At 42.1% G+C, this 115,000-nt stretch overlaps 1 protein-coding gene across 7 annotated transcripts; it reads right to left on the minus strand.

Annotated features, from left to right (window-relative positions):
- Positions 1-5,808: 5,808 nt before the first annotated feature.
- On the minus strand, positions 5,809-78,450 carry rap1gap (RAP1 GTPase activating protein). 7 transcript variants are annotated; one of them, XR_004561372.1, is made up of 25 exons: positions 78,314-78,450; positions 63,382-63,475; positions 47,800-47,835; positions 45,622-45,669; positions 42,085-42,123; positions 41,763-41,954; positions 34,273-34,376; positions 33,728-33,806; positions 33,553-33,606; positions 32,113-32,196; positions 28,634-28,734; positions 27,838-27,967; positions 26,577-26,732; positions 26,427-26,498; positions 26,247-26,333; positions 24,782-24,922; positions 22,232-22,351; positions 19,413-19,490; positions 15,104-15,213; positions 14,860-14,979; positions 14,570-14,705; positions 11,662-11,796; positions 11,380-11,459; positions 11,234-11,281; positions 5,809-6,089 (listed from the first exon to the last, which is right to left on the minus strand). XR_004561372.1 is itself a non-coding variant. In XM_034172950.1 (25 exons), the coding sequence occupies exons 3-24, from the start codon at positions 47,815-47,817 to the stop codon at positions 11,273-11,275; spliced, it is 2,052 nt and encodes a 683-aa protein (XP_034028841.1). In that variant the 5' UTR covers positions 47,818-47,835; positions 63,382-63,475; positions 78,314-78,450; the 3' UTR covers positions 5,809-6,089; positions 11,234-11,272. The 7 variants fall into 7 exon arrangements, 5 of the variants coding, with proteins under 5 accessions (XP_034028841.1, XP_034028842.1, XP_034028843.1 ...); XM_034172950.1 differs by having other exon boundaries at positions 11,685-11,796; positions 14,570-14,687; XR_004561370.1 differs by having other exon boundaries at positions 5,810-6,089; positions 11,641-11,796.
- Positions 78,451-115,000: the final 36,550 nt, after the last annotated feature.

A 115,000-nucleotide genomic window follows, 5' to 3' on the forward strand; every position in this document is an offset into this window, starting at 1 on the left:
CGCGACGTTCCAAGCATTGGTTAATGATGTCTTGCGGGACTTCCTGCACCGATTCGTCTTCGTATATCTGGACGATATACTCATCTTTTCTCCGGATCCTGAGACCCATGTCCGGCATGTACGTCAGGTCCTGCAGCGGTTGTTGGAGAACCGGCTGTTTGTGAAGGGCGAGAAGTGTGAGTTTCACCGCACTTCTTTGTCCTTCCTGGGGTTTATCATCTCCCCTAACTCCGTCGCCCCTGATCCGGCCAAGGTTGTGGCGGTGAGAGATTGGCCCCAAGCAACTAGCCGTAGGAAGCTGCAACAGTTCCTCGGCTTTGCAAATTTCTACAGGAGGTTCATTAAGGGCTACAGTCAGGTAGTTAGCCCCCTGACGGCCCTGACCTCTCCAAAAGTCCCCTTCACCTGGTCGGATCGGTGCGATGCCGCGTTCAAGGAGTTGAAACGGCGCTTCTCGTCTGCACCTGTTCTGGTGCAGCCCGATCCTAGTCGCCAGTTTGTGGTTGAAGTGGATGCCTCGGACTCAGGGATAGGAGCCGTGCTATCCCAGAGCGGAAAGGCCGATAAGGTCCTTCACCCGTGTGCCTATTTTTCCCGCAGGTTGACCCCGGCCGAACGGAACTATGACATCGGCAATCGAGAACTCCTTGCAGTGAAAGAGGCTCTTGAAGAGTGGAGACATCTGTTGGAGGGAACGTCCGTGCCATTCACGGTTTTCACTGACCACCGGAACCTGGAGTATATCAGGACCGCCAAGCGGCTGAACCCCAGGCAAGCCCGCTGGTCACTGTTCTTCGGCCGTTTTGACTTCTGGATCACCTACCGTCCCGGGACCAAAAACCAGAGATCGGATGCCTTGTCCCGGGTGCATGAAGACGAAGTCAAAACGGAGTTGTCGGATCCACCGGAACCTATCATCCCGGAGTCCGCTATCGTGGCCACCCTCACCTGGGACGTAGAGAAAACCGTCCGGGAGGCCCTGGCACGGAGCCCGGATCCCGGAACTGGGCCGAAGAACAAACTTTACGTCCCACCAGAGGCCAGGGCTGCAGTCCTGGACTTCTGTCATAGCTCCAAGTTCTCCTGTCATCCAGGGGTGCGCAGGACCGTGGCAGTTGTCCGGCAGCGCTTCTGGTGGGCGTCCCTGGAGGCCGACGTCCGGGATTGTATCCAGCCTTGCACCACCTGCGCCAGGGGCAAGGCTGACCACCGCAGGGCATCGGGACTGCTGCAGCCACTGCCTGTGCCTCATCGCCCCTGGTCCCACATCGGCCTGAATTTTGTCACAGGCCTCCCGCCGTCCCAGGGCAACACCACCATCCTCACGATAGTGGACCAATTCTCCAAGGCGGCCCACTTCGTGGCCCTCCCGAACCTCCCGACTGCCCAGGAGACAGCGGACCTCCTGGTCCACCACGTCGTCCGGCTGCATGGGATTCCAACAGACATCGTCTCCGATCACGGTCCCCAGTTCTCCTCGCAAGTCTGGAGGAGCTTCTGCCGGGAACTAGGGGCCACGGTGAGTCTCTCGTCGGGTATCATCCTCAGACCAACGGGCAAGCAGAACGGGTCAATCAGGAGGTGGAACAGGTCCTGCGCTGCCTGACGGCCGCGCACTCGGCGGCCTGGTGTACCCATTTGGCCTGGATCGAGTATGCCCATAACAGCCAGGTGTCTTCAGCCACCGGCCTCTCCCCTTTTGAGGTGTGTCTGGGGTATCAGCCCCCGTTGTTTCCGGTGGTTGAGGGAGAGGTCGGTGTGCCCTCGGTCCAGGCCCACCTGCGGAAGTGCCGTCGGGTGTGGCGCGCCGCCCGTTCTGCTTTGCTAAAGGCCCGGACGAGGGCAAAAGCCCATGCAGACCGTCGGCGGACCCCGGCCCCTGCGTATTGGCCAGGGCAGGAGGTGTGGTTGTCCACCAAGGACATTACCCTGAAAGTGGACTCCCCCAAACTACAGGACCGTTACATCGGTCCCTTCAGGATCCTTAAGGTCATCAGTCCAGCCGCAGTGAGGCTTCAGCTTCCAGCCTCACTGCGGATCCATCCTGTTTTCCATGTGTCCCAGATAAAGCCGCATCACACCTCACCCCTCTGTGCTCCGGGTCCGGCGCCGCCTCCTGCCCGGATCATCGATGGCGAGCCGGCTTGGACTGTGCGCCGGCTCTTGGATGTCCGTAGGATGGGCCAGGGCTTCCAGTATTTGGTGGACTGGGAGGGGTACGGACCTGAAGAACGCTCCTGGGTGAAGAGGAGCTTCATCCTGGACCCGGCCCTCCTGGCCGATTTCTACCGCCGCCACCCGGACAAGCCTGGCCTGGCGCCCGTTGAGGGGGGGTCCTGTTGTGTGGGCCGCTGAAGAGGAGGTACTGCTGGCCCATCACCACCAGAGGGCGCCCTGTCTGGAGTGCGGGCTCCAGGCACCAGAGGGCGCTGCTGCCTCACAGGAGCAGCCGGGGTGACAGCTGTCACTTATCGCCTACGACAGCTGTCACCAATCATCCTATCAGCAGTGGTATATCAGCAGGACGACATCTCCACCTCTTTGCCGAGATATCGCTCTACCAAGGAGGTAACGTTCTCAGCTGACTGTGTTGACTTCCTGACAGGAATATCTGTTGCTTGTGTGTGTTGGACAGCAGATATTCTGTTTCTTTTTTCGAGGAGAGGTGGAGGTGGTTTTCCCACCATACGTGTTGCTGGTGCACACGCACCCACCTCTAACTGTTTTTGTTCCTCGCCAGCAGTACCAGATCCGACAAGCGGAGGCAGTGGCCACCTGGGTGTTCGGGACTTGGCGGCTCCAGTATTCCCGGGGTTCGGTGGCGGAGGAAATCGTGTGGTTCCGGTTCTGCTTTGGACGGACGTCTCTTATCTTCGAGCCTGCCCACGTGACACATTTTTTGTGAATTGACTACTTGTCTACAATTGTAATTCGCCGTGTTGGTTGTGCTTCTTCACAACAGTAAAGTGTTGTTATTTGACTTCCTCCATTGTCCGTTCATTTGCGCCCCCTGTTGTGGGTCCGTGTTCCTACACTTTCACAACACCCAGGAGTATTTTGACTTGCATGACTTCCTACTCTAAAGGGTCAGCACATTCACTGCAAACTGAAGCACTTTTGACGGCCAGGTTAAGGAAGTCATTAAAAGCATGGATCCTACTCTTGATCCAGGACAATTGGAAACCCAGACAACGGAGTAGGAGCCATAAGACTTCCCTGAGGAAAGGCAAAATTCACTGGGAAGAAAGATGCAAAATGAATTTGTGTAGTTTTACCTGTGTGTAGTTGATATGTATTCTAATAAAATGAAATTGAAATGCCCAATTCTGCCCTGATTTAGGTTTATTAACCTTTGAATCTATTATACCAAATGATTTTTGTTTTTTTTAGCACACTAGTTTAAACACTAATCAGGAATACAAGGCAAGCAAGCAGCCACATAGACTCATTTATTCATGGGGCGTCCTCTCCTTTTCCTTAAGACAGCACAGAAGTGTTTCCCAGCCAGGATTTTCATGGTGATTAATTATCCTTGTGTGTGCAAACCACAGAATACTGACAAAAATATGGCTAAGCCAAAGAATTTCATTTAGTGAAAAGATCAAAAGCAACACAGTATGATAGAAATAGTCCATAAAGTTCTCAGGGCATTTATTTACTGTACATTAAAAACAACAACATTCTTTACATTGCAAATCCTGCTGGTTAAATATTTGCTTTACACCATCATTTTCTGAGGATAAGGCAACTGAAAATATCAGCAAGATGCATTCCCTTTTACAGAACTGTCTTAACATTTTTTTTTGTAAAAAAAATCTCAAAATAATATCTAAAGTGAGGGCAATGAACTTGGCAGTATTTTCAAAGGTGTTGGTCAGTCCCAATTTGGAGTACACTTTATACAATAGTCCATCTAAATATATATATATATATATATATATATATATATATATATATATATATATATATATATATATGTATATATATATTCATAAAAATCAGTAGTGTCACACTTTCACTTTAAAGGAAATAAATATTCACATATTTATTTTAATTGCACTGTAACGTTACTACACTGAAAGAGATGGAATCCTTTAAATAGAAAGTTTTAGAGATGACAACGTGATCATTTATTTCAAAGCATCATGTACAGTATACCCCTAAGACAGGATGCCAGTGTAGTCACCATAGAGGTACAGAACAATGTCAATCCAACAGTAACCAAACCAAATCAATAAATAAAAACATACATTAAAAAGAAAACAGCAGAACATTGTGTAGAAATCATCCTCAGCACCAAAAACCAATAAGATGGACAAAGCACTTATATTGTTGGATAAATTCATTACTCTTTATGGCAGATTTTACACACAGATACAATTTTGACTTTTTTATTAAAGTCATGTAATACTGCTGTGACATGATTGGCTGGAGGACACACAAATTTTTATAAATTTTTTAAAGTTGTCAATTAAATCTAACCTATAAATACAATTGTATGTTTTAAGGTCATGTCAATTAATTTGCTGTACATTGGTCATTTTAGTGTTGTGTTTAGACATCTAATCAGTGGTGGGCACAGCTAACCTAAACATTAGCTGTCATATCCGCTAATCTGCTTTTGCTAACGGCTATGAATTTTACTTTGACTTGTCTTCTCTCTCTCTCTAAAACTGTGAAAAACAGACATAAAGAGATAAAATTTTAATAGGTGAAGTATAAACATGGCGCTTCCCAAAAAGGTTTTGCACATTTAGATCAGATCATGATCAAATGTACATAACAATGAAATGAACAAATGAAATTAAAAAGCAGTCACCTCTCAACTTACTGTATGGAAAGTATTACGTGAATTAGAAATCTAAAACTGTACATGAAAAATAATTTGAGGTTATGCTTGTTGCCTTGTGTGACTGATCAATTTTGCTTATGGGATTTAGTTTATAATCTCCAACAAGAACAAACATCTATTGTTTTAGGCTTTACAAATGTTTTTGACCATTACAATTTATTTAAAAAAATGTTAGCTGACTTAAAGTTAGCTGAAATAAATTTTGTGGAAGCCAACTGGTCTGCTAATGGTTCCAAAAGCTAATTCAAAAACAATCAATAGCAATCAGAGATTTCTGATGTCCACCAATCCGGATCGGACCACCTCCAAAATTCAGTGGAGTCTTCCATGCCCTAATATCTATCTGTGGTGCAAATTTGGTGAGAATCTGTGAAATAGTTTTGAAGTAATCCTTCAAAGCGTATATAAAGTAAAATCTTGATCCAGAATTCGGATCCACTCTAAAATTCAGTGGAGCCTTCCAGTTTTGATATAATCTTGTTAACAGACAGCCAGCCAGACAAATAAATAAATGCCGATGATTTTATTACATCCTTGGTGGACGTAAAAAGTTAGCTTGGCTAATTAGCCATTAGCTGATTAGCTGAACTGTGCCCACCACAGCATCTAATATTGTGGCTTTTCAGATAGAAGAATAAAGTCATTTTTAGAGGAAATGTGCTGTTGCAGTTCAAGGATAGTTACATTTGAGTTTATGAAACTTATTACTAAAAGAGAAATTACAATCACTTTACCCAGAAAAAATAAAAATACATGTCAGGGGCTAGCGTGAGAATTCTCAATCGCACTGAATGTTTTTCTCCCTTTTAATGCTGAATATTTGGTATTAGGTATTCATTACATATTATAGAGCCAAAGCCTTTGCTGATTTGGCTAAATCATTATCTCATCAGCATGCTCTCATCAGAGCTGGCGGCACTGTCTTTACCCTGCGCAACCAGCATGTCCAAAATAAATCCCCACAACTACTGTATTTAATGTGCAGAGAAAAAAGTGAACATGTAACGCTGCACCAGTTGTGTGAACAGGCAAAGGAAAGACTGAAAGGAAACAACACTGCCTAAATGCTGGCCTCTTTCTGCGCATCATCTCCTCTGGACTCCTCCATGTTTCTGTACACGTTGGCCTCACTAAGCAACAAACTGGCCCAGATCCAGCAGCTTTCTCCTCTTCCTCAAGCTCTGCCATAGCAGATGGCAACACTCGTCTCCCAGTAGGATTGCAACTTATGGGAATGCTTTGGGAATGACAGAGAAATCTGCTCAAAGCTCGGCTGCACATCTTTCACATTAATACATTTCCATAACTGTAAATTACGCTTTGCAGTGCAGAGCAAAACACAGCACCTTTTGGTATTTTGACAAGCACTGAGATTACTGCTTAAAAGACTATTTGTTTAGACCTTTGACACGCAAAAGAGTTGTAGTCTTACACACCTCTCTGCAGCTTCTCTCCCCCTGCCATCCCCTCATTACCCCATCCCCGTAGAGACGGTGCCTGCTCGCAGACCACCAATAACCAGCAAAAATCTATTTAAGCATAAAAATTCAAAAAGAAAAAATAATATAGCACCTTCAACTGCACCACAGACTAAAACAGTTAAATGTGGTCTATTAAACATTAGGTCTCTCTCTTCTAAGTCCCTGTTAGTAAATGATATAATTATTGATCAACATATTGATTTATTCTGCCTTACAGAAACCTGGTTACAGCAGGATGAATATGTTAGTTTAAATGAGTCAACACCCCCGAGTCACACTAACTGTCAGAATGCTCGTAGCACGGGCCGAGGCGGAGGATTAGCAGCAATCTTCCATTCCAGCTTATTAATTAATCAAAAACCCAGACAGAGCTTTAATTCATTTGAAAGCTTGACTCTTAGTCTTGTCCATCCAAATTGGAAGTCCCAAAAACAGTTTTATTTGTTGTTATCTATCGTCCTCCTGGTCGTTACTGTGAGTTTCTCTGTGAATTTTCAGACCTTTTGTCTGACTTAGTGCTTAGCTCAGATAAGATAATTATAGTGGGCGATATTAACATCCACACAGATGCTGAGAATGACTGCCTCAACACTGCATTTAATCTATTATTAGACTCAATTGGCTTTGCTCAAAATGTAAATGAGTCCACCCACCACTTTAATCATATCTTAGATCTTGTTCTGACTTATGGTATGGAAATTGAAGACTTAACAGTATTCCCTGAAAACTCCCTTCTGTCTGATCATTTCTTAATAACATTTACATTTACTCTGATGGACTACCCAGCAGTGGGGAATAAGTTTCATTACACTAGAAGTCTTTCAGAAAGCGCTGTAACTAGGTTTAAGGATATGATTCCTTCTTTATGTTCTCTAATGCCATATACCAACACAGTGCAGAGTAGCTACCTAAACTCTGTGAGTGAGATAGAGTATCTCATCAATAGTTTTACATCCTCATTGAAGACAACTTTGGATGCTGTAGCTCCTCTGAAAAGAGAGCTTTAAATCAGAAGTGCCTGACTCTGTGGTATAACTCACAAACTCGCAGCTTAAAGCAGATAACCCGTAAGTTGGAGAGGAAATGGCGTCTCACTAATTTAGAAGATCTTCACTTAGCCTGGAAAAAGAGTCTGTTGCTCTATAAAAAAGCCCTCCGTAAAGCTAGGACATCTTACTACTCATCACTAACTGAAGAAAATAAGAACAACCCCAGGTTTCTTTTCAGCAGTGTAGCCAGGCTGACAAAGAGTCAGAGCTCTATTGAGCTGAGTATTCCTTTAACTTTAACTAGTAATGACTTCATGACTTTTTTTGCTAATAAAATCTTAACTATTAGAGAAAAAATTACTCATAACCATCCCAAAGACGTATCGTTATCTTTGGCTGCTTTCAGTGATGCCGGTATTTGGTTAGACTCTTTCTCTCAGATTGTTCTGTCTGAGTTATTTTCATTAGTTACTTCATCCAAACCATCAACATGTCTATTAGACCCCATTCCTACCAGGCTGCTCAAGAAAGCCCTACCATTATTTAATGCTTCGATCTTAAATATGATCAATCTATCTTTATTAGTTGGCTATGTACCACAGGCTTTTAAGGTGGCAGTAATTAAACCATTACTTAAAAAGCCTCACTTGACCCAGCTATCTTAGCTAATTATAGGCCAATCTCCAACCTTCCTTTTCTCTCAAAAATTCTTGAAAGGGTAGTTGTAAAACAGCTAACTGATCATCTGCAGAGGAATGGTCTATTTGAAGAGTTTCAGTAAGGTTTTAGAATTCATCATAGTACAGAAACAGCATTAGTGAAGGTTACAAATGATCTTCTTATGGCCTCAGACAGTGGACTCATCTCTGTGCTTGTTCTGTTAGACCTCAGTGCTGCTTTTGATACTGTTGACCATAAAATTTTATTACAGAGATTAGAGCATGCCATAGGTATTAAAGGCACTGCACTGCGGTGGTTTGAATCATATTTATCTAATAGATTACAATTTGTTCATGTAAATGGGGAATCTTCTTCACAGACTAAGGTTAATTATGGAGTTCACAAGGTTCTGTGCTAGGACCAATTTTATTCACTTTATACATGCTTCCCTTAGGCAGTATTATTAGACGGCATTGCTTAAATTTTCATTGTTACGCAGATGATACCCAGCTTTATCTATCCATGAAGCCAGAGGACACACACCAATTAGCTAAACTGCAGGATTGTCTTACAGACATAAAGACATGGATGACCTCTAATTTCCTGCTTTTAAACTCAGATAAAACTGGTTATTGTACTTGGCCCCACAAATCTTAGAAACATGGTGTCTAACCAGATCCTTACTCTGGATGGCATTACCCTGACCTCTAGTAATACTGTGAGAAATCTTGGAGTCATTTTTGATCAGGATATGTCATTCAAAGCGCATATTAAACAAATATGTAGGACTGCTTTTTTGCATTTACGCAATATCTCTAAAATTAGAAAGGTCTTGTCTCAGAGTGATGCTGAAAAACTAATTCATGCATTTATTTCCTCTAGGCTGGACTACTGTAATTCATTATTATCAGGTTGTCCTAAAAGTTCCCTGAAAAGCCTTCAGTGTTGTGTGCTGGGGTGTTTGGCTGGCTTTGTTTTTGTTTTCTGTTTCTCCCACCAGGTGGTATGCATTCAGGACTGAGTGGCTGAGCATTAGGACCTCACCCTGAACACCTGAGGCTTGTTTTCACGTGCAGGTCATCAGGACTCACAGCTGTGGTGTATTCTGTCTTGATCAGAGATTGCTGCATTTAAACCTTGAATGCAGTGTGTGATTGCCAGAGACTCGACCTTGTGAGCAGACGTGTGACATCAACGTCAGGAGAACAATCTCACCATTACGGACGCAGAGACCGCTCCAGGTTTGACGCCACAGTCTGTGAAGGAGGATTGGGTGAGGTCTCACGCTCTTCAGCACACTTCCTGAGGTAATTTGGTTTTGGTGACTTTTATGAAGTAATGACAGTGGATTTGGTGTCCCTCACACCTTGTGTTATTGAGCTGTCACGTTATGCTAATTGTCTAATCAGCTTCTGCTGCAGTGGAGATTTGAACTGAGTTGTTCCGTGCCTGCAGGGTGAGAAGCTGATATATATATTTAAGCCAGGAAGTGTTTGCTGATTGTGTGCACCTTTTGAGCTGTGTCTCTCTGTGTGGAGAGTGTTGGACTCACCTCACGTTTTCTTTCTTCACAGACTCGGTTTGTCGCGGCCACCTGGGGGGTGTCGGCGGGGTCCCTGGGTCCGAACTGCTGTGGCTCCGGACCGTTTGCGCTGCTGAGAGCGCGCCGTGTTTTCACCTCACCAGACCGCGGACATTTTTGGTTGTTTATTACTGCACTCATTATGATTATTAAATTCTGTTATCTTTTGAACCGTGCTCTGCTTATTTCATGCTGGGTCCTGTCAAACGCTGGGTCGGTGCTCCGACCGCGTCCGACACATAACATTCAGTTAATTCAAAATGCTGCAGCTAGAGTACTAACGGGGACTAGAAGGAGAGAGCATATCTCACCCATATTGGCCTCTCTTCATTGGCTTCCTGTTAATTCTAGAATAGAATTTAAAATTCTTCTTCTTACTTATAAGGTTTTGAATAATCAGGTCCCATCTTATCTTAGGGACCTCATAGTACCATATCACCCCAATAGAGTGCTTCGCTCTCAGACTACAGGCTTACTTGTAGTTCCTAGGGTTTGTAAGAGTAGAATGGGAGGCAGAGCCTTCAGCTTTCAGGCTCCTCTCCTGTGGAACCAGCTCCCAATTCAGATCAGGGAGACAGACACCCTCTCTACTTTTAAGATTAGGCTTAAAACTTTCCTTTTTGCTAAAGCTTATAGTTAGGGCTGGATCAGGTGACCCTGAACCATCCCTTAGTTATGCTGCTATAGACTTAGACTGCTGGGGGGTTCCCATGATGCACTGAGTGTTTCTTTCTCTTTTTGCTCTGTATGCACCACTCTGCATTTAATCATTAGTGATTGATCTCTGCTCCCCTCCACAGCATGTCTTTTTCCTGGTTCTCTCCCTCAGCCCCAACCAGTCCCAGCAGAAGACTGCCCCTCCCTGAGCCTGGTTCTGCTGGAGGTTTCTTCCTGTTAAAAGGGAGTTTGATGGGAGACCTCTTTGGAACACCAGCGGCTGTGTGTGTTTCTCCAGGTAAAACTGGAGTTGCATCAGGAAGGGCATCCGGCGTAAGACTTGTGCCAATTACCAATGCAGATCTGGCTGTATCTGCTGTGGCGACCCCGAACAAAACCGGGAGCAGCCGAATGAATAACGACAATTGTTTACAGTGCCTTTTTTTCTCCATGGCTACAGTCTGGGGTATTTCCGCAGCCTCTTTTCACATACTAACAGCATATTACAGCAGCACACAGCCACCCTCAGAACACTGTTCACAAATGTGTCATTTCAGTGAGATACCGACTGAAAATGTGTCACTCATTAACGCGTTTTGTCACAAATCCGCATCTTCAACTATTCTCCAACAGTTGCAGCCCAGTGAGATAGCACCCTGAAAATCCAGACTTACTCTACTTCATTTCTGATATCTGACAGATTCAGATGTACAAACAGCAACACTGCTTAGCCATAAAAGCTCATTACAATAAATAAATAAAAATCTTTAATTTTCAATTTTGTAATAATGTTTAAAAATTGAAAATATTAATTGCCCTATTAATTGTGATCAATAGCAATGCACATGTAGCAACATATTCTAAAAATAAACTATCTGTAAACATTTTAAAACCTTAAAGAGGAGATGGAGATGATGAGAGGAAAGCATCATTTATATAGCGCCAAATCTGTTGTGATTTGGTGCTATATAAATGAAAATAAATTGAAATTGAAATGAGAGAAACATCTAACCTTAAGATGGAGATCCAGGATACAACCAAGTGAGTGGAGCTAACAGTTCTGCAGAAGCACACATCAAAAACAATACAAGAGAGATTGTATTGTTGCACATCACGTTTGTGAGAAATCAGACTGTAGATAATATGCGTAATAGTTACCGATGAGGACTGATGATCATGCGGTCGTTCTAGTTTTATACGAATGTCTGTGGCCTTCCCTCGTTCTGGTTTACCAGCACCTGGAAGAGAGAGCTACAGTTTTTTCAGCGAGTGATAGAACATGTGTCACAACCTGATCACTTCTCAGTGTTTGCAGAACAGTAAGCATGTCTGTAAAATTAATTTAACAGCTGCGTTTCTGCAAAACTCCCCTGAAACATGCCCTCATTTCTGTGGGAGTTTTACCAACATCTTGTAAACCTGTGGTTTGTGACAACTTGCCGGCCCTGTGCCTCCCATCTCACCCGGAGAGCCTCCACGACTGGTGGTGCTGATGCTGCTGATACCGTCCTCCAGCCACGTGTTGTAGTTTAATGACTCTTGCTTGTGTGGCGTCCCAGCAGATGACAGACTCTCCTGGAGAGCGTTCACAAAACAGACAGAGTAAAACCTGATGAGTCTGATTAATCTATTTGCTCAAACGGATTCAAGTTCAGTTACTAAAATAATAAAAGAACAAGCATGGTGACACAAGTTATGTAATTATGTCAATGCTTTTCATTTTACTTATTTATTTACTTTTGCAATTTTTTTTCTTTTAACCCACAGTCTGAGAAAGACCAAGCTTTATTTTGAAGGGTTATTAAATATTATTTACTTCCCGGTTTGGTATATAGGATATATATTTATATCTTTCATTTTAAACAACAAAATGAAAAGAGCGTGCATGAAGAAGCTAATGCATAATTTTATTATTATTTTTTTCTGCAGTTGTTCAGGGGGCAAAGTGGGTTGTCCATAAACTGAAGGTTGGTGGATTAATTACTCTTTCTTGTCGCAGGGTCCTTGATCAATGCATCGAAGACCATGGTCAGAACTGTTTAATGCATATTAATCCATCATACTAAAGTTAGTGTTCTGTTGTTGATTGATTGATTGATTGATTTTTATTCGTATAAAATGTAAACGTGTAAAATAATACAGTATAAAAATGTATTAAATAATGGGTACATAAATATACTAGGTAACACAAAAAAAGCATAAATGCTTGTTTCCATTGACTGGCAACACTATGCTGGTGTTGTTTTCTGATCAGATAAATATTTTCATTTATTTGAAGATTTATTGTGTTTAGGGAAAATACTTCAACATGGAATTGGTTAACACAAATCAACCAACTTAGTAAAAAAATCATGTTTGAACTATGAGTTACTTAAATTTCTGTTCAAATATTGCAATTTGCTGACTTGGCATATACATAAGTAAATATATATACACTCACGGGGAGCCATGCAGATTGTACAGTCTGCACTACTATTTATGCACATTCCTGCTCAACTGTTGTTCCACTTTTATTTGGACATTCTTGCCTATATATATATATATATATATATATATATATATATATATATATATATATATATATATATATATATATATATATATATATATATATATATATATATTTGCTTTACCCCAAATGGTATTTTATGATATTTAGGCCTTTGGCAGTGATTCCCATTGTTTGTTTGTTTGTTTTGCATATTTATATACTGTCTGTTCTGTTTGCATCATAACACCAATATAAATTCACTGCTGGTTAAAACCCACTTGGAAATAAAGCTGATTCTGATTTTAAATATAAATGTTTTCTTCATACGAGTGCATACATAAACCTACCTAAAAAGTTTGCACGGGGCTGTCACATGCTGTACAGTAGTGTTCAGAATAATAGTAGTGCTATGTGACTAAAAAGATTAATCCAGGTTTTGAGTATATTTCTTATTGTTACGTGGGAAACAAGGTACCAGTAGATTCAGTAGATTATCACAAACCCAACAAGACCAAGCATTCATGATATGCACACTCTTAAGGCTATGAAATTGGGCTATTAGTAAAAAAAAAAAGTAGAAAAGGGGGTGTTCACAATAATAGTAGCATCTGCTGTTGATGCTACAAACTCAAAACTATTATGTTCAAACTGCTTTTTTAGCAATCCTGTGAATCACTAAACTAGTATTTAGTTGTATAACCACAGTTTTTCCATGATTTCTTCACATCTGCATGGCATTAAATTTGTTGGTTTGGAACCAGGATTTTGCTCTTTTACTAGTGTGCTTGGAGTCATTGTCTTGTTGAAACACCCATTTCAAGGGCATGTCCTCTTCAGCATAAGGCAACATGACCTCTTCAAGTATTTGACATATCCAAACTGATCCATGATACTTGGTATGCAATATATAGGCCCAACACCATAGTAGGAGAAACACGCCCATATCATGATGCTTGCACCACCATGCTTCACTGTCTTCACTGTGAACTGTGGCTTGAATTCAGAGTTTGGGGGTCGTCTCACAAACTGTCTGCGGCCCTTGAACCCAAAAAGAACAATTTTACTCTCATCAGTCCACAAAATATTCCTCCATTTCTCTTTAGGCCAGTTGATGTGTTCTTTGGCAAATTGTAACCTCTTCTGCACATGTCTTTTATTTAACAGAGGGACTCTGCGGGGGATTCTTGCAAATAAATTATCTTCACACAGGCGTCTTCTAACTGTCACAGCACTTACAGGTAACTCCAGACTGTCTTTGATCATCCTGGAGCTGATCAATGGGTGAGCCTTTGCCATTCTGGTTATTCTTCTATCCATTTTGATGGTTGTTTTCCATTTTCTTCCACGCGTCTCTGGTTTTTTGTCCATTTTAAAGCATTGGAGATCATTTTAGATGAACAGCCTATAATCTTTTGCACCTGTGTATAGGTTTTCCCCTCTCCAATCAACTTTTTAATCAAACTACGCTGTTCTTCTGAACAATGTCTTGAACGTCCCATTTTCCTCAGGCTTTCAAAGAGAAAAGCATGTCCAACAGGTGCTGGCTTCATCCTTAAATAGGGGACACCTGATTCACACCTGTTTGTTCCACAAAACTGATGAACTCACTGACTGAATGCCACACTGCTATTATTGTGAACACCCCCTTTTCTACTTTTTTTTTTACTAATAGTCCAATTTCATAGCCTTAAGAGTGTGCATATCATGAATGCTTGGTCTTGTTGGATTTGTGAGAATCTACTGAATCTACTGGTACCTTGTTTCCCATGTAACAATAAGAAATATACTCAAAACCTGGATTAATCTTTTTAGTCACATAGCACTACTATTATTCTGAACACTACAGTATATACTCACCATGCCGGTGTCATAGTCTTCTGTGGCCTCCGTCTCATTCTCCTCCACCACACTGGCAAAGCTGCTGGCATTGGATGAGGAACGGGAAAGGTTGTGGCCCTCGGGGATGGATGGCGTCCTGCCAGACAGATAAGAACTACGCCCTGGGTTACAAAAGCCCCGGCATTGACAAATCTGACTTTATCTATCTTAAAGGTCTTATAGGTTCAGTGCGCTGCAGAGGGAGAAGACAACTACATAACCTGGCAGTTGCATGCACATGTGTGATGTCACCCGTCTGTTGTGCACACCTGTTTTTGGCAGTTGTGAGCACTTCAGGAGAGCTCTGGTTGGATGAGTTGTCAGATTTGGGATCTTGAGAGACGTGACCACTGTCAGGGGTCTTCTGGGTATTTGGGGAAGTTTCCCTACTGTTGCATTAGACAAAAGGTACAAAAACGCCGACAGAGTTCACGTTAAGGTTTCAAATAAGAAAATGTAATGGAGATGTTGTGCAAGAATCTTTCCTATAATATCGTGATGTCTCCATCTTACCTCCTTTCATGGACCTCCTGAATGTTTTCAATTCCGATTGCGCTGCTTCGCCTGGAGCCGAAAGGACCAGACTTTTTCCTGGTTGGGCTCTTTCCTGGAATTATCAAAGACTAGAAGGAAGTGGTGAAAAACAGACAGCATCAGTGTCAAAAGACTTGTAATGTCTCCTCAGTTTGAACTATATTGTTCTTTTTATGATATTTATTCATTAATTAAAGGTTATGTTGAGATATGATTAATTTGTGTTTCAGGAGGCTAAAGAGTGACATTACTGCATTAAAGTCGTTAGCCTGATGGAATAAAGTTAAAAATCTGCACTTTACATGCTTAAAGCCAAGTGTAAAGACAGTGCTGATAAAGAGAATGAAAGATGGATTTAAAGGCTTCAGGGACAAACACTAAATGTGATTTCTCTGAAACACTTTGTTCACCCAACCTCTCCTTTTAAGCCCTTTTTTTTTTTTTTTTTTTTTTTTTTTAGAAAATAGAGATTCAAAGACAAGCAATATATATATTTTAAAATTCTGCTAAAAGTGTCTGGAATCAGTACATAATAGTCCTCATTTTGAAACAACCACACTGGAATTAAAATAAAGAATAGTAAGTCTTACAAGGGATTATAAAGGTGAATATACAGTTGTATGCAAAAGTTTGGGCACCCCTGATAATTTTCATGATTTTTCTTTATAAATCATTGATTGTCTGGATCAGAAATTTCAGTTAAATATATCATATAGCAGACAATATTTTATAAGTCAAATGAAGTTTATAGGATTTACAGAAAGTGTGCAATACTTTTTCAAACAAAATTAGGCAGGTGTATAAATTTGGGCACAATATTCAATAGATCCTCCTTTTGCAGAAATAACAGCCTCTAAATGCTTTCTGTAGCTTCCAATGAGAGTCTGGATTCTGGTTGAAAGTATTTTGGACCATTCTTCTTTACAAAACATCTCAGGTTTGTTGGTTTCCGGGCATGGACAGCCCACTTAAAATCACACCACAGATTTTAAATGATATTCAGGTCTGGAGACTGAGATGGCCATTCCAGAACGTTGTACTTGTTCCTCTGCATGAATGCCTTAGTAGATTTTGAGCTGTGTTTAGTGTCGTTGTCTTGTTGAAAGATCCATCCCTGGCGCAACTTCTACTTTGTCACTGATTCATGAACATTGTTCTCAAGAATCTGCTGATATTGACTGGAATCCATGTGACGTTCAACTTTAACAAGATTCCCAGTACCTGCACTGGCCACACAGCCACACAGCACGATAGAACCACCTCCAAATTTTCCTGTAGGTAGCAAGTGTTTTTCTTGGAATGTTGTGTTCTTTTTCTGCCATGCATATTGCCCCTTGTTATGTCCAAATAACTCAATTTTAGTTTCATCAGTTCACAGCACCTTATTCCAAAATGAAGCTGGCTTGTCCAAATGTGCTTTAGCATAGCTCTAGCGACTCTGTTTGTGGCGTGTATGCAGAAAGGCTTCCTCTGCATTACAGCATCATACAGCATCCATTTGTGTAAAGTGTGCTGTATAGGTGAACGATGCACAGAGACACTATCTGCAGCAAGATGATGTTGTAGGTCTTTGGAGCAGGTCTGTGGGTTGACTATGACTGTTCTCACCATCCTTCGCTTCAGCTTATGTGAGATTTTTCTTGGCCTGCCACTTTGGGTCTTAACTAGTACTGTGCCTGCAATCTTCCATTTCCTCACTATGTTCCTCACAGTGGAAATTGACAGCTGAAATCTCAGAGATAGCTAGTTCTATCCTTCACCTAAACTATGATGTTGAACAATCTTTGTTTTCAGGTCATTTGAGAGGTGTTCAGAGGCTCCCATGTTGCCACTCCTTAGAATAGATGCAAAGAGGAAAAACATTTGTAAATGGCCTCCTTAAATGATGATAAGTGATTGGATTCACCTGTGTAAGGAGGTCAAGGGTCAATGAGCTTACCAAACCAATTTTGTGTTCCAGTAATTAGTTCTACATGTATTCAAATCAATAAAATGACAAGGGTGCCCAAATTTATGCATCTGCCCAATTTTGTTTAAATAATTATTGCACACTTTCTGTAAATACTAGAAACTTTATTTCACTTCTCAAATATCAATGTGTTTGTCTGCTATATGATATATTTAACTGAAATTTCTGATCCAGACAACCAATGATTTATAAAGGAAAATCATGAAAATTATCAGGGGTGCCCAAACTTCTGCATACAACTGTATTGTGTATTAAAGCAGATCAGACTGAAAACATATTTCTGCAATATTTTCACATATTTTACAGTTGATGTGTTGTACATCACAACTCTGCTTATGTTCGCACATTAAATAATTTACAGATGTTAGTCTACACAGTAAAAAAAACAAAAAAACACTGTTGAGCTGACTCTTGGGTCCTGATTTACTAGATCCCATCTAACAAATGCTAAAATGCATGTGCATTGTAAAATTTTGTAAGTGGGGCTGGTGAATGTATGCAGATGATTTCCTAAGAATAAGTGTACCGTGACACTGTTTGTTAACATGACTGACCATAAGCGCAAAATTAAATTCAATCAGCTCTCTTGCAGGTGTGCAGAAAATAAGACAAACACATCTTTTAACCAAAAGCGTTACTGAACACATCAAAAAAGAATGTGCCTTGAAAATGGTTTGGCTCCCATTACACAACACAAGCCTAGATTCAGCCCCATGAAGAAAGATTATTTTGAATTTATTCATTTAATGTGCCCTCCTGTAAATAAACTCTGTGTCTATTCCTTTGTGTCTGTATTAGAGATGCGAGGATCACAGATTGTTTCATGGATACTGTGGATAATCTGCAGGTCAGATGGGCCAAGTAATAAAAAATAGCATTGTGATCAACTGTGGGTGGGTCACAGGTGGATCGAAGAAGCATGCCACAATGGTACCATAGAGGTGCCACAGTGGTGCATATGTGGGCAGCTGGTGCTGCTGTGTCCTGTAGGTAGCAGCACTGTGAACAGCTCTGGAGCTGGACTAAGTATGTCTAACTGCAGCAAGAGGCTTCTGCACAGCGTAGTTTTTTTCTTGGTGTGACTAGGGCTTCAATAATCAATTGAGAATTATAATAATTGTATTGACGATTGGGAGGGGGCTGGGTGGATGATTTGTTTTTGTAGCAGGTTTGGATGACATTGTGATCTGTGCATCTCTACTGTGAATGTGTAGTTTCTTATAAATTGGCCAATACAAAATTAATGTTTAATCATGGTGTTTTCTGTGTGAAAGAAGATGAACACAAAGAAATGCACATCCAAAACAGCTCAAGGAACATTCATGTAGTTTTATGAGTGTCTGCAAACTTGCAACAGTTAGCACCATGCTTTCAAACTTGTAGTACAGGACACACATGCAATTATGACTCTAAATTTCTTATGGGCTTGATAAATTGCATGGCGTGTGCTAAATAAAACTATTTACATGTTCTCCACCCACCCCCATATTTCACTAAGACAAACTTATTAAATGGACAATATATTCTATTTTGCTCAATGGAAAGACGCAGTCCTCAATGGCCAAAATATTTGTTTGCAGGTGATAGAGTTTGCACACATTTCTACGCATGCAAACCTCTAGTAAATCAGGTCCTTAGTATCCATTTGGTCCAGCCCAACAGGCATCCATTTCAAAATGAGCAAATATTTGCACAAAAACAAAGTTTATCAGTTTGAACATTAAATATCTTGTCTTTGGGGTGTATTCAATTGAATATAGTTTGAAGGGATTTGCAAATCATTGAATTCTGTTTTTATTTACATTTTACACAACGTCCCAACTTCATTGGAATTGGGGTTGTAGGGTGGTAGTTATAACCAGATAGAGGTCAATTAAAGATTACACAGAGGTCAACATTTAAAAAGCTCCAATCATGTTGAAACATATACCATATAATTATTTGACTGATTATAAGGATTCCAAAACAAAACAACACAGTTATGGAGTTATTGGGTAAAAACAGCAAAATTATGACAAAGGTAAATTTTGTTTCTTACAGGGGGTCAAAAATTAAGCTTATCCTTGCAAAAATTTCTACACTGCCTTTTTTGTTTACTGTGTATTACAAAATTTGTAACTGTCATCTCATTTAATGTGTACATGTGGATGTGCGTGTTCATATCATGTTTAATGCATATTCTGATTTAGCTCTTTTTGCAACATATTATATTACACAGTGTGTGTTGATATAAAATGTGCACAGAAAAGTGAATGGCTGTGAGGCAGTGAAGCCATACAGAAAATCAGAAAACAGGAGTAGTTAGAATAAGACATGAACCTCTTCTACTGTTCCTATCCCTATGGCACTGCCACGACGTCCGTATTTACTGGGGCTTTTGCCTGGGACAAGCAATGACTGAGCCGCACAGGTGGAGGAGAGACAGACAGAGACAGAGAGAGGTGATGATGACAGAAGACATAAGAGAGAAGAGCAAACATGAGCTATACATATATACATATGAGATTTCATGCAGTAAGTCATGTTGTACAAACAAAATACAAAGCACACATTAACAATACACAGAGGCACATTTTGGCTCCATGGGTGCAACACAGGCAGCTGAATGGCAGAGATTAATGATGAGCCTGAGCCACGTGCCTGCAAGAAAGATGATGAAGAGGGAGGTAAAAACACCAAAGGACGTCATACAAAATGTTACATATTATGTTTCGTCACACAAAACGTAAAGGCAGGGTTATGGACAAAAAGCAAGCTTCAGTTCAGTAAATACAGTGTGCTGGTTAAGATTCACTCAGACAATCTTCAATTAATCCTTCAGTGTGATACTTTAGAAATGAGGGATTCCAGTAGTACAGAAGCACAATGCATTCACAAAAAACCTGTATGCCTTATCTCACAATTATGTTGTACTATCTTATGATAAAGATCTTGAAATTATGAGATCATGATCTCATAATAATTCTGATAATAGATCTCATAATGATTCAATTATTTCTCATCATTATGAGATCATGTCCTATTAATATGAGATCATGATCTCACAATCATGAGACATTTTCTCATTCAGAGATATTTTCTCATAATTATTAGATATTTTATTATCATTATGAAATCTTCTGTCATTATGAGATCATGATCTTGCAATTATGAGATACTTTCTCATTCAGAGATATTTTCTCATAATTACTAGATAGTGAGTTAAAATTACGAGATAAGGTGCTGATTTTTTTTCCATATATTAGTGAATTTCATTAAAAAATACTCTCTCTCAGAACCCACCATATATAGTCATTAATCATAAGTGTACTGTGTATATACAGTGAGGAAAATAAGTATTTGACACTGCGATTTTCCAAGTTCACACTCAATCAATCACACTCCAACCTGTCCACCATAGCCAAGACCAAAGAGCTGTCTAAGGACACCAGAGACAAAACTGTAGACCTGCACAAGGCTGGGATGGACTACAGGACAACAGGCAAGCAGCTTGGTAGAAGACAACAACTGTTATGATTATTTATTAGAAAGTGGAAGAAACACAAGATGACGGTCAATCTCCCTCGGTCTGGGATTCCATGCAAGATCTCACTTTGTGGGGTAAGGATGATTCTGAGAAAGCTCAGAACTACATAGCATCATGTGTTACATTAGTAACACATGATGCTGTCATGGTTTAAAATCTTGCAGGGCAGCAAGCCAGCACATGTCCAGGCCTGTTTGAAGTTCACCAGTGACCATCTGGATGATCCAGAAGAGGCATGGGAGAAGGTCATGTGGTCAGATGAGACCAGAATAGAGCTTTTTGGAATCAGCTCCACTTATCATGTTTAGAGGATGAGAACAACCCAAAGAAAACCATCCCAACCGTGAAGCATGGGGGTGGAAACATCATACTCTGGGGGTGCTCTTCTGCAAAGGGGACAGGACGACTGCACCGTATTGAAGGGAGGATGGATGGGGTCAGGTATTGTGAGATTTTGGCAAACAACCTCCTTCCCTCAGTAAGAGCACTGAAGATGGGTCATGGCTGGGTCTTCCAGCATGACAATGACCCCAAACACACAGCCAGGGAAACTAAGGAGGGGCTTCGTAAGAAGCATTTCACGGTCCTGGAGTGGCCTGGCCAGTCTCCAGACCTGAACTCAAAAGAAAATCTTTGGAGGGAGCTGAAACTCCAAACCTGAAAGCTCTAGAGAAGATCTGTATGGAGGAGTGGACCAAAATCCCTGCTGCAGTGTGTGCAAACCTGGTGAAAAACTACAGGAAACGTTTGACCTCTGTAATTGCAAACAAAGGCTACTGTACCAAATATTAACATTGATTTTCACAGGTGTTCAAATACTTATTTTCAGCAGTAACATACAAATAAATTATTAAAAAAATCATACATTATGATTTCCGGATTAGGTTTTTTTTTTTAGATTATGTTTCTCACAGTGGACATGCACCTAAGATGAAAATTTCAGACCCCTCCATGATTTCAAAGTGGGAGAACTTGCAAAATCGCAGGGTGTTTAAATACTTATTTTCCTCACTGTATATTCATATATATATATATATATATATATATATATATATATATATATATATATATATATATATATAAGCGAACCAAATAGTACGATCTTGATCATTACAAAATAAATAAGAAAAGGAATACAACCCAATTACATTTATTTACAAATTTTTGATATTTAACAACTTTTCACTCATTTTAACACCGTTTAAACATAAACATTCCTCAAGGATGTTCACAGGATTGCACCATGTTAAATCTACTAGGAACTTCTGTCTGCAAATTGAATCCAAGCTTGTTTCAATTAAATATTACTGCAATGTTTTTAAAATCTAGAAAAATAATCAGTGTTCGCTGCAGCTTTTAATTTGAAGAAAAAAGACCCTCATGAGTCACATCCACTAGCGTCCTGTACTCTGCCCTGGTTCAGTAGAGAAAAAGCAACGTCATCGATGTGAGAAACAAGTTTCAGACACGAGAGTACATTTTTTAGTCACCTGAGAGAGCAAGTTAATGAGGGAGCGTGCACGAGATGTGCCAGAATGCTGGGAGGAAGAAAGAAAGTGGATGGAGCAAGACTCTCCTCCCTCGAGATAATGAGATGTTGGGCAGTACTTACTATCCCTGGGAATTTGGGGTTCTCTGCAGAGTTGTCGTTGGGGCTGCTGGACACAGAGTGCTGCCGCTTGAAAGTCAGACCGGCAACGTCCAGAGACTGGCTCCTGTTACGGATCGCTCGCTACAGACAGATATAAGGAGGAGATGCAGTCAGTGACTTCTCAGCACCGCTCTACGGCCTTTCAGTCCAGGAATGAGCCTCAGGGCCGCAGCCGGCAGAGACCAGCAGCCTGACACTAATCCTGAGAGATGAGCAAGTGGTGGAGGATGCTGCTAAGCTTTAGCGCCCCAAGAAGGACTCAGACAAGTCAGCGTGTTTAAGCCGGTAGAAAGAAGAGCAGAAAGGCCTAGCGGCTCACAGACGACCGACCACAGGAGCGAGAACACACCCAGGAAAAGGTTAAAGCTCAGTGAAAGAAACCTGTGAAGTCCTTTTGATTGGACCAGAGGGACACATGAAGATGAAAGAATGGTTCAGAGCCAACGAGTGAGCACTGGAATATACAGAGAGCGGAGCGACACAGCGAGAAAAGGATGAAGAAGAAAAGCCGCAGATGCTGCAGGACAGAGTAGCAGAGCCTGTCTTCATACAGCTTTAAGAAGGATTCATACAAACTTCACAGCTGCCAGCAGCTTGCATCTGCACAAGGACGGCCAGAAATAAAAAGACACTCCTGCTCACATTCACACAGGAAGGCATGTTTGTTTAAACCTGGCACTAGATCTTGCTTAATCATATGTAATGTTTGCACAGTTTTACAGATTTCCGAAATAAATAACTGGTGAGGTAACAAATCTGCAGCTGGTGGCTGATTCTCTGCACAAAACAAGTGCTAAACATGCTGAAAGTTGTAAAAGTGATGTGTGAAAACTGTTAAATATTTCATCACAGAGTAAAATATTTATTCTGTATTTGCACAGTGATCTGGTCACAGGCATGGATTTTAATAATACGATGGTGTTTAAGGACAAATGTGTGCAGAGTCACAGTGTGATTTTACAGCAGTGCAAACATTTGTCATTTAATCTGTGAACAGTCTTTTCACATTTGTTTTATTTTTCAATACATGACTTGATGGAGGTGACACACTGAGGGCTGTAGATTTAAAAAGTGTAATGATTTTCAAAAGTCCTTTCACTAACTGGCACATGCACAAACTCATTTTGTACAAAAATACTGTAAACTGAAAAACTCCTTTGTCCCTCAGGCTATCAGACTGTACAACTCCTCACTCGGGGGGCGGGGGTATAACAGGAAGACAGAGGTCGGGAAGGAGAGGAACAGTAGTACCCGTAAGACAGTATTTCTGGTATTTATACTTGTATTTACATTTTGCAAATTGTCTCTTACTTCTCCTTTTGATACTCTCTGTGCTTCTTACCCTGTGTGCTGCTATCCAATGCTGCTGGAACCTCAGTTTCCCTGAAGGAGTCAAGGGATTAATAAAGTTCTATCTAATCTCATCTAATGTAATCTACTCTAATAATCATTATTAAATCCTGTACTGATGCACTTTTTGGTGAAACCATATCAGTATATTGTGGGCACTTAATATTATATTTTGCACATAAGATTTTGCATATTTTTTTAAGTAATGTTCATTGCTGCATCTGAACTGTGAAAACAAACAAAGAAACAAAATAGAATTTCCTTCGCTGTCTTTTCTAACGCATAATTCATAATCATAATGTTTATTTCAAAATCATAATGTTTATTTACTTATTGTGAACAAAAAGAAACAGAAGGAAGATAAACCTTATATTCTCTGTTCTTTGTAACAAAAATACAATAAAATATAAAATAGCAATAAAAAAGAAATCTATTTGTTACCTCGATTCCAACCCCAAACACTGTTTCCTTGGTGTTGGGCTCATATGTTGTGTTTTAAACAGAGAACTGGATCTCCCGTGTGTGGAGTGTCATAAACAAATCTGAAAACGAGAAGCTACACAGATTTTCTGATTTTTCATTTTTTTTCAGTTTTATTAAGGATACTGTGTTAGATGTAAATTATGAGAATAATATTTTGCCAATATTATTATATTGTGCCAAAGTGTTTATTTTCCACTATACGCGCATGAAAAAAATTTATGTCAATTGATAAAATGCATATTAATTAAGTTGATCTAAATTAAGATGTTGACATAAATATTACTTGTTAAATTCATTTGGTTCAACTTAATTCATTTGAGTATTACCAACTGAAGCACTTTTTAATTTAACCCAACAATTCTCTTTTTTCAATGTGGACATAAACAGTTTTAATTGTTTTTACTAAGTAAAAATAATAAAACAGGTTTGTTTTTTTGTTTTTTTTACCTACAATAAACTGTTTTTTATCTCGTGAGAAAAAAAAACTTTACTGTTTCTGTTTATATCATGTCAAGATTTGTATTATTTCAATATTAAATAACATAATTTTAAACATTTTTGCATTAAGAAAAGTTTTTTTTAAATGATACAAAAGACATTATTTATCAACATTTTTTTCCCTACTTTTTCCCCACTGAAGTGAATTTACTTTGAATCCTCTCCTCTTGCTCTGGTTACCTTGAAGGACTCAAAGAAACCACCTCCTCCTCCGCTCCCGTTCTCCAGTTTGTCATCTTCTCCTCCGACGCCCATCATGGTCTGGCTGTTCACGTGGATCTCCTCGTACAGCGTCTCTAACAAGGCCGAGCGTGTTCTTTCCTGCACACAGACACACAGAAAGCATGAACTGGGAATAAAAGCAAAGGATGTGAAGCTCTGGAAAAAGATGGATAAATATCTGGAGGAGCAATCAGTGGAGTGCATTCCTATGCCACTGTGCAACAAGCCCCTGAACCATATTAATCCAAACCCATTTTGAATGAACCGTACACTTTGTCACCTCTGCAACCACATTTGTTTAAGATTACTGAAAAACCTAGACCAAGACTGATCATCATGAAAAGGGGTGGAGAGGTGCGACACAGGATGTGTGTTACCTTTTGTGTGAGTCCACAATCAAAAAATGGAAAGAGTGGTGCTTATTAAGTTATTAAGTTCATCTAACTTAGTCAACTTCATATTTTTTAAAGTATTTTAACTGAACAGAGACATGTATTTTAAATAAAATGAAAACAAAAACATAATATAAAGTGCACAATCCACCTCATTCACTTCTTTGAGTGCAAATACAAGGAGTGGATTTTTCTTCATATTATAGCTAATGAAATAGAAAACACCGAAATTTAAAAATATCATACATATGATGAAACGTTGGATCAATTTACATTAATACAAGAAGAGCCTGGTGTGCTTCAGCTAAGGTACCTGCTTCGCTGAGTGGCTCTTTAGTTTATCAAGATTTTTTTATTCATTAATTTTTTTCCTCCATTGTTAAGCAAAAAGTGTAGAGCCGATACCTCAATAGCTAAGCAGTTTGATTCCCGTTCACGCTCGGACAAGACAATTAAACTGCAGTGTGTTAAGGGAGGTGATGGTCCAGTGTTCAAGTGTTGGGTTTGAGACCAGAGGATCCTTGGTTCAAACCACTACAGCCCCTTGGGCAAAGTCCTTAATCCCCCAGTTCCTCTCGATGTGCAGTTGCGCACCTTGCTTTGACACTGGTCAATGGGTGAATGTCAGGCATCATTGTAAAGCACTTTGAGCATTTGATTCAGATGGAAAAGCCCTATATAACAGCCAACCCAGCTGTAAATGGGTACTGGCCTTGGTTGGATAAGCAACTGGAGTGTGACTGGCTCCGTTCCAGGGGGAGTCAAAAACTCTTATCCTGCTTCATACTTTCCTGGAGACAAGGTGGGGCCTACACAGGATTTATTACAACTTCATTAAAGAAAAGGACAAAAAAAAATAAACCTTTCCTGACTCAGCACCTTAAATCCCAATCTACACTACAATCAAGCATATGATTTTTCTTGCTCAATGCCCCAATCCCCTTCACCAGCTTTCATGAAAATTGGTTTTTGAGTAACCCTAGTGGATAGCAAACAAACAAACCCTCCTTGGTGGGGATAACAAGACTCACCTCTAATTTAGCAAATTTTTCAGCTTTGTAGCAGGCGTACTCGGCATTGATGAGTTTAGTAAAAAGGAATTCATGGAATTCAGGACCCTGAAAATAATAGAGCAAAAAGAATCACTTTAAAACCAAACAGGGAGAACATCCTGTGATTAAAAGATGGAGAAGGCTACAACTTGTCCTTACTTTTTTAAAGATAGCCGGGTTTGGGAGGGCCGGACCAAAGAAAGGAACGTCATCCCGTGCTGTCACTGACACCTAAAAACAAGTATTTTACATGAAATTTAATGTATCACAGTAAAGTGAAATAATCGTAAAGCAAAGCAAACACGTTACCTTGTAGAGAACGTTGTCTGAGCAAGAGTTGACAACTTGGACCACAATGTAGGCGTGGAGAAAATTGGAGGCGATCATGTCCGGCACAAAAGGAGTATTTTCCTCTTGGAATACAATGGCCACAATGTCGTTACCTATGTGCCTTTTTCTCTGCAACTGCAACACAACAGCCACATTGCAACTTACCACAAACTATTAAAGACCTCTTATTATTTATTTTATTAGACTTTGGAAAAGCCTAGACATGTGAAAGAATACATACCAGTAGAAATTAGTCAGTTTCCTTCAGTTTATTAACACAATAAACACTGAATACCTATTATCTTGCAACTTATTAAATTAAAAGGACATAAAATGAGGATAAACTGATCAGGTGTTGACAACATTTGATGCATTAAAGCCATAAAAGCCACTTTGTCTTCTTTATGACGTACCATAGAGCTGTCTGTCACCTGCTGAACACTGCCACCTGCTGGACATGTCCAGGTTTATTGCAGAGAATAATTTCATCATCACATTGGATGATAGAAATTAGGAGCAGGTGTGATTAAAGATACTTGAAACGTGAAATAAGATTGTGTGCCAGTTTCTTTCATTTCTCACGTCACTTTCTCACTCACTGAGAAAGAATTTGTCTAAGGGGACAATAAAGTATCCAGTCTATTTCCAAAGCCTGGGTTTGTTTAAACAGTACACACCCAAATTTATTCTTTCATAGTGTAAACAATACCACATGGCTGAAAATTATAGTTTGGTGGTGCTGCTTTGTGCTCAAAGACAACAAAAAAAAGTTGGTGGAGAAGGTAGAGGATTCACAAACACACATTAACAACCTTCATGTGTGTGTGTGTGTGTGTGTGTGTGTGTGTGTGTGTGTGTGTGTGTGTGTGTGTGTGTGTGTGAACAAATGTCTGATTGCAAACATCCACTGGTGCCGGTTGACTGAGCACACAGACGCTGCTCCGTCTGTGTTTGTGCAAACTGTGTTCACAACCGGTGCGTGAGCTGCTGCTAATTAATCAATGTTTGGTTGATAAGCGATGTGGATCAGAGAAGGAGGACACACTCAGCAGATTTTCATCACTGCTGGAGAGCATGTGCATGCACTAATGCACAAATATACACTAATGCTGGTGATTATGGCATCGGCAGCGAGGCAGGTCCAAAACGCTGTGCTGGGAAAAAAAAACCAGGAGGAACTCGTCTGACTGCTCAGTGTGCATCACCTGGAGGTGTGGCATCGCGTTATTTCACACTGTACCTGCTGGGTGTCCCCCTCTGTGTATGGCAGCTTTGTAGACACATGGAACATGACCTCTTTGTTGCGAAAGTTGCAATAGACGGATTCTATGCCAGTCTGGCCATGAGTCACGTCTAATCCACCACGGAACCTGCAATCACACAGAAACCTGCTCATCCAATCCAATCCAACTTTATTTATAGAGCACTTTATAAGAACAACAAAGTTAACAAAGTGCTTTCCAAATAAGACATTAATAAAATACAACACAGATAAAACAACAACAAAAAAAGAGAAAAGATGGCCCTTAGAGAAAAGATGTGTTTTTAAGCGAGACTTAAAAACCTCTAAAGAAGGAGCCAGCCTAACATCCAAATGCAACTCATTCCATAGTTTGGGGACCACCACTGCAAAAGCTCGGTCACCCCGGTCTTTCAGTCTCGACTTGGGGACATCAAGAAGTAACTGGTCAGCCGATCTGAGAGACCTTCGAGGAGTGTATATGTGTATGAGGTCTGCCAGATACATGGGAGCCAAGCCACTCAAAACTTTAAAAGTAAACAATAAAATTTTAAAATTAATTCTAAAATAGACAGGCAACCAGTGTAGAGAGGCAAGAATAGGGGTAATGTGCTCACATCTACGTGTTCCTGTCAGGAGACAAGCAGCAGTGTTCTGGACCATTTGTAAACGTCCGACATAAAGGGCATTACAATAATCCAGGCGAGTGGTTACAAATGCATCCAGATGTACACCGCCACTATATAATGAGAAGAACAGTTTGGTATATTTATCACTTTTCCACTGTGTTCCTTACCCTTTAAAGTTGTGTAGTTCGATTTTCTCTCCAAGAAACTCCAGGAATTCAACAAAAGCTGGGCTCTCGTCACTGTTGCCAAACAGTTCTTCCTCTGATGTCTGTAACCAGTTAACAGTAAAAGAGGCTTAAAAATAATGAGGTTTTGAGGAACAATGGATTGCAGGAGCTATGATATAAGTACAACTAGTATAATCATACTATAAACGTCACACGATAATTTGAGAAATGTTTGTGGTTTTGTTTGTTTGTTCCACTACTCATCTGAGGTGCTTCGGCCAATTTCCACCTAACTTTCTGTGTGCATGTACGTTGACTCTAGAAATGCCCTTAAGGGATTTGTTTTGGCCCCAAGGTCAAGGCCATTAGGGTCAATGGTTAAATTTTATTTTAATTCAAATTTGCCAAAGGTCTCTCACTAGGATCAAGGTCATGTCTGCCTGTGTGGTTCTTGGCCTACTCCTCCTAGCTCCTTTTGCCGATTTCTACCAAACTTGGCATGTCAGTGAAGGGTGGCCTCAAAATTTTGAATTTGATTTCAACACAGTTTCGGATCAAATGCAGCATGCACTTTGGTCAATTCCAGAATTGCCCTGGCAAGGTCCGTCAGAGGTTAATTATGTGGGTAAAGGTGAAGATCTTTGGAGTCAAATGTTAGAATGCCATAGTCATTATTGTATTCATGCCCAGATGCGCTGCTTGCCAAAAGGCAAGGCAGGCAACTGTTTTGGGAACCAGGCCAATAGGGGGCCCATGAGGGTTGACAAACTTTAAACTACAGCCAGAGCCGCCTATCACTTTGGCAGTATAGACAAATGCTAGAACTGACATGGGTGCCTTACATACAAGGACAATGTTTTTTAAACTTTCGCTTTTTTCTTTTACTAATTCTATTGTGGTGCTATTACCGGAGCATTTAATGATTAATATAAAAAAAAACCTTACAAGTACTAAGTTCTTAAAAACACAATAATACTAAGCATTCAGGTGTTGCATTCTTCCACAACACTTGGTGGTGACAAAAGCTCCTAAAGTAATTTTTGTTTACCATCATTCCTAATAACTAACCAAGAGGTGAAAATCAGTCTGACATACAATTTAATGTTCAACTCATTACTTCTTCAACTTCACAAACACTTATCGATGTAACTTTAACAAGGTCATCACAAGAATCAACCCTTAATTGGAGTAAGCAAGTACAGAAAATAGATGGATGGGATTACGGGGAGCCAGTACAAAACATTATTAAAAAAAAAATTGTTTACCACTTCTCCCAGGTTGGAAGTGTCCCATTTGAACTTTTGCCTAGGGCCCCAACAGACTACACTTTCCACTGTTCATGCCCGTGGCTAGTGCTACTAAGTAGATTAAATGAATTAATAAGAGATTAGTTTGAAATGCATGTGCCATGCCATTGTTGCTGACTGAAAAAAAAAAGAACAAGAACTGCAACACCACCAGGAATAACTGACATCTAAGGAGCTACCTGTATTTGGTGTGAAGTTTGTTTTTAGTGCAACATCATGAATACATTTAAAAAGAAATTCCAGGAAGGTGAAATGTGTGTCATGTGCTTCTGGATGGAAATAGGCCTCGGGCTCCTCAATTCTCTATTGAAATGTACCTCAGCCCCATCACAACATATTTAAACCTCTGCCAATTTGAACTGATCAGCTCGTTAAGTACGGAAAGGTTTAGGTAAAGCCTTCAGCCGCTTGTTTGCGCCACTGGAGATTAAACAAGATGGACGTGACAGTCATAGCAAATAGGAGTAAGTACTAAAAACAACAGCTGCCACACTGAAAACTGTATTTAGGACTGAAGAGGACTTACAATAATGAGCTTCCCTGTGGAAATCTTGAAATACAATGAATTTGTGTATTGTTATGAATATGAAGAATTGGTTTATGCCTGGAGATGCACATGAACAGATCCCATTTTAAATGTCAGTTTTATGGCTACCGTGATATATGATACTATGTCACAGTTTTGGAGAAGTGCTTTAATTTGTACAAGGCTACAATGAAAACCACAAGTAAAACAAGTAAAAAGTTTCACCATATTGATGTTTTAATAGTATAGGTATCTGTTGTGATCTGTCCCCTGTCCGTGTCTGTAGTCTGTCTTTTGTTGGTGTCCTAGGGTTGGTTGTCATTGTGTTCTGTCTATACCCCTGTGTTAGTATTCTCTGTGTTCTGTCCCCTGTCTTCCTTGTGGTCTGTCTCCTGTCTGTGTCTGTGGTCCGGCTGTTCTTTGTGTCTGTGGTCTGTCCTCTGTCTGTGTCTCTATGTTTCTTGTCATTGTGTTTCAGACCTGTGCTCTTCGGTTTTATATTTTCCTGTTTGCAGTCTGTTCACTTTTAAGTTCCATGTTAGATTTTGTCTTGTTGTTTCCTTGGTTTGGTATTTGGTTTTTGTTGTTATAATGTTTTTGGTTCTGCACACCTCTGGGTTTTCTAGTGCTGTTATAGTCATTTCTTGTTGGATAGTATCTGTGTGTTTGTGTTGAGTTCCGGTCTCTCCTAATTCCCACACTTACCGCTCATTTGTTCATTTGTTCCGTTGCGTATTTAAGCCTGCACTATTTCCTTGTGTAGTGGCCACTTTCTTCTCCTTGGTTCCCCTGTGGTAATGTGTTTGATCTTCTTGTTCTCCTCCGGTTGTAAGTGTTTAGTGTTTGATTCTCCTGGGTTCTTCCTACATTCTCGTTGTAAGTACTTTGGTCATCTTAGTCACTTCCTGTTTGTAGCTGTGTCTAGTTTATTAGTTTTGTTTATTTTGTGTTACCTCCGTCTGTGTTACCTGCGTGTGGGATTTTGTCTTGCGTTTGACTCTTATTTTACCCTTGAGGTACTCACATTGCTTGTGGGACTTATCTCTCATTTTTGGACCATTAAATCACCTTGTTATTCACTTTACCTCCTGTTTGGTTGCAGCTTGCATCTTTGGATCGATTCAGACATTGCAAATCATAACAGATATCATACCTGGTTTACGTTCAAAATGAAAATCAAAGGCATCAGAGGACTGATGCATTCCCTGCACACATATTATTAATTTATTTTCCATACCTGCTTATTCCAATCAAGGTGACGGAGGGTTAGACCTTGGACAGGACACCAGTCTATTCACATGGTCACATATAGACAAACATATTCACCTAAGGGTCAGTTTAGATTCACCAATGCACTTAACCTGTATGTCTTTGGAAGTAGAAAGCCAGGCAATCCCAGGATCTTCTCGCTGTGAGGCCACAGTGCTAACCACTACTCCACTAAGATTATCAGTCTGTCGAGCATTTTCGACTGCGGTTTCCACCTCTGACAGCCCACAGTCTTAATGGGCAACAATTCTTTATGTGCCTAGAGGTGTATTATCGTTTATTAGCTTACTGCTCTGCTCACTTTCAACAGACAGAAAATAACAATGAGCCCTCAGATTTAAATTTAGGTTTTGATTCTTAACATGTTTTTTGCTCACCTGTCCGAACTTTTGATAGATGACCCCAAACTTGAAATTGTTGTTTATCACATGCTCATCAAAGGTAACAATAAGTCCTGAAGCCTGCAAATAAAATTACAAGCATAAGTGGAATTAACAAATTCTTAAAGGAAAAGAAAACCCACTGATAATTTCCGATTGGGTTGGTAGATTATGATATTGAGAGCCCATACGAAAAGGTGTAGGCATGTGTGATCACTTATATTAAAGTTAAGTTTTTTTTGTATAGCTGGTCTAAAGTCACCAGCAGGGGGCCATATCGTCTGCTATAACAATGATACGTGACGTCACATAGGCACAGAGGTTCAACACTCCTTCAGGAAGCCAGAGTAGGACCATATGTACACTGGCAGTGTTAATTAAACACTGGTGATTTTACTGTGTGGAATCAGTTAATCAGTGAAATCAGCTGGTGGAGCGGCTGGTTGCAAAGAAAGCCTGCACCCTCTTGGCCCTTTCTGGAACGAGTCTGAGACCTGAGACAGAAAGATTTTTTAACTTTTAATTAAATACCGTAAATACTGTTTTTCTGATGCGCACGTCATCCAGCGCACGCATGGTGTCTCGCGGCGTCTGATGCGCCCCACATGCAGATCTGAGGGCCGGTAATTTAATTTTTTTTTGTTTGTTTGTTTTCTTTGTGCATCATGAGATCATGTCATCTTGCAGCCAGGACTGTCTGGTGTCTGTGTTAAATGAGACGTTAAGCTGCTGTGACGTTTTCAACTTCTAGTGCAAACACAGACAGACGGTGGGGAAGTGGGGGGGGGGGGGGGGGGGGGTAGAGAGAGAGAGAAAAGACTCCGTTGGCTCATCTAATGGGAGCAAAGTGCTGGAGGGACTTATCTTCATCCACGACAAGGACTTAATTGTTTTCAGAAGTCGTTTTCTGCAGGACGTGTTGATGAATCCACTACAACTAACAGGTAAGACTTTATATTTTGTGTGTGTGAATTTACGCTGTGGACAGCATCAATTGACATATTTTGACTTATGAGAAAGCCTGAAAAAAATCCATAAATTAGCCGCATCATTGTTTAAGCCGCAGTGTTCAAAGCATGTGAAAAAAGCAGCGGTTTATAGTCAGAAAATTACAGTAGTTACCTTTCTGTGCTCATGCAACGTCACAGTATTCCACAAGAAATCCGGGGGATTTTTTCTGATTGGTTAAAATTGTGTCAATGGCGGCATTTATGAAATCGTCGATGATGGATGAATTCTGTCTTTCAGAGGTGGATATTTCAGTTGTAAGGGCTTCTTATTTTCATTTATACGCATCAGTCATTAGTTTATAGCACAGTCTGTCTTTCCAGCTGTATTTTGTCAGTGAGTTTTATTTTCCTTTAAAGCAGCAAATGCAGTAGCAGCAATGAAAGCAATGCAAAGAATTCAAAACAAAACACACAAAAAAAATCTTACTTTTGGATAAAGGACAGGAAAGAAACGATCCACGTTGACCTCTTCACAGACAAGCTATGATTAAAGAGTTAAAAAAAACAAAAAAAAACAACTGTATATCAGAATTTTCTGTACTGCACAATTTCAGATGACCAGTTGAGCCAATAGTCATTATTTATCTCTATGATTTTCTCACCTTCGCCATTTGAACCACATTGGGAAACTCTATCAGACATGAGATGGGGATAACATCATGGTAGGTTTTCAGTTTGGTTCTGGAAAGGTCACAAAACATTCAGTGAGCTCCGTGAAAGACAAAAAAAAAAAAAAAAAATCAGTATCGTATTTCTCCGAATTGGATCATCAGACGGCCATCATCAGTATGGCTCATTAAACTTTCCTTCCTCCACCTCCCCTCGCCTCCCCTCCCTCCCACCTACATGCCGGCCTAAGTAGTCCATCTGTTACTCGGCAGTGGGAGTGACAGTGCTGTTGACACTCTCTTTCACTTTATGACTCTTACGATAACAGCCTTCCTACAGAACATTTTTAGCCAGGCAATACTGAGCAGTTCAGGATAAAAAAAAAAAAAATGCCTGCACTATCTAGTATTTTCTTTAAGTGCACAGATTTGATATTTAATTATTTGCACACAGATATACACACTACACACAAAATACTGGATCTTCTCTGCAGATTTAGAGACATGACAGTGTGCTGTGGAAGTGCAATGAGCCTTACCTGAGCATTAGACGGAGATGTTCCTGATCACCGATCACATCGTACTTCAGAGAGAACACCAGATGTCCCAGAGCATTGTCCACTGAATAGTAATTAAAGTGTTCCTGAAGGCACAGTGCACAGATAGAAACATTACTATTGGTCACATGCACACGTGGGTGCATGGGGGCAGCAATCATTTTTCTGTGTCTTTCCAAATAATGTTTTTGCTTTGATTTTCTTTGCAGAAGTTCCCTCTCCAGGTCAACGTGTTTTTATTTTTTTAAAGAAGGACAAAACTATTTGCTCTAACAGGGAAAGTGCATTAAATTTTGGCCGTGTTGCAATTTGGATCCAGAAGTTAACGATCATGTTTCTCCAACTCTGTTACATTTTTTATTTATTATTATTATTATTATTATTATTATTATTATTATTATTATTATTATTATTTTATTTTTTTGTGGGGTGGAGTAGGGGAAAGGTGAGAGTGTAATTTAACAACTGCACATTTATTAATAGATGTTGAACAATATCCACCACAGAACTTATTGTTACTTCTAATATCTGTTTAATGGTTTGTATTTTTGTCATTGTCAAAATAAAAGAAAAGCACACTGGATGAAACCAGTATCTCAGATACAGTAGAAAGGCAGGACCTGACCTGCAGCTGAAACCATGGGATGAAGAAAGTTGATGCAATGTTTGAATAAATATTATATATAAAGTCACATGTATGTCCATCTGCTTGTCCAAATCCCTATGAACCTGAGTGTATGTTACGCAATAAGCCTGCAATGTCCAAATCCTTATGGACCTGGGTTTATGTTATGCAACGAGCCCTCAATATCCAAACACTTATGGACTTGAGTGAATGTTAGGAAATAAGCCTGCAATATCCACATACTTATGGACTTGAGTGTACAAAAAAGCAGAGTGGGATGGGGCAATGTCCAAATATTTATGGACCCAAATAATCACATTCACCACCAGGGGTCTTTCAAGCTTTTTATAGTTGTATAATCTTGTCGTGAAGTATTTAATGGCTGCAAAGACCACCTCCACTGGCACAGCTACCCCCGCTTTTGTGTCTTTCATGGTAGAAACATTATTACAACTTGTTCTATCATCTTTGATGTTGTTAGAAACTTTCAAGATGGTCTGCAGTGCCATCTAGTGGATATTTCTTGTAACATCTGTGCAAACATAAAGGACACATGGTAGGATCTGGGCAGTGATGGTTACACCGCTTGAAATTAATTCATAGGTTTACTTGCATAAATGGAACAGAAATGATCCTTAACATGAAACCACAGTTTCAAAACTGGGAGATTTTGTAAAAACAGACTTCAGGAAGTTTTTGCAAACCACATTCTGAATTTTTTTTTTCCAAGTCGAAACAGATTTATTACACAGGTCACATATTATAAAGGAGCAGCAGAGAAAGCAATGCTTATGTTTAGCATTAGCATTGGGAGGTGTTAAAGAAAATCTGCAAGGTTCTGTTTTTAGCGGGTCATTATTATTTTGTGACACAATTAAGAAAACGACAGCGCCATGCACGGGGGAGACAGTTACAGAAGATAAAAACATTACATTTCATGAGGCAGGCAGATCCATTATGAAGCTTTTATACTGTCAACAAATCAAATTTGTTAATATTATGTGTGAGTAAGAACGGGTGGCAAGGCCTAATGCATCTTCGTTAGTAACAAAAAAGGGAATAAAGTGCCAAACAGTGCAGCTGGGTCCTGTTAGTGGCTTCCTCCACTGGGATTTGCTTATTGTTTATTCGTTTCATTAATACAATGATTGAGAAGTGAAACTGAATGCAAAGTATTCTGTCAGAACAATGAGGCTCATCTGAGGAGGGAGTGTTGTGTGGGCCGCTGAAGAGGAGGTACTGCTGGCCCACCACCACAAGATGGCGCCCTGCTTGAAGTGCGGGCTTCAAGCACGAGAGAGCGTCGGAGCGACCAGGAGTGACAGCTGTCACTCATCATCCGTACCAGCTGTCACTCATCCACTACTCATCACCACCACCATAAAGGCCGGACTGCAACTCCACCTCCCCGCCGAGAAATCAACTACCAATCAGGTAATTTTCTCTGCTGACTTAAACTTTGAGTATTAGTCTGATCTCTTTTTGCAGCCGTTTTCCTGTGGTGTACCTTATCTGCGGAGTTGGCGTTTGGTGTGGACTGCAACGGATTCGCCTCACACCCCACTCAGATAAGTGGTTAACTCAGGAGCTGCACAAGTGTGTGATTGGAGGTGGAGGTTCTCCCTCCTTTACTGAATACAGACTGTGGGATTACTGAGTGTGCAACCTCACACTCATCTGGACTGTCTCTGTTCTCTGCCAGCAGTACCGGGTCTGACTGCTGAAGACAGCGGCCACCTGGGGTGCAGGGCTTGGCGGCTCCGGTGTTCTTCAGCTCCGTTGGCGGTGGAAGCTGTGTGGATCCGGCTTTTCTCTCGCCAGGCGTCTTCTATCGTCGAGCCTGCCCACACGTCACCTGGTGTATGATTGACAGTCACTGTATTGTTATTGTCTGTACATCGTTGTGTGATTCACAACATTAAATTGTTACTTTTTGGCTTATCCATTGTCCGTTCATTAACGCCCCCTGTTGTGGGTCCGTGACACGACACTTTCACAACAGGATTTCTCGGCCAGCGTCATGGATCCCGAGGGGCGTCAACCATCGAATGAACAGCCAATGGAAGAGCGAGGTGCACAGGCGCCAGCAGGAGGCGTGTTGGGTGAGCTGCAGCACATCTTAACCGCCTTTACCGCTCGGTTGGATTTAATTACCGAGCAGAGCAGTGTTCTCAATCGTAGGATGGAGGCTCTCACCGCCCAGGTGGAAGCGTGTGCTCAGGGCGCTGCTGCAGCACCTCCTCCTGCTGACCGTGTGCCAGAAACAGACATTCCGCTGGTCATTCAACGAACCCCCCCACCTTCCCCTGAAGCATACATAAGTCCTCCGGAGCCGTACGGAGGCTGTGTGGAGACGTGCGTGGACACGTGCGTGGACTTCTTGATGCAGTGCTCGCTCGTCTTTTCACAGCGTCCCGTCATGTACGCAGCAGACGCCAGCCGGGTGGCTTATGTGATCAATTTGCTTCGAGGAGAGGCACGCGCCTGGGCTACGGCGCTTTGGGAGCAGAATTCACGGCTCCTAACGGTTTATACTGAGTTTGTGAGGGGGTTCCGACAGGTGTTCGACCACCCTCATAGAGGCGAGACCGCTTCAAGTGTGCTGCTGTCGATACGGCAGGGGCGTCGGAGCGCAGTGAAGTATGCAGTCGACTTCCGCATCACGGCAGTGCGAGCCGGCTGGAATGCTGTTGCGCTCAGCGCCGCCTTTGTAAATGGACTGTCTCTGGTCCTTAAGGAGCACCTGGTGGCGAAGGACGAGCCGCGGGATTTAGATGGGCTTATCGACCTGGTTATACGGTTAGACAACCGATTAACGGAACACCGACGGGAACAAGACGAGGGGCGTGGCCAGGCACAAGCCGTCCCTCTTCCTCCCGGGTCCGAAAGGAAGCCGACTTCCCCATGCTCCACTGCCAGGGCTCTCCACGTGACAACAGCTCCCCCTGCTGACGTTGCTATGGAAACGAGCAGGGCCAAAAAACGATCAGATCAGAGACAAAGGAGGCTGATCCGTGGAGAGTGTTTTCTCTGCAGCTCTACCGAGCACATACAGAGAGAATGCCCCAAACGGTCAAAACAACAGCACTCGTCCTTAGAGACTGGGGTAAGGGTGGGTCACAACACCCACGTGGGGAAACCCCGACGATCTGCACGAATCCCAGTCACGATCCTGAGTGGGGATCTAACCCTTCACGCCCCAGCACTGGTGGACACGGGGTCAGAGGGGAATCTGCTGGATATGCAGATGGGCAAAGGAGGTTGGGCTCCCTCTAGTGGCCTTACCATCACCATTGTCGGTGCGGGCGCTAGATGGCACCCTTCTTCCACTAATCACACACCAGACACAGCCAGTGACATTGGTGGTGTCTGGGAATCACAGGGAGGAGATTGTGTTTTATGTAACACCTTCTACCTCCCGAGTGATTTTGGGTTTTCCATGGGTGTTAAAACACAATTCCCGGATTGACTGGCTGTCTGGGGTTGTGGTTCAGTGGAGCGAAACCTGCCACCGGGAGTGTTTAGGATCCTCGGTTCCACCCGGTGTGACTGCTAAGGAGGAGGTTTCAGTCCCCCCCAATCTGACGGCGGTGCCGGCCGAGTACCACGACCTTGCTGACGTCTTCAGCAAGGATCTGGCACTCACGCTGCCCCCGCACCGTCCGTACGATTGTGCCATTGATTTGATACCGGGCGCTGAGTACCCGTCCAGCAGGCTGTACAACCTCTCACGTCCGGAACGCGAATCAATGGAGACCTACATCCGGGACTCGTTAGCTGCCGGGTTGATCCGGAACTCCACCTCCCCGATGGGTGCTGGTTTCTTTTTTGTGGGCAAGAAGGACGGCGGACTCCGTCCATGCATTGATTACAGAGGGCTGAACGGGATCACGGTTCGCAATCGATACCCGTTACCTCTGTTGGATTCAGTGTTCACGCCCCTGCATGGAGCCCAAATTTTCACGAAATTGGATCTTAGGAATGCTTATCACCTGGTTCGGATCCGGGAGGGAGACGAGTGGAAGACGGCATTTAACACCCCGTTAGGTCACTTTGAGTACCTGGTCATGCCGTTCGGCCTCACCAATGCGCCCGCGACGTTCCAAGCTTTGGTTAATGATGTCTTGCGGGACTTCCTGCATCGGTTTGTCTTCGTATATCTAGACGATATACTCATCTTTTCTCCGGATCCTGAGACCCATGTCAAGCATGTACGTCAGGTCCTACAGCGGTTGTTGGAGAACCGGCTGTTTGTGAAGGGCGAGAAGTGTGAGTTAAACCGCACTTCTTTGTCCTTCTTGGGGTTCATCATCTCCTCCAACTCCGTCGCCCCTGATCCGGCCAAGGTTGCGGCGGTGAGAGATTGGCCCCAACCAACGAACCGTAGGAAACTACAACAGTTCCTCGGTTTTGCAAATTTCTACCGGAGGTTCATCAAAGGCTATAGTCAGGTAGTTAGCCCCCTGACAGCCCTGACCTCCACAAAAGTCCCCTTCACCTGGTCGGATCGGTGCGAAGCCGCGTTTAGGGAGTTGAAATGCCGGTTCTCGACTGCACCGGTTCTGGTGTAGCCCGATTCTAAGTGCCAGTTTGTTGTTGAAGTGGATGCCTCTGACTCAGGGATAGGAGCCGTGCTGTCCCAGAGCGGGGAGTCCGACAAGGTTCTCCATCCATGTGCCTACTTTTCCCGCAGGTTGAACCCAGCTGAACGGAACTATGACGTCGGCAATCGGGAACTTCTTGCGGTGAAGGAGGCTCTTGAGGAGTGGAGACACCTGTTGGAGGGAGCATTGGTACCATTTACGGTTTTCACGGACCATCGGAACCTGGAGTACATCCGGACCGCGAAGCGTCTGAACCCCAGGCAAGCCCGCTGGTCGCTGTTCTTCGGGCGTTTTGACTTCCGGATCACCTACCGCCCCGGGAAAAAGAACCAATGATCTGACGCCCTGTCCCGGGTGCACAAAGAGGAGGTCAAGACCGAGCTGTCAGACCCCCCTGAAACCATCATCCCCGAGTCCACTGTCGTGGCCGCCCTTACCTGGGACGTGGAGAAGACCGTCCGGGAGGCCCTGACACGGAGCCCGGACCCGGGGACAGGTCCGAAGAACAAACTGTACGTCCCACCAGAGGCCAGGGCTGCGGTCCTTGACTTCTGTCACGGTTCCAAGCTCTCCTGTCACCCAGGGGTGCGAAGGACCGTGGCAGTGGTCCGGCAGCGCTTCTGGTGGGCGTCTATGGAAGCCGACGTCTGGGAATATGTCCAGGCCTGCACCACCTGTGCCAGGGGCAAAGCCGACCACCACAAGGCCCAAGGCTTCCTCCAGCCTCTGCCTGTGCCTCGTCGCCCCTGGTCTCATATCGGCCTGGACTTTGTCACGGGCCTCCCGCCGTCCCAGGGAAACACCACCATCTTAACGATAGTGGACCGGTTCTCCAAGGCGGCCCACTTCGTGGCCCTCCCGAAGCTCCCGACGGCCCAGGAGACTGCAGACCTCCTGGTCCACCACGTCGTGCGTCTGCATGGAATTCCATCAGACATTGTCTCGGATCGTGGTCCTCAGTTCTCCTCCCAGGTCTGGCGGAGTTTCTGTAGGGAACTGGGGGCCACCGTCAGTCTCTCGTCTGGGTACCACCCCCCAGACAAACGGGCAGGCAGAGCGGACTAACCAGGAACTGGAGCAGGCCCTCCGCTGCGTGACCTCCGCGCACCCGACGGCCTGGAGTGACCATCTGGCCTGGATCGAGTACGCTCATAACAGCCAAGTCTCGTCTGCCACCGGCCTCTCCCCGTTTGAAGTGTGTTTGGGGTACCAGCCCCCATTGTTCCCGCTAGTGGAGGGAGAGGTCGGGGTGCCCTCGGTCCAGGCCCATCTGAGAAGGTGCCGTCGGGTGTGGCGTACCGCCCGCTCTGCCCTGCTCAAAGCCCGGACGAGGGCCAAGAACCATGCAGACCGCCGGCGTGCCCCGGCTCCTGCGTATCAGCCTGGGCAGGAGGTTTGGCTTTCCACAAAGGACATTCTCCTGCAAGTGGAATCCCAGAAGTTGAAGGACAGATACATTGGACCTTTCCCCATACTCAAGATCCTCAGTCCAGCCGCAGTGAAGCTGAAGCTGCCAGCTTCACTGCGGATCCACCCGGTTTTCCATGTGTCACGCATCAAACCTCACCACGTTTCACCCCTCTGTACCCCCGGACCGGCGCCGCCTCCTGCCCCGATCATCGACGGGGAGCCGGCTTGGACCGTGCGCCGGCTCCTGGATGTCCGTCGGAAGGGCCGGGGGTTCCAGTATTTGGTGGACTGGGAGGGGTATGGACCCGAAGAACGCTCCTGGGTGAAGAGGAGCTTCATCCTGGACCCAGCCCTCCTGGCCGACTTCTACCGGCGGCACCCGGACAAGCCTGGGGGGGGGGGGGGGGGGGGGGGTCCTGTTGTGTGGGCCGCTGAAGAGGAGGTACTGCTGGCCCACCACCACAAGATGGCGCCCTGCTTGAAGTGCGGGCTTCAAGCACGTGAGGGCGTCGGAGCGACCAGGAGTGACAGTTGTCACTCATCATCCGTACCAGCTGTCACTCATCCACTACTCATCACCACCACCATAAAGGCCGGACTGCAACTCCACCTCCCCGCCGAGAAATCAACTACCAATCAGGTAATTTTCTCTGCTGACTTAAACTTTGAGTATTAGTCTGATCTCTTTTTGCAGCCGTTTTATCACTTTGGATTTTTTTAAAATTTAACTAAGCATAAAAGCTTCATAAAACCTGTGTGACGCTGCTGCTATTACATTTAATTTGTACCATTTAACTGTACATGATGGTCATAATAGTCTCTGATTGGCTAACCTTGCCCAGGAAGTGTTTGCGGTAGAGTATAGCTGTTGTGTTACATTCCAGTTTGGTGCGAGTGTTTGGGGACAGAGGCTGCAGCTGCTCCACGTCCGCAGTCTCACGCACCTCGTGGTTGGTGCCTTCAATCCAGTAGCCCCCAAACTGTGGAAGGAGGATGAGTGGAAAGGGGCTTCTTCTGCCCAACACCTGTTTCCAAATGCACAAAAACAAGGATTTAAGTGCAGAGTGACAAGAGAATAAAATAGAAACATTTAAAATTCCTGTTTGAGACAAAAGAGCAGTAATTATGAAGTGTCACTGCAGAACATCGTCCTACCTCATGGACACTTGGATACGGAATATAATCCTCCTCTGTCTGAAAGAACAACAAATATAAAGCTTTGTTCCCTTCATTAAAGTACAAAAATATCCACAGTGTCCAACTCTATAATCCCAAAGGATACAATCAGAGCAATTACATAACAGTTATGCAATGAAAAGCAGTTTACTGACCTCCTTAAAATCACCGTGGATGCAATTGTTATTTCTATTATTGATTTTGTGTCATTGTTTTGGTGTATTCATGTAGCAATTTTCAGAAAAACATTTCAACATGATAAAACTTCAACACAACAAAATGATAAAAGTTTACACATACATAAGAACAAATTAAAATTCAATACCAAATATGATATCATACACTAGCACATTGCCTGTGGGGATCATGCTGCTCGTGGGGATCTACAAGCTCTAGATTGGGTAGTGTTTATAAAATAGGTAGCTGACATTTTTCAAGGTCATAAATTGCACAAAGTTTCTGTAATGAGTTGGAATGGTGTGTGAGTCCAGAATGTTTTATAACCTTAGACCTCAACAATTATTATTATCAGTATTATAATAATTATTATTATTACTTCTATTTTGCCATTTCATTTTAAAATGGACCACGATGGAAATAAATGTTTTCACTTTGAAGGTGTAATCCATCTATTTTTTTTATTTATTTGCAATTATATCATGTACTTACATTGAACTTACCAAATAAAAGCATGCATGCACTCACACTTTTAATATACAGTAAAGATGATTTACCACCCCCTGCTGGAGTGGCATGTGAGTCCAGAATGTAGTTAGCAATGTTAGCTAATATCCATAGCTTCTCCAAGAATATTAGTCCTATCAACGTTCCATTTTGTTCATCCTTGACCCAAGATACATAAGCATACCAAACGGCAAATGTCAGCTATCCCCAGTTTCTCCGTGATTGAAGTTACACATAAGCACACATGCACGCAGGTGCTTTTAAAATGACAACAACAACAACAACAAAAAAGACAGTGGCTGAAGACATTAAAAGAACTAAACATTTCACTCATGGTACCAACATGTGACTTAACTCACTCATGGTAAGAGCAACATAACACTTAACTAAATTGACTAAACCAACTGAACTACAAGAACAATAAATCAATAACACTAACAACACCATTAAACTAACATGAACCACTATAACAACATTTAAAACCCCAAACCCCAAACTCCCATGATCCACTGCAGCACAATGTCCATTGTTTACTGGTTAGCTGAAATTGCTAATTTCTCAAAAAACATTAGTCCTATCAACTTTCTGTTTTTGCAACATTCATCCTTGACCCAAAATGCATAAGCATACCAAATGGCAAATGTCAACTCTCCATGATGTCTGCGTGATCAAAGCCATACACAAGCACACAGAGGCCAATTGGCTATTATAATATAGATACCAACAAATACAGTTAAACTGAGATAAAACCATATCTCATATCCACATCACATATAAGTATAATTAAACAGTCAGATTCCCATGGTTCATACCAATTCTACGTCAGCTGCTAGGTGCCAGCTGAAGCAACGAACAAATGTATAACTAATTCTAACCAACAGAAAAAAAATATTTTTTTCAGATGAGCCTTAATAGCATCAACTGAAGTGGTCTTTCTAAGCAAAAAGCAGCAAACTACTCCATAAGAAAAATATGCACAGGCTCTAAAACCTGCCAACTTCTTCTTAACTCTAGGAACAGAAAGTAAACACAGAACCAGAGACTACAGGACATGACAGGTATCATACAGTGCATACAGTTTTTTATTTTTATTTTTTTGGAAATTTTTGCAAATTTATTAAAAATAAAAAGATTACAAAATCACATGTATGTTACTATTCACACCCTTTGCTCAGTAGTTTGTTGATGCACCTTTGGCAGCAGTTACAGCCTCAGGTTTTCTTGTATATGATGCCACAAGCTTGGTGCACCTATCTTTGGGCAGCTTTGCCCATTCTGATTTGCAGCACCTCTCAAGCTCCATCAGGTTGGAAGGGGAGCGTCGGTGCACACTTGTTTTCAGATCTCTTCAGAGTTGTTCAATCGGATTCAGCTCTGGGCTCTGGCTGGGTCACTCAAGGACATTCAAAGAGTTGTCCTGAAGCCACTCCTTCGATATCTTGGCTGTGTGCTTAGGGTCATTGTCTTGCTGAAATTAAACAGTCACCCCAGTCTGAGGTCAAGAGTGCTCTGGGGCTGGAAAGTCAATAAGGGCCCTTGAATAAGGTCCTTAATCCCCAGTTGCTCCAAGTATGAGCAACTTGCCTGTGTGTGTGAGTGTGCAAAACAGAGAAAGAATGTGAGGCATCATTTTAAAGCCCTGAAAAATGTGATATAAATGCAGTCCATTTACTGCAGTTTATTTTCTATACATTATATTTCTGTAATTGTTTTTGAGAATGTTTTTTTCATCATTGTTTTGTTGTTTGAGAGTCTCTGTACATGTTTTGTCATTTGAGGGCTGATATTTTCAGAAAAATCACACATGCTTAATCGCATGTGTGATTTTTCTGTGCAGGGCCACATATAGACAAACACATTCACACCGCAAACACACCTACGGACAATTATAAAGTTTCCAATCCGCCTAACCTGCGTGTCTTTGTTTGTGGGACGAAGCCAGAGCACCCGGAGGGAACCCATGTAAACACAGGGAGATCACGCAAACTCCAGACAGAAAGGCCACATGTGGGAATCAAACCCATGACCTCCTCACTGTGAGGCAACCGTGCTAACCACTAAGCCTCCGTGCTGCCCATTATTAAGCATATATTCAGTATTATTACATTTTCAACTGATGCCTGCTTTCAAAAAGGGGCTGTCAGCTGACCACTGGTGAGATCAACTCCATACGCTGTTTAAAAAGAATGCAAAAAAAGGAAGAAAAAAATACCAGCTGATTGTATGCGTGTAAAATCATAGGAAAAAAGTTACTCAACAGAAAGATAAAGTGTGTGGGTAAAAGCCATTATCAAAGACAAATGATCTAGAAAGATTAGGCAGCGACACAACAGAAACAGCGCTGAAATGCTCCCTGGTGTAAATACATACATGCATGTGACCCGTGGCAGTTCAGCTGTGTCTCACACACACACACACACACATGCACGCACGCACACACGCACGCACGCACAATGCAGGCAGTGTACAACAGTGGCAAGGCTTTACCAGTTCTGCAAGCTAGGTGGGTGTACAACAGTTCAGAGCCTTTTAAGTCAACAACAAAACCTTAAAATGCACTCTTATGTTCAGAGGACGCCAGCCAAAACACTGTAAGAGCACATCGGATGCTTTATTGTGACAAATTTTTCTGTCACACTCTAATTATCAGTTTGTTTGTTGCCGGTTTTTTTTTTTTTGGTTGTTTGATTTCAGTTTTCCAGTTTCATATCAGAGTGCACAGCACAACCGTGATGATATCAAACCCTGCAAGGTCAGTATCATTCAGCGAGCATGTGCTGCTTCAAATCAGTGTTCTTGCACAGTGAACCAAAGATATGCATCACGAGGTACCTTAAGTGGAGGAGGGAAAGTGTATCTCTGCTCATCCATCCTGCTGCCCTGTCAGAAGAAAAAGAGACATTAGGGCAACAGAGATCACGAAAGGTCACGTGCAGTCACAACAGAAATGAACACAAACAAGTAGTCGATGCAACCATGTAATAATTATGAGTAAAGTACAAGGAAAAAGTGCAGCATCAGCCTCATTGCATAACAGCTCTCCCAGGAGATATGCAGCACGAAGTGGACGAGGTACAGACAGAAACACAGAACATGCTGACAGACAGGTAAAGGATGATGAAGAGAGACTTTTGGTGCAGAGACAGTACAGCTGCAGAAGACCCCCCCAGGGATTAAACAGTGAGACGCAGTTACACTAAATCAGAACATTGTTGAAAAATATTTAAGCGTTTGAGGTCAATGAAAGCCACGGCACTTTTTTTTTTTTTAGGATAACAGTGAAGCAGCACATAAACAATGTGCACTTAACCGACATGTCACTGACTCGTGCACAATACATACAACCCATGGCAAAAATTATGGAATCACCGGCCTCGGAGGATGTTCATTCAGTTGTTTAATTTTGTAGAAAAAAAGCAGATCACAGACATGACACAAAACTAAAGTCATTTCAAATGGCAACTTTCTGGCTTTAAGAAACACTATAAGAAATCAAGAAAAAAAGATTGTGGCAGTCAGTAACGGTTACTTTTTTAGACCAAGCAGAGGAAAAAAAATATGGAATCACTGAATTCTGAGGAAAGAATTATGGAATCACCCTGTAAATTTTCAGCCCCCAAACTAACACCTGCATCAAATCAGATCTACTCGTTGACATTGACCCTATGCCGTGACATTGACCCTATGTGTCTTTTTACAAGGAATGTTTTTGCAGTTTTTGCCCTATGGCAAGATGCATTATCATCTTGAAACATCCCCAAACATCCTTTCAATTGTCCAAAATATCAACGCAAACTTGTGCATTTATTGATGTGCCTTTACCTGACATGCAGCCCCATATCATCAATGACTGTGGAAATTTACATGTTCTCTTCAGGCAGTCATCATTATAAATCTCATTGGAACGGCACCAAACAAAAGTTCCAACGTCATCACCTTGCCCAATGCAGATTCGAGATTCATCACTGAATATGACTTTCATCCAGTCATCCACAGTCCACGAATGCTTTTCCTTAGCCCATTGTAACCTTGTTTTTTTTCTGTTTAGGTGTTAATTATGGCTTTCGTTTAGCTTTTCTGTATGTAAATCCCATTTCCTTTAGGCGGTTTCTTACAGTTCGGTCACAGACGTTGACTCCAGTTTCCTCCCATTCATTCCTCATTTGTTTTGTTGTGCATTTTTCGATTTTTGAGACATATTGTTTTAAGTTTTCTGTCTTGACGCTTTGATGTCTTCCTTGGTCTACCAGTATGTTTGCCTTTAACAACCTTCCCATGTTGTTTGTATTTGGTCCAGAGTTTAGACACAGCTGACTGTGAATAACCAACATCTTTTGCAACATTGCATGATGATTTACTCTCTTTTAAGAGTTTGATAATCCTCTCCTTTGTTTCAATTGACATCTCTCGTGTTGGAGCCATGATTCATGTCAGTCCACTTGGTGCAACAGCTCTCCAAGGTGTGTTCACTCCTTTTTAGATGCAGACTAACGAGCAGATCTGATATGATGCAGGTGTTAGTTTTGGGGATGAAAATTTACAGGGTGATTCCATAATTTTTTCCTCAGAATTGAGTGATTCCATATTTTTTTCCTCTGCTTGGTCTAAAAAAGTAACTGTTACTGACTGCCACAATCTTTTTTTCTTGATTTCTTATAGTGTTTCTTAAAGCCAGAAAGTTGCCATTTGAAATGACTTTAGTTTTGTGTCATGTCTGTGATCTGCTTTTTTTCTACAAAATTAAACAACTGAATGAACATCCTCAGAGGCTGGTGATTCCATAATTTTTGCCAGGGGTTGTATATATATAGAAAACTGAAACAGTTTGGCTAAAGAGATCTGAAAGTGGAAGGCAGATTTTTAATGTGAGATCAGCATCAGGTGTTAATAGAGATGATGAATCTCTTCTGAAAGCTTCAGAGGAGGAAAGAGACACAACCTTGACAGGTTAGTTGCCTGGTGAGTGCAGCCTAGAAAGACAAAAAGGCAAAGTCCAGTTTGTCACCTTACCTGCATCTTTTCAATCATTTCAAATAAATCTGCGGTCTGGAGAGAGGAAAGTAAAATGTTTTTGAGTCCTTCTGTAGTGCTGGATAGGATTCATGATCATTTCTTATATATTATGCCGTTACTTCAAAGATTCTTTTTTCTTCTGGTGTGTTCTGTAAAGCACAATACGCCAACCGATGCCGTCAAAGTACAGATTAAGAGCTCTTTTTTTTCCAGCAACATTTTACCTGATTGCTGCAGATGGTCTGTCATTTGAAGTTACACAGTCATTTACAACCTAATTGAGTGTAACCACATCTGTTATTTCTGCAGCACTAAAATCTTCACACGCACAAAGAATGCACGCATCGGTCCGACACGACGGCTGCGACAATCCATGGAACGTGACGGATGAAAGGTTGAGCCTGATGCAGTCAAGAGCTTTGTGTACAGAGCAACAGTGTCTCAGCTTTCAGTATGAGTAAAGTCCTCCACCATGTGCAAACAACAGTTCACCACAAACCCTAAAAGCAAATAACTCTGGCTTCGACTACATTAACCAGAGATTAGAACAGAATGAGGAGCTGAAATTAAAGCACATATCAGCTTTGCTCTTAAAACCCCTTTAGCCGCAAAACAGCATGTTTAATGGCAGACACCCCCCCCCCCCCCCCAAAAAAAACAACAACAACTCACCGGCTCATCGGGCTGTGTCTTCTGTGCATTTAAAGTGAACTGAACAGGCAACCTGAGCTACAACTTTTCACAAAGTTACATTGTTTATCTGAAAACAGTGAAATGCAATCTGCCATCCCTACAGGACCTGTACACCTCCAGGGCACTAAGACCCGCAAGGAAAATAGTGGCTGATCCCTCTCACCCAGGACACAAACTTTTTGTTACCCTCTCCTCTGGCAGACGGCCGAGCTCCATCAAGACTAAAACCTCAAGACACAAAAACAGCTTCTTTCTGTCCGCAGCTCGACTTATAAATAATGCCAGGGCCCCCATTTACCCTGCCCCCACTCCATTCCCATAAAGTACAGACTGATCATCCCTGTGCATGCCTGCATAGCCCCATTCCACTATATCTATTTAACAGTAAACTTAGCTTTGCCCATTTGTCTATTTGACTCCTTTACATCTTACAGAAGTATTTTTCCCCTTTTCTTTTTGTTGTTATTTATGCACCTATTACTTCTTACAGAAGTATTTTTTTTATTGTTGTTTATGCACCAATGATACCAGATCAAATTCCTGGTACGTGAGAACTTACTTGCCAATAAATTTGATTCTGGTACTAAAATTCGTGCACCGATGATGATGTCTGTGTGTCTAATGAGGAGATACTTACACGGGTGGATTTCTTCCACTGGGCCCTTCTCACCATTGCAGCACTATTGCTTAAAGGATGATTTATATCCATGACCCCTTTTTTTTTTACTTTAATGAAACTGGAGTCCTGTAGTATCAAAAGGAGGCAATGTCAAGGAGTTGGAATTCAATTGTTTCTCTGCTGTTTGTCCTTCTGTGACACTCAAAGTAAAGTTGCGTGTCCATGTGTGACAGAGCGTCACATCAGCCCCACAGGCTTTTCCCCGCTCCGTGCTCTTTACTCACAAGATTATCAGCCGGATCAGCAAGTGAGTGTCTCAGGTTTCGTGCGGAGGTCAGCCGTTATTGTGCCAAATCATCTGTCTCAATCTGCTGCTGATCTTCTTTTGTTGCTCGCTCTGCTGCACTGTGAGAAGATGAGCGCTGCAAATGCCACAATCTGCACCTCTGTTGACAAACTGTTTTTCTTTTTTCATTCAGACGAGTGCATAGAGGTGGGGCACAGGTCACCTCCTCTATGCACACAGACAGGTGCTTCAGCAAGCTCCTAGTCCCAGTACAGAACTAAATTTTAGGATTATAAATGACATGACAAGTAAGCAAAAAAAAAACCCACCACAAACCAAGCAAGCAAATGTTTCCCATGTGCACGGCCCGCAACATCAGCAGCTGCTCACCAAGGATTTTTTTTTTTAAAACTGGCTGTGTCATTTTGATGTGCAGCCATTCCACTCTGTGCACACCTGATCCCATTAAATCTTAGAAGTTATGCAGTTTGTCTTGATTACTATTCCAGTGGGAGACCTCTTAGGAACACCAGGGACTGTACGCATGTTTCTCCATGTAGAACTGGAGCTGTGTCAAGAAGAGCATCGGACAAAAAAACCTGTGCCAAATCCTCAGGCAGATCTGTTCTGGATCTGCTGTGGTGATCTCAAGCAACCAGGGCATGCGGAAAAAAAAAAACAACCAAAAACAATCTCATTGTAGCATCTTGATCTTAGTATTAAATTCTTCCCAACATTCAAAAATCAGGTTATGTTTGTCTGTTTCAAACTGACTTTACAGTCTGTTAAGATGATCGCTTCACTGATACAGTTTTACAGGCCTGTTATTAAAATGTAATGAGGAGTAATTAAGATCAAAACAGTCATTTCTGGTCATTTTCTGCTAAAATATTTCACTGGGCCAAATAGAAACTTGGGCTCTCTGCATACTTTAAAACCAAACTCTTCGTGCAACCTTTGAGTTGTGGGAAAATGTCACTGTTTTTTGGGTGTTACCATAGTAGCACTGTATGTTTGGAGAAACAGGTGTACCCCACGGTTCCGGTGGCCCCGTCCGTGGGTCTTGAAAACAAATGAATGAATGAATGTTTCATCGCAGTTGGTACTAATTTGTACAAGACTTTCAAAACAAGTGTTACAGAGCTGCCTTACAACATCAAGAGAATAAAAGACGTTGAGGAAAAAACCCACAGATATAAAAGAAAAAAAAATGCAACAATTACAGTTTCATTGTATATTCTATTTACACTAAAATACAACAGAATGTAAACTGTAATCCCTGATTAAGTGTAGCAGATTACTGAGAATAGATGTTTTATCTCTCTAAACAGACTAAACAGATTCAGATCGTTTGCCACACACTCGTTCTTCGTGCACAGATGGATTGACATGTGGAGTACTGCATCATTTTGTTTGGTTGTTTTTCGTTGGATTGACTTAGTGAGGTCAGTATGTGCGTCATGCAAATACAGTCTTAAGAGGAAAAAAGTCATCTCATGTTTTCAACAGAATGTTCTGCTTGTCAGACTTTTTTTATGTTGAGCACTAAGAGGATCAGAAATAGGACTTGAGCCAAATTAAGACCTTGCTTCATTTATTGACATTCAAAATTTATGGACTTTTGTGTGAACACATGACATGTAAATTGTGAATGGCTCAGGGTCTAGTTTACTAAATTAATTGCTGATCTGAACACGGCCGGCGAGCACTCTTGGTAGTTGTGAGTTTTGTGTGTATCACTTTAAGTGTGCTATTGTTTAAACTGGTTGGGCAAACAGAAGGCTTATGTAATCTCTGAGGCCATCTCTTCTGCAGATACTAAATGAACTTTACTAATCATTTTTATCCTGAGTGAGGGGGGGACTGAGGTTGCATCCTTTGAGCTCCACATGTTGTGGTATCTGACAGATGCTTACGCTTGACCCATCTCCTCAGCGAGCAGAGTTCTCCTCCGGGTCGTCTTTGACCAGCCCGTCTTCCTCATACAGGATTTCTTTTGTGGCATCCGCAAACCCCGCCCCCCCCAACTCATAACCACCAAAAAAAGTGGGCAATGTCCTGAATGGAGCACATTGCCATGTTCATGAAGATTTCTGGCAGTCTGGGTGTTTATGGAGCCTGTAAGCTCCGCCCTCTACCCTCCAGTGACAACTCTCAGGCCTCGACTCCGCCAGGTCCACCTTCATCACGTTGCATGTGTTTTTGTTGCGTGCATCTTCAGAGCCCACCATGGATCTGAATGTACCAGATAGGTTTCTCCCACTCTTTTGATGTCGTCGCAAAGTGAAGACACTGGTGGTGATTTTTGGGAAGGCAAAATAGTGACAGTCACTTTTCTTGTGTTTTGGTGAGCAAAAATTCTAGAATCATATTCTGCTTTTGGCTGCAACAACAGACGTTTTCTGGGCAATACAATTATGTTTCACAAGTAAGTTGCATGTGAGTATAGTTTGAGCTGGTAAGGAGCTTTGGCTGCATTGTAGTTTAACCCAAAATATTAGTAAGCCAGTACCTCTGAATGTAGATTACCCTGAAAGTATTTGTGACAGATGCTGCTGTCAAACGTTTAATTTCCTCAACAATAATGACATCTGTGATAGACTGGCAGCCTGTCCAGGGTGTGTCTCAGATCTCACCCAGGGCCCACTGGGATAGGCTCAAGTGCCCCCTGACCTTTATATGGAAAAATCTGACACAGAAAATGAACGAATGACTGACGCTTGTGATATCAACAACATCTTCACTTCCACAATAGAAACTTTGATTTGCAGCATCCTGCTGATATACCAGTATTGCAACCAGTTGTAGGTAATTACATAATTAACGCTTCAACAGTGGGTTGACTTTATCAATGTAATCAGTTTATCTGACAAATTACAAGATAATACTTATATAGATAATACTTATTACTGTTTGTATTTGTATATACTGTAATACTTTACATTATTTTTTATCAAGGGTCACAAAGGAAATAAGTGTTACTTCCCTTTTCATGTTACCCTGGTAATGTGTGTGTGTGTGTGTGTGTGTGTGTGCGTGTGTACACAAAATTAATTATTCTGCCAAATCAAATCATTATCAGCACTGTCAGTGTGAGTTTCACAGTCGTCAGTGATCCGATCAGATGATCAGTTTGTTTGTAACTGTTGCCTCTGTCTTTATGTGTCTAAATTTTTCTATGAGCTGATGATATTAACAAATTTTAGGTCTGTTATTTTTCTTTCCTCGGTTTCCATCAAAATGTATCAAAATGTGGAGAGACAAACAGGCTCCAGACTCTTCAGTGACGAGAACATCGAAAGGACAAAGAGTTCATCTATTACAGTTCATTGTAGGGAAACTGACTGTGATTTAGTCAAATTATGAAACCATATCAGAATATAAGTGGGCTGCAATCAAATTCAAATACATAGTTGGTTTTGTGGTGAGAAAGGTACAGCGATGATCAAGTAGCATGTCCTGTCTGGATGCAATAAGTGCTGCCGCTAACGGTGATATTAACAAGTTCATTAAGATGAAGCACGGTGGTGGACTTACAGGAACATCACATAGTGTAGCTGCCGTGTGCTAAAAAGTCTGCAGGCTTCTGGAGCTCCTACTTATTAAGCTTCCACAGGGATATGAAGCCTTATCCAGCATTGCAACAGCTGTTCTCAGCAACAGTGGAAGTCCCAGAGCTACATGACAAACTAGTATCACTGACAACAATATACACACAAAACTAGCAGCTCAGTCCATGACAGGATCAAAAGTCCAAATTGTCATGATTATTATTTGTCGACTTTAGTGAATCAATGAACCATCAGGTCTGTGTAGAACAGTGATACTGAAATGTTCACATGTCAGTGGTTACTGTCGGAGTTCAACAGTTACTGAAAACAATGTTTTGGTATTATACGAATGACACAGTGCTACAAATGTCATGGAAATTTTAAAAAGTGGCACAACAGTTTGTAATGAATAAAAATATGTTTGATTTTGTATGTGTGTGAGTGGGTGTGGGTTGTTTTTTTAAGCTAAGTGTGAACTTGGAACAGTTTAGGTTTGAATTGTGCTTTGTTTATATATGCAATTATATCTGTTGTGACAGACAAAGTGGTGTGAAGAAGAAGCAGGGACTTTATTCTGCTTAGTTACAGCACAAAAAAGTACTGTTTCATGAGTACACTTGAAAATTTTGTTTTTCTACTTATGATCGCTGTTGGGTGGAGCTTACTGATCTTGTTATTTATCACGACTGACTACAGTAAAACTCACTTAAACCGTCATCATATAAACTGGATACTCGCATTCACTGGAGAAAAGCAAAAGTCCCAATGCTTTCGTATGATTTTCTGTGTAATAAACATCATATATAACGGATTTTCGCTCACAGCGGACAAAAGTCCTGTCCGATCACAATCCATTTCCATTAAAAACCCCTCGCATATACCGGACAGATCAGTCTGGAGTGTCCAGTCGCAACAGAGGTACGAAATGGGTGGGGCTGGGGGATGCAGTACCTTGTGGATTGGGAGGGGTACGGCCCGGAAGAGTGTTCCCGGGTGCCGGGGAGGGGGGGGGGGGTGTGTGTGTGATGATGTTATACTGGAACTGTGGGGTGGTTGTGTCTTGTTGTATATGTTCTCTGTTATTATTTTTGTGCTTGGAATTTGTTGGTGACATTTCTCTTGTCTGGTGTTGGCCACGCCTCCTTCCAGATCTTTCCTCACACACCTGTCCTGCTTTTCCTCATTATCAACCTCCTATATTAGTCACACCTTTTCCCTCATCCTATTGTGAGATTATTGTGCCTTGTGCCACTTTCAAGTGTTTGTCTTCTGAGTATCCTGTCCAGTTTTTGTTTACCTGTGTTTTTGACCTGTCTGCCTGCTTTTGGATCCTGTCTCTGTCTAATGCTTCGACTACCATTGTTTATCTTGGCCTGCCTTTTTGTGTACCAAAACCTGCCTGGACTGACAAACCTGCATTTGTGTCCTACCATTTCATGCCATCCAGCATGTCAAGGCCTTTATTTAAGGCTGCTGGTTAACAAAATGCTGCTTCCTGCTTGCACTGTAATATGGTGTTGAGTTTCACACAGATATTCCTGGGTGTAGCGAACCAAAGACAACAACTGTAGACCAGACCCCTTTGCCTGGCTCTCGGGAGCCTGACGCACACCTGCTAAATGACAGAGATGGCAAGGGCTGTGATTTGTCACTTTTACGTTTTCACTCCTTCCTCTCCTGTCATATTTTAATAGGTTTTGCAGTCTGTACTCTAATTACATTTCGATTATGGATACAATTGCTCATATTTGCAGAGAAGTCCGCAAATATGAGCAACTTTACAAACCGGGTTGTGACGGCCCTTTGCTGCTACCCTAATGTATTTGTTGTGCTGCTGTCCTAATGTGTTTGTTGTGTGTCCTGAGGTCTCGGCCACCGGGAGGCGCTGGTCTTGTCTCCTGCCCTGGGGCTACAAAAGGGGGGAGTTCCGTTCTCTCCTGGGGCTCTTCCTCCGCCAGATTGCAGCTTGGGGAGCGGCCGCGTGCTTTTGGTCCTGGCTTGGTCCTCCGGTTCATTCCGCTACGCCTTCCCTTCCTTTTTCTTTTATTCTTAAAATAAATGCCCTACAAAGGGTTTAAAAAGTCTGTTGCTTCCGTGTGTGCCTCACTTTTTTTGTTGCGGCTTCTGAGCCGGGTCGTAACTAATGGGGCTCGTCCGAACACTTTTTGTTGTTTTGTTCCCCTCGACTTGTGTTTGTGGCGCACGGTAAAGTTTGGGGTTTTTGCGCATTTGTTTTTTTTGCAGTTTGTGCTTGTTTGGCTGTGACCTATTTTTGAGGGGAGCAGGTGAGTCAGCATGGGGGTGTGGAAGCTCACAGTAGGCTGCAGTGAGGATGCATGGGAGTGTGTTTTGGGTTTTTTTGGGGGGGGATGGCGTGGTGTGTTTTTGGTGGACACAACCAAGGAAATATAGGTGAGTGAAGTGTTGCTGTTGGTGCACAGGTATTGGGCAATGTTTTGTGGCTGTGTCTCCTGTTGAGGTAAGAGCCTTCGCTGCTTCATGCATGGCCTGTTTTTTTTATAGTGTCATGGGGGTGAGGTTGGCATTCACTGTGTAACAGTGTTCTCGGGAGCAGTCCAGGAGAAATGTTTTCTCGCTGGTTGTGTGCTTAATCATCCCGCCGCCAAACCATGTGAAGAGTTAGGTAAGTAAGTTAGGTGGAGTTTTGTTAAGTTGGTATAGAAGGGGGGGACATGGTTGCATTGGGCTTGGTGCTGTGCACGTTAGCACTTCAGTTTGCAGTGTATTGACTCAGTTGGTGTGTGAATTGTTTGGTTACATGGTGCAGTGTGTGCGTGTAATTCTGGCTAGTCATGGACGCGGAGGTGGAGAGTTTTGTGGCTAATCCCACAAGGAAGAAGCTTAATGTTTTTGTCAAAGACAATCTGCTGGCAATTGCGGTTCATTTCGACATTCCAGTCGGAAAACGAGATAAGGAAAAAGTTATCAAACAACAAATTGATGACGCGCTGGTTACAAAGGGTATTTTTTTTCCTGCTGCATCATTTGTAACCCAGGTGGCAGCTGGGACAGCTGACGCTGATTTGCGTAAATTGGAGTTGCAGTTGGAAATGAGACGTTTGGAGATGAATCTCCGAAAGCAGGAAATTCAGTCTAATCTTAGGGAGAAAGAAATTCAGTTAGAACAACATAAATTGGATACGGAAGAGGCGCAGAGACGCGACGTGGCGCGTGTGTCTGGCGTGTGGACTGTTAATCCTGGTGAAGCGACTTTGACGTTAACAAGTGTATCCAATTTATTCCACTGTTTACTGAGAGGCACGTGGATAAATATTTTGTTTTGTTTGAGCATGTGGCATCAATGTTAAAGTGGCCAAGGGAGGTTTGGCTGCTGCTGTTGCAATCTGTGTTTACAGGTAAAGCTCAGGAGGTGTATGCGTCATTGTCATCTGACGATAGTTTGGTTTATGACAAAGTGAAAAGCGATGTGGAGAGAGCATATGAGCTTGTGCAAGAGGCATATAGACAGAAATTTCGGCATTACAAAAAACTTGATAATCAAAATTATGTGGAGTTTGGAAGTGACAAAACTGAGTTGTTTGACCGTTGGTGCGCTGTGCAAAATATTAAAAACTTTGATCAGCTGTGAAATTTGATTTTGATGGAAGAGTTTCAAGAACTGTGTACCAGAGGATTGCAACTTATATTAGTGAGCAAAAGGCTACAAATGTTCGGATGCTGCTGTTTTGGGCGGATGAGTACGTATTGACTCATAGGTCTTTTTCACAAAATGTGACTCCAAACCTGTGTCTTGGTTCCAATTTGCCAAGAGAGGGGCACTCCGAGGGCTTTGGTCGGCCTAGCTGGGTGAAACAGGGAAGTAAAAAACTCTGTTTTTTGTGATAGTGATTGGGTGTGTCACTATTGTCACAGGCGTGGGCACATTAAAGCAGATTGTGCTCTGCTAAAGGCAAGGGGGTCTTCTGTTAAGCCCAAAGGAGTGGGTTTAGCTGCGCCGGTGTGTAACGCTGTGGAACTTAAGGTGGAAAACATAAGCTCTGAAACGTGTGACTCGTACTTGCCTTTTATTCGTGAGGGGTTTGTCTCATTGGTGGGAGATGGCAAAAAGCTGCATGTCAAAATTTTGCGCGACACAGGGGCGTTTGACTCGTTTATCCAAGCAGATGTGTTGCCGCTGTCTGTCAGAGACAGTCAGGTGGGTTCCAGTTTGAGGGATGGGTCTTAACGTGCTCTTTGTTCTGTTGCATAATGTGTCACTTGAGTGTGAATTGTTCAGCGGGGAAGCAGTTTTGGCTGTTCGTCCTGCATTGCCCATGGAAGGTGTTTCTGTTATCTTGGGCAATGGTTTGGCTGGTGCGCTGTTGTGGGGGGACGTTGCTTGGTCAGCTGTACAGAAGGAGGTGGAGCCAGTTCCTTACTTACTTCCTCAGACTGATGAGAACAGTAAACAATTCCCCCAGGTGTTCAATGCATGTGCTATTACTCGGGCTATGGCACGGAATGAGGTAAAATACATGTTGGAGAACGGCATTGCGGAGCCAAGTGCGTCGAGTTGGGCATCTCCATGTATTTTGGTTCCTAAATTAAATAATACATTGCGTTTTTGTTCTGATTTCCGTAAGCTTAATGCAGTTACAAAACCAGATTATTTTCCTTTACCAAGAATGGATGATTGCGTAGAACAAGTTGGTTCAGCTAAATTTGTGTGTAGATTTGATCTCTTAAAGGGCTACTGGCAAGTGCCTTTGTTTAAGCGTGCACGTGAGGTGTATGCGTTTATTACTCCATCAGGTTTGGTTTCTTACACAGTGATGCCATTTGGACTTAGAAATGTGCCGGCTACGTTTCAAAGGTTGATGAATGCTGTTGTGGGCAATATATCTGGTTGCGCGGTGTACTTGGACGACGTGGTGGTTTACTCTGACACTTGGGAAGAGCATTTGGAGTGCATGGAGGAGCTTTTCACTCATCTGGCGGGGGCGAGGTTGACCGTCAATCTCGCAAAGTGTGAGTTTGCGAGGGCAACTGTTACCTACTTGGGTTGTGTAGTTGGTCAGGGTGAAGTCCGTCCCGTTGTAGCTGAATTTCCGGTCCCAAGTACTAAAAAAAGAACTTACGCGTTTTCTTGGACTGGTCGGTTATTATCATTGTTTTTGCAAAAACTTTTCTTCAGTTGTTGCACCGTTAACTAATCTGTTGCACAAACATGCTGAACTTGTCTGGTCTTCTTTTTGCCAGCAGGCATTTGAGAGTGTGAAGAAGTTTCTCTATGCAGCTCCTGTGTTGGCCGCCCCACATTTAAACCAACCATTTCAGCTGTACGTGGGCGGACGTCATGTGGGGGCTGGAGCGGTCCTGATGCAATCTGATAATTTTGGTATGGATAGACCTGTTAGCTATTTTTGACAAAGAGACACTGGCCTTAAAGCATTTTGAAGTGTACTTGTGTGGCGGTGCCAAAATTACAGTTTATAGTGACGATAACCCACTAACGTTTCTGGCCTCTGTTAAGGTGCCTAACCAGCCTTTGGTTCAGTGGTCTTTGTACCTCCAAACATATAATTTGGACAATAAAACATATTAAAGGAAAAAAAAAACCTGGTAGCGGACGCTTTGTCGCGCGCCCCTTTATAAGAACAACACTACACAGGGTCCTGGTGGGACCTGTGTTTCATGGGGGGAGAGGGGGTGACGGCCCCTTGCTGCTGTCCTAATGTGTTTGTTGTGTGTCCTGAGGTCTCGGCCACCGGGAAGCACTGGTCCTGTCTCCTGCCCTGGGGCTATAAAAGGGGGGAGTTCCGTTCTCTCCCAGGGCTCTTCCTCCTCTGAATTGTGGCTTGGGGAGCGGCCGCATGCTTTTGGTCCTGGCTTGGTCCTCCGGTTCATTCTGCTACACCTTCCCTTTTATTTTTAAAATAAATGCCCTACAAAGGGTTTAAAAAGTCTGTTGCTTCCGTGTGTGCTTCACTTTTTTTGTTGCGGCTTCTGAGCCGGGTCGTAACAGGAGTTGCAAAAAAGACACTCAAATGACCTGCAATTCATGGAGGGAAATTACACGGACCATACCATTGGTTTGAAGGTTGATGATTGTACCAAGAAGTAGAGCTCATGGAGGGACAAATTGATCCAGAAGAGGCTGCTGTTCCAGCTGTAAATTGTAGTACGACACCCACAGGCAATGGAGAACTTTAAAAAGGTCACGCGCACGTCAGCGTCATTATGTGGCCACAGAGTTACAGAGTGAAGCCTAAATCAGGCTTTAGGTTTTTAAAGTACCACTCCACAGCAGGCTTAGAAAAAAGAGTGACTCGACTAAATGTAATCCTTTTTATGCACATCATGCCGGCGCTTATTTAGGCATTTAAGGCGTTTATTTTTTTTAGGTCGAAGTTTGACCCGGTCATTAAATGAGGCAGGTCTCTATTCAAGGTCAGGCATTATCAAGGAAATACGTAAGCCTAAATGGTGCTTGGGGATTCCCCTTAGATCAGGGTGGGCATCGATGGCCGAGACACTGCAGGTTTTCCATGTAACCAATCACCTCAGCAGGTGGGTTGCTGATGAGCTTCTGCTCTGAACATAAACACCTGGTTGTCAATGAAATCACCTGCTGAGACACCTGATCATTAATGAAATCACCTGCTGAGGCGATTGGTTGCACGGAAAACCTGCAGTGTCTCGGCCCTTTATGGCACATGATTGCTCACCCCTGCCTTAGATCGATCGGTGCCTCCTGGCTGTAACTAATCCATTACATATATAATGGATTTTGTCTGCTTTATACATATAACGGATTTTGTCCATTTTATACATATAGTGGATTTCGATTATAACGGACAAAATTAGCTGGTCCACCTGAATCCATTTTTGTGAGTTTTACTGTACATCAGATGTGCATGTCAATAACCTGACGTGGAGATTTTGCCTTCCCGCATATGGTGGCTTCAGTTCTTCCTCTCCAGTTCATTCAGATCAGTGATCTGAATTCACATCTTACTTTCATCTACTGACTTGACTTTTGTGTTTCTGCCATGGGTGAGTAAGTCTACACTGACACAAGATTTTTTTTTGTATGATTTTTTGTATGTTTTAACTGTGTTTGTTGTTGTTATTTCTTACTTTATTGTGCTGTAGTACTCGAAGTTCATACAGTAAATATCCAACTGTGAACAACTTGGATCAATGATTTGTAGGTTGTTTAAATAAATAAGTCCCTGCAACATTTTTTAAAATATATTTCACATATTGTACCTTATTTAGAGAAATCTAATAGCCCCGTCACACTAGAGGCCGAAAGAGCCCGAATTCTGTTCGACTATAAATTCCACCCATGTTCGGGAAGTGTTGAGGTGCATTTGAAAATGTCGGACAGCATTCAGAGAGTAGACTAAACGGTCGGGCACAGTCATGAGGCCACACCGAATGTACATGCACAACTGTCGATCTGCATTTGAGGTGGAAAAATCTCGAACAGAGGTCGAAATCCAGTCTGACCGCAATCTGACTGCATTCTGAAAGAATAAGATCTCAGATACAAGTGCATGAGATTCCTCCATCGGGTATCTGGGCTTACACTGCTGGACAGGGTGAGAAGCTGAGTTCTGGGAGGGACTCAGTGTAGAGCCGCTGCGTCTTCACATTGAAAGGTGCCAGTTGAGGTGATTCAGGCACCTGATGAGGATGATCCCTGGTCATCTCCCTTGGGAGGACTTCCGGCAAGTCCAATCAGGAGGAGGCCTCTGGGATGATTCAGAACACACTGGAAAGAGTGTATTTCCCAGCTTGGCTTGGGAACGCCTTGGATCCCCCTGGAAGAGTTACAGGAGTTGGCCCAAGATAGGGATGAGCTGTTTGCTCTGCTGCCAGCACGACCTGGAACCCGGATAAGTGGTTGAAAATGTCAGTGAATGCAGTATCTTATTTATCTTACTAAATCTGCCTAAATCAGATCTAGCAGCCACAATGCAGCCTTGATGTTATGCAGCTGCACCTGAGGATTTTAGGGGTCCAGGTCCTTAAACTGCACAATCCAATTCACTGCAACAGAGTCAGCAAGCAGGAGGCATTTTATAAATTGCTGGAATGTTTAGCAGAAGACTCTGACCCTGATGATTCTTTAAAGATGTTATTTATATTTGTATAAATGTTCATCAAAAATAATAATTTCTGCTGCCTTTACACACAGATACAGTATGTGCAGGTTTAGTCTATTGGGATTGACTTGGTCTGTATATGTATGAATTTTTCACAAGATATCTTAAGAATCGGATTTTCACCAAACTTGGCAGGGACATTGGGCCAATTGATTGGAAGAATTGATTTGATATTGGTTAGAGTTGGACAAGAGATCAAGGTCAACTTTCTGGACAGTGCTAATATAAGGTAAGTAAATCCTATAAAGGCTCTAAGGTACACTAGTGCTGGAGCTTATCCCCAAATTCCATAGCATGAAGTGAATGAGAGTCTACAACTTCCCCTGATAGCACACCACACAGGGTACCTCCCCAGCCAAGTCCACTACCCATATAACTGAGTGGACTGGAACAATGGAAATACAGTGTCTTGTCCATGACATTTACTGTGACCATGAATCAAACCCGTATCAACCCAGTGGTAGCCCAACTCCTTATCACACTGAGCTACCTCCTCAAATATATAGGAAAAGGATTGGTTTTATGAAAATGTGCTCAGTTATTTATCAGTCGGCCCATGTAACATGTTCTCTTTATGTTTGATAATTTAAAGTGTGTATGAGCACTTTCGATCTACTTCATATCCAGCAGTTCAGCTTCATATCCAGCAGGCAGCGGCCTTAAGACCTGATGGCGTTAACGGCAGCTTGACCTGGTTTCATCAGAGTTCTGATTAAAGTGATGCAGTCCTCTGAGACGTGCCCCACTAAACACTCGTATCCCACTTCACCATGCAATTCTGCTAGAACTTCAGTCCTGATGAAATGGAGTTTGTTCTTACTGCTGTTTCGCCAATACAAAGGGAATAAAACGCAGATACACTGGCAAAACAATAAATATTGGTCTGATTTTACTGCTGAGGACAACATTCTGTCACTTTAATTTCCTGCATTTATAAGCCCATTTACCACTTTGCTGGCCAGGTGTAATTAACCCATTTTAAAAAACCTTTTTGCCAAAAAAAAAAAAAAAAAAAAAAAAAAAAATTAAATCCTTGCATCCCCTTGCTTATAATCACACCTGTTGATTCGGAGTCACCTGCACACGGTGCATCCTGCAGGGATCAGGACAGACTGCTGAACAACACAACATCCAAAATGTTATGGTCCTGAAGAAACAATTCCCACATGGGGCATGAACGTGCACACTTTTAATCACAGCAGAGTTCACATCTGCTTACCTTATAAAGTCATAAAAAGTAAACCCCCAAAAGATTTTAATAAACTGTATCACAAGGTGGGTGCAAGCATTCTGAAGCAGAGATATCAACAAAATGTAGTTTTGGACACGTAGGAGGATAAATCCATTTCCAGAATTAATTTCTTCTCATTTATACACATTTTTCATCAAATTTTCTCAGAATGAAACAATATAGAGTTAGATGTTGAAAACTGAAATGTGCTTCAGTCATTAAAGAGCAAAACACACGTGCATCAACACTGGAAATGAAATGTGCACATGTGAGTTAAATTCACTGCAAAACTGTCAGTTACGTTTGTGCCGGTGGGGTGTTGAATACCGACAATCAATTAAAAGACCAACAAGTAAAGTACAATGACTTCCATTTAAACAGAGACCCAAGTAAGAGTGAAATATCTGCTCAAGTGAAAGTTAAGAGTACCTAATTAATAAATTACTCAGATTGCTTGTGGCTGTGTCAGAATAACTGAAACAGGAATGTGTGTTGTGTTATTGCCTGAACTTTGTTGTGCTGCTGAGGTGGTGACCATCTTAAAACTGCCTTACTGCGTTACTACCCACATGTGCGGCGACACTGACCTGCTGCTCTGAAGAGCATAAAACCAAACGGACAACACAAAACACACACGATTGCTTAAACAGCTGTAGCACTTGGATTCACATGGTAGGTGAATGATGAGGAATTGTAGGTGAAAAGCAGAGGCTGTTGTAAAATGACAACAGCCTCTGCTTTTTAAGCTGTGATGAAGTTGGCTTGTTATGTTTGAATCTAGAAACTAAAAGAGGTAGATGATTTCCTGCTAAAAATAAAATCTATTTGTTGAATGGATCAGGCAAATGGGACACTCTCACAGAGCCGGTGCACACTAATTGCACAGGATGAACAAAATAATTAATTTTTAAGCAACACGCCAGCAGACAGCTTGTAAAGATCAAAGACACAGAGAACATCCGAGGCGGCGGGAGGAACGTGTACAGACACAATGGGTTGAGACGCATCACAAAGATCACAGACTGAAAGGTCATGGCGAGCTCGCTCAGTCTTTCTGTTCCTACCTTATGGAGTGGCGAGGAGGTGTACGCAGGCGGAGACTGGAACAGTTGGGGCTCTAGTGTGGCAGAAATTCGAGAATCACTCCCATCGTGTTTCCTACAATGAGACATCAAAGAAGATTGGCGAATAAGTCACTCAGTTTGAGAACAAAATAAGGACCAAAACACATTTTTTGCAGGTTGTGACAGAGAATCTTTCTCATTACCACCCTGAATGCTGCTGCATAAGCCCTTCAATGGACTGGTGGCCCATCCGGGGTGTACCACACCTCTCACCCAAAGCATGCTGGGACAGGCTCAAGCCCCTACCTGTGACCCTTAACTGGAATAAGCAACTATAGTATTGATTACAGTACTGCAATCGTCCCTGTGTGTGTGTGTGTGTGTGTGTGTGTGTGTGTGTGTGTGTGTGTGTGTGTGTGTGTGTGTGTGTGTGTGTGTGTGTGGTGTGTGTGTGTGTTTGTGTGTGTGTGTGCCCAAGAAGTCCAAATATAATAATATATATATATACGTGGTGTGTCCATAAAGTACGGTCCTTTTATTTTTTTTTAAAAACTATATGGATTTCATTCATAACGTTTTACGTCAGACATGCTTGAACCCTCGTGCGCATGCGTGAGTTTTTCCAGCCTGTCGGTGACGTCATTCGCCTGTGAGCACGCCTTGTGGAAGGCACGCCTATCACGGCTTTCAGTGCTTACCAGTCGAGTGAGTATAAGAGAACTTGTGGAGGAGATAGGCATGTCCAAACTTGTCCTCTAACACTATGAACGGAGGTGTTCCTTTGTCCTCGCTTCATCAGCGAATCGGTTGCGAAGCCTCCGCGCGCCTTTCCATGACAAATCTCTTGTTAAAAGTGAAATCTGCCGGAAAATGGCTGATGTCCCAGCTCTTGTGATAACCAGAGAAAGAGCACACGATGGTCTCGTATCCACAGAGCCATCAGCTAGAAATGATCCAGTGGTTTGCGCCGCGACGTCGCACCTAGGAGCGCGACGCACCGACCGTATCGTAAAGGGGTCCTTAAAGCTGTAGTTAAAGTCCTTCTTCTCTGTGAAGCCCGTAAAATTTTCACCAAAAAGCCAGATAACTTTTTCGAATGGTTTCCAGGTGCCAGTCTCTAACAGCTTCTGAAAAATTCTGATGGAAAAAAAGTCCTTTTCATTCCGCCATTTCCAACAATGAAAATCCGACGAGGGGGCGGGAACCACTCCTTCCACAAGGCGTGCTCACAGGCGAATGACGTCACCGACAGGCGTGGAAAAACTCACGCATGCGCACGAGGGTTCAAGCATGTCTGACGTAAAACATATGAATGAAATTCATATAGTTTAAAAAAATAAATAAAAAGGGCCGTTACTTTATGGACACACCACGTATATATATATATATATATATATATATATATATATATATATATACTCATCACTCATCTTCAACCACTTTTCCGGGTCCGGGTCACAGGGGCAACAGCTCGAGCAGGGGACCCCGGACTTCCCTTTCCCATGCCACATTGACCACCTTTGACTGGGGGATCCCGAGGTGTTCCCAGGCCAGTGTGGAGATATAATCTCTCCACCTAGTCCTGGGTCTTCTCCAGGGTCTCCTCCCAGATGGACGTGTCTGGAGGTGCCAAGGGGGCATCCTTACCAGATGCCCGAACCACCTCAGCTGGCTCCTTTCAACACAAAGGAGCAGCGACTCTACTCCGAGCTCCCCACGGATGATCGAACTTCTCACCCTATCTCTAAGGGAGACACCAGCCACCCTCCTGAGGAAGCCCATTTTGGCCGCTTGTACCTGCGATCTAGTTCTTTCGGTCATGACCCAGCGCTCATCACCATAGGTGAGAGTAGGAAGGAAGATTGACCAGTAGATCAAGAGTTTCACCTTTTGGGTCAGCTCCCTTTTCGTCACAACAGTACGGCAGATCAAATTCAATACCAGCCCTGCTGCGCCAATTCTCCGGCCAATCTCACGCTCCATCATCCCTCACTCGTGAACAAGACCCTGAGGTACTTGAACTCTTTCACTTGTGGCAAGGCCACATTCCCTACCCGGAGTAGGCAATCCATCGGTTTCCTGCTGAGAACCATGGCGTCAGATTTAGAAGTGTTGATCCTCATCCCGGCCGCTTCACAGTTGGCTGCGAACCGATCCAGTGAGTGTTGGAGGTCACCGGCCGATGAAGCCAACAGGACCACATCATCTGCAAAAAGCAGTGATGAGACCCTGAGCCCACCAAACCGGAAACCTTCCTCCCCACGACTACGCCTCGATATCCTGTCCATGAATATCACAAACAGGATTGGTGACAAGGCGAAGCCCTGGTGGAGGCCAACCTCCGCTGGAAACGAGTCCGACTTACTGAGTACAGAGATTGGATGGCCCTGAGAAGGGACCCCCTCACTCCATACTCCCGCAGCACCTCCCACAGTATCTCCCAGGGTACCCGATCATACGCCTTCTCCAAGTGCACAAAACACAGGTAGACCTCAAAGCAATGCTGAAGACATCTCATCCAAGACAATCCCCCCACACCCAGAGCCTTCAGCATTTCTGTATGGATCTCATCAACCCCCGGGTCCTTGCCACTGCAGAGGTGTTTGACTACCTCAGTGACTTCCACCAGGGAAATTGATGAAAATCCTCCATCAGCTTCCAGCTCTGCCCCTACTGTAGAGGGTGCTCCAGTCTGATGCAGGAGTTCCTCAAAGTGTTCCTTCCAGCGCCAGATTACATCCTCAGTTGAGGTCAACAGAGTTCCATCCTTACTGTAGACAGCTTGGATGGTTCCCCGTTTTCCCCTCCTGAGGTGCCTCACGGTCCACCAGAAGCACCTTGGTGCCAACCGAAAGTCCTTCTCCATGGTTGCTCCGAACTCCTCCCACACCCGCTGCTTTGCCTACCCCACAGCAAAGGCTGCTGCCCTTTGGACCTGTCGATACCTTGCAACTGCCTCTGGAGTCCTCTGAGATAGCATATCCCGAAAAGACTCCTTTTTCAGTCGGACGGCTTCCCTGACCACCGGTGTCCACCACGGTGTTTGAAGGTTGTTGCCCCTTGAGGCACCTAAGACCTTCAGGCCACAGCTCCCCACTGCAGCTTTAGCAATGGAAGCTTTGAACATTGCCCATTCTGGTTCAATGCCCCCAACCTCCACAGGGATGCTAGAGAAGCTCTGCCGGAGGTGTGAGTTGAAGATCTGTTGGAGAGTGGGCTCCTCCAGATGTTCCCAGTTCACCCGCATTATCCATTTGGGCTTACCAGGTCTGTCCAAAGTCCTACCCCACCCTCTGATCGAAATCAGTTGACAGCTCTACCTCTCTCTTCACCTGGGTGTCCAGAACATGCAGCCTCAAATCAGATGATATGATCACAAAATCGATCATCGATCTTTGGCCTTGAGCGCTCTGGTACCATGTACACCTATGAGCATCCTTATGTTCGAACATGGTGTTCATTATGGACAGTCCGTGACTAGCACAGAAGTCCAATAACAAACGACCATTCGGGTTTAGATCAGGGAGGCCGTTCCTCCCAATCACACACTCTCCAGGTGTCCTCTGTCATTGCTTACATGTGCGTTGAAGTCCCCCAGCAGAACAATGGAGTCCCACACCGGAGCCCCATATAGGACTCCATTCAGGGACTCCAAGAAGGCTGAATACTCCAAAATGCTGTTCGGTGCATACGCACAAACAGTCAGAGTTTTCCCCCCCCACCATCCGAAGACCCAAGGAGGCGACCCTCTCGTCTACTGGAGTAAACTCCAACGGAGCGGTGCTCAGCTGGGGACTCGTGAATATCACCATACCTGCCCGGTGCCTCACCCCTGGGCAACTCCAGAGAGAATAAGGTCCAACCCCTATCAAGGAGAGTGGTTCCGGAGCCGAGGCTGTGCGTGGAGGCAAGGCCCACCAGATCTAACTGGAATCGCTCCACCCCCCGCACAAGCTTCGGCTCCTTCCCCCGCAGTGAGGTGACGTTCCACACCACCAAAGCTAGCCTCTGCCGCCTGGGTCTGGTCCGTCTAGGCCCTTGACTTTCACTGCCACCCAAAGGACAGCGCACCCAACACCAGCGGTTCCCTCTGAGGGTGGTGAGCCCACAGGGTGGAGATGGAAGGTCCATGTTGCTTTTTCGGGCTGTGCCTGACTGGGCTCCGTGGCAAGCCCCGGGCTTCCTCTGGGCTGGGTCACATTTCCTCTACCTTGTTCTATCCTGAGACCAATTTGCCATGGGAGACCCTACCAGGAGCACAAAGGCTCCATACAACACAGCTCTCAGGTTCATAGCGGCACACAAACCTCTCCACCATGATAAGGTGATGGTTCCCGGAGAGTAATATATATATAAATTAATTAACAAAGGAGGGAACGCCAGTCCATCACAGGTGACTTCCCCTGCCAAATATGAGACCCACTTACAGCTGGGTGGACTGGAACAATGTAGATAAAGTGTCTTGTCCAAGTAGACACACAGGTTTCATGAAGCTCGAACCTGGAACAGAAGCCCAGGCTAAATAAACAATGATCTCTTGGATTTCATTGACATCAATTATTTAATTATTATATGACGGCTGAGTAGATCCTTGTCATTTGATTGGTGGCTTGTGTGTCACGACATGGATTATTCGTACCATTTGCTGTTGTGTTTCATTGACTGTGCAATAGTTCTTTTTTAACGTGCAATTTTGGTGCTATATGAAATGTGCTATTGCACACCCCGACCACTGCACATGATCACACTACCGGGGGCGGTGTTTAGGCAAACATGGTGGAGTTTGTTTTGCTGGTGGAAGACGATTTGAAGGAGATAATGGATGCTGCCAATTCTAACACACACACACACACGCGTACACACAAAAACCAAATCCACCATGCTGTAAGCCGTCTGGAGGCATGAAGAGCTGTTCAAATGAAGCTAGGATGAAAAGCTGGGCAAGTGTGAGGAAAGCAGACGGCATTGAATTGAAACTCAAACATTCATTATTTGTATAATAGAAACATGGTAAAAAGTAAGTCCCTTCAGTTTCTCCCTTGTGGTCACCACAGCAAGTCTGAGGTGGATTTACACGTTGAATTGGCACACGTTTTACGCCGGATGCCCTTCGTGATGCGACTCCATATTACATGGAGAATGGGCAGGGGTGGGATTTGAACCAGGAACCTCCCACACTGGAAACTAAGCACACCTCTGCCTAATAGAAACATGGTACAATATGATAAGCCTGTGTGGAGTAGTAGTAGTAGTAATAGTAGTAGTAGTAGTAATAGTAGTAGAAGAAGAAGGAGCCTTTATTGTCATTGTAGATATATACAACAAAATCTGTCTTCTGTATTTAACCCATCCTAATCACAGTTAGACACAATCCAACCGCTCCGAGCAGTGGGCAGCCACAGTCCAGAATGAGTGACATTCTTGATGAGATTTGAAAAGTGGTGTATAGTGCAACTTTTGCTTGCGTCACCCAGGGGCGTAGGTTTGCATATGGACCATAGGGACAAGTCACAACCATTATTTTGGGATGGCAAAATAGTCCCTACCAATATTTAGCATTTTGTTTATATAACAAAATCATTCACTATTTTTTTGCGAACTCGATACTATAATTTTAGTCGTCACGTTTTGTGTTTTCGACGTGCCAGAGTGACAGGGTTACCCATGTTGCAATTTCATTGGCTCACGTTCTTCTCACATGGCCGTAAACAAAGCGCATCTCGTGGCAGGCAGTGCTTAATTTGTAAAGTGGGAGGTCCCGGAGCGCAGAGGATGGGTGGCTCCGGTGCAGTGTTGCCAGATGTACGATAATTATCGTATTTGTACGATAGTTTTGCCCTCTGTACGATGTACGATCAATAATGGGAAAAAATCCAATATGTACGATAATTTCAGTTGGTTGCCCAAACACACATCTCTCTCTGACACCCAAGAATCATTTTGCAGGCGTTGCACTCAGGCAGCATCAAAGACACAACACACACAGCTTTGGCCGCCCGGGACAACGTCATTGAAAGCCCGCCCCCTCTCCATACAAAGTAATGAGTTCCCATCCAATCTGTGCCGTGACAGGAAGATTCCCCAACCAACATCTTTTTTTTTTTTTACTTTATTTCAACAAATGCACAACACACGAACAAAACACAAGAGCAAAGAGATATACAAGAAAAATAAAAAAGTTCAAGTTCCTTATGGAGGTGTCAACATTTTTTCTGTGTTCAACAAAAATCTGCACAAGTGGCCATGGCATCGGATGACGACAGCCACCTCGAGGTTGAATTCGACTCTTTCTAGTCTGGTAATTAACCGTTTGTGTCCCTTCACAGAAAAAAAAAATCTTTCTAGTAGTGCGTTCTAGTTTCCCCATTACTATAATTACTGTTTAAAAATGTGACATAAAATTCTTTGGAAATTAAAAAAAAAAAAAAAACGCTAAAATAGCTACGTTGTATGCGTTTTGTTTGTGTACGATCATTTCTCCCAAAATACGATAATTTTGAGGTTTTGGTACGATAGTTTCATATTTCATATCTGGCAACACTGCTCCGGTGCAGAAAAACAAGAAGGGCGGGGTGGAGGGCTTGCGAACAATGCTGTGCGCCACACTTAAAATAAACTGCACACCCCACACACCTTCACAAATGACACTAACATCCTGCCTTTTCCTCAGAAATTACTACATTTATGTTTGCTGTCTGTCTCTGTACTTTTTTGTCACTTTTGCGCTCTTTTTCATACTTTTGCCTCGTTTCAAAAGTCACCGAACGCACTTTACCGTAATATATGCAACATATAGCATGCTGTTGGAAAGCACGGGTTCTTGGCTTGCTGTCAGTGTTAAATTTTTCGGAGTGAGGGCTTACATGAGAACTTACGGTAATGAGAATCAGCGGCGCATTAGTGTGAAACTTCCGTGTTTTCCTCTGCGTTATGACATCACAGGCTTCATTTACCGTAATACACCAATATATATCATTGGAAATCCCTTTTTTTTTTAAATTAGGTTGCCAGATACCTACAACCTGCATTATTGATGAAGAGAATAAATTATACATCTTGCTTGCAAAAACTTTTTTTTTTTTGTTAGCTCCACAAGTATTTTTTTGTTGTCTTGTTCTCTCAGGTGTAGGCCTATCGAATAGATTCGTGATTTTGGGTGCAATTTTGTTATTAAGCTATTTGTTTGTTTGCCTACACGCTTAATATTGTAAATAAGTGTTAAATTATTCAGCATTATGTCGTCATATGTTATGTATTATGCTGTACTTGTGCGTCTAATGGTATGAGTGGGTTAGGGGGTGGTGGTGGTGGGCAGGGGGGCCGGGGGGGTGGTATTGTCGCTACCAAAGCTGAGACCAAACCTACGCCCTTGGTGTCACCAGTAATACATCTTTATGGTGGAGAACAGAGAAGGATTTTGGTTAAAAAAAACAAAAAGTGTAAAATTTCAACTCAAATTTGTCAGAAGACAAAGGAGAGACTCGAGCTTATAACTTATCTAGTTTCTTGTTTTTCTTTGTTTGTTTGGGCTCTCTAACTTTAAATTATGGTCAAACTTAAATTATTCCTTTAACGCCTATTGTCGCATATATGCTACAATATTTGACTCAAATATGCAACATACCAAATTGACCAGTATGCCTGTTGTCGCAAATTTGCAACATACCATTATTATTATTATAACATTATAACATAAATTATTACCAAAATACCAGAATTACTATTTATTTGTTGTGCAAAAGTGTAATTAATAATCTCAACATTATTTACCATCTGCTTAAAGGCAAAAACACACACAAAACATTTTTTTATATACAGCTATATAAATTCAGGCATTAAGGGGTTATAGCCAAAAAATTATACTTATTTTCTTTTTAGTTGAAAGTCAAATATGTATTTTTGTGTTTGATACAACAGCTTCTTTTTTACATTTCGCTCTGTGTGGACATCTTTCATAGATTTTGAGGTATCAATCAATCAATCAATCAATTTTTTATATAGCGCCAAATCACAACAAACAGTTGCCCCAAGGCGCTTTATATTGTAAGGCAAGGCCATACATAATTATGTAAAACCCCAACGGTCAAAACGACCCCCTGTGAGCAAGCACTTGGCTACAGTGGGAAGGAAAAACTCCCTTTTAACAGGAAGAAACCTCCAGCAGAACCAGGCTCAGGGAGGGCAGTCTTCTGCTGGGACTGGTTGGGGCTGAGGGAGGAGAACCAGGAAAAAGACATGCTGTGGAGGGGAGCAGAGATCGATCACTAATGATTAAATGCAGTGTGGTGCATACAGAGCAAAAGAGAAAGAAACAGTGCATCATGGGAACCCCCCAGCAGTCTACGTCTATAGCAGCATAACTAAGGGATGGTTCAGGTCACCTGATCCAGCCCTAACTATAAGCTTTAGCAAAAAGGAAAGTTTTAAGCCTAATCTTAAAGTAGAGAGGGTGTCTGTCTCCCTGATCTGAATTGGGAGCTGGTTCCACAGGAGAGGAGCCTGAAAGCTGAAGGCTCTGCCTCCCATTCTACTCTTACAAACCCTAGGAACTACAAGTAAGCCTGCAGTCTGAGAGCGAAGCGCTCTATTGGGGTGATATGGTACTACGAGGTCCCTAAGATAAGATGGGACCTGATTATTCAAAACCTTATAAGTAAGAAGAAGAATTTTAAATTCTATTCTAGAATTAACAGGAAGCCAATGAAGAGAGGCCAATATGGGTGAGATATGCTCTCTCCTTCTAGTCCCCGTCAGTACTCTAGCTGCAGCATTTTGAATTAACTGAAGGCTTTTTAGGGAACTTTTAGGACAACCTGATAATAATGAATTACAATAGTCCAGCCTAGAGGAAATAATGCATGAATTAGTTTTTCAGCATCACTCTGAGACAAGACCTTTCTGATTTTAGAGATATTGCGTAAATGCAAAAAAGCAGTCCTACATATTTGTTTAATATGCGCTTTGAATGACATATCCTGATCAAAAATGACTCCAAGATTTCTCACAGTATTACTAGAGGTCAGGGTAATGCCATCCACAGTAAGGATCTGGTTAGACACCATGTTTCTAAGATTTGTGGGGCCAAGTACAATAACTTCAGTTTTATCTGAGTTTAAAAGCAGGAAATTAGAGGTCATCCATGTCTTTATGTCTGTAAGACAATCCTGCAGTTTAGCTAATTGGTGTGTGTCCTCTGGCTTCATGGATAGATAAAGCTGGGTATCATCTGCGTAACAATGAAAATTTAAGCAATACCGTCTAATAATACTGCCTAAGGGAAGCATGTATAAAGTGAATAAATTGGTCCTAGCACAGAACCTTGTGGAACTCCATAATTAACTTTAGTCTGTGAAGAAGATTGCCATTTACATGAACAAATTGTAATCTATTAGACAAATATGATTCAAACCACCGCAGCGCAGTGCCTTTAATACCTATGGCATGCTCTAATCTCTGTAATAAAATTTTATGGTCAACAGTATCAAAGCAGCACTGAGGTCTAACAGAACAAGCACAGAGATGAGTCCACTGTCCGAGGCCATAAGAAGATCATTGTAACCTTCACTAATGCTGTTTCTGTACTATGATGAATTCTAAAACCTGACTGAAACTCTTCAAATAGACCATTCCTCTGCAGATGATCAGTTAGCTGTTTTACAACTACCCTTTCAAGAATTTTTGAGAGAAAAGGAAGGTTGGAGATTGGCCTATAATTAGCTAAGATAGCTGGGTCAAGTGATGGCTTTTTAAGTAATGGTTTAATTACTGCCACCTTAAAAGCCTGTGGTACATAGCCAACTAACAAAGATAGATTGATCATATTTAAGATCGAAGCATTAAATAATGGTAGGGCTTCCTTGAGCAGCCTGGTAGGAATGGGGTCTAATAAACATGTTGATGGTTTGGATGAAGTAACTAATGAAAATAACTCATACAGAACAATCGGAGAGAAAGAGTCTAACCAAATACAGGCATCACTGAAAGCAGCCAAAGATAACGATACGTCTTTGGGATGGTTATGAGTAATTTTTTCTCTAATAGTTAAAATTTTGTTAGCAAAGAAAGTCATGAAGTCATTACTAGTTAAAGTTAATGGAATACTCAGCTCAATAGAGCTCTGACTCTTTGTCAGCCTGGCTACAGTGCTGAAAAGAAACCTGGGGTTGTTCTTATTTTCTTCAATTAGTGATGAGTAGAAAGATGTCCTAGCTTTACGGAGGGCTTTTTTTATAGAGCAACAGACTCTTTTTTCCAGGCTAAGTGAAGATCTTCTAAATTAGTGAGACGCCATTTCCTCTCCAACTTACGGGTTATCTGCTTTAAGCTACGAGTTTGTGAGTTATACCACGGAGTCAGGCACTTCTGATTTAAAGCTCTCTTTTTTAGAGGAGCTACAGCATCCAAAGTGTCTTCAATGAGGATGTAAAACTATTGACGAGATACTCTATCTCACTTACAGAGTTTAGGTAGCTACTCTGCACTGTGTTGGTATATGGCATTAGAGAACATAAAGAAGGAATCATATCCTTAAACCTAGTTACAGCGCTTTCTGAAAGACTTCTAGTGTAATGAAACTTATTCCCCACTGCTGGGTAGTCCATCAGAGTAAATGTAAATGTTATTAAGAATGATCAGACAGAAGGGAGTTTTCAGGGAATACTGTTAAGTCTTCTATTTCCATACCATAAGTCAGAACAAGATCTAAGATATGATTAAAGTGGTGGGTGGACTCATTTACTTTTTGAGCAAAGCCAATAGAGTCTAATAATAGATTAAATGCAGTGTTGAGGCTGTCATTCTCAGCATCTGTGTGGATGTTAAAATCGCCCACTATAATTATCTTATCTGAGCTAAGCAGTAAGTCAGACAAAAGGTCTGAAAATTCACAGAGAAACTCACAGTAACGACCAGGTGGACGATAGATAATAACAAATAACACTGGTTTTTGGGACTTCCAATTTGGATGGACAAGACTAAGAGTCAAGCTTTCAAATGAATTAAAGCTCTGTCTGGGTTTTGATTAATTAATAAGCTGGAATGGAAGATTGCTGCTAATCCTCCGCCCCGGCCCATGCTACGAGCATTCTGACAGTTAGTGTGACTCGGGGGTGTTGACTCATTTAAACTAACATATTCATCCTGCTGTAACCAGGTTTCTGTAAGGCAGAATAAATCAATATGTTGATCAATTATTATATCATTTACCAACAGGGACTTAGAAGAGAGAGACCTAATGTTTAATAGACCACATTTAACTGTTTTAGTCTGTGGTGCAGTTGAAGGTGCTATATTATTTTTCTTTTTGAATTTTTATGCTTAAATAGATTTTTGCTGGTTATGGTAGTCTGGGAGCAGGCACCGTCTCTACGGGGATGGGGTAATGAGGGGATGGCAGGGGGAGAGAAGCTGCAGAGAGGTGTGTAAGACTACAACTCTGCTTCCTGGTCCCAACCCTGGATAGTCACGGTTTGGAGGATTTAAGAAAATTGGCCAGATTTCTAGAAATGAGAGCTGCTCCATCCAAAGTGGGATGGATGCCGTCTCTCCTAACAAGACCAGGTTTTCCCCAGAAGCTTTGCCAATTATCTATGAAGCCCACCTCATTTTTTGGACACCACTCAGACAGCCAGCAATTCAAGGAGAACATGCGGCCTAAACATGTCACTCCCGGTCTGATTGGGAGGGGCCCAGAGAAAACTACAGAGTCCGACATTGTTTTTGCAAAGTTACACACCGATTTAATGTTCATTTTAGTGACCTCCGATTGGCGTAACCGGGTGTCATTGCTGCCGACGTGAATTACAATCTTACCAAATTTACGCTTAGCCTTAGCCAGCAGTTTCAAATTTCCTTCAATGTCACCTGCTCTGGTCCCCGGAAGACAACTGACTATGGTTGCTGGTGTCGCCAACTTCACATTTCGCAAAACAGAGTCGCCAATAACCAGAGTTTGATCCTCGGCGGGTGTGTCGTCGAGTGGGGAAAAACGGTTAGAGATGTGAACGGGTTGGCGGTGTACACGGGGCTTCTGTTTAGGGCTACGCTTCCTCCTCACAGTCACCCAGTCAGCCTGCTTTCCCGGCTGCTCGGGATCTGCCAGGGGGTAACTAACGGCGGCTAAGCTACCTTGGTCCGCACCGACTACAGGGGCCTGGCTAGCTGTAGAATTTTCCACGGTGCGGAGCCGAGTCTCCACTTCGCCCAGCCTGGCCTCCAAAGCTACGAATAAGCTACACTTATTACAAGTACCGTTACTGCTAAAGGAGGCCAAGGAATAACTAAACATTTCACACCCAGAGCAGAAAAGTGCGGGAGAGACAGGAGAAGCCGCCATGCTAAATCGGCTAAGAGCTAGTAGCTACGCTAAGCTAGCGGATTCCTAAAAACACGCAAAGTGAATAATGTGTAAATAATTTAGAGGTGATTCAGCAGAAGGAGTGCTTTAGTTAAGGCACGTAAAGATTACACTGGGAAACAAATCGTAATCTAGATAACTAGATCAATCTAACTGCGCAGATTAAACAACTAACAGGTACAGAAAAACACCGCTGTGCTCCGGAACAGGAAGTGATACAATACCGCAGTGAGAGCCAACCACCCAATAATATGCCAAAGAACACAAAAAGTAAATAAATAAATAAACAGTTGCGCAACCCCTCACATAAATTATTTCTCAGGTATTGTTGACAGTATTCATTTAGTTAAGATGAACTGAAATACACTTGTGCTTTAGTACTCCTGTCACACAGCAAGTTTAGTCTAGTTTAGCTTATTAGATTATATAAGGGACAATGTACAGCATCATTAAACTCAGTGAGACAGAGATAAGTTGCACCAGATTATAGCTAAATAGCTAATTTCCATCCGAAGTCCCTGGGTACATCAAATAATTGAACAATAAAATTGCACAATATTCTAAAATTCCTCTGCCACAATAAATCACTTTCACAGGCAAAGTCAGACCATATCACATACATTCATATACCATAGAACAATTCACCATTCGCTACACAATACTAATCAATTTAATTTCTACTAGTATTTACAACAGAGCTTAAATTACTTTAAAATCCATGCCCCCTAGAGGCTGCCACTTACACATCTAAATCACAAACAAAATAGATTGTATATGAGAAAACATGGAAAGAACATTGAACAAAAAAGCAAGTGACTGCTGAATGACAAGTGTAGAATCGAAACGAGACAGAATGCGAATGTGTACATGTGAGTATTCTCAACAAGCTGAAAATCTCGAAGAAGTGAGGCGGAGACCTCCAGCTGCTCTATCACAGTGCTTAAAGAGGGCATCAGCTGCACTCAACTCTTAATTAACGCTCAACGACAAGACGGACACACACACACACAGTCTGAGACACTCTATTCGACAGAGAAGAAAAATATTCTCACTAATCATTTAATGTGATGAAATATTTTGTATTTTTATGTTTAAAAAAAACCCTAAATTCACTGAGTGTGCTCAACTGCTGATTATTCCATCGACAGCTACAACTAATTCTGAAAATAAATGAACGGTTCATCTCACTTATCAACTGAATGCTCTGTACAGTTGCACAGAAATTTCTCGTGGCCAATAGCAATTTTTTTCTTCTCACCAAGATTCAAATAATTAATTCATGAATTGAAATACAAAAACGTAATTGACATATTAATAAATAATGAAAACAATCATGAGTTGCAACCCCACCCAAACACATATTTTATTTAGACTGACTGAAATTAATTTCTAACACTATTTACAACCAGCGTGATACTACAATCTGTCAAAGCGTGAACAATGCATCATTAAAATTCACATTTATTCAATCTACATGATTCTGTTCTCTCTTGCAACTTTGGTTTGCTTATATATATATATATATATATATATATATATATGGGTGATTCTTAGACTATGGGCACTTATTATGTCCTTTGATCATATTGTATGAAAAACAGAAAAAAAGGGGAAATTTCACACTTTTATAGTTATCTTTACAATGAAATTGTGTTAAGAAATTTTTTCTAGTAGTCTATGATGACTTTTCACCTTTTTTCAGCATCATTATATGCAAATATTGCCGTTTTTGTGCTTGTCCCACACCCAGACTTTGATCTTCAATGATAAAAATGAATGGTAAAAAACGTTTTTTTTCTAATGTTTTAAAATATCTCTGAATAAAATATCAGTAAAATAATCAAAACATAATTGGGGTATTCATTGTCATACAACTGTTGTGATTTTTTAAACAAAATGTAGTTGTCCCACACTATTGCTGTAATTTCCACCACAACACTGTAATGTCCCTTTAAACAGTTTGTATGAAAGATTGTTTGGGTAGTTTCTATGGAGATAAACAGTGACATCAGGGCACATGTATATAGTGCCAAATCACAACAAACAGTTGCCCCAAGGCACTTTATATTGTAAGGCAATGGTGTGGTGGAAATTACATTTACAAGGCCAATAGTACCCGTAGTTAAAGAATCACCCATATATATGTACACACACACAAAGAAATGTCAAAAACAAATGATGTGGATCTGCACATTAAGCATTTTGAAACTTAAATTAAAAAAAAAAAAAATCACCATTTCAGAATATTAGAATTTGTTGCAGTTTTCTTTTAACTTGTTTTTTCCTTCGGTCACACTCTAGCAAAGGACATTATTATTTATTTACAAAAAAAGTTGTAACCGTGGCAGAGGGGATGGTGTCCTCATCCTCATGGGTATGAACACATGACATCCTGCTGCACACCTCCGTGTGTTGTCACATAAACTGAACACTTTGAAGCATTAAGCTGCAGCTTTACCCACAACAAATTACATAACACACCCCAGCTGGTTAGCGCACAAACGGTGTGCGTGCACGAGTCACAGCATGTCATCTGGAGGACCCAATGTCCTACACAGAGTGAAGAAGCAAACTTACGGGCTCAGCGGTGGCGGTCTGCTCCCTCAGAAGTCCGGACAGTGACCAGCAGTCCGGCAGATGACTTACTGTCTGCGTTTCTCCTCTACTTAAACATCTCTCCGCCTCCCTCTCTTTCAGCCGGTTATCTCTGCCTCTCTCAGACACGTTCTCTCTTTGCTCTCCGTTTGCCTGCTCAGTTCTCCTTGTGTACCTCTGGGTGCTCCTCTGAAGCTCTTCAGACTGTCACACGTTCAGTGAGCATATCCCTCCGTCTCTCTTTCTCCTCCCTCTTCATCTCTCCACCCACTCAGACGCTCTCAGATGTACTATGCTCTTTGGTTGGCACTTCCTCCATCTCCTCCCTTTTGTCTCATCCCAAACTCACTCACACACATCTGGCACTTGTCCCAAACCCTCCACCACCACCTTCTCCTTTGGAAGAGCGAGACCCTCCCCCTCATCTATTTTGGGGGGGAAGACTAAAGTCTGTCGCAGAGACGAAGAGTAGATCACATTTGGGTGCCATCACGGACTGTTGCTGTGGCAACCGCATCACAAAAATCATACCGACATGCACATTTACTAGCAAACAGGACCAGCAAACAAGGAGCAACTTCAGACCAACAGTCTGTCCATCAGCCTTCAATTCAAGTTACATCTTTCACACGATCTTTAGACCAAGTGGGACACGACAGAAGATCAAGTTTATGCTTCCTCTGCTGATTATAATGGTACAAAAAAAAAAAAAAAAAATTTCTTGCATGGACTTTAAGAACTGATTTAAGGTACTTCTGGGGTGCTGAATCCAAATTTGTGCTCAGATTTCCTGTATCATATCACGTTTTTTTTAATCTGCATGTTCCTTATTGATGGATTACGCAAAAGTTGCTCATTCAACTCAAGTTTGATGCCACTAATCACGCACAAAAGCAGCTTCAAAAGCATCATTTTAAAACCAGCTTTGCGAAATGTGAACAAGAGCCGTAATACCATTTATGGCCCTAAAGACGTGTGAGACAGTGCAGCTTTTGCTTCAGTGTGTGATACGAGAAATATGTTTTCATATCTCAAAAAATGTGATGTGACTGGCAAGAAGTAACAACAGATTCGGATTCAGTGCCCCCAAAATTACCCAAAATCTGTTGAAAAACACCATGCAGGAAAAACCGTGAAATTATGTTACAAAGTTATTCTTTGAGAAAAGAAAAAGCAAGTTAGAATTTCTCATGCTTAAATAGCTTCAGGCAAATTAGGATGTTATTAAAACTCAGGGTCCATGATGCATTCACAAGGTAGAATTACTGCACCAGCAGACAGTGGACTATGAAGGAGATGTGGTACATTATAATTGTAATAAGGTGCTTTTTGATTCAGCTCAATAAATTGAGCTCATGGTTTAATAAACGCGTGATATTCTGGATCTGGCTGAGGAATGTTTTCCGTTGGAGGTGTATACTGCATTTTTAAGCTGTTTTAATCAAAACCCACATGTCAAGTCTTATAACAGGGAACTACATTTTAATATTGTCTAGATAACTGGGAATATGCTCAGTTGTGCTTTGTAGCAAAAGAATAATCTCATTAATGCACAATACACAGACTCCATTAAAGCTTCATATTGTGCAAAATCTGTTTCTACTCTTGATATTTGAACATGGTTGAGGCTTCATGTGAAGGATCTTTAAAGTCTGAAATTGTGTGTCAGTTCATGTAGGAACTCTTGTGCTTTAATTAAAGTTTACACCTGAAAGCGCTTGTTGTATGTTATCTGTCACATATGAAGTAGATGCACATGTTTGGTCATGAGACGTACCCAATCAGCCAATCTATGACACTGTGGGACACGCCCACATCATCTATCACCAAAATCTAGGAAGATACAGTCCTTCCATTTAAAACTCACAAACATTCACCAACACTAGTTTCCAATTCCACAAATTTTTACCTTGGAAAAAAATTTTCAAGATCAAAGTCCTGTTGGAAGTAGCTTTTCATAAGATAAAATATAATACAAAATAAAGATCAAACAGGCTTTTCAATGTTAAAATCTAATATCTGCTAAATCTACAATCCAGATCAGATCCAAATCAAACTTTGTCAGGTGATAGTGAGTAGCAGTCTGCACATTACTTTCAAATATGAGAGTGATTTGGGCATGTTTGGTATAATATAAAATATACATTAAACAGGGGTTTCAATGTCAGTTGATAAAGGATACGATCCTACATAAGGCTTTCAAATATGAAATAAATTTCATCTTTTTTGACAGAGTTATGAATTTTTGAAAATTCATTCAATATTAAAAAGGATGGGGATTTTTCCAAAAATCTTCCCGACTTTGATCTTCACCTTGAGAATTTAATCAGTTCTTGCCTATCAAGATATGAATCCTCTGGGGGAAAAAAAAACACAAACTGTGACTTCCAGGCTGTTCACAAACGAACAGCCCGGAAACAGAAATGCATTGTGTAATAGCGGTTTAAATTTTTATGACCTTTTTTTTGTTTGTTTTTAGAATGCATAAACTTCATGTTTATGGTGTCAGTGTTTGTCTGCAAATATTACCTGTTACTACACCACCTGATAATCTATACTGGCTTGCTAAAATTGTGTATAATATTTAAAGTACATAATCTTTGAACACAGGTTTTCCAGATGTCATATGCATTTAAATGCTTGTAGAAAAATACAGAATTAGGACATGTGGGTGTTTGCCTTTTTTTAATTGATGATGAAATGTCCCTGTTTAAAGATGTAAAAACACAACAGCAACAACAACAACAAAACATTAATGGATAAGAACAGTTAGATTTCATCTGATTGTGCTGCGTAAAATCTGATTAGCACCAAGTGGTGTTTTTAACGTGGATCATTGCAGCTGCTTCCTATCAAATCAAACCTGCATATGTTTTCCATGTTAGTCTTAAAAAAAAACTCACTGGGGAGTTTTGTCAGAGGCACAGATTAAAAACTGGAGGATCAATCAGTTCGTTCTCTCCTGGGGCTCTTCCTCCGCCAGATTGCAGCTTGGGGAGCGGCCGCGTGCTTTTGGTCCTGGCTTGGTCCTCCGGTTCATTCCGCTACGCCTTCCCTTCCTTTTTCTTTTATTCTTAAAATAAATGCCCTACAAAGGGTTTAAAAAGTCTGTTGCTTCCGTGTGTGCCTCACTTTTTTTGTTGCGGCTTCTGAGCCGGGTCGTAACTAATGGGGCTCGTCCGAACACTTTTTTGTTGTTTTGTTTCCCCTCGACTTGTGTTGTGGCGCACGGTAAAGTTTGGGGTTTTTGCGCATTTTGTTTTTTTGCAGTTTGTGCTTGTTTGGCTGTGACCTATTTTTGAGGGGAGCAGGTGAGTCAGCATGGGGGTGTGGAAGCTCACAGTAGGCTGCAGTGAGGATGCATGGGAGTGTGTTTTGGGTTTTTTTGGGGGGGGATGGCGTGGTGTGTTTTTGGTGGACACAACCAAGGAAATATAGGTGAGTGAAGTGTTGCTGTTGGTGCACAGGTATTGGGCAATGTTTTGTGGCTGTGTCTCCTGTTGAGGTAAGAGCCTTCGCTGCTTCATGCATGGCCTGTTTTTTTTATAGTGTCATGGGGGTGAGGTTGGCATTCACTGTGTAACAGTGTTCTCGGGAGCAGTCCAGGAGAAATGTTTTCTCGCTGGTTGTGTGCTTAATCATCCCGCCGCCAAACCATGTGAAGAGTTAGGTAAGTAAGTTAGGTGGAGTTTTGTTAAGTTGGTATAGAAGGGGGGGGACATGGTTGCGTTGGGCTTGGTGCTGTGCACGTTAGCACTTCAGTTTGCAGTGTATTGACTCAGTTGGTGTGTGAATTGTTTGGTTACATGGTGCAGTGTGTGCATGTAATTTGGCTAGTCATGGACGCGGAGGTGGAGAGTTTTGTGGCTAATCCCACAAGGAAGAAGCTTAATGTTTTTGTCAAAGACAATCTGCTGGCAATTGCGGTTCATTTCGACATTCCAGTCGGAAAACGAGATAAGGAAAAAGTTATCAAACAACAAATTGATGACGCGCTGGTTACAAAGGGTATTTTTTTTCCTGCTGCATCATTTGTAACCCAGGTGGCAGCTGGGACAGCTGACGCTGATTTGCGTAAATTGGAGTTGCAGTTGGAAATGAGACGTTTGGAGATGAATCTCCGAAAGCAGGAAATTCAGTCTAATCTTAGGGAGAAAGAAATTCAGTTAGAACAACATAAATTGGATACGGAAGAGGCGCAGAGACGCGACGTGGCGCGTGTGTCTGGCGTGTGGACTGTTAATCCTGGTGAAGCGACTTTGACGTTAACAAGTGTATCCAATTTATTCCACTGTTTACTGAGAGGCACGTGGATAAATATTTTGTTTTGTTTGAGCATGTGGCATCAATGTTAAAGTGGCCAAGGGAGGTTTGGCTGCTGCTGTTGCAATCTGTGTTACAGGTAAAGCTCAGGAGGTGTATGCGTCATTGTCATCTGACGATAGTTTGGTTTATGACAAAGTGAAAAGCGATGTGGAGAGAGCATATGAGCTTGTGCAAGAGGCATATAGACAGAAATTTCGGCATTACAAAAAACTTGATAATCAAAATTATGTGGAGTTTGGAAGTGACAAAACTGAGTTGTTTGACCGTTGGTGCGCTGTGCAAAATATTAAAAACTTTGATCAGCTGTGAAATTTGATTTTGATGGAAGAGTTCAAGAACTGTGTACCAGAGAGGATTGCAACTTATATTAGTGAGCAAAAGGCTACAAATGTTTCGGATGCTGCTGTTTTGGCGGATGAGTACGTATTGACTCATAGGTCTTTTTCACAAAATGTGACTCCAAACCTGTGTCTTGGTTCCAATTTGCCAAGAGAGGGGCACTCCGAGGGCTTTGGTCGGCCTAGCTGGGTGAAACAGGGAAGTAAAAAACTCTGTTTTTTGTGATAGTGATTGGGTGTGTCACTATTGTCACAGGCGTGGGCACATTAAAGCAGATTGTGCTCTGCTAAAGGCAAGGGGGTCTTCTGTTAAGCCCAAAGGAGTGGGTTTAGCTGCGCCGGTGTGTAACGCTGTGGAACTTAAGGTGGAAAACATAAGCTCTGAAACGTGTGACTCGTACTTGCCTTTTATTCGTGAGGGGTTTGTCTCATTGGTGGGAGATGGCAAAAAGCTGCATGTCAAAATTTTGCGCGACACAGGGGCGTTTGACTCGTTTATCCAAGCAGATGTGTTGCCGCTGTCTGTCAGAGACAGTCAGGTGGGTTCCAGTTTGAGGGATGGGTCTTAACGTGCTCTTTGTTCTGTTGCATAATGTGTCACTTGAGTGTGAATTGTTCAGCGGGGAAGCAGTTTTGGCTGTTCGTCCTGCATTGCCCATGGAAGGTGTTTCTGTTATCTTGGGCAATGGTTTGGCTGGTGCGCTGTTGTGGGGGGACGTTGCTTGGTCAGCTGTACAGAAGGAGGTGGAGCCAGTTCCTTACTTACTTCCTCAGACTGATGAGAACAGTAAACAATTCCCCCAGGTGTTCAATGCATGTGCTATTACTCGGGCTATGGCACGGAATTAGGTAAAATTACATGTTGGAGAACGGCATTGCGGAGCCAAGTGCGTCGAGTTGGGCATCTCCATGTATTTGGTTCCTAAATTAAATAATACATTGCGTTTTTAGTTCTGATTTCCGTAAGCTTAATGCAGTTACAAAACCAGATTATTTTCCTTTACCAAGAATGGATGATTGCGTAGAACAAGTTGGTTCAGCTAAATTGTGTGTAGATTTGATCTCTTAAAGGGCTACTGGCAAGTGCCTTTGTTTAAGCGTGCACGTGAGGTGTATGCGTTTATTACTCCATCAGGTTTGGTTTCTTACACAGTGATGCCATTTGGACTTAGAATGTGCCGGCTACGTTTCAAAGGTTGATGAATGCTGTTGTGGCATATATCTGGATTGCGCGGATGTACTTGGACGACGTGGTGGTTTACTCTGACACTTGGGAAGAGCATTTGGAGTGCATGGAGGAGCTTTTCACTCATCTGGCGGGGGCGAGGTTGACCGTCAATCTCGCAAAGTGTGAGTTTGCGAGGGCAACTGTTACCTACTTGGGTTGTGTAGTTGGTCAGGGTGAAGTCCGTCCCGTTGTAGCTGAATTTCCGGTCCCAAGTACTAAAAAAAGAACTTACGCGTTTTCTTGGACTGGTCGGTTATTATCATTGTTTTTGCAAAAACTTTTCTTCAGTTGTTTGCACCGTTAACTAATCTGTTGCACAAACATGCTGAACTTGTCTGGTCTTCTTTTTGCCAGCAGGCATTGAGAGTGTGAAGAAGTTTCTCTATGCAGCTCCTGTGTTGGCCGCCCCACATTTAAACCAACCATTTCAGCTGTACGTGGGCGGACGTCATGTGGGGGCTGGAGCGGTCCTGATGCAATCTGATAATTTTGGTATGGATAGACCTGTAGCTATTTTTGACACAGAGACACTGGCCTTAAAGCATTTTGAAGTTACTTGTGTGGCGGTGCCAACAATTACAGTTTATAGTGCCGATAACCACTAACTGTTTCTGGCCTATGTTAAGGTGCCTAACCAGCCTTTGGTTCAGTGGTCTTTGTTTACCTCCAAAATATAATTTGGACAATAAAACATATTAAAGGAAAAAAAAAACCTGGTAGCGGCGCTTTGGTCGCGCGCCATCTTATAAGAACAACACTACACAGGGTCCTGGTGGGACCTGTGTTCATGGGGGGAGAGGGGGTGTACGGCCCCTTGCTGCTGTCCTAATGTGTTTGTTGTGTGTCTGAGGTCTCGGCCACCGGGAAGCACTGGTCCTGTCTCCTTGCCCTGGGGCTATAAAAGGGGGGAGTTCCGTTCTCTCCCAGGCCTTCCTCCTCTGAATTGTGGCTTGGGGAGCGGCCGCATGCTTTTGGTCCTGGCTTGGTACTCCGGTTCATTCGCTACACCTTCCCTTTTTATTTTTTAAAATAAATGCCTACAAAGGGTTTAAAAGTCTGTGCTTCCGTGTGTGCTTCACTTTTTTTGTTGCGGCTTCTGAGCGGGTCGTAACAGGAGTTGCAAAAAGACACTCAAATGACCTGCAATTCATGGAGGGAAATTACACGGACCATACCATTGGTTTGAAGGTTGATGATTGTACCAAGAAGTAGAGCTCATGGAGGACAAATTGATCCAGAAGAGGCTGCTGTTCCAGCTGTAAATTGTAGTACGACACCCACAGGCAATGGAGAACTTTAAAAAGGTCACGCGCACGTCAGCGTCATTATGTGGCCACAGAGTTACAGAGTGAAGCCTAAATCAGGCTTTAGGTTTTTTAAAGTACCACTCCACAGCAGGCTTAGAAAAAGAGTGACTCGACTAATGTAATCCTTTTTATGCACATCATGCCCGGCGCTTATTTAAGGCATTAAGGCGTTTATTTTTTTTAGTCGAAGTTTTGACCCGGTCATTAAATGAGGCAGGTCTCTATTCAAGGTCAGGCATTTAATCAAGGAAATACGTAAGCCTAAATGGTGCTGGGGATTCCCCTTAGATCAGGGGTGGGCATCGATGGCCGAGACACTGCAGGTTTTCCATGTAACCAATCACCTCAGCAGGTGGGTTGCTGATGAGCTTCTGCTCTGAACATAAACACCTGGTTGTCAATGAAATCACCTGCTGAGACACCTGATCATTAATGAAATCACCTGCTGAGGCGATTGGTTGCACGGAAAACCTGCAGTGTCTCGGCCCTTTATGGCACCATGATTGCTCACCCCTGCCTTAGATCGATCGGTGCTCCTGGCTGTACACTAATCCATTACATATATAATGGATTTTGTCTGCTTTATACATATAACGGATTTTGTCCATTTTATACATATAGTGGATTTCGATTATAACGGACAAAATTAGCTGGTCCACCTGAATCCATTTTTGTGAGTTTTACTGTACATCAGATGTGCATGTCAATACCTGCCGTGGAGATTTTGCCTTACCGCATATGGTGGCTTCAGTTCTTCCTCTCCAGTTCATTCAGATCAGTGATCTGAATTCACATCTTACTTTCATCTACTGACTTGACTTTTGTGTTTCTGCCATGGGTGAGTAAGTCTACACTGACACAAGATTTTTTTTTGTATGATTTTTTGTATGTTTTAACTGTGTTTGTTGTTGTTATTTCTTACTTTATTGTGCTGTAGTACTCGAAGTTCATACAGTAAATATCCAACTGTGAACAACTTGGATCAATGATTTGTAGGTTGTTTAAATAAATAAGTCCCTGCAACATTTTTTAAAATATATTTCACATATTGTACCTTATTTAGAGAAATCTAATAGCCCCGTCACACTAGAGGCCGAAAGAGCCCGAATTCTGTTCGACTATAAATTCCACCCATGTTCGGGAAGTGTTGAGGTGCATTTGAAAATGTCGGACAGCATTCAGAGAGTAGACTAAACGGTCGGGCACAGTCATGAGGCCACACCGAATGTACATGCACAACTGTCGATCTGCATTTGAGGTGGAAAAATCTCGAACAGAGGTCGAAATCCAGTCTGACCGCAATCTGACTGCATTCTGAAAGAATAAGATCTCAGATACAAGTGCATGAGATTCCTCCATCGGGTATCTGGGCTTACACTGCTGGACAGGGTGAGAAGCTGGAGTGTCTGGGAGGGACTCAGTGTAGAGCCGCTGCGTCTTCACATTGAAAGGTGCCAGTTGAGGTGATTCAGGCACCTGATGAGGATGATCCCTGGTCATCTCCCTTGGGAGGACTTCCAGGCAAGTCCAATCAGGAGGAGGCCTCTGGGATGATTCAGAACACACTGGAAAGAGTGTATTTCCCAGCTGGCTTGGGAACGCCTTGGGATCCCCCTGGAAGAGTTACAGGAGTTGGCCCAAGATAGGGATGAGCTGTTTGCTCTGCTGCCAGCACGACCTGGACCCGGATAAGTGGTTGAAAATGTCAGTGAATGCAGTATCTTATTTATCTTACTAAATCTGCCTAAATCAGATCTAGCAGCCACAATGCAGCCTTGATGTTATGCAGCTGCACCTGGAGGATTTTAGGGGTCCAGGTCCTTAAACTGCACAATCCAATTCACTGCAACAGAGTCAGCAAGCAGGAGGCATTTTATAAATTGCTGGAATGTTTAGCAGAAGACTCTGACCCTGATGATTCTTTAAAGATGTTAATTTATATTTGTATAAATGTTCATCAAAAATAATAATTTCTGCTGCCTTTACACACAGATACAGTATGTGCAGGTTTAGTCTATTGGGATTGACTTGGTCTGTATATGTATGAATTTTTCACAAGATATCTTAAGAATCGGATTTTCACCAAACTTGGCAGGGACATTGGGCCAATTGATTGGAAGAATTGATTTGATATTGGTTAGAGTTGGACAAGAGATCAAGGTCAACTTTCTGGACAGTGCTAATATAAGGTAAGTAAATCCTATAAAGGCTCTAAGGTACACTAGTGCTGGAGCTTATCCCCAAATTCCATAGCATGAAGTGAATGAGAGTCTACAACTTCCCCTGATAGCACACCACACAGGGTACCTCCCCAGCCAAGTCCACTACCCATATAACTGAGTGGACTGGAACAATGGAAATACAGTGTCTTGTCCATGACATTTACTGTGACCATGAATCAAACCCGTATCAACCCAGTGGTAGCCCAACTCCTTATCACACTGAGCTACCTCCTCAAATATATAGGAAAAGGATTGGTTTTATGAAAATGTGCTCAGTTATTTATCAGTCGGCCCATGTAACATGTTCTCTTTATGTTTGATAATTTAAAGTGTGTATGAGCACTTTCGATCTACTTCATATTCCAGCAGTTCAGCTTCATATCCAGCAGGCAGCGGCCTTAAGACCTGATGGCGTTAACGGCAGCTTGACCTGGTTTCATCAGAGTTCTGATTAAAGTGATGCAGTCCTCTGAGACGTGCCCCACTAAACACTCGTATCCCACTTCACCATGCAATTCTGCTAGAACTTCAGTCCTGATGAAATGGAGTTTGTTCTTACTGCTGTTTCGCCAATACAAAGGGAATAAAACGCAGATACACTGGCAAAACAATAAATATTGGTCTGATTTTACTGCTGAGGACAACATTCTGTCACTTTAATTTCCTGCATTTATAAGCCCATTTACCACTTTGCTGGCCAGGTGTAATTAACCCATTTTAAAAAACCTTTTTGCCAAAAAAAAAAAAAAAAAAAAAAAAAAAATTAAATCCTTGCATCCCCTTGCTTATAATCACACCTGTTGATTCGGAGTCACCTGCACACGGTGCATCCTGCAGGGATCAGGACAGACTGCTGAACAACACAACATCCAAAATGTTATGGTCCTGAAGAAACAATTCCCACATGGGCATGAACGTGCACACTTTTAATCACAGCAGAGTTCACATCTGCTTACCTTATAAAGTCATAAAAAGTAAACCCCCAAAGATTTTAATAAACTGTATCACAAGGTGGGTGCAAGCATTCTGAAGCAGAGATATCAACAAAATGTAGTTTTGGACACGTAGGAGGATAAATCCATTTCCAGAATTAATTTCTTCTCATTTATACACATTTTTCATCAAATTTTCTCAGAATGAAACAATATAGAGTTAGATGTTGAAAACTGAAATGTGCTTCAGTCATTAAAGAGCAAAACACACGTGCATCAACACTGGAAATGAAATGTGCACATGTGAGTTAAATTCACTGCAAAACTGTCAGTTACGTTTGTGCCGGTGGGGTGTTGAATACCGACAATCAATTAAAAGACCAACAAGTAAAAGTACAATGACTTCCATTTAAACAGAGACCCAAGTAAGAGTGAAAATATCTGCTCAAGTGAAAGTTAAGAGTACCTAATTAATAAATTACTCAGATTGCTTGTGGCTGTGTCAGAATAACTGAAACAGGAATGTGTGTTGTGTTATTGCCTGAACTTTGTTGTGCTGCTGAGGTGGTGACCATCTTAAAACTGCCTTACTGCGTTACTACCCACATGTGCGGCGACACTGACCTGCTGCTCTGAAGAGCATAAAACCAAACGGACAACACAAAACACACACGATTGCTTAAACAGCTGTAGCACTTGGATTCACATGGTAGGTGAATGATGAGGAATTGTAGGTGAAAAGCAGAGGCTGTTGTAAATGACAACAGCCTCTGCTTTTTAAGCTGTGATGAAGTTGGCTTGTTATGTTTGAATCTAGAAACTAAAAGAGGTAGATGATTTCTGCTAAAAATAAAATCTATTTGTTGAATGGATCAGGCAAATGGGACACTCTCACAGAGCCGGTGCACACTAATTGCACAGGATGAACAAAATAATTAATTTTTAAGCAACACGCCAGCAGACAGCTGTAAAGATCAAAGACACAGAGAACATCCGAGGCGGCGGAGGAACGTGTACAGACACAATGGGTTGAGACGCATCACAAAGATCACAGACTGAAAGGTCATGGCGAGCTCGCTCAGTCTTTCTGTTCCTACCTTATGGAGTGGCGAGGAGGTGTACGCAGGCGGAGACTGGAACAGTTGGGGCTCTAGTGTGGCAGAAATTCGAGAATCACTCCCATCGTGTTTCCTACAATGAGACATCAAAGAAGATTGGCGAATAAGTCACTCAGTTGAGAACAAAATAAGGACCAAAACACATTTTTTTGCAGGTTGTGACAGAGAATCTTTCTCATTACCACCCTGAATGCTGCTGCATAAGCCCTTCAATGGACTGGTGGCCCATCCGGGGTGTACCACACCTCTCACCCAAAGCATGCTGGGACAGGCTCAAGCCCCTACCTGTGACCCTTAACTGGAATAAGCAACTATAGTATTGATTACAGTACTGCAATCGTCCCTGTGTGTGTGTGTGTGTGTGTGTGTGTGTGTGTGTGTGTGTGTGTGTGTGTGTGTGTGTGTGTGTGTGTGTGTGTGTGTGTGTGTGTGTGTGTGTGTGTGTGTGTGCCCAAGAAGTCCAAATATAATATAATATATATATACGTGGTGTGTCCATAAAGTAACGGTCCTTTTTATTTTTTTTTAAAAACTATATGGATTTCATTCATACGTTTTTACGTCAGACATGCTTGAACCCTCGTGCGCATGCGTGAGTTTTTCCACGCCTGTCGGTGACGTCATTCGCCTGTGAGCACGCCTTGTGGAAGGCACGCCTATCACGGCTTTCAGTGCTTACCAGTCGAGTGAGTATAAGAGAACTTGTGGAGAGATAGGCATGTCCAAACTTGTCCTCTAACACTATGAACGGAGTGTTCCTTGTCTCGCTTCATCAGCGAATCGGTTGCGAAGCCTCCGCGCGCCTTTCCATGACAAAATCTCTTGTTAAAAGTGAAATCTGCCGGAAATGGCTGATGTCCAGCTCTTGTGATAACCAGAGAAAGAGCACACGATGGTCTGTATCCACAGAGCCATCAGCTTAGAAATGATCCAGTGGTTTGCGCCGCGACGTCGCACCTAGGAGCGCGACGCACCGACCGTTCTAAAGGGGTCCTTAAAGCTGTAGTTTAAAGTCCTTCTTCTCTGTGAAGCCGTAAATTTTCACCAAAAGCCAGATAACTTTTTCGAATGGTTTCCAGGTGCCAGTCTCTAACAGCTTCTGAAAAAATTCTGATGGAAAAAAAGTCCTTTTCATTCCGCCATTTCCAGACAATGAAAATCCGACGAGGGGGCGGGACCACTCCTTCCACAAGGCGTGCTCAACAGGCGAATGACGTCACCGACAGGCGTGGAAAAACTCACGCATGCGCACGAGGGTTCAAGCATGTCTGACGTAAAAACATATGAATGAAATTCATATAGTTTAAAAAAATAATAAAAAGGGCCGTTACTTTATGGACACACCAGTATATATATATATATATATATATATATATATATATATATATATACTCATCACTCATCTTCAACCGCTTTTCCGGGTCCGGGTCACAGGGGCAACAGCTCGAGCAGGGGACCCCGGACTTCCCTTTCCCATGCCACATTGACCACCTTTGACTGGGGGATCCCGAGGTGTTCCCAGGCCAGTGTGGAGATATAATCTCTCCACCTAGTCCTGGGTCTTCTCCAGGGTCTCCTCCCAGATGGACGTGTCTGGAGGTGCCAAGGGGGCATCCTTACCAGATGCCCGAACCACCTCAGCTGGCTCCTTTCAACACAAAGGAGCAGCGACTCTACTCCGAGCTCCCCACGGATGATCGAACTTCTCACCCTATCTCTAAGGGAGACACCAGCCACCCTCCTGAGGAAGCCCATTTTGGCCGCTTGTACCTGCGATCTAGTTCTTTCGGTCATGACCCAGCGCTCATCACCATAGGTGAGAGTAGGAAGGAAGATTGACCAGTAGATCAAGAGTTTCACCTTTTGGGTCAGCTCCCTTTTCGTCACAACAGTACGGCAGATCAAATTCAATACCAGCCCTGCTGCGCCAATTCTCGGCCAATCTCACGCTCCATCATCCCTCACTCGTGAACAAGACCCTGAGGTACTTGAACTCTTTCACTTGTGGCACGGCCACATTCCCTACCCGGAGTAGGCAATCCATCGGTTTCCTGCTGAGAACCATGGCGTCAGATTTAGAAGTGTTGATCCTCATCCCGGCCGCTTCACAGTTGGCTGCGAACCGATCCAGTGAGTGTTGGAGGTCACCGGCCGATGAAGCAACAGGACCACATCATCTGCAAAAAGCAGTGATGAGACCCTGAGCCCACCAAACCGGAAACCTTCCTCCCACGACTACGCCTCGATATCCTGTCCATGAATATCACAAACAGGATTGGTGACAAGGCGAAGCCCTGGTGGAGGCCAACCTCCGCTGGAAACGAGTCCGACTTACTGAGTACAGAGATTGGATGGCCCTGAGAAGGGACCCCCTCACTCCATACTCCCGCAGCACCTCCCACAGTATCTCCCAGGGTACCCGATCATACGCCTTCTCCAAGTGCACAAAACACAGGTAGACCTCAAAGCAATGCTGAAGACATCTCATCCAAGACAATCCCCCCACACCCAGAGCCTCAGCATTTCTGTATGGATCTCATCAACCCCCGGGTCCTTGCCACTGCAGAGGTGTTTGACTACCTCAGTGACTTCCACAGGGAAATTGATGAAAATCCTCCATCAGCTTCCAGCTCTGCCCCTACTGTAGAGGGTGCTCCAGTCTGATGCAGGAGTTCCTCAAAGTGTTCCTTCCAGCGCCAGATTACATCCTCAGTTGAGGTCAACAGAGTTCCATCCTTACTGTAGACAGCTTGGATGGTTCCCCGTTTTCCCCTCCTGAGGTGCCTCACGGTCCACCAGAAGCACCTTGGTGCCAACCGAAAGTCCTTCTCCATGGTTGCTACCGAACTCCTCCACCACCCGCTGCTTTGCCTACCCCACAGCAAAGGCTGCTGCCCTTTGGACCTGTCGATACCTTGCAACTGCCTCTGGAGTCCTCTGAGATAGCATATCCCGAAAAGACTCCTTTTTCAGTCGGACGGCTTCCCTGACCACCGGTGTCCACCACGGTGTTTGAAGGTTGTTGCCCCTTGAGGCACCTAAGACCTTCAGGCCACAGCTCCCCACTGCAGCTTTAGCAATGGAAGCTTTGAACATTGCCCATTCTGGTTCAATGCCCCAACCTCCACAGGGATGCTAGAGAAGCTCTGCCGGAGGTGTGAGTTGAAGATCTGTTGGAGAGTGGGCTCCTCCAGATGTTCCCAGTTCACCCGCATTATCCATTTGGGCTTACCAGGTCTGTCCAAAGTCCTACCCCACCCTCTGATCGAAATCAGTTGACAGCTCTACCTCTCTCTTCACCTGGGTGTCCAGAACATGCAGCCTCAAATCAGATGATATGATCACAAAATCGATCATCGATCTTTGGCCTTGAGCGCTCTGGTACCATGTACACCTATGAGCATCCTTATGTTCGAACATGGTGTTCATTATGGACAGTCCGTGACTAGCACAGAAGTCCAATAACAAACGACCATTCGGGTTTAGATCAGGGAGGCCGTTCCTCCCAATCACACCTCTCCAGGTGTCTCTGTCATTGCTTACATGTGCGTTGAAGTCCCCCAGCAGAACAATGGAGTCCCACACCGGAGCCCCATATAGGACTCCATTCAGGGACTCCAAGAAGGCTGAATACTCCAAAATGCTGTTCGGTGCATACGCACAAACAGTCAGAGTTTTCCCCCCCACCATCCGAAGACCCAAGGAGGCGACCCTCTCGTCTACTGGAGTAAACTCCAACGTAGCGGTGCTCAGCTGGGGACTCGTGAATATCACCATACCTGCCCGGTGCCTCACCCCCTGGGCAACTCCAGAGAAGAATAAGGTCCAACCCCTATCAAGGAGAGTGGTTCCGGAGCCGAGGCTGTGCGTGGAGGCAAGGCCCACCAGATCTAACTGGAATCGCTCCACCCCCCGCACAAGCTTCGGCTCCTTCCCCGCAGTGAGGTGACGTTCCACACCACCAAAGCTAGCCTCTGCCGCCTGGGTCTGGTCCGTCTAGGCCCTTGACTTTCACTGCCACCCAAAGGACAGCGCACCCAACACCAGCGGTTCCCTCTGAGGGTGGTGAGCCCACAGGGTGGAGATGGAAGGTCCATGTTGCTTTTTCGGGCTGTGCCTGACTGGGCTCCGTGGCAAGCCCCGGGCTTCCTCTGGGCTGGGTCACATTTCCTCTACCTTGTTCTATCCTGAGACCAATTTGCCATGGGAGACCCTACCAGGAGCACAAAGGCTCCATACAACACAGCTCTCAGGTTCATAGCGGCACACAAACCTCTCCACCATGATAAGGTGATGGTTCCCGGAGAGTAATATATATATAATTAATTAACAAAGGAGGGAACGCCAGTCCATCACAGGTGACTTCCCTGCCAAATATGAGACCCACTTACAGCTGGGGGACTGGAACAATGTAGATAAAGTGTCTTGTCCAAGTAGACACACAGGTTTCATGAAGCTCGAACCTGGAACAGAAGCCCAGGCTAAATAAACAATGATCTCTTGGATTTCATTGACATCAATTATTTAATTATTATATGACGGCTGAGTAGATCCTTGTCATTGATTGGTGGCTTGTGTGTCACGACATGGATTATTCGTACCATTTGCTGTTGTGTTTCATTGACTGTGCAATAGTTCTTTTTAACGTGCAATTTGGTGCTATATGAAATGTGCTATTGCACACCCCGACCACTGCACATGATCACACTACCGGGGGCGGTGTTTAGGCAACATGGTGGAGTTGTTTTGCTGGTGGAAGACGATTTGAAGGAGATAATGGATGCTGCCAATTCTAACACACACACACACACGCGTACACACAAAAACCAAATCCACCATGCTGTAAGCCGTCTGGAGGCATGAGAGCTGTTCAAATGAAGCTAGGATGAAAAGCTGGGCAAGTGTGAGGAAAGCAGACGGCATTGAATTGAAACTCAAACATTCATTATTTGTATAATAGAAACATGGTAAAAAGTAAGTCCCTTCAGTTTCTCCCTTGTGGTCACCACAGCAAGTCTGAGGTGGATTTACACGTTGAATTGGCACACGTTTTACGCCGGATGCCCTTCGTGATGCGACTCCATATACATGGAGAATGGGCAGGGGTGGGGATTTGAACCAGGAACCTCCCACACTGGAAACTAAGCACACCTCTGCCTAATAGAAACATGGTACAATATGATAAGCCTGTGTGGAGTAGTAGTAGTAGTAATAGTAGTAGTAGTAGTAATAGTAGTAGAAGAAGAAGGAGCCTTTATTGTCATTGTAGATATATACAACACAAATCTGTCTTCTGTATTTAACCCATCCTAATCACAGTTAGACACAATCCAACCGCTCCGAGCAGTGGGCAGCACAGTCCAGAATGAGTGACATTCTTGATGAGATTTGAAAAGTGGTGTATAGTGCAACTTTTGCTTGCGTCACCAGGGGCGTAGGTTTGCATATGGACCATAGGGACAAGTCACAACCATTATTTGGGATGGCAAAATAGTCCCTACCAATATTTAGCATTTTTGTTTATATAACAAAATCATTCACTATTTTTTTTTGCGAACTCGATACTATAATTTTAGTCGTCACGTTTTGTGTTTTCGACGTGCCAGAGTGACAGGGTTACCCATGTTGCAATTTCATTGGCTCACGTTCTTCTCACATGGCCGTAAACAAAGCGCATCTCGTGGCAGGCAGTGCTTAATTTGTAAAGTGGGAGGTCCCGGAGCGCAGAGGATGGGTGGCTCCGGTGCAGTGTTGCCAGATGTACGATAATTATCGTATTTGTACGATAGTTTTGCCCTCTGTACGATGTACGATCAATAATGGGAAAAAATCCAATATGTACGATAATTTCAGTTGGTTGCCCAAACACACATCTCTCTCTGACACCCAAGAATCATTTTGCAGGCGTTGCACTCAGGCAGCATCAAAGACACAACACACACAGCTTTGGCCGCCCGGGACAACGTCATTTGAAAGCCCGCCCCCTCTCCATACAAAGTAATGAGTTCCCATCCAATCTGTGCCGTGACAGGAAGATTCCCCAACCAACATCTTTTTTTTTTTTTACTTTATTTCAACAAATGCAACAACAAACGAACAAAACACAAGAGCAAAGAGATATACAAGAAAAATAAAAAAAGTTCAAGTTCCTTATGGAGGTGTCAACATTTTTTCTGTGTTCAACAAAATCTGCACAAGTGGCCATGGCATCGGATGACGACAGCCACCTCGAGGTTGAATTCGACTCTTTCTAGTCTGGTAATTAACACGTTTGTGTCCCTTCACAGAAAAAAAAATCTTTCTAGTAGTGCGTTCTAGTTTCCCCATTACTATAATTACTGTTTAAAAATGTGACATAAAATTCTTTGGAAATTAAAAAAAAAAAAAAACGCTAAAATAGCTACGTTGTATGCGTTTTGTTTGTGTACGATCATTCTCCCAAAATACGATAATTTTGAGGTTTTGGTACGATAGTTTCATATTCATATCTGGCAACACTGCTCCGGTGCAGAAAACAAGAAGGGCGGGGTGGAGGGCTTGCGAAACAATGCTGTGCGCCACACTTAAAATAAACTGCACACCCACACACACCTTCACAAATGACACTAACATCCTGCCTTTTCCTCAGAAAATTACTACATTTATGTTTGCTGTCTGTCTCTGTACTTTTTTGTCACTTTTGCGCTCTTTTTCATACTTTTGCCTCGTTTCAAAAGTCACCGAACGCACTTTACCGTAATATATGCAACATATAGCATGCTGTTGGAAAGCACGGGTTCTTGGCTTGCTGTCAGTGTTAAATTTTTCGGAGTGAGGGCTTACATGAGAACTTACGGTAATGAGAATCAGCGGCGCATTAGTGTGAAACTTCCGTGTTTTTCCTCTGCGTTATGACATCACAGGCTTCATTTACCGTAATACACCATATATATCATTGGAAATCCCTTTTTTTTTTAAAATTAGGTTGCCAGATACCTACAACTGCATTATTGATGAAGAGAATAAATATAATCTTGCTTGCAAAAACTTTTTTTTTTTTGTTAGCTCCACAAGTATTTTTTGTTGTCTTGTTCTCTAGGTGTAGGCCTATCGAATAGATTCGTGATTTTGGGTGCATTTTGTTATTTAAGCTATTTGTTTGTTTGCCTACACGCTTAATATGTAAATAAAGTGTTAAATTATTCAGCATTATGTCGTCATATGTTATGTATTATGCTGTACTTGTGCGTCTAATGGTATGAGTGGTTAGGGGGTGGTGGTGGTGGGCAGGGGGGGCCGGGGGGGTGGTATTGTCGCTACCAAAGCTGAGACCAACACCTACGCCCTTGGTGTCACAGTAATACATCTTATGGTGGCGAACAGAGAAGGATTTTGGTTAAAAAAAACAAAAAAGTGTAAAATTTCAACTTCAAATTTGTCAGAAGACAAAGGAGGAGACTCGAGCTTATAACTTCATCTAGTTTCTGTTTTTCTTTGTTTGTTTGGGCTCTCTAACGTTTAAATTATGGTCAAACTTAAATTATTCCTTTAACGCCTATTGTCGCATATATGCTACAATATTTGACTCAAATATGCAACATACCAAATTGACCAGTATGCCTGTTGTCGCAAATTTGCAACATACCATTTATTTATTATAACATTATAACATAAATTATTACCAAAATACCAGAATTACTATTTATTTGTTGTGCAAAAGTGTAATTAATAATCTCAACATTATTTACCATCTGCTTAAAGGCAAAAACACACACAAAACATTTTTTTATATACAGCTATATAAATTCAGGCATTAAGGGGTTATAGCCAAAAAATTATACTTATTTTCTTTTTTAGTTGAAAGTCAAATATGTATTTTTGTGTTTGATACAACAGCTTCTTTTTTACATTTCGCTCTGTGTGGACATCTTTCATAGATTTTGAGGGTAATCAATCAATCAATCACTCAATTTTTTTATATAGCGCCAAATCACAACAAACAGTTGCCCCAAGGCGCTTTATATTGTAAGGCAAGGCCATACAATAATTATGTAAACCCCAACGGTCAAAACGACCCCCTGTGAGCAAGCACTTGGCTACAGTGGGAAGGAAAAACTCCCTTTTAACAGGAAGAAACCTCCAGCAGAACCAGGCTCAGGGAGGGGCAGTCTTCTGCTGGGACTGGTTGGGGGCTGAGGGAGAGAACCAGAAAAAAGACATGCTGTGGAGGGGAGCAGAGATCGATCACTAATGATTAAATGCAGTGTGGTGCATACAGAGCAAAAAGAGAAAGAAACAGTGCATCATGGGAACCCCCCAGCAGTCTACGTCTATAGCAGCATAACTAAGGGATGGTTCAGGGTCACCTGATCCAGCCCTAACTATAAGCTTTAGCAAAAAGGAAAGTTTTAAGCCTAATCTTAAAAGTAGAGAGGGTGTCTGTCTCCCTGATCTGAATTGGGAGCTGGTCCCACAGGAGAGGAGCCTGAAAGCTGAAGGCTCTGCCTCCCATTCTACTCTTACAAACCCTAGGAACTACAAGTAAGCCTGCAGTCTGAGAGCGAAGCGCTCTATTGGGGTGATATGGTACTACGAGGTCCCTAAGATAAGATGGGACCTGATTATTCAAAACCTTATAAGTAAGAAGAAGAATTTTAAATTTCTATTCTAGAATTAACAGGAAGCCAATGAAGAGAGGCCAATATGGGTGAGATATGCTCTCTCCTTCTAGTCCCCGTCAGTACTCTAGCTGCAGCATTTTGAATTAACTGAAGGCTTTTTAGGGAACTTTTAGGACAACCTGATAATAATGAATTACAATAGTCCAGCCTAGAGGAAATAAATGCATGAATTAGTTTTTCAGCATCACTCTGAGACAAGACCTTTCTGATTTTAGAGATATTGCGTAAATGCAAAAAAGCAGTCCTACATATTTGTTTAATATGCGCTTTGAATGACATATCCTGATCAAAAATGACTCCAAGATTTCTCACAGTATTACTAGAGGTCAGGGTAATGCCATCCACAGTAAGGATCTGGTTTAGACACCATGTTTCTAAGATTTGTGGGGCCAAGTACAATAACTTCAGTTTTATCTGAGTTTAAAAGCAGGAAATTAGAGGTCATCCATGTCTTATGTCTGTAAGACAATCCTGCAGTTTAGCTAATTGGTGTGTGTCCTCTGGCCTTCATGGATAGATAAAGCTGGGTATCATCTGCGTAACAATGAAAATTTAAGCAATACCGTCTAATAATACTGCCTAAGGGAAGCATGTATAAAGTGAATAAAATTGGTCCTAGCACAGAACCTTGTGGAACTCCATAATTAACTTTAGTCTGTGAAGAAGATTTGCCATTTACATGAACAAATTGTAATCTATTAGACAAATATGATTCAAACCACCGCAGCGCAGTGCCTTTAATACCTATGGCATGCTCTAATCTCTGTAATAAAATTTTATGGTCAACAGTATCAAAAGCAGCACTGAGGTCTAACAGAACAAGCACAGAGATGAGTCACTGTCCGAGGCCATAAGAAGATCATTTGTAACCTTCACTAATGCTGTTTCTGTACTATGATGAATTCTAAACCTGACTGAAACTCTTCAAATAGACCATTCCTCTGCAGATGATCAGTTAGCTGTTTTACAACTACCCTTTCAAGAATTTTTGAGAGAAAAGAAGGTTGGAGATTGGCCTATAATTAGCTAAGATAGCTGGGTCAAGTGATGGCTTTTTAAGTAATGGTTTAATTACTGCCACCTTAAAAGCCTGTGGTACATAGCCAACTAACAAAGATAGATTGATCATATTTAAGATCGAAGCATTAAATAATGGTAGGGCTTCCTTGAGCAGCCTGGTAGGAATGGGTCTAATAAACATGTTGATGGTTTGGATGAAGTAACTAATGAAAATAAACTCATACAGAACAATCGGAGAGAAAGAGTCTAACCAAATACAGGCATCACTGAAAGCAGCCAAAGATAACGATACGTCTTGGGATGGTATGAGTAATTTTTTCTCTAATAGTTAAAATTTTGTTAGCAAAGAAAGTCATGAAGTCATTACTAGTTAAAGTTAATGGAATACTCAGCTCAATAGAGCTCTGACTCTTTGTCAGCCTGGCTACAGTGCTGAAAAGAAACCTGGGGTTGTTCTTATTTTCTTCAATTAGTGATGAGTAGAAAGATGTCCTAGCTTTACGGAGGGCTTTTTTTATAGAGCAACAGACTCTTTTTCCAGGCTAAGTGAAGATCTTCTAAATTAGTGAGACGCCATTTCCTCTCCAACTTACGGGTTATCTGCTTTAAGCTACGAGTTTGTGAGTTATACCACGGAGTCAGGCACTTCTGATTAAAGCTCTCTTTTTTAGAGGAGCTACAGCATCCAAAGTTGTCTTCAATGAGGATGTAAAACTATTGACGAGATACTCTATCTCACTTACAGAGTTTAGGTAGCTACTCTGCACTGTGTTGGTATATGGCATTAGAGAACATAAAGAAGGAATCATATCCTTAAACCTAGTTACAGCGCTTTCTGAAAGACTTCTAGTGTAATGAAACTTATTCCCCACTGCTGGGTAGTCCATCAGAGTAAATGTAAATGTTATTAAGAAATGATCAGACAGAAGGGAGTTTTCAGGGAATACTGTTAAGTCTTCTATTTCCATACCATAAGTCAGAACAAGATCTAAGATATGATTAAAGTGGTGGGTGGACTCATTTACTTTTTGAGCAAAGCCAATAGAGTCTAATAATAGATTAAATGCAGTGTTGAGGCTGTCATTCTCAGCATCTGTGTGGATGTTAAAATCGCCCACTATAATTATCTTATCTGAGCTAAGCAGTAAGTCAGACAAAAGGTCTGAAAATTCACAGAGAAACTCACAGTAACGACCAGGTGGACGATAGATAATAACAAATAACACTGGTTTTTGGGACTTCCAATTTGGATGGACAAGACTAAGAGTCAAGCTTTCAAATGAATTAAAGCTCTGTCTGGGTTTTTGATTAATTAATAAGCTGGAATGGAAGATTGCTGCTAATCCTCCGCCCCGGCCCATGCTACGAGCATTCTGACAGTTAGTGTGACTCGGGGGTGTTGACTCATTTAAACTAACATATTCATCCTGCTGTAACCAGGTTTCTGTAAGGCAGAATAAATCAATATGTTGATCAATTATTATATCATTTACCAACAGGGACTTAGAAGAGAGAGACCTAATGTTTAATAGACCACATTTAACTGTTTTAGTCTGTGGTGCAGTTGAAGGTGCTATATTATTTTTTCTTTTTGAATTTTTATGCTTAAATAGATTTTTGCTGGTTATTGGTAGTCTGGGAGCAGGCACCGTCTCTACGGGGATGGGGTAATGAGGGGATGGCAGGGGGAGAGAAGCTGCAGAGAGGTGTGTAAGACTACAACTCTGCTTCCTGGTCCCAACCCTGGATAGTCACGGTTGGAGGATTTAAGAAAATTGGCCAGATTTCTAGAAATGAGAGCTGCTCCATCCAAAGTGGGATGGATGCCGTCTCTCCTAACAAGACCAGGTTTTCCCCAGAAGCTTTGCCAATTATCTATGAAGCCCACCTCATTTTTTGGACACCACTCAGACAGCCAGCAATTCAAGGAGAACATGCGGCTAAACATGTCACTCCCGGTCTGATTGGGGAGGGGCCCAGAGAAAACTACAGAGTCCGACATTGTTTTTGCAAAGTTACACACCGATTTAATGTTCATTTTAGTGACCTCCGATTGGCGTAACCGGGTGTCATTGCTGCCGACGTGAATTACAATCTTACCAAATTTACGCTTAGCCTTAGCCAGCAGTTTCAAATTTCCTTCAATGTCACCTGCTCTGGTCCCCGGAAGACAATTGACTATGGTTGCTGGTGTCGCCAACTTCACATTTCGCAAAACAGAGTCGCCAATAACCAGAGTTTGATCCTCGGCGGGTGTGTCGTCGAGTGGGGAAAAACGGTTAGAGATGTGAACGGGTTGGCGGTGTACACGGGGCTTCTGTTTAGGGCTACGCTTCCTCCTCACAGTCACCCAGTCAGCCTGCTTTCCCGGCTGCTCGGGATCTGCCAGGGGGTAACTAACGGCGGCTAAGCTACCTTGGTCCGCACCGACTACAGGGGCCTGGCTAGCTGTAGAATTTTCCACGGTGCGGAGCCGAGTCTCCACTTCGCCCAGCCTGGCCTCCAAAGCTACGAATAAGCTACACTTATTACAAGTACCGTTACTGCTAAAGGAGGCCAAGGAATAACTAAACATTTCACACCCAGAGCAGAAAAGTGCGGGAGAGACAGGAGAAGCCGCCATGCTAAATCGGCTAAGAGCTAGTAGCTACGCTAAGCTAGCGGATTCCTAAAAACACGCAAAGTGAATAATGTGTAAATAATTTAGAGGTGATTCAGCAGAAGGAGTGCTTTAGTTAAGGCACGTAAAGATTACACTGGGAAACAAATCGTAATCTAGATAACTAGATCAATCTAACTGCGCAGATTAAACAACTAACAGGTACAGAAAAACACCGCTGTGCTCCGGAACAGGAAGTGATACAATACCGCAGTGAGAGCCAACCACCCAATAATATGCCAAAGAACACAAAAAGTAAATAAATAAAATAAACAGTTGCGCAACCCCTCACATAAATTATTTCTCAGGTATTGTTGACAGTATTCATTTAGTTAAGATGAACTGAAATACACTTGTGCTTTAGTACTCCTGTCACACAGCAAGTTTAGTCTAGTTTAGCTTATTAGATTATATAAGGGACAATGTACAGCATCATTAAACTCAGTGAGACAGAGATAAGTTGCACCAGATTATAGCTAAATAGCTAATTTCCATCCGAAGTCCCTGGGTACATCAAATAATTGAACAATAAAATTGCACAATATTCTAAAATTCCTCTGCCACAATAAATCACTTTCACAGGCAAAGTCAGACCATATCACATACATTCATATACCATAGAACAATTCACCATTCGCTACACAATACTAATCAATTTAATTTCTACTAGTATTTACAACAGAGCTTAAATTACTTTAAAATCCATGCCCCTAGAGGCTGCCACTTACACATCTAAATCACAAAACAAAATAGATTGTATATGAGAAAACATGGAAAGAACATTGAACAAAAAAGCAAGTGACTGCTGAATGACAAGTTGTAGAATCGAAACGAGACAGAATGCGAATGTGTACATGTGAGTATTCTCAACAAGCTGAAAATCTCGAAGGAAGTGAGGCGGAGACCTCCAGCTGCTCTATCACAGTGCTTAAAGAGGGCATCAGCTGCACTCAACTCTTAATTAACGCTCAACGACAAGACGGACACACACACACACAGTCTGAGACACTCTATTCGACAGAGAAGAAAAATATTCTCACTAATCATTTAATGTGATGAAATATTTTGTATTTTTTATGTTTAAAAAAAACCCTAAATTCACTGAGTGTGCTCAACTGCTGATTATTCCATCGACAGCTACAACTAATTCTGAAAATAAATGAACGGTTCATCTCACTTATCAACTGAATGCTCTGTACAGTTGCACAGAAATTTCTCGTGGCCAATAGCAATTTTTTTCTTCTCACCAAGATTCAAAATAATTAATTCATGAATTGAAATACAAAAACGTAATTGACATATTAATAAATAATGAAAACAATCATGAGTTGCAACCCCACCCAAAACACATATTTTATTTAGACTGACTGAAATTAATTTCTAACACTATTTACAACCAGCGTGATACTACAATCTGTCAAAGCGTGAACAATGCATCATTAAAATTCACATTTATTCAATCTACATGATTCTGTTCTCTCTTGCAACTTTGGTTTGCTTATATATATATATATATATATATATATATATATGGGTGATTCTTAGACTATGGGCACTTATTATGTCCTTTGATCATATTGTATGAAAAACAGAAAAAAAGGGGAAATTTCACACTTTTATAGTTATCTTTACAATGAAATTGTGTTAAGAAATTTTTTCTAGTAGTCTATGATGACTTTTCACCTTTTTTCAGCATCATTATATGCAAATATTGCCGTTTTGTGCTTGTCCCACACCCAGACTTTTGATCTTCAATGATAAAAATGAATGGTAAAAAAACGTTTTTTTCTAATGTTTTAAAATATCTCTGAATAAAATATCAGTAAAATAATCAAAACATAATTGGGGTATTCATTGTCATACAACTGTTGTGATTTTTTAAACAAAATGTAGTTGTCCCACACTATTGCTGTAATTTCCACCACAACACTGTAATGTCCCTTTAAACAGTTTGTATGAAAGATTGTTTGGGTAGTTTCTATGGAGATAAACAGTGACATCAGGGCACATGTATATAGTGCCAAATCACAACAAACAGTTGCCCCAAGGCACTTTATATTGTAAGGCAATGGTGTGGTGGAAATTACATTTACAAGGCCAATAGTACCCGTAGTTAAAGAATCACCCATATATATGTACACACACACAAAGAAATGTCAAAAACAAATGATGTGGATCTGCACATTAAGCATTTTGAAACTTAAATTAAAAAAAAAAAATCACCATTTCAGAATATTAGAATTTGTTGCAGTTTTCTTTTAACTTGTTTTTTCCTTCGGTCACACTCTAGCAAAGGACATTATTATTTATTTACAAAAAAAGTTGTAACCGTGGCAGAGGGGATGGTGTCCTCATCCTCATGGGTATGAACACATGACATCCTGCTGCACACCTCCGTGTGTTGTCACATAAACTGAACACTTTGAAGCATTAAGCTGCAGCTTTACCCACAACAAATTACATAACACACCCCAGCTGGTTAGCGCACAAACGGTGTGCGTGCACGAGTCACAGCATGTCATCTGGAGGACCCAATGTCCTACACAGAGTGAAGAAGCAAACTTACGGGCTCAGCGGTGGCGGTCTGCTCCCTCAGAAGTCCGGACAGTGACCAGCAGTCCGGCAGATGACTTACTGTCTGCGTTTCTCCTCTACTTAAACATCTCTCCGCCTCCCTCTCTTTCAGCCGGTTATCTCTGCTCTCTCAGACACGTTCTCTCTTTGCTCTCCGTTTGCCTGCTCAGTTCTCCTTTGTGTACCTCTGGGTGCTCCTCTGAAGCTCTTCAGACTGTCACACGTTCAGTGAGCATCTCCTCCGTCTCTCTTTCTCCTCCCTCTTCATCTCTCCACCCACTCAGACGCTCTCAGATGTACTATGCTCTTTGGTTGGCACTTCCTCCATCTCCTCCCTTTTGTCTCATCCCAAACTCACTCACACACATCTGGCACTTGTCCCAAACCCTCCACCACCACCTTCTCCCTTTGGAAGAGCGAGACCCTCCCCCATCATCTATTTTGGGGGGGAAGACTAAAGTCTGTCGCAGAGACGAAGAGTAGATCACATTTGGGTGCCATCACGGACTGTTGCTGTGGCAACCGCATCACAAAAATCATACCGACATGCACATTTACTAGCAAACAGGACCAGCAAACAAGGAGCAACTTCAGACCAACAGTCTGTCCATCAGCCTTCAATTCAAGTTACATCTTTCACACGATCTTTAGACCAAGTGGGACACGACAGAAGATCAAGTTTATGCTTCCTCTGCTGATTATAATGGTACAAAAAAAAAAAAAAAAAAATTTCTTGCATGGACTTTAAGAACTGATTTAAGGTACTTCTGGGGTGCTGAATCCAAATTTGTGCTCAGATTTCCTGTATCATATCACGTTTTTTTTAATCTGCATGTTCCTTATTGATGGATTACGCAAAAGTTGCTCATTCAACTCAAGTTTGATGCCACTAATCACGCACAAAAGCAGCTTCAAAAGCATCATTTTAAAACCAGCTTTGCGAAATGTGAACAAGAGCCGTAATACCATTTATGGCCCTAAAGACGTGTGAGACAGTGCAGCTTTTGCTTCAGTGTGTGATACGAGAAATATGTTTTCATATCTCAAAAAATGTGATGTGACTGGCAAGAAGTAACAACAGATTCGGATTCAGTGCCCCCAAAATTACCCAAAATCTGTTGAAAAACACCATGCAGGAAAAACCGTGAAATTATGTTACAAAGTTATTCTTTGAGAAAAGAAAAAGCAAGTTAGAATTTCTCATGCTTAAATAGCTTCAGGCAAATTAGGATGTTATTAAAACTCAGGGTCCATGATGCATTCACAAGGTAGAATTACTGCACCAGCAGACAGTGGACTATGAAGGAGATGTGGTACATTATAATTGTAATAAGGTGCTTTTTGATTCAGCTCAATAAATTGAGCTCATGGTTTAATAAACGCGTGATATTCTGGATCTGGCTGAGGAATGTTTTCCGTTGGAGGTGTATACTGCATTTTTAAGCTGTTTTAATCAAAACCCACATGTCAAGTCTTATAACAGGGAACTACATTTTAATATTGTCTAGATAACTGGGAATATGCTCAGTTGTGCTTCTTGTAGCAAAAGAATAATCTCATTAATGCACAATACACAGACTCCATTAAAGCTTCATATTGTGCAAAATCTGTTTCTACTCTTGATATTTGAACATGGTTGAGGCTTCATGTGAAGGATCTTTAAAGTCTGAAATTGTGTGTCAGTTCATGTAGGAACTCTTGTGCTTTAATTAAAGTTTACACCTGAAAGCGCTTGTTGTATGTTATCTGTCACATATGAAGTAGATGCACATGTTTGGTCATGAGACGTACCCAATCAGCCAATCTATGACACTGTGGGACACGCCCACATCATCTATCACCAAAATCTAGGAAGATACAGTCCTTCCATTTAAAACTCACAAACATTCACCAACACTAGTTTCCAATTCCACAAATTTTTACCTTGGAAAAAAATTTTCAAGATCAAAGTCCTGTTGGAAGTAGCTTTTCATAAGATAAAATATAATACAAAATAAAGATCAAACAGGCTTTTCAATGTTAAAATCTAATATCTGCTAAATCTACAATCCAGATCAGATCCAAATCAAACTTTGTCAGGTGATAGTGAGTAGCAGTCTGCACATTACTTTCAAATATGAGAGTGATTTGGGCATGTTTGGTATAATATAAAATATACATTAAACAGGGGTTTCAATGTCAGTTGATAAAGGATACGATCCTACATAAGGCTTTCAAATATGAAATAAATTTCATCTTTTTTGACAGAGTTATGAATTTTTGAAAATTCATTCAATATTAAAAAGGATGGGGATTTTTCCAAAAATCTTCCCGACTTTGATCTTTCACCTTGAGAATTTAATCAGTTCTTGCCTATCAAGATATGAATCCTCTGGGGGAAAAAAAAACACAAACTGTGACTTCCAGGCTGTTCACAAACGAACAGCCCGGAAACAGAAATGCATTGTGTAATAGCGGTTTAAATTTTTATGACCTTTTATTTTTGTTTGTTTTTAGAATGCATAAACTTCATGTTTATGGTGTCAGTGTTTGTCTGCAAATATTACCTGTTACTACACCACCTGATAATCTATACTGGCTTGCTAAAATTGTGTATAATATTTAAAGTACATAATCTTTGAACACAGGTTTTCCAGATGTCATATGCATTTAAATGCTTGTAGAAAAATACAGAATTAGGACATGTGGGTGTTTGCCTTTTTTTAACTGATGATGAAATGTCCCTGTTTAAAGATGTAAAAACACAACAGCAACAACAACAACAAAACATTAATGGATAAGAACAGTTAGATTTCATCTGATTGTGCTGCGTAAAATCTGATTAGCACCAAGTGGTGTTTTTAACGTGGATCATTGCAGCTGCTTCCTATCAAATCAAACCTGCATATGTTTTCCATGTTAGTCTTAAAAAAAAACTCACTGGGGAGTTTTGTCAGAGGCACAGATTAAAAACTGGAGGATCAATCAATCAATCAATCAATTTTTTTATATAGCGCCAAATCACAACAAACAGTTGCCCCAAGGCGCTTTATATTGCAAGGCAAGGCCATACAATAATTATGTAAAACCCCAACGGTCAAAACGACCCCCTGTGAGCAAGCACTTGGCTACAGTGGGAAGGAAATGGGGGAAATCCTGTTACATATTGTTTTTCATCTTTATCTCATGGACAGGCAGGATGAGTTGGTATTGAAACGATAGCATTCTCTGTGCTCCATTGCCCTTTGCAGAATTCAACAGTAAATCCCTTGTGACCGGACACACTGCCAGGGATTCCCATCCCATTAGGCTGGTGAAATGGTCTGTGTTTGCATCCCTCTGCAGCCACCATGCCATTTTGTCCCATAGAGCTGACATCTCCTCTGGCTCCATCTCTGGCACATTCCCATTTTTCCACTAACACATCAACCAGCACAAGATACTGTCTGAGGTAACTGGAGTGTAAACATAATTTCTCCACTGTGAGATCAATAAAGTATATCTCATACGTAACAATATATTATGCTTCACTTTGTGGCAGATGCATGAGGTATTAAAATAAACCTGAAACAGGATCCGTACGCTCATAAGTTGTTTGATTTTGTACAATTGGGCCTTGTTCACATTATCACTCAAAATGGGATTTTTATCCAGTTTATGTCTAGCTTGAAATGCCATTCACATCCCATTTTTGCAAATCCGTTCCAATCTGAATGTCTCGGTCCCTCAAACAGGTTTACAAAGTGTCCTCTGTGTCACTCGCAAAGTGAGACGAACAACAATGACGTAGTTCTAGAGAGACGGAAGTGGATTCAAGGTGCCTTACCTGTAAAGTTGGCATAAGCGGAAAAAAGTCAATAGAAAAGGGTAAAAAAAAAAAAAAAACAATAGAGCATGGAGAATAATAAACCATGGACGGATGAGAAAACTTTCAGTGAAGCATGGGGCTAGTAGCCGGCAATCACCTTACCATTTCTTCTGTTTTTCTTGTTACTTAATGCTGACAAATTATACTGTATTTGTTGTCTTTCTGCCGCCTGATTCTGTTTTTTTTCTCTCCGTTTGGGGGTGCGGCTCCATCCAGAAGTGGGTGTCTTCTTCTGCAAGCCTCTTGTCCTGGACAACAGCAACTCCCAAAGGGTCACTCACAGGTCACCCCTGTGAGTCTGGTCTGTTTGAAGTTTCTTCCTCAAATCATCAGAGGGAGTTTTTCCTTACCACTGTCACCTGTGTGCTTGCTCTAGGGGTTGGCAAGGTTAGACCTTACTTGTGTGAAGCGCCTTGAGGCAACTTTGTTGTGATTTGGCGCTATATAAATGAAATGAATTGAAATTGAATTTGAATTGAATAAAGTGCCCGTTAGCTATCTGGACTCCACATAACCATTTTGGACAGAAACAGGCACAGTTCGTGGACCTCCATGCTTTTCATTGGTGTACCCTGTTACCATAACAACCAATATGGATACGACTGTCAATGTGGACACACAGATCAGATCTGGTCACTTGCTACATAAAATGTGGACAGTCACTCAGTGAGATCTGTTTTGAATCAGATTTGCAATAAATCCGATTTGAACTGGCAGTGTAAACAAGACAAAGACAGCCCATTTCAGATGTACATTGTACTATATGATCAACATGTATGATGGCTTTTTTAAAATCTGAACATTAGGTAAGAACAGCAGGTGTCCGTTTCCCAAAGGAGTTACTATTAGTTAGTCATGCATGAGGTTGTGTGTGTGTGAGTGTGTGTGTGTGTGTGGGGGGGGCAGTGGGTGAGGAATTACAAACAGCATTCAGCATTAAGATTTAGCTTCAGAAAGAAGAGCAGCACTAACTGCTGACATGTGAAGCACATGAAGATGTCGGTGAGGAAAAACAAATATGAGCTTTTCTTGACAGTGACACAGGTGACATATAATAAATCAAGAACCATGTCCAAGACTTTTGGAAGAAGGAGGCTTGAAAGTTCCCTCAAATTTGTTCAAACTCATAGTGCGTCACACATAAACAAATTACTTCTGCTTTATCAAGCCCACAGTTTATTTGCAAAGCAAAATAGGAACAACAAATATCTGCCGGCATCTGAAGAAATGTGCAGCTCTAAATCCACACTGACTTCACTGCAGTATGTGTGAACCCACTGAAACAAGTCAGGATCATCACCAAAATATACCCAACAATTCCACCACCCAAGAATCATCCCTTCATAAAAGTATGTCAAAATCCAGAGACTGCTTTATGAGGTATAGAGCTCTGTATTGAAGGCAGGCACAAAAACAAGGGAGTGTCTGAGTGCTGAGCTCTTAAAATAAACAAACACAATAAGGCTGGAGGTTAGACCAGGTTTTTTGGTGGTCTAAAACCTGTCTTCTGTTGTAATGTTTACCAATTGAGTGTTTTTTTTTTTTTTTTGGCACAAAAAACAAACAATCAAAAAAATGTAATTAAAATTTAAATAAATACATTTTAAAAAGTGATAGGGGCCAGAAAACAGGCGCAATCTATGGGCAATCAGGAATGTTTTAAAGGAGTTTTAAAAATTTGTGACATATGGACACATCAAAGTCCACAAATCATGAATAATCAGATGAAATTTGTGCAGACGGGGCATAATATGCACAGATCAGAGAGGATGGATTCTGGGGGGAGTATTAAAACAAAGTGTAATGTCAAGCATGAAACACATCCAGCCTTTCACACACCGGAACAGTACTGCACACACCATGCATCTTACTTTAATTTTATAGATGAAGTTTTTTTTTTTAATTATTATTTTATTAGTGAATCTTGAAATAAATAATTTTTGCTTGAATATGGATGTGGCTGCTCAGTTATTGTGATGCCAAGTTACAGTTCAAGGTAGAATGAAATTGCAAATTGTTTTCTGTTTTGGAGCAAGCAGTGAGAGATTTCATTGTTGCAGGGTGAAAACTGAGTGGAGTGGGGAGGGATTATGAGCACAACAGTCTGCAGTGGCTGTGTGGGAGTGTGTGTGGTTGGGGGAGGGTACAGCTTTGAGTGATCTGCACCGCTCTGCTCATCACTCTAGCAAAAGCATAATCAAACATGTGTATGATATTTATGTGGCAATGGCAAATGTAGGTGACGGTGGATATGAGGGTAGAACATGCAGTGACAGGGACCTACTATTCTCTGAGCAGAAGCTGTTTCTCCTCAGAAACATAAATCCACAGCATAAATCCCATAAAAAGCATTTCACTCTCTTCAACAGAAGACAGTTTTGAGATAAGAGATAAGAAGACCAGTTTAAGGCGCAAACGCTTAAGCCGTATCAAAATCTAGAGGATGTTGGTGCTTGGTTTTGGGGTAAAACGATGACACTTGCGCTGCGTGCTGCTTTGCACCAGTTGGGAGACAGACCACCAATCACTGACCTCCTATGTTGTTTGGCAGAGGTCAAACAGTAAAATAGAATAGAATAGTCTGACTCTTTATTGTCATTGGGGGTGCTCCAGCAGAGCTACTGTACACCAATTTGTCAAGAGTTCCTCTGACAAATTAGAACTCACGTTTGCACTGTGTGTGTAATATGAGGCCTCTTTCTCAGAGACCACATATTGACTCTATTAGCTAAACCACAGATGCTTCATGGGAGCATTATTAAAATAACACAGAGAAAATTGACCTGAATTACTTTATGAATGCCTTTAATGATCCCCAAACACAGGTTAAGTCAACAACCTGGTCCTATTGCGAGTGAAAATCTAATCTCGGCACCAACATACAGAGTAGAGCTGTTCTTTAACCTTCCGTCTGCCATTATAGTTTATTATAACGTGACGGTAATATGGAGGAGCTCACATGTAAAAACTCATCTTCCTTCAGATTTTTCAAGTTCATCATGAACACCTGCTGCCGTCAGACCAGCTCTCACATAAGGAACAGATGGGTGATGAACTACCACAGAAGCCAAACCCCCAAGATTATTCGACTCTCAGGCTCGCCTGCTCCAACGGCCTCACTGACCCGAAAACACTCAAAAACAGATGATTGTTTCCTCTCACTGCTGCTTGTATCAGATACTTATTTTATATCCATGTGAGACACGATTTCCAGTATTGTATTTTAGCAGATGCACTTCAAAAGTTTTATATGTTAAGAAGGCATCACATAAAACCCGCAATGTGCTTTTGGAAAAGTACACAACGAAACCCTTTTGTGTCCTTTTGTGCTCAGGCAGCTATCAAAGTTACAATGGCAGCAATCAGATGAAAGCAAATATTGAACAAAATTCAGAAAGCAGATAAGTCTGAGAGGCTGTTTGTTCTCAAGGGAAATGTACGTCTGAAAGGCCATTTGTTCCATTACTAAGATACGGAAATCCGATTTAGCAGGTCTCACCGAGCAGCTGGAACACACCGACTCTTATCACTGAAACTCTAAAAAAAAATGATAAGACTATGAAATTTGCCTACTATGCGTTATGAATAGTGAAATGTACGTGAGATCCCTTTTCTTCCAGCATCATGTCAGCCATCACCTTTCCTGCCAGCTGGACACATTCAGTATGCGTTAAAAGGTTATATACAGTAGGTGTGTTTGAATAAAACGCATGTTCAATCCGCATTTATGTCCTTTATTCAGGCCCCTTCACCCATAACACGATTGAAGCCGACTAGTGCATGAAGGAGGACATGCATGCAATTCGTGAAAATCGGAGCTGCCTCTAACACCTGGTACACGTGTCGCTACAACTATTCATGCACACCAGCAGCCGAAAGACAGAGTGTGCCCTGTGAGAGCACATTCGATCCCTTTCATGTCAGGTGTCGGCCAAATACCAGGTAACACACATGAAAATGCCTGACCAGTTGCGCTGTCAGCACGGAAACAATGAGCAGGTGATCACTTTCGAGGTGGCAGTGAAATTTGTCTAAGTGCCCCCACGAGTGTGGCGTTGCAAAGCAACACACATGTGGCGTGTGTGTGTATCACACGTGTGTGCGTGTGTCATTTAATTTCATTTCATTTATTTATTTAAAAGGGACAACACATATTAATGAACACATAAAGTGTAAATATGTCAGATTATAGCCATGGGCTAATTTCCATGTGTAGTCCCTGAAAGATTATAAGAATTAAACAATTTACAGTAAAAACACACAAACATCACAGGAGCTTACAATACAACAGACTACATTTCATAGGGGTCACCAACTACTACAACAAGACACCGACTAAACAAAAAACAGGAAACAAAAGGACACTGACATGATCTGAGCATGAAGGTTAGCTTACACAAATTCAGTCAAAGGAGGACACAGTTAAAAAACAAAACAAAAAAACTATATGTACAATTCAATTAGAATACGTTAATTAAAACTGCAAGTCTAATTTTATACATTTAGATATTTTAAAAACAATAATTTATAAAGTGCTGTAGTACATTGCACATTCCCTACAGTTCTTCTTAGTTTCTACAACTGAGTTCATAATGCTCACATTTTTGATTTGATTTGAGCCACTCCTTTAAGTGACTTCTGAAGGCTTTAAAGCTTGGAGCCTCTCTCACTGTAGTTGGCAAAGCGTTCCATTGGGCACTGCCTTTGCAGGACAGAACATTTTGTGCAAAAGCTGTTTTTCGCACAGACACTTCACAGTCCCCTCTACTCATAGCCCTGGTGACCCTCAGACCAACTGTTCTATATTTAATATAGTTCGTAAGAGGTGGAGGAGCCAACCCATGTAAAATTTTATATATTAGACAAGCATTTTTAAATTTTATCAAATTTTCAAAACTAAATAAGTTATACTTTGTTAAAATTTTGCAGTGATGATATGAAAATGGTCTTTTATCTAAAATTTTCAGTGCTCTTTTATAAAGCCTTTCAATCGATTTTAAAATTGTCACACCTGTGAGAGACCAGCTGGTTATGCAGTAACCTACATGAGAAAAAAAAAAAATCATACAGTGCAAGAACATCATAGCCGCTTGATCTGTCATTGACCTCCTTATTTGGTTGACGTTAAACACATTGTATTTGATTATTTTAGTTATCATTTTAATATGATTTTTAAAGGAGAGTGTCGAGTCCAGCAACACTCCCAAATATTTGAATTCTTTAACTAACTGCAGTTCATCATCTCTGATGTACACATTGGAGGGCTCTATATTGGAAGCCTTTTTTGAAAAATACATACAGTTTTCTGTATGTTTCATTTCAGACATGATCCGTTAAGCCAATCTGAAATATACTTTAGGGCTGATGTAAGAGTTTGAGCTGCTGCCTCAGGTGATCTTGCACTTGTGTAGATTACTGCATCATCAGCGCAAAGTTGTATGTCCACATCTTCACAAACACTTGGTAGGTCATTAATGAATAATGAAAATAAAATGCGCCCCAAGATAGATGCTTGGGGGACTCCTAGTGCACAATCTAAGTAGGGGGATTTAATACCATTTACCATGGTGGCTTGTTTTCTATTTGATAAATAAGATGCCATCCATTTTATGGCATGCTCAGAAAAATTAAAAGATTGCAACTTTAATAATAAAATATTATGATTCACTAGATCAAATGCTTTACGCAAATCTAAGAAAACTGCTCCTACACAATTGTTTTTATCCAAAAGACTTTTCACTTTTTCCATGAACATTGTTATGGCAGTCTCAGTTGAATGGTAGGTATGAAAACCAAATTGCATGGGATGCAGAGTAGTTTGGCTACTTTGTAGATGTTGAATCAGTTGCTTGGCAACCCACTTTTCAAGGACTTTAGAAAAGACTGACAGTATGCTAATTGGTCTGTAGTTATTAATATTATTTTTGTCACCCCCCTTAAAAATTGGGGTAACTGTGGCCATCTTCCATATCTGTGGTACAATGGAATGCTCAACTGACAAATTTATTAAATGCGTAACTGGATGTACTAGAGCCATTTTATGTGTTTTTAGGAATCCAACATCAAAGCCATGATGGTCTTTAGCTTTGGACTCCTTCATGGCATTTATAATCTTTAAAGTTTCAACCTCTGATATTAGTTCTATATTAAACGTTTAACTGTGTACTGGAATATTGTAGGTTATTTCAGGCGATTTGAAACTTGCTGCCATCTCTTCAACAGAGCGTAGAAATGATAAATTCAGCTCTTTTGCTAAGATCGTAGGATCATTCACAAGCTGGTTATTAATTTTCAATTCCAAATCATTTGCATCTTTCTTTTTCTGCCTCACTAAAAGTTTGTTAATATTCTGCCATATTTGTTTTCCATTTCCGTTTGCATTTTGCATTATTGTGATAAAAAAAATTTGCTTTTGCTCTTCGCATTTCTGATATTACT

The sequence above is a fragment of the Thalassophryne amazonica genome, chromosome 6 (assembly GCF_902500255.1).
Source record: "Thalassophryne amazonica chromosome 6, fThaAma1.1, whole genome shotgun sequence".
NCBI lineage: Eukaryota > Metazoa > Chordata > Actinopteri > Batrachoidiformes > Batrachoididae > Thalassophryne > Thalassophryne amazonica.

What these genes read in the sequence shown, in the direction of transcription:
- rap1gap (XM_034172949.1), bottom strand. An exon ending in AAGACTATGACACCGGCATG is followed by an intron (nt 11,797 to 14,569) that starts GTGAGTATATAC and finishes AACGCTCTCCAG; the next exon opens with GAGAGTCTGTCATCTGCTGG. An exon ending in CAGTCGTGGAGGCTCTCCGG is followed by an intron (nt 11,460 to 11,684) that starts GTGAGATGGGAG and finishes TCTCTCTTCCAG; the next exon opens with GTGCTGGTAAACCAGAACGA.